The 140,574-nt window shown below is 34.8% G+C and overlaps 5 protein-coding genes and 5 pseudogenes across 5 annotated transcripts; 3 read left to right on the forward strand and 7 right to left on the reverse strand.

The window, feature by feature from the left end:
* The first annotated feature begins 12,985 nt into the window (after window positions 1-12,985).
* LOC139040876 (olfactory receptor 8U9-like) lies at window positions 12,986-13,954 on the forward strand. Its single transcript, XM_070488598.1, has one exon. The coding sequence runs from the start codon at window positions 12,986-12,988 to the stop codon at window positions 13,952-13,954; it is 969 nt and encodes a 322-aa protein (XP_070344699.1).
* Window positions 13,955-25,701: 11,747 nt separating this feature from the next.
* Window positions 25,702-30,232, forward strand: LOC139040877 (olfactory receptor 5AL1-like; annotated as a pseudogene).
* Window positions 30,233-30,290: 58 nt separating this feature from the next.
* Window positions 30,291-43,157, forward strand: LOC139040878 (olfactory receptor 5AL1-like). The gene is given in 2 exon segments (XM_070488599.1): window positions 30,291-30,336; window positions 42,190-43,157. Coding segments are annotated over 2 exon segments (1,014 nt in total).
* Window positions 43,158-43,496: 339 nt separating this feature from the next.
* LOC139040879 (olfactory receptor 8U3-like) lies at window positions 43,497-52,865 on the reverse strand (annotated as a pseudogene).
* Window positions 49,487-52,131, reverse strand: LOC139040839 (TBC domain-containing protein kinase-like protein pseudogene; annotated as a pseudogene).
* A 21,071-nt stretch (window positions 52,866-73,936) lies between the features above and the next one.
* Window positions 73,937-74,869, reverse strand: LOC139040880 (olfactory receptor 5M9-like). Its single transcript, XM_070488600.1, has one exon. It carries the CDS (start codon window positions 74,867-74,869, stop codon window positions 73,937-73,939), a length of 933 nt encoding a protein of 310 aa, XP_070344701.1.
* A 7,033-nt stretch (window positions 74,870-81,902) lies between these two features.
* Window positions 81,903-82,832, reverse strand: LOC139040735 (olfactory receptor 5M3-like; annotated as a pseudogene).
* An 11,580-nt stretch (window positions 82,833-94,412) lies between these two features.
* LOC139040881 (olfactory receptor 5M3-like) lies at window positions 94,413-95,360 on the reverse strand. The gene has a single exon (XM_070488601.1). It carries the CDS (start codon window positions 95,358-95,360, stop codon window positions 94,413-94,415), a length of 948 nt encoding a protein of 315 aa, XP_070344702.1.
* Window positions 95,361-121,977: 26,617 nt separating this feature from the next.
* LOC139040882 (olfactory receptor 5M5-like) lies at window positions 121,978-122,916 on the reverse strand. Its single transcript, XM_070488602.1, has one exon. It carries the CDS (start codon window positions 122,914-122,916, stop codon window positions 121,978-121,980), a length of 939 nt encoding a protein of 312 aa, XP_070344703.1.
* Window positions 122,917-134,284: 11,368 nt separating this feature from the next.
* LOC139040883 (olfactory receptor 5M5-like) lies at window positions 134,285-135,223 on the reverse strand (annotated as a pseudogene).
* Between the last annotated feature and the right edge of the window lie 5,351 nt (window positions 135,224-140,574).

Below are 140,574 nucleotides of genomic sequence, written 5' to 3' on the forward strand. Positions count from 1 at the left end.
GGATTGGTGGCAGATGTTAGCTCAGTGCTAATCTTCCTCAAAAAAAAAAAAAAAAAAACAAGTGCAAAACTTGGGCCAGCCCAGTGGCGTAATGGTTAAATTCGCATCTTTCACTTTGGTGGTCCAGGGTTCACCATTGAAGGTCCTTGGCATGGACCTACACACTGCTCATCAAGCCATGCTGTGGAGGCATCCCACATAGAAGAACTAGAAAGACTTACAACTAGGATACATAACTATGTACTGGGGCTTTAGGGAGGGATAGAAAGAAGAAGATTCACAACAGATATTAGCTCACGGCCAATCTTCTTCACCACAAAGCATTAAAAAATGTGAAAAATTTCCCTGAAGGGAGTCGGACAAAATGTGCTGACCTAAGTAACATTGGAAATTAATAGAGTATGTAAGACTAAAGGCAAAGTAACTATATGTAGGACTGTTCTCTAGTTATAAAGTGAGTTCCCATGTGGGTATGGTTTAACAATTCTGGAACCATTATGCATGTATACTGGAATTAAACAACTAAGTAAATTGGTAGCAGATAGTGGGGGACAGGTTTCTCATTGGTGGGGTAGGAGGTTACAGAAAAACAAAGAGAGGAAGCAAGAATGACCCATATGATAATGGATTAGTGTCACATACATCAGCATGCACTCATATACTCAGCTTCCTATAGATACTGTGGATTGTAAGCAAAAATAGTTATAGATATGCATCTATACATGAGTTACTATAGACATGTATATTTCCTCACTCTGTAAACTGATAAAGTCTGGAATCTTGTGCATATCTCACTAGCAACAAACATGTACAGCCCAGATGTTAGTTTCTAATAACTTTCTTCAGGATAAGGAGCCAAGGCTCCTTTGAGATTTGACTGATTCTAGGACTGAATAAGAAATTTATATGATGAGCAAAGAGCACATTATAGTGTCTGAAATTAAGAAAGTGCTTAGAAAGAAAGAGAAGAAAGAAGGAAGAAAGGAAGGAAGGGAAGGAGGGATGGAGCAAGGAAGGGAAGGAGAGAGAGAGAGACAGGGAGGGATGGCTGGAGGGAGGGAGGGAGAGTGAGAGAGAGAAAGAGAGAGAGAGAGAAAGACAGAAAGAAAAAAAGAAAGAGAGAAAGAAAGAGAAAGAAAGAAAGAAAGAAAGAAGAATAGGAAGAAAGAAAGAAAGAAAAAGAAAGAAAGGAAGGAAGGAAGGAAGAAAGAAAGAGAAAGAAAAAGGAAAGAAGGAAAGAAAAAGAAAGAACAAAAAATGAGAAACAATGTTGGAGACTGCCAAAATAACACAGGAGCCAACTAAACACGTTTCCAGTGGCCTAAGCCAGAATAATTTGACTAACAAAATAAAGTAGAATTTTAGAGCTGAATTATTATCCCAAGTGTGAAATGTCTCCGTGATAACATAGTGATATAATTAAGTGATTAAATACATTACAAATAGGGGAAAAGAATCGAATCTCACAGGGGAAAGAATTGCAAGTAACTTCTGTAGATCCTATGCCCTCAAGGAAGCAGACCACAACTCTCCACTCCTTGCATGTGAGTTGCACATAGCGACTCCTTTCCAAAAAATATAATATGGAAAGGAAAGGGGGTAACTGCATAGTGGAAAAACCTGACAAACACTCCCACAGCCATGTGATCAAGATTACCATCAGCAGTGGTAAGTCACATTGATACTATGTGTTCTTGTTATAATGTGATGAGAATGTCAATTCACTTCCATGATTTTCCTCCTCAAAACTCTTTACCCCAGTCTAAGCATGAGAAAATGTCAGAGGAAGCCCAATTGAGGGATATTTTAGAAAATGCTTGATCAGTGCACCTCAAAAATGGCAATGTCATAAAAAGTAAGAAAAAAATCTGAGAAACTGTGACAGCCTATAGGAGACTAAGGAAAGATGAGGACCACATGCCATGTTCTCTCCTAGATGTGATCCTGGATTAGAAAAAGGTCAGTGGGTAAACAGTAAGAAAATCTGAATAAAGGATACACTTTAGTTTATTAAAAACAACAAAATAAAAATTATCTGATATTCATCAAATCATTCAGATCTGTGAGTCTTACTGTCGCATGCCTAGCTTCTCTTCCTTATCAGTAAATGGACTTGATTCAAAAATAAAAATCTGAAAGATGAACCTATATGTAGTTAATTCTCCTATTTTCTTTAGCACCAACATCTGGGAATGTTTATTCTGGGAGAAGAAAGACAAGTGAACAGATTGGTCCATCAAGATTTGACACCTTATAGAACCACGTGATGTGAATGACATTTTGGAAATTTATTATTTTTTTCTGTCTAGGCTTGCATCTCCTCATGGGAATAATTACAGTATTGTGCTGGAAATATAGTTTGTTTATTATTTATATTTATTTATTTATTATTCACAGAACTCTTTTGTTCCCAAATTAATCCTAAAAAATAATACTAATCAGCATACTGCTCTGGTTGATTGGAATAGCAGGCACAAAGCTTTGCTGAATTGTCTTCTTACACATTTTTCCTGACATCCTCCTCTCAGGACACTCTGCAATGCTCCCTAGTCAGCCCCACAGAATCCTATTACTGCTCCAAACACTGCTAGTTATTAAGAAATCTTAAAATCTAGAAAGGGAACTCCGACTGTTGGGAAAATTTGAAATCTGATAGTTTATATTGCTTGGAGATGAGGTTGTACTTTTTGAAATTTCCAGTTTTACTTTATCTTCAACAACACTTCTATTGGAAAATTGAATTCTGAAAGTTATGTGTTTCCAATCTAAATTTTGATTTCATGTATATTGAAATCGCTTTCACTGACAGGTTTGGGTTTCCAAGGATTCCATTTTTCTATTGTCGTCAAAATCAGTTTTTTAAGTATGAAAAAAATCTCAAAATACTATAATGTATTTACTTTATTCTCACAAATTAATTCAATATGATAACTCAACTAGGGACTTTAAATAAACACCAATGCCCCAACGGTACTCTCTCAAAAGCCATGACAAGAAACGTGTAACTTCTCTAAAGAGCTCTTGGGAGGTCTTCTGTTTATGTATGACACTGTGTGCTATTAATCTTGTTTCTGAAAAGGGAGGAAATTGGTGTAGTGTTGTAACATAGACTGTGAGTTGCATATGGACGCTTACACTGGTTGTAGAATTCTAAATAAGCCAATGAACTTAATATTCAACAAATCTGTCATGTGAAATTTATAGATGAATCATTGTATAAAGTTTCTGACCTCCAGTATAAAAAGCTATGATTTGTGTTTCCATGACTCTCTATAGAAAGTCCATTCTGAGTGATGTTTTATGTAACTGTTTACATTAGTATTGTATTTTAGGCCAAAAACTATTAGGCAATCATGTTTAGTTTCCAGAAAAAAATATGTATACCACTTAATTAGAGAGATGAATGGCCTTGTCTAGGAGCACTACTCATTTTCCCCTGTTAAGCCCTACAGTTATTGATTCACCATCTAATATCAGACCATAAATCATGGCATTTTCTAAAAAGACATAAACAGAGATGGAATATTTGACAAATAGTGGTAGATTTGTTTGTAAATTTAATTAATGAAAGAAAAATAGTCATTGTATATTCATAGAGTAATTATTTAATATCTTAAACATACAGTTCCTCTCTATATAATTTGTATCTTTTTTTTTTTAAAGATTTTATTTTTTTCCTTTTTCTCTCCAAAGCCCCGCCGGTACATAGTTGTATATCCTCCATTGTGGGTCCTTCTAGTTGTGGTATGTGGGACGCTGCCTCAGTGTGGTTTGATGAGCAGTGCCATGTCCGCGCTCAGGATTCGAACCAACGAAACACTGGGCCGCCTGCAGCGGAGCGCACGAACTTAACCACTTGGCCACGGGGCCAGCCCCTATAATTTGTATCTTAATCATAACTCATAGAATGTTATCATGTTGTCATTTTTATGTATTTAGTGCATTGTACGCCCAGTAAAATTTTAGTGGCTATGTATCATGTAAAATGAAATGTAATATTCTGACCCTTTCCCCCTATATTGAAGCCCAGTGTTATAATAGTTGGAAGTTTCTTTAGTAGAAAACTATGTGGTAGATTTACCCAAAAGATATGTTCCTTGTGGATATAAATCATTTTTACAAATTTCTAAGAGAAACTTTCTTATCTAGCTATCTATTATAAGGAGAAGGGGAGTAAAGAGAAGTTCATGTTTTCTCTTAATAGAAATAGAGAACAAAAAGATTTGGTACTGCTCCTAAGAGTAAGGAGATCACTAGATTTTACGTCAGAAAATCGGTAAAGGAAATGTCTTGGAGGATGGGAAAAGTTGCTATGAGATAGTTACAGGAAGGATATTTGTGTTTGCGTTTATGAAGAGGAGAGAAGTCTAGAGAGGGGTTTCTTAAAATCTGCTTATGCACCACTAGCATATTTCACAATTTAGTGAATCTTGGCCAGGGTTCCCCTGATGAAATGGCCTAGAACAGAGTAGTGCAGAACACAAAACAGAAAAAAAATTAAGGCATATCATGTAATGAGAGGAACTAAGATAGGAGCACAAACCTTAAGACTAGAAAATGATTGCCTTGTTTTAAAAACTACTAGAAGGCCCATGTGGCTAGAGTTTAGTGATTGAGACAGAGTTGTGATGATGAGTCTGCAGTGGAAAACAGGGCATTTTGAAATAACAAAACAAAGAATCATCATTCTAGAGTCTTGTTCCACTACAACCGGCTGAGTGAGATTAGGTAAATCATTAAAACCTTTATCAGTTCCCCATAGCCTTTGAGTGTACTCTTTATGTTGAAATAATTGTACTGTACACCAACACACTAGTCAGCAATGTTGAATCCTCAACCATGGAAGAGGAGCAGAAAATCAATAGAACCTCTCTTTCTTTCACTGGAATGTCTTCACTCATGTCTATCTGTCAGTGAGAACAGACACAATAGTAAAATAAACTCTCGTTGGATAAACTCTTACTTACTAATTAAGTTATCTAAAGGGTTTTCTACTAAACTTCTCAGAACCTAGGGAGAAGAAATGTGAGGCATTCCAGAGAACAGTTTTGCTTTATCAGTGGCAGTAACATTGTGATAAAGCCTTTAATTGATACTTTGCATTGTCTCTTCTTTCCTTTATTTTATTACAAAATCATTGATAAATGACCCTTGTTTAAGGATGGACAGCTAGAGGAGAAGCTTTAGTAAGCAAGGGAGCCTCATAGTCCTTTGGAATCTTTTTATTTCCTGAAAGCACATACAGGAATTCATAAATCCACTAAAAAATGGAAAGAATGACATTGTGCAGTGTCTTTTAGTATACATCCACTTGTTAATCACTGTTAAAACATTGATAGCTTTACTCATAATAGTACAAAATGGAAATATTTCAGCTTTGTATCAACAGATAAAATTGGCTTCCATGTTTATCCTGTGGTGATTCTCATGCTGAATCCCATGATCGACACCCTGCAGAATAAGGACATGAAGGTTGCCTTAAAGAGGTTTTGGACAAATTTATGCTATTCTTTTGAATCAATGTGATTTTAGAATTCTATAGTAAATAAAGAGAAGGTTAAGATAGATTTCCATTATGTCAGAGAAAGCAAAGGGTAGGTGGCTGGTCTATAGGTTTAGAAATATGTAAACCTGGGAATTAAAAGTGGCTAGGATTTGGGAAGCAGTGAATTAAAAACTAAACTGAAGGTCTTGGAGTTATGAGATTAATACAGACACAAAGGATTATTCACTAGCTTTACTAAAGAGTATGCAGGTGCTCTTTTTGACATAAATATGTCTTCAGGAGTCAGGAGAGATAAAAAGATTTAATGGTTGAACATAGCCAAAAAATATGGAGGACAGAAGTTAGTCGATCTTTCTTATTCTTTAGCTTTCTTTTAGCTTTCTTCCTGGGTGTGTTTGGGAATGGCGGATCACTGCTTCTTGAACTGTAATTACAGATGGCTGAAATCTTTTTTATGGCTAAGTTAGTAAAATTAAACTGACAAGGTCATGTAAAATAAAACTTCATAACTCTTTCTTAATATATTTGATTTAAAAAATATATACTACTGATGAATTTGTATTCTCAATCCTAACAAATACAATTGAAATTATTTTTATTCCAATTAATATAATTTGTATAATTTTTAAATGAAAAACCCAGAGTACCATCATTGAATATGCTTTCACATTGGCTCATACACATAGCAGATTCTCTGAAGATTTTCCTATCACCCTACACCAGAATCAGTCTTCTTTATTGTGTGTAATAAATGTACTGTACTGTCATATCATCAGACACTCAATGGACCATGCTTGCGAGAGTTCCTTTTATCATTAGAGAAAACATTTAATTATTTTTTATAAAAAGTATAGTTTTGTTTTATCATCGTTTTGATTGGGGAATATACTCAAAAATCTGTTGTACGATATTGAACAGATAAAGCTGGCCAGATTGTATCTCAGACTTATCAAGCAGAATCACTAGGTAGTGGTCAATAAATCTATATTTTAATAAGTTCTATGAGTGCTTCTGACATTTAGCCTTAGGAATGAGTCTTGACAAGTAATCAAAGAACTCAGCTAGAAGAGATATATGAAAAATCATATTAACATTCTATGAGTGTGTTCACTTTATTTATGAATGGATTCCAGTGTTGAAAACTTCTTCAAGCATAGGCACTAAATCTTCAGTCGTAATAATTATTATAAAGGAAAATAAATGTAATCTGACAAAACTGCAGGAGAAAGTCAGACTCATAGACATGGAAAAATTGTAATTAAGGTATCCTCAGATTACACAAAAAGAATCTGTTTCAAACTATTTCTTACTACGTCTCTAACTAATTAAGTTATCCAAAGGGTTTTCTTCTAAGTTCTTCAGCTTAGGGAGAAGGAATATGAGGCATCTCAGAGAATAGTGGGTTTTTTTTTAATAATTTACACTAACCTTATGATAAAGCCTTTACTTGATACTTTGCATTGTCTCTTTTTTCCTTTATTATTTTATGAAATTATTGGTGAATGACACTAGTTTTAGAATAGACAGCTAGAGAAGATACTTTAGTAAGCAAGGATTATTTCCCTTAAATTAGATATGAGAGCTCATATATCCACTAGAAAATAGGAAAGAATGAAATTATGTAGCATCTTTTAGTATGCAGGCTCTTGTTCATCAGTGTTGAAACATTGATATATTGATGTAGTCTAACCTTACAAGATAGAAATTCTTAATTTACTACTTTACCTTTATTGTCTGAGCAGCCAAGCTCTGTTCACTGGGCATTGTCTTTACTACATGTTTATTCACTAACACTATGCCCTATAAATCTTGTTTATGATGTGACATGAGAGTGAGGAGATGGATGTTGCAGGATAAACTAAGCCATGAGTTACATATGGACACTTGCAGTGATTGTTACATCTCTTAATAGAAATCTATGAACTGACATTATACAAAAACATCAGGTGAGATATATGCAGACTCAATGTATAAAGTTTCTGAACTCCTGTATAAAATGTCGTTTTAGTTTTCCATGGCCCTCTATAAAATGTTCTCTATCAGTTACGATTTATTTAATTTTTCAACCTGATATAGTATTTTAAGATAAAGAAACAAAAAAGTATTGGGAAATCAAATGGACTCTTTAAATAGTTCTAATTCATTAGTGTTTCCTCTAAATTACATTTAGTGTTGAATGGCTTGTCCAGGGACACTACTCATGCTCCTAAAGATTGTTTTGCTTGTTTTTTGTTTTAAGTATTGTACTGTATGTACATAGTAATCAAGCTCTCAATACCAAAACACAAGTCATGGCAGTATATAACAAAGCACAAGCAGAGATGGGACATTTAGCTAATTGTACCAGATGTGTTTTGCAGATGGAAAACAAAAAGAGAGATATTATATATTCATAGAAGAATTATTTAATATCTACAAAATATAATTCAAACATATGTACTTCCTATTTTGATCATCAGTTACACAATATAACCAGGTTGTGATTTCCAAGCATTTGCTGTTTTCTCTTTCTGTTAAAGTGTCCTGTTCATACACCATAAAAAAGAAACGTAAGATTCTATTCCTCTCTTTGTTATATTGCAGCCCAGTGTTATAGTTAAAAATTTATTTATTGAAACCTAAGGACAAATTTTAAATTCATAGTCAGTATATAAAAACACATATCCACCCTTCTTTCCCCACACTCCAAGTTGATGACATATTTCTTATCCATTATCTGGTTCAGAGTGACTAGGATGTAAGCAAATGCCCAGAGATTTTACCAAATGACTTGTATATACACTATTGGGGAGTAGGTCCTTTAAGGAATTGGATGCTCATTTCACAGCAACTATTTGTAAGAATTTTAAAAATGTAATTCCTACCTGCATTTAAAAGCCAAATTCAAATACTGAGACTAGTAATCTACAACAACAAAAACAATTTTTTAAAAATAAACTAACCATAATATTTTAAGAGTTAGGAGAACCTTAGAGCAATGATATACTAAAGGCAGAGCTGTGGATATCTTCTTCAAAAACAGTGAATCAAATCAATAAATCTTCATCATGCCTTGGGATCTCATTTGTGCACAAACTATAATATTTCTGATAATCTTACTTGAATCAGGCTCTGAGGTAAGTCCTTTGGGACAGAGACACTGACAAAACCATGCAATCAGCTGCTAACAGACTCATTGTGAGGATAAATAAGAACACCCTTCTCCTGGGTAGGTTAGAAATGGGCTTTGACTCATTGATGAATAGTAACATCGCTATTGTACCTCAGGATAAGAATTTTAAAATGTAAGTAGAGTATAATACAATGAACTAGAATTAAAAAGTTTGAAGTACATTTTGTAGAGTAAACAGTGTTTTCTCTGATCTCGTATTAGTTTTGATGAAAGCATCAAGAGCATCTTGGTGTGAAATGGACGATAACAACTGAAGGACTGGAAGGAAGTGAAGAGATAACCTAATCACTTTTTTTATATATAGATGAATAAGTTGACTTTAAAAATGTTCAAATGAAATTTCTAAGCTCGTGAAGCTAATTAAAATCAAAACCAGATCCAGAAGGTAAGGTTGAATGAGCATCACACATTCATGTATTTAGGATTTGTGGAAATTAGCCATTTAACTCCACTTTTTTTGCCTGTTCTCTGCTTCAAACTTTCTTTTCCTTAACTCTTTTCATATCAGTTCTGATAAGGCTTACCAAGGGAAATCTTCCGGTAACATTCCCTTCCTTCTAGTTACAGAATCTCCTCTCATATGTTCCTTTTGTATCCAGCACTTAGCTCCATCGGATTACTATAACTCACCATTCTGACTCTGCTTGACTACTATCTTCCTCTCTTTAGATGCTAAGTAAGCTTTTTGATGGCTGAACTCTAACCTTTATTTGTTGTCACCTTAATACTCAGGAAGACATTTAATACATAATAGGCAGTCAATCATATTTCTTATGGCACACAAAATTTCAAAATTATATATTGGTTTATATGCTCTTTAAAAATATATATGTATGTATATATATAAACACACACATATATTTGTTTTTAGAGTAAAGAAAATAAAAATTCCAATTTAGAATCAATGAGGTGGTTTGGAAATATCAGGCCCATGATTGACCCAATTATAATCTATGTCAAAACTGTGCTTTCTACATTTACATTAGCTAGAGATTTTACTCAGGATTAGTGGGGAGCATAGCAAAGGTCACCAGTATGTCCCTAGAGATACTTTCTAAAACAAAGAATATAACTTAAGATTAAGAGGAAGAACTATTCAAATATCATTACTATGATATTAATCTTAAATTAACCAATGCAAAATTAATTTTTAATTCTCCATTACCTAACATTTAGAAAAGACTACATCATCGTGGCTCTCGATCATAAAGTGTCTAACATCCACCAGGGAAAGGGGTATGGAAGCAGATGGTTGTCATAAATATGAAAAGAAATATACATGAAGTATGTCTAAAGTGATTCTAGAATACAAATATGAAGTATAATAACTTAACATGGCAAGCAGCTTTTCACAGAAGAGACAATATTTCAATAGGCCTTAAAGGATAAAATTTTCCCTTCAACTCTCCATTTTTCTTGCACAGAAGGTTACTAGGAATGGCGAAGACAAAAGTAGAGAAGCAAGGAAGGGCATGTGGTTATTGACAAATTTAGACCAACTGTAGTAATTGGACCAATGGATGTCCACTGATCGCTGGGAAAGTTGAATGGAATTGGGATTATAAAAAATTCAGGGATGAGATTGTATAAAGTTACATATGATTTCAAATATAATACATACTTTATTTTTAATGAAAAGAAAAATGGTTTGTATGTACAAATATCAGAGTTTTGTGTTTTGGAGATGGAGAAAAACAACTGAAAGAAAAAGAGACCAGAAAAATAAAGGAAATTTGGGTAAATCTGTCTTTCTTTCCAGTCTTGTCTATCATCTATTCTTTTACTGCTCTGTCTTCAGACTGTAGTAATGTATGGAAATTAATAGTCAATTGAAATATGCTTCTAAGGAAAGAACAGCTGGACATAGTCAAGATAAATATTAAAGGAAGAATATGCACAGTCTTAATTATAGATCAGAGTGGGAGGCGTTGCTTAGAGCTGTTTATAGAATTGTCCACAGCTGTTTCTAGGCAAGTTACGTATCTACTTGTAGTGAAAATGGTGATGATGTGTATGGACTAGAGTGCAGTTTTTGAAACTTTGCTTGTAATTACTAGTGGAACATGTATTTGATTTTTAGAATTTTGGCAGTATATTTGGATTAAATACAATAGAACAGGTTACAATAGAACATGAAAGAACAAGATAAGTGCAGGCAAGAGAATAAGAGTATTGCTCTGGATAATTTTATTAGCTCCATGACATCATGTAACAAGTATTTTTTTCCATGATTTTTGGTAAAATAATTTTGAGTCTGAGAGCTAATAGTCTAGTGAAAGGTCTTGATCTGAGCAACCCAATAAATTGAAATTTTATTTTATTTTTCCTTTTCTCTTTCCTTTGTCCATTTTTCTTTTTCTCAAAATCAACTTTTATTTTTAATACACAAATTAGATATTTGGAATGGATGGGTTACTAGGTCTTATTTATCTTAATTTCCATGTTGCTACAACTAGACATTAAAACTCCATCATTTTTAAGGTTTCAAAAGGGAATAAATTTAAGGTGAATAAGTATTCCTTGAAAGTTATTACTTACCACATAGTGTTTCTCAATAAACATATTGATTGAAACAAACAGAAAATAACTAAATGTGGCCGGCCTGGTGGCACAGTGGTTAAGTTGTCACGTTCCGATTCTCTGCAGCCCAGGGTTCGCCAGTTCAGATACCGGGTATGGACATGGCACTGCTTGGCAAAAGCCATGCTGTGGTAGGCGTGCCACATATCAAATAGAGGAAGATGGGCATGGATGTTAACTCAGAGCCAGTCTTCCTCAGCAAAAAGAGGAGGATTGGCAGTAATTCGCTCAGGGCTAATCTTCCTCAAAAAAAAAAAAAAACTAAATGCATTTTCAATAAATTAAACACTAGTTGTAAGTACAAAGAGCTATTAGTAAGCTCTGAAGACTATTTGAAGAAACACAAAATCTTGTTTTATTTGTATATTTATTATCAGTGTAATTTCCAGGTTGTATAAAGCAATTTGTATGAGTTTATCCAAAAAATCTTTGTTTTCCTTTTTCAGGTATTAAAGTGAGAGAGAGACAGAGGACAGAGAAAAGGAAAAGGAGTAAATGAAAAATATGACATTTGACACTAATAGCAAGAACCTAGTTCTATAATTTTTACAATTTACTAAAATAAATTTAATTGAAGATTCAATAATTCAATTGTGAAAAGCAATGACAATGAATAAGAAAAAATGAATAGAAGGATATCCAACTTAAAGTAGGAAAACAAAAATTAACACACAAGATATAATTCAAATCTATATTCTTTAATAAAAGGTGCAGTGTTGAAAGAGACTTACAAATTGATTTTTAATGAGATATAAATTTCCTAATCTCTTGGAAAGAAAATATTAATTTTACTATAAAGGACTACATACTATAAAATTATATGGGAATTAATATTCTTTGATCATGTAAGTTCATGTTTTAGAGATAAAAATATTTATGCAATATTATAGCAAGTAAAATCTTCAAATAATTTGTTACTAGCAACAGAATAAATAAGATATGCTGTATCAAGATTATAATGATGAAATGTGGACTCCCAAGTCAGAAACACATGCATTTGAAACTCAACTAATTGTATTCAGATCAGCTATTTGATTTTGTTTTGGATGTTTCTGTTTCAATCTCCTATTCTTCGTCCGTAAAGTGGGCCAATAATATGATTTTTACATAAAGCTTTAGTGACATTAAAGAAGTAAATAAACACCTAATTATACTTTCTATCTTTCCTACTTTCAGTATTTGCATTGCAAACATAATTATGAAGATGATTTTGCAACTTATAGTGACCATTAAGTGATAAATTGTTAAAGTAAAATAGAAAATGCAATACTATATTTCTGCAAGCATTGGGACAATGTGGAATTGTATCTGCACAGTTATGATGAAACATCTGTCAAAGAGATGCCACTGCACAAGATTTGTTTTCTTTTAAGTTGTTAGTGTTAACATCTTTCCAATAAAAACAATAGCTTAAACATTCTAATGTCAGTTTACAGTTTTAAGTAGCTTAATGCATAAGAATTTTGAACAGAAACCAAGGCAGTGTGACTGTTCCATAGCTCCCATCTTTGTGTGTTCAATGGGTTTAAGAGTAGAGAAATATGCGTTTTCCCCATATACCTCTTTCTGTTCTCCCTCCAATTCCCAGAATGTCAGTACACTAATGATCTCTATATTAGCAAATAACTGCTTCACAAGATATTGAAGTGTAAAAACACCATTTATAGGAAGGGTAACTTGAACGTAACTCTTTTCTCTACTTCCTTATGCAGATGCCTTAAAGAGATATGGCTCAGATAAATTGTACCCACATAAAAGAATTTATTCTCGTGGGCCTCACAGATCAAAAGGAATTGAAGATGCCCCTCTTGGTGATATTTTTATCCATCTACCTATTCACAGTAGTAGGCAATCTAGGTTTGATCCTAGTCATTAGAACAAATGCAAGACTAAACACACCAATGTACTTCTTTCTCAGCAACTTGGCTTTTGTTGATTTCTGTTACTCTTCTGTCATTACACCCAAAATGCTTGGGAATTTCTTGTACAAACAAAATGTAATCTCCTTCAAGGGATGTGCTGCTCAATTAGGCTGTTTCCTCACCTTCATGACATCTGAGTGCTTGCTCCTAGCTTCCATGGCCTATGACCGATATGTGGCCATTTGTAACCCTCTCCTCTATATAGTCACGATGTACCCAGGAATCTGTATTCAGCTTGTAGCGGTCCCCTATTGCTACAGCTTCCTGATGGCACTGTTTCATACCATCCTCACCTTTCACCTCTCTTACTGCCATTCCAACATCATCAGTCATTTCTATTGTGATGACATGCCTCTCCTGAGGCTAACTTGCTCAGACACTCACTCCAAACAACTACTGATTTTGACCTGTGCTGGTATCACATTCATTTCTTCTGTTCTGATTATCTTCATCTCCTACATGTATATTATTTCTGCCATCCTGAGGATGCACTCAGCTGAGGGAAGATGCAAAGCCTTCTCCACATGTAGCTCCCACATGCTGGCAGTCACCATATTCTATAGTACCCTAATTTTTATGTACTTACAGCCAAGCTCAAACCATTCTCTTGACACAGATAAGATGGCCTCTGTCTTCTATACCGTTATCATTCCTATGTTGAACCCTGTGATCTATAGCCTTAGGAATAAAGATGTGAAAGATGCCCTGAAAAAAGTCATCAGCATTAACAACCAGGCTTTTGTGTTCATGAAATTTAAAAAACGATTTAAATAAATAAAAGTAGACTTTCTTTCATGACCTGTTTTTTTTTTCCTGTATTAATAAAACTAGTACAATGCCTTCATCTTAGTTAGTAGTCAACAAAGGTTTGTTCACTGTAAAATGAAATCACTCTCTGAATTCTTTGTAAGAAAGTTTGACTTAGAATTATAATTTATATGTAGAAAGTATCATAAGAAGTTACACTGTGTTATTTCTCAAATGAAAACATATATTTAAAAAATCCATTATCTCATCTGATAGCTACATAACTAGGAACTGGCCAAGAAGAGACAAAAGTCAAGGTACCACAAACACACAGTTTAGGATTATATTGCTTTAGCAGTATATCTTTAAGAGTTCTTTAATAATATATTTTAAATTGCATGCCAAGAGACAACTGTAAACCAGTGATTTCAACTGGGAGTGATTTTCCTTCCAGGGGACATTTGGAAATGTCTGTAAATATTATTGATTTTCAACATGACAAGGTGGCATAAAGGAACACTATTTCTATCTAGGGAGTTGAGGCTGGAGATGTTGCTACATAACCTATAATGCACAGGAAATTCCCTCATACAAAAAACGGTAATAGTGCCAAAGCTAAGAAAGCTTATCCTAAATAACTGTTTACTAAACAATTTTACATAAATTTCATATAAATCTATAACAACCTGGTGAATAGTGTTGCTCAAGTTTTCTATAGCCTTTCTGGTTTTCTGTTTATTCATTCTATCAATTATTGAGTGTTATTAAACCCCAGTAGAATTATGTTTTTACCTTTCTTCTCTGTCAAATTTTATTTCAGATACTTTGAGATGACTTTGTCAGTTGTACATGAATTTCTAATTGCTAAATTTACTGAAACTTTTTCCTGTTATGATTATCAAATAGTCTTCTTTGTTTCTGGTAACATTTCTTGTCTCAAAGTCTATTTTTTTCTGACTTTAATAGAACCTTTCCAGATTGAACCAAGCAGCTCAAAATTTTGAATTAATACCAACCAGCTGAGCTCCCTCAACCTTCTGATCTCAAACTTATATGTATACCTCATCAAGGTAGTCAGCACATAGAGGGAACTTTCATTTCCTTTAAAAAGATGTATCAGGTTTAAAGCAGTTGTTATTTCAGATTTAAATATCACTATAATTTTTGCTTTAAAATTAGTTCTTTAGCTAGAAAGTATTTGCAGTGGACACTACCAATGTTCCTTCCAAACTTGAGTATGCATTAGTGTCATCTGGAGGGCTCGTTAAATCACAGATTACTTGGTTAATCCTCCAGAGTTTCTAATTCAGTAGATCTAACATTGAGCCAAAGAATTTGCATTTCCACCAAGTTTCCAAATTATCTTGATGCTACTTGTCTAGGAGTGCACTTTGATTACCATTGCTTCATGGGATCCCTTTACCATATTTGTATACAGCTCCTGGTATGTTTTCCTTCTCAAGAGCCAGTGCCTATATCTCTTTGTTGGAGAATAGCATCAGGCTTCCTGAAGCTATTTTCTCCATGCCTTGTCTACCAGAAGTTACTGGGAATTTACATCCCACATGGGACAGCCCTTAGCCAATGACTGCTATGTGCACAGGAGCATTAATCTTCAAGCTCCTTTGCCTGCTCATTAGAATATTTCTGATGTTTGATCTACCTGGCTCCATAATCCTCCTGTGGGTTTTGACAAAAGTTCCTATCATGAGACTTTGATACTACACCCTTGCTTGGCTTACTTTCTTTCCAGGTCCCGCTTACCCCTCAATGCAATTACTGTTGGGAACAATTCCTAATGAATGCCATTTACACAAATCACTGACTTAGAGTCTGTTTTTTGGGAAACCCAACTTAAGAAGGTATTATAATTTCTGTATACTACATTATTTGTATAATTTGACAGAAAACAATGCCATTTTGATAATAAGTGTATTTTCAAAGATTAAAAGTCTTTGACATTCATCATCCTTTCTCAGCCTGCTGAGATATACTTACTGGAGTATATCCAGCACTTCTTCCTATCATAAAATGGGCTCAAAAGTTTAAAAACAAAACTTAAAAAAAAATAAATATCTGAAGAATTGTTTAAGATATATAGTCAGGCCTAGTTTGCTCCTAGCCATGAAAGTCTGGTTCCTTTTTCTTCTGGGAGATGGAAGACAAATAAATAGATGTGGTGTCAGGGGATATAAACCTGACTTGTGATAGAACCACTAGCTGAATTACTTTTGGGAAGTAATTATTTCCCTCTTTACCTGTGAGTTCTCTCATTGGTAAAATGATGGGATTGTACTAAGTATATGGTTTTATTTTTGTTTTACGGAAGTATTTTGTTCATAAATCTATTCTAATATTATTATTAATAATAATAATAACAATAGCAATTGCAGCAACTCTGGGAGAATAAGGCGGTAGCATAAAAATTTGCCCAATTGTTCTTCGTAACACATTTTCCCCAATATCTTCATTCAGGTCACTCAGGAACACTGAATCATCTCCATAGAATCATATTACTATTCAAAGCACTGTCTGAAAATTGAGGTACTAAATAAATCTACCATCCCCTGAAGCTCAGTAATTCCCTGATTTTTAATTTCTCATAAGTATCCCAGGAGCACTGCCTTGCCAGTGGAGGTCTCTCTCAACAGTACTACTCCGGACTCGTGCCTGAAGCTCCTCAATTCCTTATGACAATCATGTCCACTTAGACCTCCAATTGTAAGCAGTTTTATTACTGCGGTAGCACTCGTGAGAATCTAAGGTCCACCAGGGCTTCTGCTGCAGGGTAATTCGTAAAATCTAACGTTGAAAAGGAAATCCTCTCTTTTCAAAATTTGTGATCTGAATGGCTAATTATTCTTGTCCAAATGTTAAGAAGTAAAACTTTTCTTTAAAAATGTTTCTGGGGAAAACAGGAAATTGTGAAAATTATTGTGAGTCTGATTTAAAATTTGATTTCATGTGTTAAAGAAATGAGATTAATTTTATTGGGGATCCAGTCTTTCCATTGTCAAAGTTTATCATTATTTGTTCTAATTTATTCCACAATATGAGGAAGTTTCTAAATAAGTATATTAACATACTTGCTTTACTTGTAGAAGCTCAACCCCCAGGTTCTCACAGATCATTCTTTAGTGACAACTCAGGAAGGAATGTGAGATAAATGTGTCCTGATGGTGCTTTCTCAGTGGAGATGCTATGAAACACCCTTCCAATGAAGACTGAGGGAGAGAAAGCAAAAAGAAACTCCCAAGCTCACTCTAAACAAGCGAAAAACACAATGTCGAGGAACATTTTCCAGTGGAGGATTGGAGAGAGCACTGGTGTATATATTAAGCTAAACGTGAGTTCATTTTGATATCATGCTGTCTAATTCAGTACCACAAGATTCATTGTAGACTTAATCTCACGTTAATCTGTAAAGTTCCTCTCCAACAGTGAGAAACCTGGATCCTTCCACTTAAAAAACATTTCATTATTTGTTCAGCTCCAATATACACATAAGACAATTTCTGAATTTAACTCAAACCCCCATGAGAAACAAATTTACAAACTAGGACACAGAGTTTATGTACAATTCCTTTGGTCTATAGTTTTATGGTTTCTAATCAAAATGCCATTGTCCAAAGTTACTTAGGTCAGTTAGTCCTTCAGTGTGGTTGTATCATGCATTTATAACAGTTAGATACATTAGTATGCATTTCTTGCTGGTATTTGCCAACAATCTGGTTAATTTTTCATTGGTTTCCATATAAAATTTACTCTTTGTGATATACAGTTCTATGCATTTATAACAAATGAATAGAGTCAAGTAGCTACCACCTCAGTAATGTGGGGAACAGTTACTTCACCCTAAAACTTTCCCTATGTTTCTCCTAGTCAAATAATCTCCCTTCCCCCAAACTTTGATGAACTCTGCAGAACTCTTTTCCCTAAAGATTAGGAAATGGGAAGATAAAACATTCCCTGGGAAGAGCCCTTAATAACATATAAAATACTGTGGAATAAACATTATAAAAACACAATCCTAACAAATTGTGGTTAATAACTTCTTTTCATTGTCATTTGAATTCAATCTATTTTATTTATATGCACGAATTTATATAGAAGATTTCTTCTTAGTTATTGTTCCAACATCTCAATACTAGGTACCAAGTCATGGCATTTTATTGCAAGACATAAACAAGAATAGGACACTTTGCCATCAGTATTAAATATATTTGCAAGCTTAAAACAAAATTAAGTACTGCATAATTATAAAATAATATTTAATATTTCAAAGATAGTCAGTCTGCACTTATACATAGATTCTGATTAACACTGACACAATATGATCATGTCAGGCCTTAATTACTAAGGGATTGCTGCTTTTTCCTCTTCAGTGACCAGATGTGTTAACGCATGATTCGCAAAAAACGCTAGATAGTGATACTCCTCCTTCATTGTATTGAAACCTAGTGTTATAGTTGGAAATTTATTTCATAGGAAACTGTGTGGCAAATATTATATTAAAAGCCAATATATGAAACATAGAAGCCCATCCATGTTTTCCAACAAACCATATTCACAACTCTTTGCTTATCCATCCTCAAATTCAGAGTCTCAGAGGATATAAGTTTCTCCTTGTTTGGACCCCAGGATTTGTACCAAATGCCTTACTGACACTCTCACTTACATATTCTGTGTATAAGCTCTATTACGTTTTTCATTTCCTGTCTATTTGAAACCTCTAGAAGATATCTGGTGCATCCTCAGTTGAATGCTGGCCTCCCTAAATTATGGGGAAGACAACAGAAAAGGCACTATTTTGGAAAAAAAGGAAATAATTCTGTAATTTCTTTCCTCTTCCCCACTGAAAAAGCCATTTGTAGTGTAGAGGATTATTTCATTTTCACAGAGATGCTGTCTTTCTCATCTCAAGCTACCATAACAAAATCCATAAACTCTGTGGCTTAAACAGCAGACATTTATTTTTTAACAGCTCTGGAGGCTAGAAAGCCCAAGATCAATGTTCTGGAAATTTGGCTTCTGGTGAGAGTTCTCTTGTTGGCTTGTAGGCAGCCACCATCTCACCGTGTGATCACCTGACCTCTTCTTTTTTAGTATATGTGTGGAGAAAGAGAGAGAGATTGAGCACTGGTGCCTCTTTTTCTAAGTCATTAATTCCATCGGTGGGGCCCACCCTCATGATCTCATCTAGTCCTAATTACTTCTTAAAGGTTCCATGTTGGAGGTAGGGGGATACAATTTAGTCCATAACAGATGCATTGCTCCCTAATAATTACTAAAAACATGTTCTTCCTGCACAGCTTTGCTGTGGCCACAGATTGGCTAAGTGAACAATCTGGAAGAATGCTCTATAGATGAAGTCACCAAGGAAATTAAATAATAACAGCTAGAGACAACCTGAAAGAGGAAACAAACAGTTCGTGAACATTTCAAAGAGTAAGACAAAGAGAGAGCATTATGTCTTGAATTGTTCAGGGATATGTTCTTGGGGGAGTTAGATATTTTGTACTTTGAAAGACATGTTGTAAGAAAGTTCACAAGGAAATTCTTATCTTCCTTTCAAAGATAAGTAAAACTCATGTCACTAGGCAAGAACACCAGCATAATAGATAATTAAAACACCAATAAATAAATAACAGCATTTCAAAAATTAGGGAACTTTGGGGGAATACTGTCATAGTAAAGAAGAGTTTCAGATGTGTGGTTCTGCAAAACCAGAGAATAGCTAATTGATAGTTAATTGATCTCCAGCCTGCAAGTGATTATATTACTTGCATCATATTCCTAAGAAAGATCCCTTTAGATAGAGTCACTGAGAAAACTATGCAGTATGTTGTTGCCCAAACCCACTTGGAGAAGAAATAGGAACACCTGCTACCCAGGTAGTGTTATAGACTGTATTTAAAATTTGAGATCCAAATGAGTATTTTAAAAATGAGGTAGAATAGAGCACAATTGATTTCAGAATAAAACATTTTAGGTGTCATTTTCTAAAATAAAGGTAAAGAGTGTTTCCTCTAATTTTATTGCAGTTATGCATGTATGAGCTATTATAGAAAACATATTTCTTATTAGTTTGAAATAAAAAAATAGAGATAGATTCTATTATTGACTCCAAGGTAGAATCTATTAGACCATTTGGAAATGTCAGGAACTTAATTGATTAGATTGTAATCTATGTCAAAACTGCCCTTCCCATTTTTGTAAAAGTTAGACACTTTACCCAGGATGAGAAGTGAGCACATTAAAATCAAGTCATGAGTATGTCCCTCAATATATCTGATATCAGTAAGGAGCATTAATTATGAGCAAGGAAAATAAGTATCAAACTATTTCTCCAAAAATTAATCTTTGCTTCCACATTACCAAACATCTAAAAGGGGCTACATTAGCAAATGAACGAAAAAGGCATGGTTTCCACCCATGGAGTCTACAATCTATCAAGAGAAGAAATATGGAAACAGATGGCTGCCATAAATGTGAGATGATATGTAATGAGTTATATATAAAATGTTTCTGGAAAACAGGGATACAAACTGATGGGTATAAAAGAATGGACATTAGAAATCAAGGAAGCCTTTATAGAAGAGTGGGGTTTTGATAGGCTTTGAAGGATAAATAGGAGTTTTCTCTCTAACTCTTCATTCGCCATTCACCTGATAGAGATGAGCATAGTGAGAAGCACTTAAGTAGAAAAGCATTTAAAGGTATATTGTAATTGAGGAATGCAAAACAATTATTCTAACTAATGTAATTCTTGTTAGCTTATCATGTGTTGGTTGTGGCAGAAGGGAACAGATGTGAAAAGAATGTGAATATAAAATATCATGGACCAGATGGTAAAAGATCACATAGAATATACTTTCAAATATGTTTGCATATAAACGCATACTCTACCTTCAAGATAAAGTGAAATGGCATACTGAAGTTCTTATTGCTGCTAAATAGTGAAGGCTTGTCTGGTATCTTGGTAAATTTCCAATCCAATAGTTGCTTAATTATTTCAGAATGGAACTTATTTATTTGTGTGACTGCTAACCTGACTTTTAAAAGCTTTGATAACTTACCCATCTCATACAATGATAATTGGCAGCAGTGATCAATATCATCAAAGAGGTTGTTCTCTTCCCGTAGAATTTGGTGGAAACAAGTATACACAGCACATGTAAAAATTATTTCTGCTTTTTCAGTCTATGCTTTATGAAGAACATCTAACTTCTCCTGATATGTTCTCTCATCTTTTTCCTGACATAACAAAATATATCAATTAGGCTATCTATTTCTCTTTTGGTAATTTATTCTTTGCTAAGACATCATTTGAGGAACTAAAATTTTAAGACATTCTTCTCTGTCTTTAATGTAAAAGACATGTTGCATATAAAACTTTAACCATAGCTATCTGCATCCAACTGTTAAGGATTTTCTGTGTTTTTCTTGTCCAGTGACCTCCATTTTCAAGCCCTGGAGGTATCTGACTCTGATCCATCAGCACTGTCTTCCCTGCTGCCAGGGAATTTTGAAAGTGCTTACACTGATTTCTATGTTCATCTACCTTTTAATGTATTAGGGGAGCACTTTTTAACATATTTTCTATTTTAAAATGTATTTGTGTCTGCTATGTGTTGGGGATAAAAAATTTTATTTTAATATTAACAATCCTTTTTGATATAAAATAGCACCATTTATAGATTAGGAAATTAAAGAACAAACTACATTTTTGGCATGCTAAAACTTATGTCACTAAAGAGTGACAAAGCCAAATTAAAATACAGTTCTCTCTATTTTGATCAAGATTCTGTCTACTTTCTGCTTGGCTTAAATCTCAAAATACCATCTTTCAACAGTTATCTGTCATTAGAAAAGCAATTGTTCATTACAGAAATGCTAAATGTGCAAGAACCTCAAGTGCCTTTTCTTCTTCGTAGATATAATAGAACAAGTGAATCCAAATGGAAATTGTGCGTTTACTCTTTAAGAAGGATATTGCTTGTGTTTTATATTTCAGTACACAAGCCAAGAAAGTTTGAATAATCTGACTAAGGGACACAATTACTAATACATGACATTGCCATGATTCAAAATCTAGTTTCATATTTTTAAATGCTATGCCATACTTCCTTTGAATATGAAATATCAGTATCATCATGGTGAAATAATGTTTTTAACGCAGAATTAGGATAGAAGAATCTCAATGAATAGGCTTACTATTGTGTAAGACTGTAACTGATGATGGAAAGAAAGCTTCTTGATATAAACAGTTATGATGGAAAATTCAGTCCAATTCTGCAGATGATTTCTGAGGACATACTGAATCTAGAACAACCGTACAAATTTAACATAGACAGTGAAGACATTGAAATTTTTAAAGATTTTGTCTACCTTGGTTCAGTCATCACTTTACATGGAGACTGTAGCCAAGAAATCAAGACAAGATCAAGATTTGGAAGGGCATCAATAAGAGAATTAGGAAAGATCAACAAATGTAAGGAGGTCACGTTAGAGAGTAAGGCCAAGATTATCCACACCCTCGTATTCCCAATTACTATGTACAGATGCAAAAGCTGGACCGTGAAGAAGGCTGACAGGAAAAAATTGATGCATTTGAAATATGGTGTTGGAGGAGAGCTCTGCAGATATCCTGGACTACAGGAAAGATCAACAAATGGGTCCTAGAGCAAATTAAGCCTGAACTATCACTGGAGGCAAAAATGGTAAAACTGAGGCTGTCAAACTTTGGGCATACCACGAGAAGATAGGATCCTGTGGAAAAGACAATAATACTGGGAAAAGTAGAAGGCAACAGGAAAAGAGGAAGACCGAATATAAAATGGATTGACCCCATACAGGAAGCCAAAGACATGAGTGTACAGCTTCTGAATAGGGTTGTTGAGGATAGGACGTTGTGGACATCACTCATTCATAGCATCACCAGGAGTCAGAGCGGACTTGACAGCAGACAACAACAAGAAACTGAATGCTTAGTCTTGTGCTGAAAGTTCTGGAGGGAGAAAAGGAAGTAATATGCCTTTCTCAAAAGATGATTAAATTTCCTTTGGTTCTGATTTTATGTTAGCAGAAGTATGATAATCAAACATATACCTCTATGTATACATATGCATATGTATATGTACACATGTATACATTTACACACACATGGGTATACACATTCATATCCACATATTTCTTTATAACGGGAACGTAGAGTAAAAGTCTTTAGGGCAAGTACTAAGTGCAAGGAAAAAGTGACACTTTATTTCAGAAAAGGAATAAAAGAAATGTTAAAGGAGCAAGAGATATTTCTGTTAGGAATTGGTCGTAGGTAAGCAGAGTATATTCGCATTTCTAATCTGGTGGCAGTGAGGAGTAGCCATGGTGGGGAGGAAGCTAAACTGCCCTAAGGAAACGTTACCAGATGGTGAATACACTTTAGTACACTGTAGCCTGCATTTTTTAATAAAATTAACTTTTTAGAGAAAATATTAATGCATTTTGGTAATTCTTCCGGATCTGTGCATTCACATATCCATATGTGAGACTATCATTTTAGACATGTGTGTGTGCGCTATGGCATTTATTACACATATTTCTTGAAGTGAGTCATGGCAAAAATTGTCTTAAAGCCGCTAGTCAAGTAAAGGGTGCTAGTCTGAGTAGCTCTATAAACAAATACACAATTGTCTCTTCTCTTTTTTTTCTCCTAATGGACTTTGATATGTAAATTAGAATATGTGATATTGAAGTTTTCCTAGGTCTATGCTTTCCTCCATGCCAACATTGCTATGATTAGATATTGAAAATCTATCTGTGAATCAGGAGTCCATGATAAAATATAAAACATCTAGAATAATCTTTCCACAAAGTTGTTGTTCACTAACACATTAAAGCAAACAAATAAAGAAATCAATAATATGAAAACTTTTGAGATGACCTAGAAAGAGTTGTACTATATAAGAGCCATTAATCATTGAAAAGATAGGGAGTATGAGTCACTTTATCTGTGCGATATTTATACCAAGTCTAATGTCCAGTGTGTACAATACAATTTATGTTTTCTCAAAATTATTTTTAATTTTTTGCATGGAAAAAGAAAGAGAAATATGACATATGACATTCTGGGATTAGGTAACAAGAAACTTTATTTCTATATATATTATCTTGTCCTAAATTAAACCTTATATTGATATTCATATTCCAATTATGAACAACAGTTCAAAAGGATATGTAAAATATATGACAATATAACACTTAAAATAATACAGTAAAGAAAAATCAACAGAAAAATAACCCAAATTGATATGTTTTTAAACAAATAATGAGGGGCCAGTCCAGTTGCTCAGTGGTTAAGTTCGCACGTTCCGCTTTGGCAGCCTGGGGTTCCCTGGTTCGGATCCCGGGTGCAGATATGGCACTGCTTGGAAAGCCATGCTGTGGTAGGTGTCCCACATACAAAGTAGAGGAAGATGGGCATGGATGTTAGCTCAGGGCCAGTCTTCCTCAGCGAAAAGAGGAGGATTGGCAGCAGATGTTAGCTCAGGGCTAATCTTCCTTTAACAAAAATAAAAACAGAAGAAGAAGAAGAGGTTGAAGTTCCAGCCTGTCTGTAAGTCCCAAGAGCATGAATTCACTCACTTCTGAATTATTGGCTTTGGCCATGGACTGTGTGTAGAAGCGTGTTAGACAGTTATCTCCAGAATATCTATTCTGGATAATCTTCCACTTCTTAGATTAAGAATTTAACTCATGCTTGTTTTATGATGACTGAAGATTATTCTCACTTGTCCTATGGGCCATTCTCAGGATTCAATTCTTCCTAATTTTGATCTGAAGGGATTTGTTCCAGACAGAAATTCCAACAAACTCAGTAATCTGGTGGATAAAGAAGATAGAATGTCTTGAATTAAATGTGGAATCGCATATACACAATGAAAACTCAGTATTATGGGTATAGCAGTATAAATATTTCAAGGGTAAATGAGATAGCAGCATATTTCAGAGTAATATATTGAGATGAAATACTAGACATTTCAACTCGATTCAGGATTAAGAGAATCATCACTCTGATTAAACAGTATTTTTAGTGTGTTAGCTAATGCAAGGGAGGAAGGAGTAAAAATATCATTATTTATAAAGTATGTGATATTGTATCTGAACCAATAAGTTCAGTGGAAAGATACTGTTAGATTTTTTAGGATTTTGGGAAAGTATTCTCTTACAAAGTTATATAATGAAAACAATACCATAATAAAAATGTAACCTCAAAGAAATATGAAAATAAAAAATTCAAGATTCCATTTAAAATAATAAACAAAAATTTAAAACCTAGGTTTTAATTTACTATTAAACTTGGCAAAATGCTGGCCTTATATATTTATGTAGTTTAAGTATAAGTTGAATACATTTATAGTTTCACATTTAGGAAAGAAGAAAGTTCTTCACAAGTTAACTCAAATATGTAATGCATGATAGACAATCCTAAATAAATCTATGAAGTAAACTTGCAAAAACAGTCAGGACATTTCTTAAAATGAAGTTCAATGAAGAGTTATTCATCCTTACAAATAGTAAACCACATTACAAACTACAGAATGTAAAACAAAGTGGGAATCAGTGGCAGCCAGTGAATGTTTATCAACTGGCTTTCAAAAAAAAAAAAACCCAAAAACCAAAAACAGTGCTGATTTGTAGCATCAGTTGATTTCCCAATTTCCATAGGAAAAATATTCCTTCTGTAGCTGATTTAAACATACCTGAAGTCACTGAACATGGTCTTGGTAAGAGATGCGCAGATGTAGCTTTGTGAGCAGGGAGGAGCTGCACTGGTAGTAGTTATAAAAAGTAAGTTAGCATTACAAGCAAAATAATAGAAAATAACATTTAGTAAAAGCCACATGTATTTATATGATTATACTATATGCTAGAGCAGCACTTAAAATCCATGATGAGGCTCTTTCCACAGTATATTTATATCTATATATATGAGTATCTTGCCCCAAACTACTTATTAATTGGAAAGAGAAAACTTTCATCTCATTAAATACAAAAGGACTAGCTAGCAAGTAGATGTACAACAGACATCTAATTATTTAAATCTAATGTTTTTAAAGTTGTGAGAAAACAGATGCAGCTAATTGAGGTATAATTTGTCTTCATCTTTCTGGAAGGCAGTGCAATAGTTAAGTGTCAAAATTGCTGGCTGTTATCCTAGTCCTTCTTTTTAGCCCTGAGCTAACATCAGTGCCAAGTCCGCATCTGGGATCCGAACCCCCGAACACCGGGCTGCCAAAGCGGAACGTGCGAACTTAAGCTCTCTGCCACCAGGCCGGCCCAAGCTCTTCTTTTTGGTATCTTTCTAGTGATCTACTTTATTAGTGTTATAGGCAATCTTGGGTTAATTATGCTAATTCGTATCAGTCCTCAGCTTCACACACCCGTGTCTTTTTCCCTCAATTGCCTAGCTTTTGTTGATTTTTGCTATACTTCCTCTGTCACCCCTAACAGTCCCATGAACTTCCTCCTGGAAATTAAAGAATATGCTTACTTGCTCGTGCCACTCACTTGTGTTGCTTTATCATTCTGTTGTTTGTGAAATGTATATGCTCTCAGTCATGGCGTACGATAGGTATGTGGCCGTTTTTAACAATTTCTATCATTGTCATGAACAGAAGGATCTGTATTCAAAAGGTGGCTAGTACATATTTGTAAGGTTTTTCCATGGGACTCCTACAGGCAATTCTTACATTCTGCTTGTGTTTCTGTAATTCAAATATAATAAATCACTTCTCCTGTGATGATGTTCCCCTGTTTGATCTGGCCTGTCATAAAATCAATTACAAAGATATCAAAGAATTGATATTGTTCACACTTGCTGGTTTCAATACATTTTTCTCTCTTTTTATTACTCTCATCTCCTACATATTCATTCTATTTTCCATTCTGAGGATTAATTCAGCTGAAGGTAGACAAAAGGCATTTTCTACTTGTGCCTCCCACTTGACTTCCATCACTATATTTTTGGGGACAATCATCCTCATGTCTATGCAGCCCAAAACAAGTCATTCCCTGAATACTGACAAAATTGCTTCTGTTTTCTATATTGTGGTAAGTCCTATTCTAAATCCTTAGTGTTCAGCCTGAGGAACCAGCAAGTCAAAAACGCTTTGAAGAGATTTATGGAAGAGGTGCTTTCTACTATAAAATAAATGACTTGTGGTCTAACTGAAATCCCTCAGAGCTGGGATGCAAAAGTAGAAACAACAGTAAACAGTAGACTTCAAGTTTTGTGCATTAGCATACCATTGGTAACATGCTTTCTAATGCTATAATATTTAAAAAATTAATATTGACAGAGAATACATTAATTTTCTGATTTTAGTATCTCTTATTATGAACATTATAACTCCTGCTAATACTGAAAGACTTCAGAATGAAATAAAGTCAATTGCAAATAGTAGGTTAAATTTTGTTTCATAGATCACTTAAAATCAATCTTTCTTTTGTGGAGTTTTAACTTGAAAACTCCAATTCATGCACCTTAATTGGTAACAATCATATCTACTTTAGATCACTACAGCAGCTTTAAGTCATTAATATTGCCTATAAAACACACACATACACGCAGTCCCAGTAAGATGAATATGAAAAGAATTATTCGTTTTGATGACCTGACAGGGACGTTGACATCAACACTGGAAAACATAACTTAAAAAGACTTCAAGAACAACTCAAATTTTAACAAGTGAGACAAGTCCTTCAGAGCAGAATAAGGTGTGTAAATTAGATAATAATGCCATATCAACGTTACCTTACTGATTTTGATAACAGTTCTCTGGTCATTTAAGAGAACACCCTTGCTTTTAGTAAATATACACTTATACGTCTATAAGAGTAAAGAGTCATCATGTCTTCAGTTGATTATCAAACACTTCAGGAAAAAAATGTAGTAAAATCTTAACATTTGGGGAATTGAGATAAAGAACCTTCAGAAATTCTTTGTAAAATGTTAGCATTTTTTTTCTGCAATTCTGAAACAATGTCAAAATAAAAAGTTAAAAATAAGTACTTCAGCATTTATTATTTAATTTTATATTTGTTTCAACAATATCTTTTAACACATTTCTTGTTTTGATGTCCCAATTCAAAATTCTTTGTAACTTTAAAAAGCTATAACTTTTTACAAATAATACTTATAAGCAATATACTTTTCTTTAAGAAAATAAATATAATCATCCATCCATCTTCAATAAAGCTTAGTTGAACAAAATCGGCTTTTGCTTTATGAGAGCTTATTTCTAAGATTGTGTTTCTCACCTGTTACAAACTAAAATAATATACCATACCATTTTAGGAAACCTTAAATCTCAATTTTATATAATGGTTCTTAAAATGACTAGATCTTTGCCAATAACTTTATGATCGGCCATAGTATTACAGTCAAGTTATTGAAATATATCAAAGTCTCTTCTTAAGGATTCAACACTACTGAGAGAGGAGAATGAATCTAGCTCTTTCTGATTCAGTTTAATTGTTTCCCACTTGAAAGTTGGCTACTTTACAGGAATGGCAGAGAAAAGTGAGCCTCTATATCTGCCATGCTAATTTTTGCTGTGCCTGAAGTGAACCCCAGCCTTATCAGAAGATGCTTAAATCACAACAACCACAGGCCTTATTTCTGGCCAATTTTGTTTCAAATGCAGCCAAATTCTGAAGTGCCAGCATCAGCAGTGTTATGTACTCCTAGAACAGATTTTCTCAAATGTGTTCCATGGTATTATAACCCCATGGTGATGATCTACAAAATCTACAGCTGATCTGCACAATGAAATGATCTACAAAAAAGAAATTCAATAAATTTAAAAAATGTTTTACACTGTAGCCTTTTGCTTGAAGATACAATTTCCATTAGTGTAAAAAAGAAACTGACAAAACCTCTTTTAATTTATTTAATTCTTATCTTATAAACATTTTTGAAAGCACAACACTTTTTTCAGAAATTTTGTTGAATGCTCTAAACATTCAGATAGCCCGTTTTGGACCCCAAGACCTGCTTATGTGATCTAAATTCTTTGGGCCTCTTTAGAAAATCGCTTTTCTGACTTTTAAATGAGAGTTATCCGATGATTTCCATGAGCCTTCACCTCATTGATGGTTTGATTCAACCAAAAAATATTAAAATCTTCATTCTACCAAAAATTTACAATATTTTTATCGTAGAGGTTTAGATGTTGAAAATGTCAAATTTGAAAAAGCAAAAGTCAAATTTGTATGTAAATGGAGGATAAGAATACCAGCTAGCTGAGAGTCTCTTTCAATTTAAATATAAAGTCATGAGAGAGACTGTTTCTCACTTGTGAAGATTTCAAAATGCAAAAAAATTGTTTAGGTGAAGGGGAATAGGGACCATAATATAATATTATAGAAATTAAAAATTATTTAATTCTTATGGAGGGATATTTGTCAAAATTTAGCAAAATCACAGCATCCAATAATCCCACTTCTAAGAAACTATCCTAAATAAATATTGACACAAATTCAAAATAATACAAGTGCAAGGTCATTCACTGGAGTATTATTTATATTAGCCACAGATTGGCATCCAAATATTCATCAACAGGGACAGTTCTTCTAGAAATGAGGAAGATTTCCACGTATGTCATACATAGCTCACTACAATATAATATTAAAAAGGAAAATATCCATCATAATATTGAAAATAGAAATGCATACTTTACACAGGGCAAGAAAAAGAGATGATTACAGATATGTATGTGTATTTTATTATATTTGATTAAAAAATAAGAGAAAAAGTCAACATGAATAAAAAGGGTTACATACAGGGAAGGAAGGGAATGAAGTGGATGCTGACAGGTACAGAAGTCGTTAAGTTTTTGAATATACTTTGCTGTGCAGTTTTAATTTTGGAAGCTTATTAAATTTTAAAAAAACAAAGTAACAAAATTGAATCAGAAGTGAAAAAAAAAAGGAACTTTTATTCTGGAAATCTTCTAGTGCATCCCATTTTATTCAAAGTAAAAGCCCAAGAACTTACAATGATCCACTAAGCTCTGAATGATTTGGCCCATGTTAACTCTAGGACTTCATGGCCCATTCCTCTTTCCCTTTCTCTGCTCCAGCATCCACTGCCCTCAAAACAGCAGCCATGTTCCCTCCATACAGTCTTTCTTTGCACAGGCCATTCCTTGGCCTGGCACACTCTTCTCTTCATATCAGCTTTCTCTTTTACTCCGATGTTATTCTGGGTTCATTCAAGAACAAAGCACATTCTGGGGCTGGTAAAAAGGCTGCTGTGAGAAGTAGGGCTGATACAAATGTTGGGACATCTAAGGAAGTAAAGATGAGAGAAGTAGCTAATACTGGCCTAGGAAAGTTGCAGCCCAAAGGTAAGCCAAGCAGCTGGTGAAGACCTCAGCCCAAACACTGAAGCAATTAGTTCTCAAAGCTCTCCAGGCAACTGCATTAATAAGAATCTTTTTGAAAACACTCGTAGTGCAAATCCATTGCCTTATGGATTATTTCTCCTCATAGTGGTGCTTACAATTTTACACCCTGAGTGTACTAAGCTCCTGTTTATTTAACCTTCCTGTTTTGCAATTGCATTATATGTAAAAGATGATTTTTTTTCTTTTCTTTTTCCTCAGAACTCATTATCATTTCTGGAGCCCCTTATTTCTAATATGCATCACATTTCTACTTCTTCTGGCTTATTACTCCATCTTTGACATTAACATTTTTACATTTTCCATTTAGATTACCTCTCTTTATGAATCCTCTAAACATAAAAATAATATGATTTTTGATGTTTATTATTCAAAAATATTTAGTGTATTCTACAGGAACAATTTGAGGGTGCATTATAAAATAAAGAAAAAGCTAATATATGCTCTAAGCTGTTTCTTTTGTTTTATTTTGAATTACTAACATTGAACAGACAATATCAGACATATTAAAGATGATCATATTTAGTTTTGTCTGGGCTTAGGAGATATTTCACTGTTTTATGCATTTTTATTTTTCTTTTAAATACCTCACTCAAAGCAGTGGCCAGAGGTCTTGATAAAGGTGTCTATGTTCATTGTCTCCATTTATTTTTGATACGCTCTTTAGCCACTTCAATATAGTTTCTCTCTATCTAGTACTGTACCAAAGAAGGTGTAAGTTCTCAGATTTTCTCCATATTAATGAGTTCAGTAGACATTTAAAAATCTTCATCTTATTTAAATATTCAACAAGAAAACATAAGAAAAACTTTTGACTTTGGTTTGGGCAAAAGACTTCTTAAACAGGACACAGTAAGCATGAAATATAAAAGAGAACTTTGATATGGAATTAATGAGTATTAAAAATGTTGGTCTTTGAAAGACAAGGAGGCAAAAAGGGAAACTTCATACAGGGAGATAAATTTTGCTAAACGTATATCTTACAGAGGGCTACATACAGTATGTAGAAAGAGCTCTTACCACTCCATAATAAATATATAGGCAACACAATGAAAACTAAACAAAAATTTTGAACAGGCACTTCGCAAAAGAAGACATTTGCTTCATTGGCCAATAAGAACTTAAAATAGATGCTAACATTGCTGTTCCTCAGAAAACAAACTAAACCACAATGATGTGACATTATTCACCCATTCAAATGGTAAAGTTTAAAAGACTGACAATATGAGAGTTGATTAGAATGTGGAAGAACTGGAACCCTCATATATTGCTGGTAAGAATCCCAAATATTACAGCCACATGGATTTGTCAGTATCTCATAAGTTAAGCATATATTTACTACATGACCCAGCAATTCCAGTCACAGGTATTTACCCAAGAGAAATGAAAACATATGTTCACACAAAGATGTGTATGTTAGTGTTCATTGAAGCATTATTTTTTGTAATCAAAAGTGAAAGCAACTGAAATGCCCTTCAATGGTGAATGGATAAACAAATTGTAATTTGGTTACAATATGAAATGCTACTCAGCAATAAAAATCAAATAGTAATATTTGTACATGCAAAAACATGGATGAACCTCAAAAATATTGTGTGAAATGAAAGAAATCAAACAGAAAGAATGTATTTATCTGAAATTCTGGAAAAGACAAAACTATAGTGACAAAGCAATTCAGTGATTAGCTGAGGCCATTTGGTGGGAGAATTTTGACAACAAAAAATAAATTTAAATAATTTTAGTAATGAATAAACAGATCACAGAAGTTAAGCCCAGAGACAATCATAAGTAGATTTAAATTTTACATTTTTTGTATGTGAAATTTTACATTTATTGCAAAAATACAAATTATGTTTGGCATTTTCTAGTTACTTAAGAAATTTTAAAAAATTGTCCATAATACATCATATGGGCATCCCAAAATACCAACACATTACTAGTACAAAATTATACTACATAGAACCTGATATAAATATAAGTAATTACCTACCTGCTTTGTGGTAGTTTTGTAACAGTTTTATAACAATTCAAAATTATAAAAAACAAAAAGATATATTGGTTAAATGTATACCAATGATTAAATACCAAGAGACATGATTGTTATATTGTATGGTAAGAGTATGGCTAGTTTTGTAAGAAACCACCAAATTGTCTTTGCTGAACATTTTAACATGATTACTCAAGCACTATGCCTTCTATATTTCCCTCATGTTCTGCCAGCGTTTTAGCTGTACTGATTATTTCCGGGTAGAGTGACACAAATTTTACTCTACATGGTTACTAAGAAACTAATGGCCCTATCCTTAATTTATAGTTTTTGCAGTTGCCCATTGACAATGATGTTATCACAGGGCATGGAAGTTCTAAAGATCCTTTGTGAATTTCTGTGTTCCATATATATTCTTCCTGGCCCCATGGTGCATTAGCACCTAACTCCCTATGTTAATCAGAGTCGATTCCTTTAGTCAGCACACTAATTCCTTCCTTGCTTGTCTGTCCACTGGCTTGAAATAGTCATAGATTTAAGTTTGTTAAGACACTAACTGAGACCCTGGTGAAAATATTTTCTCTCAGGAACTCTAAAGCTATAACCTGACGAGCATAATATTGTAGGAATGGGACGCACAAGTTCAGACATTTTGCCATAGGCTATAATTATGAGACGGACCAATTGTACTACACCTTCTTCACTTCCAGATCCATGATTTCATGGTCTTGGAGACACTATACTGCCTATAACCTATATTGCCATTGGTTTGTAACCTACAGTGTGTCATGGAGGACAGCGTTCCAATGTAGCAAGTTCTTTTTCTAGCTGGTGACTTAGTTGAGCTGTCAATACGCCATTTGGATTTCCTCTCAAGCCATCTGATTGTTGGTGATGACATACATGTTAAGACCATTAATAATATGCCATGGTCATGTCAAACTTTTATTGCTGTAAAATGCATTTCTTCTTCTGAGGGAATTTTGTGTGGTTTACAATCTAATGAAGAATATATCCTTTAAGCTGTGGGAAAGTGACATTCCCTCAGACACTGCAGCTTGGAAGGGAACTCCTTATTCCACTTGCTGATTTCAGTAAGGACACATTATTGTTCTCTCCAATATTTAAGGGATTTGATACAATTCACTTCTCACTGTATTTATGACTTGTTTTTCAAAACAATGTTGCCATGTTTAGGATTTCGTATAGGTCTCTGCTTGGAACAGATTGGACACTTAATGTTGATAGTAGTAGAAGGGAGTCCATGGTATTGAATACATGTTTATATAGGCTTCATTCCTGATATTGTGACTATTCTGTTTATGGTGTCACTGAATAAGCCTTGGGGTTGCAAGAGAGAAGACAGTGTGGCTACTATCCACATAATACTTTCTCTAATTCTCCTGATTTGCTGCAAACCTCCTTTGCTATAGTTACCCTTTAGTAGGTAAAAAATTGAATCAGCATGCTTTGTGCCCCCTCATACAAATTCGTCTAAAATCCTCTCCTCCAGAATGCCAAGTTCTTGGAGACTTGCAACTCTCAGTCACCTGACCAACTTGCCAGCACTATTTGTCATTCTCTATGAATCAGTGTAAAGTCATGCATCACTTGATCATAGGGATACATTCAAAGAAACGTGTCATCAGACTATTCCGATGTTATGCGAAGATCATAGAGTGCGCCTACACAAACCTACGTGGTGTAGCCTACTACACAACTAAGCTATTTGGTAATAATTTTATGGGACCAGTGTCGTGTGTGTGGTCTGTTATTGACCAAAACATCATTACACAATGAATGACTGTATTCCTTCAGGCCACATTTTCTCCATATGAAGTTGAAGGTCCAATGTTAGATCCCGTGGAACAAATTTCTTTCACCACTATTCCTCAGGGAAACCACTTAGTGGGACTGTAATGTGGCACAATTCCATTTCTGACTATTTCCTACATAATGTGGCAGCTCTTCTTTGCATTAGGCCCAAATCTTACTTGGGACTTCCTCAGTTGGAACCTCTAATCCCTGAAACCACAGCATGGATTTCTAGCAGGATTGATAGAAAGGAGCCTGTGCAGCAGATATAAGTGATATGAAAATGTGGACCACTTGTTCATATAATGTGTTAATGCTGTTTTAACCATGTTGTAAATGAATCTCTTCCATTTAAAATGGATTGAAATGTGCCCAGCCCAAAATTATGAGTTGGTAGATCCCACAATACCCAACACAAGATAGACAGCTGATGCTAAATTTCACTCGGTGTCTTTCATCCAGCACTTAGTTTCTACCAGGATACAGAAGAATACAGAAAATTATTTTATGTCTTCATCAGAAGGTCTGGCTTTGCTACAATGTCTGTGTGCTGATGTGGATTTGGGCTTTCAAGAGACTCAAACATCGTTCTATTCCAAAACAGATATCTCTAGCATCAGTGGATAACTTGCAGAATCTACACTTTCTCTGGAACTGAATCCAATCAGGGAGAATGTTGAATATCTAATAAACGGCTCAGATCTATACTCTCAAGCATGGTACATGCTCCCTGGTAAACCCAAGAGTAGCACAATGTGCTGTACGTATTTCTGAGTTGTAGTAAATTTGTGGGACAACAATATGCCCTTTACTTTGGACCAGATGTACAAAGAGTTCCAATTGTTATTTCACTTAAAGCAAATGTACAGAGTGATGCACTAGACTCTGAATCTTTGTAAGGTTTTTCCTCCCAACTTTTGACTCCTACACGTTACTAAGGCATGAGGGATCTTGCCACTCACAGCTCACCAGATACACTTAGCAAGATTCTATCAATATAGTGAACTTTCATAATGTATTGTGAAATAACAAGGTGGTTACAGCTCTCATAGAGAATTTTTTTTCTTTTCATTGAGGTATTATTGACAAATAAACACTGTATACATTTAGAGTGTGTGACCTGATATTTTGGTGAATGTACACATTGTGAAATAATCACCACAATCAAGCTGATGGATGTGTCCATCACCTCACATGATTAACATTTTCTTTCTTTCTTTGAGGTAAGAACACTTAAGATCTACCTTCTTAGTAAATTTCAAGTATACAATAGAGTACTGTTAACTATAGCCACACATCTGTACATTATATCTCCAAAACTTATTCATCTTGTGTAACTGAAACTTTGCATCCCCTGACCAAAATTTCCCTATTTTCTTCTCCCTCTTCAGCCTCTGCCAACCATTCTACTCTCGGCTGCTAGGTATTTGACTATTTTAGAGTCTACATAACAGTGAGATCTTGCAGTATTTGTATTTCTGTAGCTTATATCACTTAGCATAATGTCTTCCACGATCATGGATAAATTTTGAAACTGAAGGATTCACATCTCCCTGAGGAAGTCTGATAGAAAGTAATTTATTTATTTTTCTCGTTTTTTTTTTTTGTCAAAGAGACTAAGGGTAAAGAAATTATTTAGTATAGAGAATAAAATATTTGATGTAAAGTTTGGGAAATAATTATTCTAAGATTTTTACACTATCAATCATTGGTAAATTAAAACAAAAAACTTCTGTTTGTAAGAAAATGGTGGGTTGGTCCCTATCTCTCAATATAATGAATATAAAGCAGCTAAAGTTTATTGATCCATATTACCATATGTATTATTCTCAAGTTAAATTATTATAGCTAGCTTTTATGGTGGGCATTATCCCCATTTTATAAATAGCTGAATCTTAAAAAGCATATGTGACTTGCCCAAGAACACACAGCTTGTATGTGGCAAAGTTAAGATTCAGGGCCAAATGGTTCTGAATTCAAAATTCATGGGCTTTAACACTGTCGGGCATTGACTAACGATTCAATGTGTCTTATTTTTTGTCTGTTTTCTTTTCTTTAAGTGCCTTGAGGCAGAGTCAAGAAGATCATGGTTGTGGTAGATTACAATCAAATTGTCCACATGAATCCTTTTGTCTATATTCACACACTTGTATTATTATCTCCCTGATGGACTCTGGCCCTGTGACTTGCTTCAAAGAGAATGCTCAAAGTGATCCTATATTGTACACCTTCTTAGGCTAGACGATTTTTCTCCACAAGAGTGCTTTTTCTTCATGAGAATGCTAAATGTTGGAACCCAAGTGCCATCTTGTTGGAATCCCAAGCTAGATACATGGAAATGTCACAGGGATAAAAGAAAGCACTTCAGCTCACAGCCTCACCAAGTGTCAATCACGCAACTGAGGCCACGTGGATCATACAACTGTTCTACTGCCCCAGCTGCCACCCCCTGGAGTAAGGTTTGTCTAGTTAGCCCACAGAAACATGAAAAATATTAAATGATTATTGCTTTAGGCCAGTATGGTTTGGGGTGTTGTATACAGCTACAATTGAAACAGTAGTGATCACAGAATGAATAGCAGAATTTTTTAAATTAAATTATATCTAAGAAGAAATTCTGAAAATAGATTTTACAATCTTGACAGAAGGAAAACCTTTAAAATATTTTTCTAAAAGAATTGATGAACATATTCTCAGAGGCCTATAGCTGTGTACATGCTGACAGATGTCTTTCAAGCTTTCTTGAATTTCTTTGAAGTATCTGAGGAAAATCACATTAGTATAATAATTAAAGACTAGTTATAAATAATAATGCAAAAAAATACATAGACTTCCGTACAATTTAGATTTAAAATTTTTTGTTATTGTTTTCATTCTGTTAGACAGAATGGTGTTATAAAAAATCAGAAGAGGGGCCAGACCAGTGGTGCAGTGGTTGGGTTCATATGTTCTGCTTTGGTGGCCTGGGGTTCACAGGTTCGGGTTTCTGGTGGGGACCTGCACAACCCTCATCAGGGTATGCTGTGTCGATGTCCCACATGCAAAATAGAGGAAGACTGACAACAGATGTTGACTCAGGGCCAATCTTCCTCACCCCCGTCCTCCAAAAAAAAACACACAAAACCAGAAGACAGTGTTTTTAAGTTAAAATATCCACATTCTGTAAGACTTGATTGCTTGTTATTTTTTTCTAACAATAAGCAATTGTTTATGATTTTTTTAGTTGTACATCTTTCTGTTTATATCTCTATACATACTTGTGTGTGGAATGCGGATAAACAGTTTTGTTAGAAAATTTGAAGAGAAGGAGTGTTAATTTCTTTATGATGTGCATGCCTGTAAACGCTTTCCAACAACAGACTTCAGGAAAAAAAAAATGAAGTTCATTTTAAATTGTGTTCGTCTTTGACTAGAACTATCAAACAACAATTTTCTGAGATTAAACTAAATGTACCTCCAGGTTGATAAGAAACTCACTATTTAATTATTACTTGTCAATAACTCCACAGACTATGGAGTTTCAGCTGTAGGGTTGGATCTTTGGTGCAGTTTATCAATACTTGGTAGCCTAGAAATTCTAACGGCAAGCTAATTCACTTTGATCTGATGTATACCGTGACTTCTTTCTGAAATTCAAAATTATAAAAAATCTGTATTAAAGTATGAAAGGTAAACAAAAAGCAGTTAAACATTTTGTGAGTTGTTTTCCCATGTGTTAAAATAAAATTTGCTATTAGTTACTAATACTTTGTTAAACTTGGGTTCAACATAGTGATCTTCTGAATTTCAACTGTTCATTCCTTTCCTGTTAAGCAAATTGGGTCCCAAAAGATTAACTATAAAATGATTGTTCAAGCTTGTGAGACATCAGTACATTGTTTTATTTAGAAATTGCTTAAAATGACATAATACAAGGAAAATGCTTTAGAGGGACCAACAAATGATATAAATTATACTCACCATTTTTAAGTAGTGTTAAGTATTGTTGGCAGTCACAGAGTTTGCCTCAAGATCTATTGGTCTCTTTTTCATTATGTTGTGGATTACTCAAAGGCAGCATGTAGTAGGAAAAAAAATCAAGGTAACTGAGGTAGGAAAAACAGGTTTGAAGTAACACAATCTTTGTATTCATATGTTCTGTTATTCAATTATTATATTTGGAGTGCCTATTAATTGATAAGTCCTACCAGGTATTGGGGAAAATATAGAACTATCTTTGCTTACCAAGAACTTGAAATTCAGAGTAGGTTACAAGTAAATTGACAGGAGAATGAATTGTTGGATGTGACACTCAAACAGTAAGGAAACATCTCTAGAAAGAAGTGAAATTTCCCCTGAGAAGCGAAGGATAAATAGGAAGATAGTAGCCAACGAGATAGGTGAAGATAAATGGAAGGATATTCCAGGCCATCTAAGTACAAAATCCCGTGGTAACATCTGAGAAACTGATAGCAAGCAACATGGTTGAAGCAAGGAGATTACATGAAAAATGTCACAAGAGGTCACACTATTCTGCAAAGAAGAGTTTCTTGATCAAAGTTTGAGTTAGCCACATTAAAAAGTTTGGACTTGATCCTCAAATCAACGGGAAACAACAAACTAAGATTTACAAGTTAGAAAGTACACTGGATTTGCTATATGCACAGAAAGGCTGGTAAGACTAGTGGCTAAGATAAATGGAAGAGGACAATAACCCAGAATGTTGTGATAGAGGTATAATATACAAGTAAAAGAATATATAAAGTGCAAGAAGTAGAGAGTTTAAAAAAATATGTTAAGTAATTAGTAGTTTTCAATAATTAATTCTTTGATTAGAGGAAGTAAGAGGTGTATATGACAAGTGATTTCTCTGTTTCTTACTCGGATAACTGGTTGGAAGACAGCACCTTTCACAGAGTCGGAAAATATATGATCCAAGGCATATGAGAGGGATAGGGGCATTTTGAATTCCTGATGTCTCTTTTGAACATGTTAAATTTAGGTACCTTAGTTATATCAAAATAAAGCTGTCTGAGAATCTCTTAAATATATATACCTGGAGTACATAGGAGAAATACGGCCTAGAAATTTAGACTTATGCATCACCAGCATATAAAAGACAATTGTTCCAATAGCATTAGATGAGAGTGTGCAAACATGACATGAGTTGGCTTAGAACAAAACTATGAAGTAATAGTTTACTTTAAGCATGGCCAAAGGAAGCAGAGCAACCAAGGAAAATAAAAGTGGATAGAAGATCAGAAAACATGGAAATTCTGGTGACTTTGGAAATAAATAAGAAAGCCAATGGTTTTCATGATGAAAGGAGATGTCACTAGTGTCTAGCGATTTAGAAATGTCATAAAGGAACTTTTAATTGTCTCTGAGAAACAGAAGCATGTTGGTGAACTTAGAATGAGTAACTGCATTGCAATTACACTGAGAAAATATTTCATTTGAGATATATATATGAAGGATGAAGTGAATGACTTTTCCAGGAGGTTTGGTAGTGCAGGGAGGAAGAGAAGAACAGAGGTTAATAAATAAAGGTAAAGGAAGAGAAGTCACAAGTCAATGGTGAGACTTTTTGCATGTATCTTCTCTTTAGTTTGATAGGAAAGATTGAATAAATTAGTAGAGGAAGAAGATATGGGAGACAGAAGAGTGTGGGAATAAAATAGAAGTTTAGATATTAGAAAGAGAATTCTCCACCTCATCACACCCTCCAAAAGGTGGAAAGGGTAGATTTGGAAGCAGGTAGTTTAGTGCAACTGGTGGCAAGTTGAGAAGGATCTATTTAGTTCTTTAAGTCTTCTTCTGATGTTGGAATTGTTAGTAACTACTCCGAGTAAGCTGGGAGGTGTGGGGGAATATGAAAGCATCCAAAAGTGTTTGAAATAGCTACATACACACCGGGAAACAAAACGTCGATTTGGGAAAAAGCAGCTCAAGTAAGTAACTAGTTGATTTTGAATGTGATAAGTTTGTCATAACTCACTTTCACCTAGATGGTGTTCTTGGTATTTCAGGAACAATTTCAAAGAGAAAAATAATTCAATAAAGCCAGATTTTGGTATATCTGGAAGGAAATAGGGCAAGAAAGTTTTGGATGTTGGAGAAAGAAGTTGTAGTAAAAATCACCATCTAAGCTGTACAGGGTAAGAATGGAATAAAGGAAGTGAAATAGGTAAAGGATAATTAGTGGAGTGAAAGGAATAGTGGTTTGAATAGGTTAGCAACAAGTCATAGTGTCATAACTAAGGTGAAAAGGAAAGAGCAGAGAGTTGTGGTCATAAGACAATGTTTTAATTTTGAATACTTAGCATTTCATCAGTTTCTAGATAAAATTATTTTCAAAATGGAGTCACAGGAACGGAAGCTCAAGTGGAGTGGTGGTCACTGATATCAAGATCAAGAATCTGAGAAATGTTATATCACCTGCTAGATTTGAAATATGTGGAGACTTCAAATGGAGCAGCATACAGATAAGTGGCCTGGAGAGAAGTTGGTTTTCAAGGGGGAGCCAAGTTTCAGGTTAAGGAAAGGAGAATAAAATGATTGAAAGTGTTGAAGAGTTTGGTAATATCAGAAGGAGAGCTGCACAGGCTCCAATACATCAGAAAAATATAAGTAGTAGAAAGAATAAGAGACAAGAAAGGCAGTGATTTGAGATCATACGTTAATGAGGCAATGGAAGAACACCTGAAACTGCCGCAAAGAGAATAACGTCCTGGAGTCATCAATATGACAGGATTACACACAGGTTTCTGCAGTCTAAGCCTCAATCTAAATACTATCAATACCTTTAAGAGCTAAAATTGATTTATTTAACACACAGTATAAGACAGGCACTATTCTAAACACTTGACATGAACAAAGTCTTAGACTGCCTTTCCAAAATTGCTGTCATCTCTGGTTAAGGGAGAAGTTCTTGGGTCTCTGAAAGGTGATAATTTCTGTAAACTATGAATTGGTGTTAGGGAATCAAGGACAAGTTTAATGAGTTATTCTTCTTCACCCTACCCTAATGGTGAAACATGAGAGGGCTTAAGCTTTCATCCTCAGTTTCCATATCTGAAAATGAAGATGATAGCTGTATTGACAATTTACAGGGTTGATGTAAAGATATTCTGAGATAAAATAGTGAAAAAAGAAAGTCAAGTTTATCACCTTTTGCTCAAGTAAAGATCATGAAAAGCTGCTTCCTTTTAATAAGCCAGAAACCAGTTTGTATTTCCACAAACTCATGCTAGATTTTTTTTTCTGCTTTGCATTTGTATGTTTGAAGGCTCATGATAAATGTGTTTACTGAATCACTTATGTATTTTTAATCTTATTATGCCTCTTTCAAAAAAAGCAAGACTATCCACATTCCTAAGGATATTTTTCTGCCTTTAATTTACAAAAACTCCGTAACAACTGAAGGAAAATCAGGAATCATAGTAAGAGAAGAAAATAAAATTAAGATTATTCTGAATATTCAGTGTACAGATGATCAATATTCAAAATTTTGTTTATGATCATTCATATTGTTACTTCTTCTGGAATCAAATTTTAAATTTATACCTTCTTATTAAGTAAAAATTTTTGAAGGAATTAGTATACTTTTTTTAAGTATTCCAAGAATTTAAAGAATTATTTTTATCTGTATTCAAATAACTCTCAATAATTAATTTCTCTTATTAAAAATAGTTTTGAGATAGATTATTCAATTATGTAAAATTTTAAAGTCCCGTCTTTCTATTTTTAGCAATTCCCATAGAGTTCCATGCTTTGGAATTTCTGCTTAGAACAAATAACTTCATTCTGAAACCGTAAGTAACATGAAGATTCTCCTTTGATTGTGTTCAACATAAGATCACGGTGGGTCAGAACCACTTCCTAACATCTGCTTGATTACTGCCACTGGAGACGAGAATATTCAGAATTTATGCCCTGGAGGGATTTAAATATAAAAAATCCTCCAGGCTTTTATATTTTATATGTTTTTTATATTTTAACTTTATATTTTTAAGTAAAAAAAAAGTTTTAAATCTATGCCATTGCCAAAGGCAATCATTCACAAGTATCTGAGTTTATCCTCTTGGGACTCACGGATAATCCAAAGCTTCAAGTCATTCTCTTCGGTGTATTCCTAGGGATCTATTTAGTTAGTGTCATGGGTAACCTTGGTTTGATTGTACTAATTCAAATCAGTCCTCAGCTTCACACACCTATGTATTTTTTTCTCAGCCATCTGGCTTTTATTGATTTTTCTTTTACTTCATCTGTCACCCCAAACACCTTGGTGCATTTCCTGTGTGACATTAAAAGTATAACATTTTATGGATGTGCCATTCAGGTGTGCTGCTTCATCACATTTGTAGTTTGTGAACTGTATTTGCTTGCAATTATGGCATATGATTGGTATGTTGCCATCTGTAGCCCTTTACTCTACGTCACTCTCATGCCAAGAAAACTCTGCTATCGAATAATTGCTAGCACATATGTTTATGGATTTGCTGTGGGTCTTGGCCAGACAGTGGCAACATTCCGCTTGTCTTTTTGTGGCTCAAATATGGTCAACCACTTCTACTGTGATGATGTTCCCTTGGTTGCTCTGGCCTGTTCCGACACTCATATCAAAGAACTCATGTTGTTAATCATTGCTGGGTTCAACACCCTCTGCTCTCTACTGAATGTGATGATTTCTTATGTTTTCATCCTCTTTGCCGTTCTGAGGATCCATTCTGCTGAAGGAAGACAGAAAGCTTTTTCTACCTGTGCTTCCCACCTGACCTCCATCACAATATTTTACGGGACAATCATTTTTATGTATGTACTACACAATTCAAGGCATTCTCTAAACACAGATAAATTTGCTTCAGAGTTTTATGTGGTAGTGATTCCCATGTTAAACCCATTGATCTATAGCCTGAGAAATCAGGAGGTAAAGAATGCACTAAAAAGAATTAGAGAAAAGTTGTGTTTGGCTATCAAATAACTGAAAACTCACTGGACAGGTAGTGATCAGAAGACTTTGAGTTGTGTTTTATCTAGTCACAATGCTGACAAGTGATGGAGACAAATTCCTCACTTCAAGTGCTCACATTCACTCAGCATATGTCTCAGCAGCTGTTTCATTCTCAGGGATTTCCTCATGAAAGGCATTTTGTAAATTTTGAGTTGTTGAATTGTAAAAGGAGAGAGCAAAAGAGAGAGAGATCTGAATCCTGTTTGACCAGGATTTCTTCTTAACAATGAAGGAAAGAGAGAATTGGGAAACACTGGTTTTATGCTAACTCTGTGTCACTTTGAAGAAATTTGGGTAGTACTGAAATCATCAACATCTGGTATCTTCTACTTCAAGCTTGTCGCGTAGATCATCTGGAAAACATGTAAAAGTTTAATAGTATGGATTTTCGGTTTTAACACTCTGGGTAATTTCCCTAACACTTCACTTTCTGCATTCAGCTGATAGGACAGAACCAACAGAGCTACCTTGACATGGAGCGTTATTTACATCAATTCTGTATGAGTTTAGTTCATTGGAGCCACTTCACACCATTATAGTTCATTGCCTCTTAATGTGTGGTTAGTAACATGAACTCTTCATTCAAACACTTTGGTGAATAATTTTAGCTTCTCCAAGTAACAACTGTTGTTGGTAAATCATTTCACATTTCTATATCTTAGTTTCCTCAGCTCCTTTCTCTTGGACTGATTGTGAGGAGTAAATAAGATAGCATTTTAAAGGCATTGCACAGTTCCTAGTGTATGGGAAGCACTTCAGAAATGTTAACTATTATACTTAATTATTAACGTTGTTATAGGATCCATGATCTCTTTTATTTGGTTCAGGTAATGTGGCAATAGCATTTTAAGAAATAGTTGGCAGCAGGATATACTTCATTTTAAAATCAACAGAATGAAAATATAAAACATAAGGAGTGATTTTTTTTGTGATCTTTAGAGCAATTTAATTATTTTATATTTCTTTTTGGATGTTTTTATGATCATGTTTTAAACTGATTCTTTTTAGGGTCTCCATTACTGCTATTAAAAGAATTATCTTTTTCTTAAAGAAAGAAGCCACTTTTTTTTACATTGAATAAAGATTACATTAATAAATTACCAATTTATTTGGTTCTATACTTTTCAAAGAAAAATAGAGCCAACCTCTATTGAATGTTTTTCTGTGTGTCAGCTGCTGAGTGAAGTACTATAAGTGGACATTCTCAGTTAATTCTTGTAACCCCTGCTGAGATAGGTGTTTAAAGAATAAAGAAATCAAAACAGTTTGTCATTCATTAACACACATGTACCTGATAACTGGAAATAACAAGAGATTTGACCTCCATCTTGTCCAACCATAAAGCTTAGTTTTTAACAACTATCTTATATTTCCAACTATACAAATTATACAACATTGGAATTAAAAGAAAACAGAACGGTGATTCACAAAATGTTTGCCAAAAACTAGATTTAAATTGAATTTTTCATAAATTAAAAAAATAACCAGAAAGGTATATGAGCGTGAGTATGGCACAGAAAATAGATACACCATGTTGCTCATATACTCTGGAAAAGAAAGTAAAGGGAAAAGTTACCACATATGGGGCAGAGGACCTTCTGCCTTTATTGCCCCTTTGTCTATCAGTGATCCTAACTTCAAATGTTTCTGAGAATCTCTAACCTCGCCCAAAACCCAGATTCATAGCTGTTTCTGCACAGTCCAATCATATTCCACTTTGGCACTTTGATGTCACGGGGTCCTGTTTGCTATTCCAGTCATATGTTGCTTAATGATGGATATACTTTGTGAGAAATACATCATTAGGTGATTTCATTGCTGTGGGAATAACATAGTGTTTACTTACACAAACCTAGACCATATAGCCTACTACACAGCTAGGCCGTATGGTACTGATCTTGTGGGACCACCATCATACATGCAGTCTGTCCCTCACTTAAATGTGGTTACGGCATACATGAGTGTATATAACTGCCTTGGTTTAGAACCTGAGGAAAGGACCTTAATACATGCACGCATGTACACACACACACACATACACATACACACACTTTTCTCATTTATAAATTGAGACTTTCTGGAGAAACAATCTCTAATTTTCTTGAACTTGTGTGATTACTTATATACTAAGATGCCAACACTCTATGCTTAATTTATTACTTACAGACCAAACTGAGCACCAACAAGAAGGCCTGAGGAAAAATAAGTCTATAAACATGTAATTACTAGTGATTCTTCTTCACAGACTATTTTCTAATATTACTTTGCTGAATCAAAATATGTAGAAAAAATATGGCCTCCTCTGAAGTAACATGTAAATAAAAAATACGATTGATAAAATATGAAGGAAATATAAGTAAGCATACAAAGAAGTGTAAATTAAATTCATCAGAGTACTAACATTCTAGATATATTACTGAAAATCTTATGCCTCTAAAACAAATGATTTTTAATTAAAGCATCTTTTCAAGGAATTTTTTCACTTTTTCTTTTTTCCTTCTTCTTCTTCTTCTTCTTTTTTTTTCTTTTTTTTGGTGAGGAAGATTGTCCCTGAACTAACATCTGTTCCCAGTCTTCTTTTATTTTATATGTGGGAAACAGCCACAGCATGGCTTGATGAGTGGTAGGTCTTCACCTAGGATCTGAACCTGTGAACCTGGAGCCACTGAAGTGGAGCATGCAAGCTCAACCACTACACCACTGGGCTGGCCCCTAAGTTCACATATTTTTAAATGATCCTTTTTTGAAGTTAAAATGGGTTAAAGACCACTTTATTTATTTAATTTGTAAATCTTGATTTTCACATATTAAACTTGAAAATGTGACATTTCTTAGCATTGATAAAAGGATTAAATGAGTTGATAACTGCTAAGTATATTGATGGCAAACAAACGATGGCAAACATTCAATAAATGTCAGCAATTCTTTTTCTTATTTTTGTCACTGCATAATATTTTAGAACTAGGTAATGGGGTCTATTCAACTAAAGCGTTTAAAAACAAGTTACACAGAAAGGGTGATGTTCTTTTTAGAAGAATTCAGTCTTCATTCAATAAGCTGAAAATAATTGAAGAGTGTCTAAATTAAAGAAAATCTGAAACAAAGTCTAAAATCTTTTAATATAAGTATGTGAAACCAATTATTTGGAATCTTATATCACTAATCAGTAGTAGATATCAAAAAAGCTTTATTTACAGGAAAAATGTCTTCAGGATTGTCTGTCACTGACAATAATGATAATAAAGCTGATATTTATCAATCCTATGTATTAGGTGCCAAGAATTATACCATGGCCCTTACATATATTTCTATCTAAATGCTTGTACACTAGTTTGTGAGATGAGCATTTCCTTATTTTACAAGTGACTAGGGCTTTGTATGCAACAAACTAGGAATAGGAAACCTCAAATTTGGGGCCAAATCTTTCTGAGATCAGTCATATTCTTCACTAATCTTGGAGACTGAAGAGGCTGGATTGTTTCCTACTTTTTTTAAAATCAGTCTCGTGATTCTATATCTAGATTAAAACAAAAATAAAGAAAACATTGTGGACACCACAGAAGGAGGGGTGAAGATACAAATATTCTATTTTGGTATATCTAGAGACAAAATGAAGAATGTTTTGACTGAGGATCTTGTGTTTCAAGAGATGAGCCCAATCACCTGCAGCAATTGCGGGAGTCCACTTTTAGAGGCTGCACAGAACTATGTGCATCTCTCCAAGAAGCTGAATGGTATGTCAATCGAACACACCTAAATTGCTTAGTTCATTTCCCTGAGAAAAGCCAAGTTTACCTTATGAAGTGACTGGTAATAGTAAGGAACTAAAATTGTGTAAAGACATTAAAACTTCAATTCAATCATTGTTTGAGCATCGCTGCTGTAAATGATTTTACAGAGCATAAAGATGCAGGGAAACCCCAGAAGAGCAGCGTTCCTCAGGTGAGGCATCAAGTTTTCTTTACCTGTAGAAAGAAAGACTGTCTATGATGCTTCTCTACATCCTGTATGTGATATGTGAGGATGTGTGTGTATTTATCCATATAAACATACGCTCAAAAGATAAAGTGTGCTGAATAGAAACACCACATTTCTCTCAAACCTGCCTTAAAAATCTGAGAATGCATTCAACTCACAAGGTTCTCAAAGCACCTCATGGCAGCACATCTGAACTTTTTACAAATTAAGTGCAGAAGAGGAAACAGTCACCTTGGATTACAAATCCCAAACTGTGCTATATATAATGACAGCTAATATCTCAATTTCCTTCCAAAATAAGGATAATAAGGTAAAATAATATGATAATACTAAATTGCTAATTTAATTACTTTTATGAAGATTCAAAATAATAAAATCATACCAAATCACTAATTTTTAAATTTCATGTCATGATCCTATAAGTGTGATTGAATAAATAGCTGACAGATAAATGACATTATAATTTAAGATTATTTCTATTTGAACAAATGTGCAGATATATTGAACTCATTCATTTAATAACACAATTTCTTATACAAATGTTTTACAATTTTATTTAAAAATTTGGTAATGACACAGTTGTCTAGATTCTCTATAACACCCTTTATTCTTAACACCCATAGTGCTAAGAAAATAAAAATTAAACACACTTAATTCACATTTAGAATTTTCATATTACTATGTGACTTTCGACAATATAGAAATAATTGGGGGCCAGAGGTAAAACCTTACACATCGATTAGGTTTGTTTGATTGTATTAAGTAGGACTACTTATTTAAGTACTTGGCAGGTAGTAGAAATCTAACCAGGCTTTGTCCTCTTACTTACACGGTTACACCTTTGAGAGACCAATGAATTAATCTTTAATTATATACAACAAACATTTATATAACAAGAACACAACACTTATTATCACAGTATATTGTTCTAAGAATTTCATAAATATTAACCTGTTTAGTCTTCAAAACAAACTGATGAATTGGGTCCTATTATTTTCCAGAATTGGAAAGAGAGTCATGTGGAGTTCAGGTCAAGGAGATAGAATTTAAATTCAGGCAGTTCCAGAGACCAGAGTTCTAGCAAAAACATGCTGCTGCCTTTGCTTGAGATACACATATGTGTGTATGAAGGTGTATTTGAACATACTTTCAGTGGTCTGTAAAGGCTGTAATGGCCTGAATGGGACTCTTTGAACTGTACTGGCTTTCCAGGATTGGCTTGAGTCCTTGGAGAGTGTTAAGGTTTTTGATGTAACAGTCACATTTTCAGACAGTTGGGAAAGAATTCCAAGAAATGTCAGCAACAGAAAGCTTGATTTATTTCCGTTCTTATATTTAATAAAGCAATTATTATTATTTTCTTAATTTTAATATCTTGAAGGTTTCACAGCCTTTACCCAAGGCTTTCTTTGAGGCATCTTTCACCTCTTTGTTCCTTAGACTAGGGATTAAGGGGTTCAACATGAGGATCATCACTGTGTAAAATATGGATGCCATCTTGTCTGTATCCAGGGAGTGGCTTTATTTGGGCCGTAGGTACATAAGGAGGAGTGTATCATAGAAAATAGTGACAGCCACCATATGGGAGCCACAGGTAGAGATGGCTTTGCATCACCCCTGGGTGGAGTGGATCCTTGGGATGGCAGCAATAGTAAAAATGTAGGAGGTAAGGACAATGGAAGAGGAGCAGATCATATCAAAACTAGCAAAGACAAAGATCAGAATTTCCTTCATGTGTGTGTCTGAGCAGGACAGAGCCAAGAGAGGGAGGTCATCACAATAGAAATTGTTGATTACATTGACGTGACAGTAAGTTAGATGGAAGGTGATAATGGGATGGGATATGGCAACCGGAAAGCTGTATATATATGCAACTATCACTAATTGAATGCAAACTCTTTTTTTTTTTTTTCACTTATAAGGAATGTATTGGGAATAGCTTTTCCCTTTTCATTATCATAGAAAGATGACTTCCACCCACCCTTAGTCCATGTTTCTGAATAATGCCTTTGTCAGGACCGTCTGTTCAGGGCAATGGAAGGCAGCTTTCCAGCGCACTGAGATTCCTCGATAGTGCTAACTCTGCCTTGCTGGCTGAGTTCCTTGGCTTTGTTGCAGAGCAGTACAAACACATGATCGAGTTTCACTGCTAAGAAAATTCTATCAGCAACACACATACAGTCAAGTCTGCTGCCTGGATAGCTGAACATTTGGGTCCTGAGCTTTAAAGAAAGCTCTTATTACAAAAGTTTAAGGGAACGTTGCCCTCTGGCGATGTCACTCTGTCTTCAAGTGGCTGTGAAGGGTGGCCAGGGCTGATGTCACTCTGTCCTTTTGACGGTCACACTCTCAGTTCTGCATATTTGAGGAGATGGGATGGTGAGGAGTCCTGTTGGCTTGATCTTATTAATGCCACAATCTAGAATACAGACTCTTGGATATTTCATCTTCACAACATGAGCTGTAAACTGTGCTGGGTGTTTTGCCACGTGTCCCACGATGACGATGATCTTCCCCTTGAAGCTCTGCAGTATGGTGGTGTGCGGACCCTGGACAAGCCCCCCGTCTGCTGTGAAAGCAGCGCTGAACGGGATGTTGATGCTGCCTGAAATGTGGCCCCTAACGAATTCTTCAGTATTCCAAATGTCCACGACCAGGAGCTTTGGTTTACTGGACTTTGTTTTCTTGGTGGGTGTTTTGAAGTGGCCTGTCACCGTGAGCTCGCACAAGTCAATCAGGTCCTCTGCTGAAATCCACAGGGATACTTCGGATTGTAGGTCATTTAATGGGATGGACTCTCTTGACAGATCTGTTTTTGGAGGTTCTGCACACTCAGTGGAGAAATAAGGAGTCGAATTTCCGGCTCCACTGCCCTCAGAAGACGGCCTTGGAGGCTGAGCATGCTGTCTGTTAGTAGCACTTTTAGGAGTCCAACAAAATAGATTGATTGATTCTCATACACAGCATTCAGTGTCAATTTCTGGTAAATCAGAAAAGAGAAGAATGCACTCACTAAAGCCATTAGCCAAAAGCCGGTCCCGTAGCTGCTGAAGAATTGCTACTGCAATACAGAATGGGAAAGAGGAATTCCCAAGTAGTAAGGTATCCCAGAGGTGGAAAATTTTGTGCAGTGGAAATACATGAGTAAACGTGATGAGAAACCAAGGGATGGCATATAGATCTGGAATAAACCCAATCTCATTGAGATGATTGCTCAGCTCCGGATCATGGAATGCAATCATCTGAGAGAACACAGCCAGATACACTTGTACTACATGTGAGTTGTCTTTCAAGAAATTATACAGGTATTTGGGGATAAAGGCAGACACACACGCATAAGCCAGGGCTTCCTTATTGAAATTTAAATATAGTTATGGAGTACAAACTGAGTCAAGACCTTTCCAATACACGAGATCAGGATGGGACAACACCCAGGCTGTTAGTACACGTCTAAACTTTGCATGACCTTCTGGTGATTATAAGAGTTCATCATACTGATGACAACGAGGAATATCCACTTCAATTTGTCTATCTGTAGGAACTGAAGTATCTTTATCAATTGCATCATACTCTGCATGAATAGCCCCCTCAACTCCCAGAAGAGCAGCCCAGGTTAAACCTCTCATTAGAGGAGGAATGTCAACTCTTGCTTCTTTCCAGATCTGATTTTTTTTTATATGGATACGCCTTTAGCAGCCTTTCAAAGAGAACGATTCTGTGAAGTTGGTACTCTGTGTCCCTCTCTCGGATGATTAAAGGGAGAGTAGCAGCTGCAGACACCTCGTTATTGCTGTTTGAATGGGGCAAATTAGACTGGTCATCTTCGAGTAACGGGTAAAATGCTTCTCCATCAACATCTTTTAATCTATTTCTTAGCTGGCATAATGACAATGTCACAGTGGTGTCATCTAATAATGAGCTTCTATCTCGACCTTGTCCAAAGCTTTCACCATCTTCAAAGAGAAAATTGGGAAGTGTGCAGACAGGTGGCTTGGACCGAATGATCTCCTTGTTGACCAGCTCTTTCTCCAAGTCACCTCCAGCTAAATATTAAAGGTAATACACTTCTTCAATAGATCTTTCCACCAGGTTATCACTGTTTATTGTGTCTTGACACAGCTGACTGATATCCTCAGGCGAAGTTAAATCAGCACATCTCAGAGAAGATGAAACAGACTGGCAGGTTTGGTAAAGGGGGTGTATAAAGGTGACATTTCACTGAATATCTTGTCCTGCATTAATTCACCTGGGGTTGGCGTGTTGGAAGTGTGAAAGGCGAGGCACCTCTTCAAAAGATCCATCACATTTTGAGAAAGCTCCTTTACAATGTCCAGACAACCATGCTCTTCAACCAGAACTATTATAGTATCATCCACACAGGCCAATGTAAGCAAAAATTTTACTCTTTCAGAAATCTCCAAGCTCTGAAATAACTTTCTTCCCATGCAAAGCTCAAATAAAATGATTCCAAGAGACCATACATCTGATTTCAGGCCAGAAGGCAATGGTTTCCCATTTGGCACATGATCAGTCGTTTTGGAAATCCCTTGTGCAATTACCTCATGCACCAAGTAGGACGGATACCCAATTGGGAAATCAACATCGACACCATGAGCTGTCATGTGATAAAGTCCAAATTTAGCCAATTTAACATGTCCCTTTCGGTCCAAAAGGACATTATGAGGAGACAGTGTCCAGTGCACTATACCATGTTGGTTCATATACTGCAAGCCCTGAAGTACCTCAAACGTTATACACAAAACCTTTGAATAGCATGCTTTCCCCTAGAAATATCCACGTACCGTCACAGTCTGGGATGGGTGATAGTCTTAAGGATTTGGAAGTGCCATAACAGTTTGATGGAATTTGGTGTAAGAGGAAGCCCGTTGCTTCCACAAACATCATGTGGCAGAGCTGAGGCAAAGAAGGTAAAGGCGCCCATTTCGGCATCCTTCAAGGGAAACATTTTTAGAGTCCTAGATCTTCCAAGATAATCTCTGAGTGTGGAGACGCAGGCGGAGGCAAAGACAACGGGCCGGGGCTCCCACACGTGCCCCAGCGCGGTCGCTGCGGCTGCCCTGACTCCTCAGGGCTCCAGGCTCCGCACTGCAGGTGCTTCCACAAAGGGGGCCGCTCCCGCGCCAGAGGTCCAGCGCGGCCCTGTGATGGCGAGCTAAGCCTGCCACGTTCCAGATCTGAAGCTGGGGGCGGGGGGGGGGGGGGCGGGGGGAGAAGGCGCGAGCCCAGCCCACTCCGCCGACAACGCCAGCCCAGAAAGCAGACTCTTTTTGACATCAATGTTGAATAATGCCAGGGACTACAGGCGGCTACACAGCGATCGTAGACCATGGAAGCTAAAAGAACACACTCAGTGATCATGAAGGTGAGAAACCAGCCCAGTTGTGCTGCACAAGCATGGAAAGGAAGAGAGTTGTGTTCCACAACAAAAGTCACCATCATTTTTGGCGTGATAGCAGAGGAGTAACAAGGGTCAACAAAGGCCAAGTGGCTGAGGAGATAGTACACAGGTGTGTGGAGTCGAGCATCAATCCTGATTAAGGTAATCAGTACAAGGTTGCCCAGCACTGTGACCACATAGAGCACTAAAAGTCCCACAAAGCATGGGGCCTGAAGCTCTGGCCGGTCTGTAATTCCCTTGAGAATGAATTCAGTGACATAAGGGGCATTAACTTCATTCATATATTCCAGTGAATTTTGCTGCAGTTGAAGAATAAAAGTGTCACTTCTCATGACCTCTGCCAGTGTTGGGGGAAAGTGATCATTGGTGTCTTATCACCTTGAATCAGGCCATCATGTGGGCAAAGAGTGCACCTTAGCTCTCTAATGACATGGCATTCTCGCCCCAGGGAAAGAAGTGTTTTACTCTCAAAATCATTCACACATTTTACCCAAAGATTTCCTTAATAAGCACTATTGTTTTGTTTCATTACATCTTTCCTAACACAAATTTTGCCTCAAATTTTACTGTGCATTGAAATCACCTGTGGAATTTTTAACATCCCAATGCCCAGGCACCTCCTGCCAATTTAATCAGAACATCTAGGTAGCACACAGGCGTCAATATTTTTAAAGCTCCCCAGGAGGTTCCAATGTACAGCCATGTTTGAGAACCAGTAATCTGAAGAACAAATTCAACGGTTAGAATGACGAGCAGTTCTCAGCCATACTTTCAAACTTACTTCTTTTTTAGTTTGCCTAACCTATGGGTAAATTAGTTGAGTACATGACTCCACTGTGCCAGTGGAATCCAAACTGGCGTGTGCCTATTTGTGTTTCTATGAAAAGACTCACCTTGCATTATGAGGACAAGATTAGTTTTAAGGAATCTAATTTTCAGTTCCTATGTTTCCATATCTGTTTCTTTCTCAAAATGACTTGCCTGAGAAGGCACCTGCGCTCTTGTTTTATTTTTGTTTATTTATTTTTGTCTTCCCTTTTCAAATCTACCCTTCTCCCAATTTACAAATGAAAATATGCCTCAATAATCTGGAATCTTATGATTCCTTGCTCCAAGCTGTAAAAGTATTCAGAGTTCTAGACAATTTGGGTGTTTAGATAATTCCTTTCATCACGACACTCTTATGTCAGTAATAAGAGAAATTTCAAATCAAGGTTAAATTTATGTTAATGATTATTCATCCACATTAGAAAAATATAGCTTATTTTAACCATTTTATGCTGAGAATACTTGTGGTTATAACTCTTAACAGAAATATTTTACTATTATAACATATAGAACATATAGAATTTTATGATTACAAGAATAAAATTCCAATCAGTGCGTGTGTGTATGTGTGTATTTGAATTTTAGAGAAATAAGGTAAAATACGAAGGTAAAATAACCAAAGAAATAGTTTCAGTAATAAAAGTATATTACTTTTGTACAGAAATACTTTGGATAGAAAAATTGTTCCATCATAGAGAAGAAGAAAATGATCATTGAGAAACCTCCTCTCTTCTATCCTCTGCTCTGTTAATCAAGATATTTCCAGATTTACTCACTTCCTAATGTTATCCAGGTCATGCCCTGTGCTTTATCAGGGTCTACATGACTTTTTGACGCCAAGCAGCCTTCATTTCAGGGCTGCACTAAGCTTGGTTTCTTTTTTTAATTTATTTTTTATTTCTTTTTTTAATTTTTTTATTTTTTGAGGAAGATTAGCCCTGAGCTAACTACTGCCAATCCTCTTCTTTTCGCTGAGGAAGACTGGCCCTGAGCTAACATCTATGCCCATCTTCCTCTATTTTATATGTGGGACAGCTACCACAGCATGGCATGACAAGCAGTGCCATATCTGCACCCAGGATCTGAACCAGCGAACCCCGGGCCACCGAGAAGCAGAAGGCATAAACTTAACCACTGCACCACCGGGCCGGCCCCAAAGCTTGGTTTCTTTACCAGAGCTTACCAACCAGCCCACAGAGGCACACTGTGTACAACCAGTGTACTCCAGGTGTGCAGACTTCTTAAGCCATCAGATACTCCTTCCCAAAATGTGCATGTGTATCCTAAAACTCATATAAACGACATAACATGACGTGAAAAAAAGTTTAGGATGATCTGTTTTGAGTCTGATTGCCTTGGAATCCTGTTTGAGGCCAAACATAGTTTCTGAGAAGCAATATTAGAGAAGTGAAATACCGATACAGTCATCCTTTGGTATCCTCCTGTGGATTGTTTCAAAGACTCCCACAGATACCAAAATCCAGGCATGCTCAAGTCTCTTGTATAAAATTGAGTAGTATTTGCATATAACCTATGCACATTCTCCCATATGCTTTCGAATTATCTGTAGATTACTTAAAATATCTAATACAATGTAAATCATTGTTATACTGTATTATTTATGGAACAATGATTAGAAAAAAGTCTGTACATGTTCACTACAGACACAACCGTCATAGGCCTTTTGATCCACAGTTAGTTGAATCCAGGGATGCAGACTTGTGGATACAGAGGGCTGGCTGTAGATTTCTGTTTTATTTCCATATTCAAAAATTACAGTGAGTATCCATTCTTTATTTAAGAGGGAAATTTTTACCTTATGTTTGTTTCCAAAGGCCAAGGATGGACTTCAAAAAACACTGTTACCAACACTTAAGAGTGGAGTCATTCTTGGTGACCCACCCTTATAAGAGAATTTTAGACAGAAAATCTCATCTGTCCTTGTATTTCTCATCCATCAGCCATAGAGTAACAACTCTCTTTTGCGGGTGTCATTGCAGGAAGGAGGGTAATTCTAGGAAATTATCTACTTACCTCAGTATGAGGTCATTTCAGGAGAGGGGGTGGGGGGAGAGAGAGAGAGTGTTTGTGAAAGGAAGAGAGAGAGAGAGGAAACTTTGGAAATTGATGAAGTAGAATTTTAAGTACAAATAGATATCCTTTAGAATGTACTAAAAAACAGAGAGTATGAAAGTAAGAAATACAGTAAGGATGTTAGAGGTGTTATCACTAAAAGCAGTTTGATTCTATTTAATACCACAGCTTACCAAGGGTAGAGATTTCTAGTGGGATGTCAGGTTATAGGTGGAAGGTTGGCCATTCATTCCATATATAAACTTCCCATGACTCACCTGCTTGGCAATGATCTTGGCTCCCAGTGAGCTCATTCTGAAGTTGTTTGGGTGATATATTAGTTCTAGATCCCTTTGGATCTTAACTTGAAACTGTAGAGATATGTGAAAGCTGTAATTTTTCCTTTCATGTTTCTTTCAAAGTAAGATGAGCTGCACAAATTATATTGCAGATTAAAAAATATCTTTTAATTATCTACTTTCCTGAAGGAATTGTACTTCAGCTGTACCAATCAGACATTTTAAATGAGGGCAAAGGTAGGCTATACTACTGGAAACAACAGAAAAAGACCATAAACCTTTGTTGAATTGAATAAGAACTCAAGTTTTCTGAAAGGATAAGACCAGCCGTTAAATTCTGAGTTACTTACTTTTGAGAACTTGGTCAATGTCCATATTCTTTTAAACCTCAATTGTAAAATCAAGTAAAAATGGTACATTTTTATGTTTTTTGCAAGTATTGAATAAATTAATGTACGTAAAGTACTTAGTAACTCTATGGTAAGAGGTAAGTGTTCAAAAGCCAGTTGCTTAAAAAGTAAGACAAATTAGAACTATAAATAAAATCAAGATACTCAAAAAAACTACCTGAAAAAAACAGAACTGCTCCTATAACAGTTTCAGATTCTAACTTGGTGAATCTACACAAGAAGGGAAATGTGTTATTAATAATGGTGAAATCCATTTTGTTTACAAATTTCAAACTAGAAAACTATTTTTAAATCTAACATATAGAAAGTAGATATGTGTGTGTGTAAAACACAACTCATAGCAAAAGCCAAAATTCTTGAAAAAGTTGTCTACCATTTCCAATTTCTCATGATCTTTTGCCTTTTCCAATGCAGTTTTTTCTTCCACCATGGGACCCAGTCCTTCCGAGCTTCTCTGGCTATCATATTATTGATAAATACAATGAACAACTTTGAAGTTTTAATTGGGTTTCCTCTGAAATTTGAAAATGTTGTACATTGTCTCACTCAATGTCATTTGTGATATCATACTTTATTTTTGTTTCAGTTTTCAATTGTAGTAAGAACACTTAACATGAGACTACCCTCTTAACCAAATTTTAAGTGCACAATCTAGTATCGTTAACTATAAACAAAGTGCCATACAGTAGATCTGTAGAACTCATTCATCTAGTATAACTGACCCTTCTATCCATTAAACAATAACTGTCAATCATCCCTCCTCCCAGTCATTGGCAACCACCATTCCACTGTATTTCTTTGAGTTTGACTATTTTAGATACCTCATGTAGGTGAAATAGTGCAACATTTGTCCTTCTGTGACTGGCTTATTTCACTTAGCATAATGTCCTCCAGGTTCATCCATGTTGTCACATATGTCAGGATTTCCTCCTTTTTTAAATCTGAGTGATATTCCATTATAGGTATGTACCACGTTTTCTTTATCCATTCATTCATTGATATTTAGGTTGTTTTCATATCTTGGCTATTGTGAATAATGCTGCAATGAACACAAGAATGCAAATATCTCTTCTAGATGCTGATTTTAATTATTTTGGGTATGTACCTACAGGTGGGAGTGCTGAATTACATGCTGGTTCTATTTTTAATTTGTTGAGGAACCTCTATACTATTTTCCTTAGCAGCCACACCATTTTATATTCCCACCAAACATGTACAAGTGTTCCAATTTCTCCACATGCTTGCCACCACGCATCTCCTCTTTTTGCTTGAGGAAGATTATTCCTGAGCTAACATCTGTGCCAATCCTCCTCAACTTTGTATGTGGGACGCTGCCACAGCATGACTTGATGAGCGATGTGTAGGCCTCTGCCTGGGGTGATCTGAATGTGCCCAGGATCTGAACCCATGAATCCCGGACCGACAAAGCAGAGTGCATGAACTTGTCCACTATGCAACTGGGATGGCCCCATGTTGCTTCTGCTTTTGACGTCATATCCAAGAAATCATTGCCAAGCTCAATGTTATGAAGATTGTGTTTTCTTCTCGGAGTTTTATAGTTTCAGGTCTTACACTTAAGTCTTTAATTCACTTTGATTTGACTTCTGTGTATGGTATAAGATAAGGGTTTGGTTTCATGCTTCTACATGTGGATAACTTTGGCCATTTGGGCTCTTTTGTAGTTCCATATAAATTTTAGGATTGTAAAAATTTCATTGGGATTTTTAAAAGGGATCACATTTTCTTTGTTTTTCTTTGACCTCACTGATTTCAGTTCCAATCTCTGCTTTTCTTTTTATTGGTTTTTAGTTCCTTACCCTATTCTGGATCCTTTTTTCTAGGCCCACGACTTCAATAACCCATGAATCTCAAATTTATTTCTCAAATTAGATACAATAGTTCGTAGCATTGTGCATGATCTGACCCAGGTTTTCCTCTCTAGCCCTGCTCTTTCTAATCCACTTTTTTTTCGAACTACACTAGCTTTATGTCAATTCTTCTTATAAGTTTCCTCCTGCCACAAAACTTGGTAAATGGTTTCTTCTTTCTTAAATGATGCCCCTACTTCCCACCCAATTTGCCACTCTTACTTGAGAATTCAAACTAAGTATCATTTTCTAAGGGATGTTTTGCTGAAACTTGGACTATGTTGGGTTCTTCTATATATTCTAATCATTTTTTAAAAAAAAATTAATGATATATGTATATAGATACATATATAAACATATATGTATTTGTCTATCTATCCAAGGCTATATTCCTATTATTACGACAAATAGCACTAGTATCCAAGATTTTTGTTACAGGTACTAAAGGAGACACCATAATAATATATTTTTGAGAATATTAGAATTAAGCTAATTAAATATATGTATATATAGAGAGAGAGAAAGTGAAGAGAGGAGAGTAGTTAAGAGTATCCATTTTACAGTTGCACTTTGAATCTCCATTTTAGCTAACACATTTATCAGCTGTGACTTATAACAAATTATTTAGATGCTCTGATCCTCTCTTATTTGATCTGTGGGAAAATTTTCCTACGTCATAGTATTTTATAAGGAATAATAATATAATGTACGTAGACATTTTAGTACCTTGCCTGGCATGTAATAGGTACCCAAAAAATTTTAGTCACTGTTATTATTATTGCTATCTTTCTACTTGTAATCATTACAGCATCATCAGTCCAAAGTTTGAAAAGTAATTTAATATCCATTATAGGTTTACTCCTCAAAATTGCCCTATGCTGTAAGTAGTGTTTTCATGTCTTAATTGAGGCTCAGAGTCTATGATCTTCCCAAGAGTACATGGGTAGATAGCAGAAAAGTCTGAGCACAAGCCTATATCTGGCTCCAAATCTTGTCTCCCCACTACACTATCTTGTCTCCCAAAGGGAGATACTTCAAGGTAGAGGAGATAGGCATCCCTAAGGAATCAGATAATGATCTCAACACACTCAAACTAAACTGCATATTCATTAATCTCAGGAAACTTTGTGTTTGTTGACATTGACATCAGTTAATATGTCCCCATGATAAAAATGAGAAATCAGTAATTTTAATAAGGCCCTTTGAAATTGATTATCAAATAAACCCACTTTTAGCAATGACAGCGGGGAATTCTGTTGGCAATGAAAAGTTTGGTAACAAGACCCAGAGAGACAGTTTCATCTTCAACATTTAGGCAAACTCTGACTTCAGTTTCCTTTTATTTAATGACCAGCAATTATTTGATTAAAATCAACAGATGAAGAATGGTAGCTACAGAAAATAACTTTTTTCTTAATTTTCCCAGATACTCTGAACTTTTGCAGCCTGACTAGAAATGGAAAGTCTAACCTAAGTGCTTTCATACTACATAGTAGGAACAAGCAATAGGTGCTTGGTAACTTCTAAATTCTGTGGTGAGACACTGTATATTAAACAGTACCAAATAATTTGGAAATATAGTCACAGAATAAAATTTTTCAAATTCAGTGTCTAATACTGTTTTCACAATTAAGGTTTTTGAAATATGCTATACCAGAAGGCCATGTTAGATGCATTAAAGAATACTAATGGATCTTTAATCCTTCCCTTAATAAAGAAATCCGAAAGAGTCAGCAAAGTCCTATTTAATGAAAATAAGATAGAAATATCAAATGTAAAGTATACATACTAGCAATATAAGAATGGCATATGACATGTGTGCACAGTTTGGATGTAGGTGATCGTCAGTGCGTTGCAACCATTAGACAAAGTATTGGTTTCAGTATACCTTCAGAATATGGATTATTAACTGAACTATGATAAAATACTTATAAACTATGGTTTGATTGTTTACTAGAAATAGGATAGGCCACAAAAAATCTCATCACAATCCAAACTTTATATTAAAAGTTATCAAATTAAGTCACTCCAGGAAAAATAAATTAAATAAACTTGCTTGAAAGAATAAATCAAATTTACAGTTTAAAAGTATCAGATAAATAATTGCATATGCATGTGTGTTTAAATAGAAATGTAAGTACTACAAACAAGAGCATATGTAGGGGGCTATTCATGCATAGCCATTAATACCTTTGTAGTTAAACAAGAGAGGTTGAAGCTAGTGACAATAGGAATTAAGAATCAGAAATTGAGTAAAGAAAAAAAACCTAAAGTAAATTCAGCTAGCAATTCAAAATAAAAGGAAAAATAACTCAATAGAAGTCTCTTTTTCAAGTTGCTTTATCTGTAGTTCCTGACATATACAGAGGACTCATAAATTATTGTAATAATAAATGAATAGTTCAGAAAGTTTTTGGCAATTTGAGTCTCAATAGTGCCAGGATTCTTATTTTAAAATGATGTTTCCTCATTCACGTACATTTATTTAATCCTTAATAAAATGGAATAATTAATCTGGCCATTGTTAGCATTCTGACCTCAATTATCTTAATCTCTATCTCCTGCATTCCCATCCTTCTATCCACACTGACTTCAAATAGTCCAGGGCATGCCACCCTTAGGTGTTTGTATTTGTTCTCTATCATGAAATACATTTTCTTAGATTTCTTTACGGCCCATTCTTTTACCCCTGGACACTTTCACATTGGTGAAGTGTGAGAACACTGGAGCCAGATGATAAGGGACCAAATTCTGTCTTTGCCATTACTTGCCATCACAATACTTGGTCACATCCTGTGTCTTGTTTTAATCATCTTTAAAAGAACAATAGTAATCGTAACTGCTTCAAGTGCTGCCCTGAGGATTAAAGGAGTTAAAATGTCTAAAGATCTAGAATTTTTTTCTCAGTATCAGGAATTTTGGACTTTAGTCTGGGTGAAATGTCAATCATTGCAAGATTCTGTGCCAGAGACTGAGATACCCTAATTTACTGTTTAAAAGAATTACTCTGTGTTAAAAATCAACTGAAGAGGGAAAAGGCGGAGACAGTGAACCTAGTGAAAGGATGCTGGATAAGACCACAGAGTAGCATTTTAATTGATAAGAAGTAGTTTGTTGAAGATAGCACAAACCAGAATTTCTAGCAGACTGGGTGTGGAATATGAGCAAGAGGAGTCAAGGGTTACTCTGAGGATTCTGCCTGGAGCAACCATAGGGTTTCCATGTTCTGAGATAAGAAGTGTTTGAGAAGAGCAGGCTTGATTTGGGGAGGGGCAGGGAATTAGGAACTCAGTTTTGGACACTAAATCTAAGATGCTTATTGCACATCCAAGTAAAGATGTCAAGTAGGATGTTGAATATGGGAGTCTAGAATTCAGAGGAGTATACTGGGTTGAAGAGCTGCTTTGGCCATCATTGGCATATGAACAGTTTTAAATGGTATAAAACTGAATGAAATTAACAAATAAAGGAAGATGTATAGATATAACTAGACAAAATGACAAAAAACTGAGCTTGTGGCTCTCTTATGTTTAGAGGTCAAGGCAGAGAGGAGGAACCAGCAATAAAACTGAGAAGGAACATCTAGGAGGAAAACCAGGAGTGTGAGAATCCAAGTGAAGAAAGTTAATCAAGGAATGATAACTCTGCAAATATTGCTGATTGGTTAAATAATGTGACCTTGGTAAGGGGACTTTCAGTAGAAAAAAAGAGGTGAAAGGCTGACTGGAATGATTTCTAGAGAAGTGAGAGGACATGAATTGGAGGCAACAAGTTAACATAAACAACTTTACAAGAAACAATTCTAGAAAAAGACACTTTAGCAATAAGCAAAAAGCTTTAAACTACGCACATTCTCTTATTCAACATTTCTTTTAATATTTTACCCTAACAATACTGGATCATTCTAAACAAATGTTGAATAATAGAATTTGTTGTAACATTGTTTTACTAATTTGAAAAAAAATCACAAAATTTTAAAATAAGAACTGTTACAGGTGTATTAGAAGGCATACTTTGTGAAGAATATTAAATAGTGTGTAAAATCCTGATACATTGCTGGTGAAAAAATGGAAAGTATAAGCAGAAAATTTTCATATAGTCTATGAACCCAATTTAATAAAATGCATAAAAATATGAAGGAAAAAAGAGAAAAAAAAGAGCAATTACTTCTAGTTGATGATTTGTATATGTATTTTAATACTTTTCTCTATATAAAATTTTATAAACAGTATATATACACTTTATTTATATTCTAGAAAAATTTATTTTCTCACAAAAGTAAGGATATATAAAAATGCCCTGGACCTATCAAGGTTTCTAAAACTTCAAATATTTTATGATATATAGAAGCTAGTTGATTTTATTGATTTATTTTAGTAAATTAGGTGATATTTCTAAAGTCTAAGTTAATTGTAAATTAATAAGAAAGAGATGGAGTACATAATTAACAATATCAGGGCAATTAGCTATTTGGACAAACAAATAGCTTAGATATTTGCCTCAGGTCACACAACAGATTCTGGCCATGTAATTTTAGAAAGATAAATGTTAACACTTTAGGATGTAGATAAAGAGGATTTGCTACTGTTTTCATGTCTACACTTAGCAAATAAAAAATAAAGAGGTTTGTCTGCTTTAAAATGTATAACTTCTAGGTATAAAACACACTGTCAGGAAATAGTAAAACAAAAGATTCTATCAAATTCCCTCTGACTAAGAAGGTCAAGAGAAAAAGGACAAATGTAAACAAGAGGTGACAATATATTAGACAAGTTTGAGATATTTGAAATTTTTGCCATTTGTTTTTGCTTTGTTTTGTTTATACAAATTAAATTGGACATTCATAACGAAGGACTAGAGTTTTCATGGTGAGATCATTCTATTTAAAATATGGCCTAATACTACTTCTGTTTGTATAGGGTAATCTTTTTCTAATTGAAACTTTCTAATCACAGTTGCACTCCAGAGGGTCAGTGACCCTGAGGCTGTCATGTCTGGGGAACATTAGGAATTAACTCTCTAAGGAATATGGACTTCACTATATAAAGGGCTATATCATACATTCACATACACTCACTATCCCAGAGAGTCATTGAAAATGACTCTATGGAAATATTCAGATTTTTTTCCACAACCAGATAGGTTAACAGGTAAGGTTGATCATTTCCATAGCACTCCTCTCCCAAATAATCCATAATTTCCCCCATTAAAAAGAAAGTGGGTGGAGCCAGACCCAGTTGCCTAGTGGTTATCTTCATCATGCTCCACTTCAGTGGCTGGGGATTGGTTCCCATCCATGGGCTTACACCACTCTGTTAGCAGCCATGATGTGCTGGTGACTCACATACTAAAAATAAAAATAGAGGAAGATTGGCACACAGTTAGCTCATGGAGAATCTTCCTCAGCAAAAAAATAAAAAAGAAAAGAAAAGAAAATAGATGACCCTCTCTAACTCTGCTCCAACTGAAGCTCATGTCTACACTTAAGAATGAAATAACCTTCTCAAAATAAAGAAATCTCTTTCAACTGAGCCCGAAGACTTCGGCTTCCTTCAGAAGGAGAAGACACATTTTATCTGTTGATAAAACTTGAGAAGCCAATTCCTTTGGAAGAAGAGCATTTGTGTCTGTGAGAGTTGCCTTTCTCTTAGGAGAAAAACTTGATGGTTCAAAAAATGTGTATCAAAGAGACATTCTTAAGTGAAAGTAACATACAAAAATGGGAGCTTGTCTTTTCAAAATTTGAAATTGATGAGGATGTGTGGGAGTTCTATGTTTTTTCTTTTATTATTGATATACAGAGAAGGAAAATCAGTCTGTTTCCAGTGTATAAGCCAAAAAAACACAAAAAACAAAAAAAACTCAATACAAACACTTCCACTAAGTATTTCTAAAACACCCAAGATGATATTTAACATGGAGGACCAAAAGTGGGACCAGACTCAATATGTCTGCAAGTGAGCAAACTCTGCCTGAAGCAATATTTCCTCGTTTCTTCCTTCATTATATTCCCAGAATAGTGAGTTATGGTACAAATAGCTGTGTTAAGATGCCAGTTCAGGAAGACAAGGCAGTTCAAACACCCCTCTCACAAGGTAGGCTTTGACTCCACTCAGAGAAAAGCAAACGGATAAGGAAGAAAATAGTTTCCATGTCAGATTTTATGTACACATATATATGTACATATGTGTGTGTTTTCATATATGCATATATGTATATGTACTATGTTATGTATGTGTATTTGCATATCTGTGTGTATATATTTGTTTTGATTTGGGGGAACAATTAGGTACAAGTTATAGTATTAAGCTGTCAGTACAAGGAGAAGAGAAAATTAAAAGGGCAGACTTTCTGACTCCTCACACCAAACTGTTAAAAAAAGAAAAATTTCCCTTTAGGCAATATGTTTGAGGAGGAAAAGGAATTATTCTTTCTATTTGACACATTTTATTTTTTTTATTTTGATATGCTGGGAGTTTCTTATTCTCTACTTTCTTCCCAAAATTATAGTTAGCTTTTTCAGTTTCAAAAATGGCTAGGGGTACATAATGCCCAGTAACACCATTGCAGGTTGAACATCATAGGACAGAGTATTACTTCCAGAAAATTCTTTCTCTTGTCAAAGAGATTCTACCTTTTGAAGACAGGACGTATACTATTGTTTCACTGAAATTTTACCAGAGATTATAGAAAACACTCTTGATTATAGATGCTGGAAGTAATTAAAATACACCACTATTGAACACTTTAATATAGAGAACTATACCTTTAAAATATCTATATTCTAGCCCTACTATGAGTGCATTTTTTTAATTTTTAGAAAGCAGTATTTGAAAATAAATTAATTACATATGAATTCAAAATTTGCCTGATTCACAAGTGGAAACATTTAATGGCCTCCTTTTTTCTCCCTATTGAATATCCTGCTTAGCTGTAAATTTAGCCTGATACATATTTGTTAAACTACAGTAAAAATATCTATTCAAAAAGACGTAAAATTAGTACACTCAAGTTTTGCTTCACCAAGAAGAAAATAAGGGAGCTGGAAATAAAAATTTTTCTTTTCCTTATCAAGTATAATTTTAGATGATGTAAATATAAAATATTAAATATCTTTACAAACAAAAAAAGATTTTTTGTTTGTTTTTTTATTTTTACTATGCAGCTTTCAGTTGATTTATTTTTATTGTCCCTCAACTTTTGTCCTTGTAAATGTGTAAACAGCTAGAGAGGAGAGTTTGAAAGGGGATGTATTTGTTTGTTCTGATATTCTACTTCAATGAACAATAGTTTTTCAAGCTAAAGCACACAAAAGTTGGTGTCTGATGACAATTCCTGAGTCCCAGTAATTTCTGTCTCACTCTATCTTGTCTTTTTTCAGCATCTGAGGAACTGGAATAGATGACTGAAAGTAATAGCACGAGGGTGATGGAATTCCTTCTTTTGGGCTTTTCAGTCCATAGAGAGATTCAGATCATTCTCTTTGTGATCATTTTGGTGGTATACACTCTAAATTTGGTAGAGAATTTGGGAATGATTTCATTAATCCGATTGGATTCTTGGATTCACACACCCATGTACTTTTTCCTAAGTAATCTGGCGTTTGTAGACCTATTTTACTCCTCATCAACAGCCTCCAAGTTCCTGGAGATCCTCCTGGCCAAGCGCAGGTCTATGTCTTTCTATGCATGTGCAACACAGCTGGGCTTTTTCCTGAACTTCTTGATATGAGAGATGTTCCTTCTTGCAATAATGGCTTATGATCGCTTCTCTATGTGGTGATCATGCCCCAAAAGCTGTGTATACAGCTCGTTCTTATACACCTGTTCTGTTGCTTTGCTCCACACAGTAGTTACTTCCCAACTGGTCTATTGCGGTCCCAATATCATCAGTCATTTCTATTGTGATGACATCCTGTTGATGACCCTTGGCTGCTCAGATATCAGCATCAAAGAAATTTTGATTTTCATCTTTGCTGGATTCAACATGATCAGCATTTTGGCCACTGTCCATATTTCTTTCTTTTGTGGCTGAAACTTTGAGAATCCAATCTACAGAAGGGAGTTGCAAAGCTTTCTCAACTTGTGCCTCTCATCTGACAGCTGTGACTATATTCTATGGGACTCTGATCTTCATTTATCTGCAGCCAAAATCAAACCATTCCCTCCGCACAGACAAAAGCGACTCTGTGTTCTACACAATAGTCATTCCCATGTTGAACCCCATGATCTACAGTTTGAGGCACCAAGAGATAAAAAGTGCCTTGATGGAAGCCATGGAAAAATATAACCTGCCTCTAACAAACTTTAAGTGTCTTGGAACAATGCCTGTTTTGGAACAATTCCACACATAGATATGTTGTTTTTATAATCTTTTGATGGAGTAAATTCATTTTTACCATTCTTTATATGAGTAAAGTTATTTTGTACATAAGTTCTATTTTTCATATAGTCTACAATAAGATGAAATGTTTGAAGGGGTAAAATTTAAATTCTTAACAAATTGCTGCTGTTTGAGTATGTGACACTGATAGCTTTGACCTGGATAGTTCCTATCCAACTGATAATAAGATTTATCTGCTCCTTTCAAAAGTGTTTCTGTTTTGTGAATTAGTGGAGGACAGAGAAGGAGTCAAGGAAGGTGATGAAATAACTTTCTTGTCCATCCTCCTGTCATTTTATGCTATAGCCTGCTCCTCAACTGTACCCTGTCTATTAACCTTCATTCCTCACTCCTCCTCTGATCACCACTATATTCATTAGTGATGACTCCCTGAAATTGCATTATTATTATGTCCTTTAAAATGTTATTTTTCACTATGCAGATCTGAGAGACAGGATTAGTTTTTGGAAAGCCATATTCCCTTTTATTACCCTATCAAAGCGAAAAAGCAAACTTATCCTTAAATTCCCTTAGCAAAGCTATGCTCTATAATGGTCCTTTGAAGTTTTGGTGATATGAAGAAATTACAGTGGACTTGGAGACAGGAAGGTATAGCCTAGAACCAAGTGATAGATATGGTTGCTGTTAGATTCCAAGAATGTAGCTCAATGTTGGGTGATTATAAAGCAACATAATCTAAAACCCACTTAAACCTTCAACTGTGATGTAAAATCTTTGTTTTTTTCACTTATAAATTCAAATGTTCAACGTATACCCTGTGCTTGATATTGTGTGCCATCCGTAGACAGCAAAAACAAACACATTCTCTTCCTGATAGTGCTTAATAGTCTGGTAGAAGGGGCATATATCCATCAAATAATTACAAAAATAATTGTTTAATGTCAATATGAGTTAGTGAGACTCAGAGAGAGCTAAAGTGTCAAAGAAGGGTGATTAAGACAGCTAATGTGCAAACAAGGCAAAAATTCCAGTAGCATGAGCTAGTAGCCACAAGTACCTTGTGGAGTCCTCCAAGTGTAGGAGAATTCCATCAGGCCCTTAGGAGAACAAGGGCACATGTGGAGTAAGGCAGTACTAATTTGGAAAAGAAATGTCTTAAGCCTGTTAAAAATAAATAAGGGACAAATTGTCAATCTTGATCCTTTTCCTTGTGAAGTCCACCAGACTCTAGTGTAAATATCACTTCTGCCTCATCGGTCTGCCAAGGTGTCATGAAATGCTTAAGTGTGGCTTGTATACAGAGTTTAGGCTTTCAATCTGACATACTTAGTTCCTGGGATACTGCAGGATGAATTTATCTTCTACAATTTTTCACTCCTAGTGTCTAATATGACCCCTATAATTACTCTGAATGATGGTGGAAAAATGAGTGAACGAGTCAGCAGGCAAACCAAATGAACACAATTTAGACTGTTTTCCTGCTTACAATGACCCTTCCCCTCTGAGAATCTCCCTCCTCACAGAGGGGGAATGTGACATCCATTGTTGCACTAGTGGCTCTATCCCTAAAAGCACAGTACACTGGAGTGGTTACATGACTGAGGACCAGCCAATCAGATGTCTTTCAAGGGAATTTGAACTTGTAATCTTGTAATTCTAGTGAGTCTCAACTGATCACTTAATCTTAGGTCAAGTGCATTCTGGAGCTGAGTTTTCCATTGTAGACTTCCCTGTGCACTGAGAAACAGAAAGCTGGTCTGTAGAGAAAGAAAAATAAATTTACACGGGAGAAATCCACTTTGACTCAAAAAACGAAAGAGTGTAGCTATCTTTGTTTCTAGTGTCCAAGACCCAAGTACTGATCTTGTGAAGCCTGGTTGCATTTCCTGCTCTTGAGTCTTGTAACATACCACCGTGATTTTATTGAAAAATAAAAACAAAAATACAATCTTGACATTTATTTTTATTAAGCCATTTTGAGTGGTTTATGTGGGTTTTTTAAAATAATTTTTTGAATAACTGTTAGTTCACAACCTCAGGAGTTTCCCCAGTGAAATCTGAAACTGAGCTCCCTACAAAGAGTGCAACGAGAAACCAAAGAAAGAGACAGACCACTCCAGATTGGTAGGTAGCAGCTTTAATAAGCAAGGGAACTTACATATGAGGCTTGTCTTGGGTGACTGCAAGATGAGGAGATATCCACACCAATCCACCAGAATCTTAAATGTTTATACAGAAGCCTTAACTAGGTTCAGTCACATACCATACAGATGGTCTCAACGACATCTTACTCTCTCAAGGCTATGTCCTTGGAGCAGTTCCCACTGTGGGAATGGTGAGTGGAACATACAATCCAGGACAGTGGAGCAGGTGAGGAGCCTCTTATTTCCCAGGTCCAACTGGAGGGTCAACTGGCAGTCTCATCCTCTGGATGACCTCCTCTAAAAATGAGGCAAGTAGATGGTGAATGGATTCTAAAATCAATGTAGTGATCAATGTATTGAATTATAAGTCTGTGTTACTATGACCTATGCACTGTAATAGGTATCAGAATGGATCTAGAGACCCAGGAAATGCATTTTGTTCATTTGACAAGCAAGTCATAAACAATAAACAATGAACAAATATGAACAAAGTGAACAATGGACAAAAAGAACTTTATTATCAAATGAACAAAATGAAGCCATGCTGTTGGTACATGCCAGGGTTACTATAAGCCCTTTCTTATCATGAGCTGACTCCCTCTTTTTATTCTGTCATTCCTGATTTCATCTTACCAAAAGGCTCACAATTCAAACCCAGGTATGACCAGTGATCAACATCTGTCTGCATTCAAGCTATGGTACCTCAGTGAAATAGAAAGAAGCTAGCTCTTGGAATCTTATGATCTTGAGTTCAAACCTAAGCTTTATCACTCCCAGCTAAGTGACATTAGATAATGTCTCTGTCTTCTTCTTCAAAACCACCTGTGAGTGGTGGGAAAAAGATGAAAAGTTGCTTTGACATCATTCATTTCTGGGTGAGTGGTACTCATAAAGCTCAGGAGCTCAAAGTTGGTTCTATTCTAGATTTTTAGTTCCTAGAACAATGCAGGAAGCACATTGGATATCTGTGTTCTCTCCAAATCCATTTGAATATTATATGACTAATATTAACCAATAGTATAACAACAGAGACTTTACAACAGATGTACTGAATTTTCAGTCTCACTTGAATCAATTTAATAGTCTTGGATAACTGCAGAAATTATTGAACTCTAAAAAAATGAAAGTAGGGTATCTATAAACCCCATGGGAAGTAGTGCCTGATAGGCAATTGTATCCCAAGAGTTTTCTGGTTTCCGCATTTATAAACATATACAGAATTGTATATATATATATATATATATATATACAATTGTATATTATATATGTGTGTGTATATATACACAATTATATATAATATATACATATATTGTACTATATAATGTGTATACTCTAACTATATATGCACATATATGATAGGTAGAGAGTGTATTTGTGTAAAATTGTGGTGACTTTGTCACAGGGTTGTGTTTTCTGTCTTTTAGTTATTGTTATGCTTTATGATTGCTCCTGCATTGGCATATCACATTTATTATTTGGTTAGCATATTTTTCTTAAATTGACTCACACTTTATTTAAATAAATTTGAAAGCTAAACTTTATATAACCACTGCAAATGATAAAAATGTGTCAATTACCATAAATAGAAAATAACAAAAATATAAAAACTCAATCATTTCAATTAATTAAATGTCTGTGTACTATATAAAATTACACCATGTATAGCATTTTGGGAAATACTGGCAAAAGAAATTACTGTATAGAAGTAAATCAGAAGCCTGTGCTAACCAGGTTAGCTGAAGTCATTCAAATTACTTTTGTATGGATTTCATGGTTAAGTTTAGATTTTAGGTTTATGTGAAGACATCAATATTGACATATTGAACTATGTATTTCAAAAATTATTTTTATATCTGCCTCATTCTACCCCAACACCACCATTAAGGCAACAATGAGCTGTTTTAAGTGGATACAAATGGTATAAATTCTGGAGAGAATGCAAAGTGTTACAAATATGACTTTCCCGCTCTTAAGCTGATTTCTTTTTTGTGGGAGCAGGCACCATAGCAGAGAAACTAATCTTGGAAGTCATGATTGTCAAGTGCCAAGGGCACAAACTCGAGAAAGGAGAACATCTTTGTTGCTGTTTTTTTGGTTTTGCTTGTTTCATAATTCCAAATCATAACATTAAATATGTAAGAGAAGAGCACAGAGGTTATATGATAAACTGAAAAGTAGGAAAGAACTCAGAATGATAAAAGAACCATTTCCCTGACCACAAGTAGTAAAGTCTCAACCTGAGATTGGCAGGCAGTATGAGTAGGGTTTAAAGTTATTGAATCTTTGAAAAGGAATCTTGCACCCCCCCTTCTGGGGAGCATACCAGAATCAGGTGAGATTGTTGCAAAACCACACAGCTCCCAAAAGAACATTCAGATAAGTTTGAAAAAGAGGAAGGATGATAGCTTACCTTCTCAGGGTATAGCCCTGGAGACTAACAAAAAGCCTCATAGGAACACCAGAGTTCCAACAAAACGGTAATGTATTAGCTTTATCAACCTGCCTTAACAGAGTACTGCAAAGCAGATGGCTTAAAACAAAAGAGATTTATTCTCTCACAGTTCTGGAGTCTAAAGTCTGAAATCCACTTATTGGCAAGACCAGGCTCCCTCTGAACCTCCAGGGTGGGATCATTCCTCGCCTCTTCCAGGTTCCGGTACCCCCAGGCACTCCTTCGTTTGTGGCAGCACGAATCCAACCTCTGCCTCTGTCTTCACATGGCCATCTTCTCTCTATGTCTGTCTCCAAACTTCCTTCTGCTTATAAGGACATCAGGCATATTGGATTAATGGCCCACCCTACACCAGTATGACCTCATCTTAACTAATTACATCTGCAATGACCTTATTTCCAAATAATGTTATTATGAGGAACTTGGGGTTAAGGCTTTAACATACCTTGTTTGAGGACACAAATCAAGCCATAATAAGCAACAATAGCTACAGATGTACATTGGCTAAAATGTTTGATGGAAGCTCACTTAGTCTACACCTACAAACACATTACAAAGAAAATGGCTAAGAATTATTAAGCCTAAGAAAGAATCTTGTAAGTATCTGAAAATTCTAGTAGAAAGAAGTGTCCTATAAGTTGGGACAAAAGGGATTCATAGCCAACTAATGTGACAAGTGGAGACTGTGACAAGTCCAAGGACTGATCAGGCAGTGAGGCAAAAAAGATATAACCTAATATCTACGACCAGAAGGTTGAGTTTTTATCTCCTTCTGATTTATACAGATCATCAGATGCACTTCACTCAATACCAGAATAGGCAAGCATCTGAGGAGACCTGATGGTCCTCAAAGCAAAATTTGCCTTAGAAATTAGTAGATGCAGAGGTCAGATGCCCAGGCTCATGTTTCTGGAAGCTATTATAAGAACTCTTGGAGGGAGGATTAAGATTTTGGCTAAGCGCTATCACAAGGGAACCCCCAAAATATCTTGACTTAATAAGATAGAATTTTATTCCTTTCTCAGGCAACAATGTGAGTGAGAGGTTTGGGTAAAGCAATTAGACTCAATATATGGCTTCCATATATGAGTCTAGGGCAACCACTTCAGTGACAACATTTTCAAGTGGGAAGGGGGAGGAAAACGTCCAGATCTAGTAGCTTTGACCTTGAGGAGATGACCCTTAGGTCGTATACATAACTTTCTATTGAGAGCTCATTGCCGACATTTCATAAAAAGGTCATATACTTGGCCTGAAGGGAAGATGGGAACTGTGGTCAATAGCTGAGTGGTCAGTGCTTTATTGCCAGAAGCAAAAATGAAATAGCAGAGACTAAGGAATATCTGCCATAAGGATTCCAGAAAATATGATCTTAGAATGTCAGGTTATATTGTCAGTCTCAGTGAAAGCAGTTGCTCCTTGAGCAGCCCTACACTTTGCTCCTGACATTAACACTTTAGAAGCCAATGTGGGTGGTTCAAAATCATAAAAAAAACTTTGTTAACATAATTTCTAATGCAAACCAATGGTACCCTTTCTTCATGCTCAGCATCTAAAGTTACGAAGGAGAACTCTCCTCCCCCTACCACCATCTGCCTCTCTTCAGATCTATTTAAGGGGTAGTTGCCCACAGTTAATTAGTAAATTAGCCAGAGTAACAATACTCTGCGTGAATTAGTCTATCTTGCCAGTGGTTTTACCACGACTGTATGCTACTTCTCAGTCCTCCTTCACATCCTCAATTGTACATCCCCTTTAATTGGATTAGCAATTACCCAAAAATAAACTCACTCATCAGGAATAACTTCTAATATCCATTTTCCTTTATCCTGGTAAGTAAGCAAGAGTAATCAAGGGTAGACAAATTTTTATTCTACCTGTAGCATGAATGGAAAGTAGATTAAGTATGCTATAGATGCACCAATCTAGATAAATGGAACAGTAATCTTTGGAGGATTCTCAACCAAGCCCAAATGGGATACTATTTTGAACTATATTGATCACATCTGAATGCATGATCAGTATAAGAGCACTTAGTTAAACAGTGCTTCTAACCTGGTAGATCCACTCTAGGCACTGAAAGTTCGATTTAAGTTGCTAAGTAAAGAACCAAAGAATGTAGCATTAGTGAGAAGAAACTGGAATCAAACAAGAGTTTCAAATCATTTTCAACAAAAGGTTTAACAGGACAATGTAGTATGGCCAAAGGTCAGATTTTAATATCAGAAAATTCATACCAGTTCATTTTTTTATTATGAGGAGGAGAGGAAGCAATTTGTCAGAGATATTTCACCCTTTTAACATCAAGAAATGTATATCAGAATCCAAACCTGGGAATAGAATTAGGATAATTAAATGGATTATTAAAAGATAAACATTGTTAACTATTGAACAATGCATACTCAGGACAAATCTTGTGATTGTATTGAGAAAATAGTTAAAGATTCTGAATACAATTTTATTTTCAAAAATCCATGTATACATAAGCATTACAGGACAGTTTAGGTAAATCAGGGTCCATCAACATCCTGTAGTCATGGAAAAGAGTTGAATTCTTATTCTTTTTCTCATGAAATTATGTATTTCACGAGAAATCTAGGTCAAGCAGCATGTGTATATAGAAAATATTCTAGGACGTCATGTTTGACTCTAAAAAGGGTACCTGAAAATTATCATTTCTTTATCTAAACTTATTTATAATTTCCTCAGTACAATTTTAAATACATTGTGAATAACACTAATATGTCAGTTACAATAATATGATTATATATGTAGGATAAAGCAGGCTTAGTAATTAGAGTCCATTCATGGGATAAAGCTTTAGGGTGTTAGATCGGACCTTTTACTGTTTGTAAGTGTTGGCTTTAGAAAGTCCTTCTTCAGCTAGAACTTTTACAATAGGTAGCAGCATCGTATAAAAATATCTATTGCAGTTTCACTGCCCCAAGTTTGCTTTGATGATTGCTTTATTGACAGCCTCTTTTACATCCTTGTTTCTCAAACTGTAGATCATAGGATTCAGCATGGGGATCACTGTGGTATAAAACACAGCCACCATTTTCCCCTGCTCCACAGAATCTTCAGTGGGTCGTCTTAGATACATGAATATCAGAGTCCCATAAAACAGGCTAACAGCTGTCAAGTGGGACCCACAAGTGGAGAAGGCCTTTCTCCTCCCATCAGCAGAGGGCATGCGTAGCACAGCTATTACAATGAGAGCATAGGAGGTGAGGAGCACTGAGAGAGAATATGTCAAACTAATTCCAGCAATAACAATCATCGTGTATTCTTTGATGTGGACACCCCCACAGGCAATCTTGATGAGAGGAGGGTCTGCACAATAAAAGTGGTTGATTTCAAAGTTTCCACAGAAGTACAAGCCATATGTCCACAGTGTGCATATTAGACTCACAGAGAATCCGTAGACATAAGGTACAGAGATGAGTCGAACACAGACAATCCTGGACATTTTACTGCCGTAAAGTAGAGGTTTGCAGATGGCCATGTAGCGATCAAAGGCCATCACCGCCAAGATATAGACCTCCACGTGGACAAGGGCAATGAAAAAGTGACACTGCACCAAACACCCAACATAAGAAATGGTTTTTGTCTCTGATAACAAGTTTTCCAGCATTTTGGGGGTGACATTGGAAGACAAGCACACATCCACAAAAGACAAATGACTCAAGAAAAAGTACATAGGGCTCTGAAGCTGGGGACTGATGCTGATCAAAATGATCACACCAATATTCCCTAACAGAGTGATCATGTAAACCAGTAGGAACACCACAAAAAAGAGAACTTTAAGCTTCTGATGACTGGTCAACCCCAGAAGAATAAATTGTGTCACATCCGTGAAATTTGGCATTGCCTTCACATAAGCTCAATGTGTATTGCCTAAGGACAAATAAAAAGCATGAATGTCTTTGTTCTATTCTTGAAACTTTTTTTTTCTACCAATTACTTCTCTGCTTTCTTTCTTTTTATTTTTTGAAGATTGGCACCTGAGCTAACATCTGTTGCCAATCTTCCTTTTTTTCCTTTGTCTTCTTCTCCCCAAAGAGCCCCAGTACATAGTTACATATTCTAGTTGTAGGTCATTCTCGCTCTGCTATGTGGGATGCTGCCTCATTGTGTCTTGATGAGCAGTGTTAGGTCTGTGCCCAGGATACAAACCGGTAAAACTCTGGGCCACCAAACGGAGTGCATGAACATAACCACTCGGCCATAGGACTAGCCCCTTCTGGAAAATTTTGAGTCACACTTATCATTATTATAATTCAAATAATTAAAAAATCAATGCAGATTTTACACAATGTACAAGATGAGACTATATAAGCATAATGTTATGTTTAATAAGTCTCATAAGTAGTTACAATCAAAGTTTATCAGTTTTCCATCAGTAAAATAGGCTATTACATTCATTGCTAATGTATATTATTAAAATTAGACATTTCTATTTTGCTAAATTATTACAATATGATATCATCACAGAGCTCAAATATGATCAAAGCCAGACTAAGCTTTGTCAGTGGTAATTGGTGTTACAATTTAGTTATCGACATAATTATCCTCCATGATGCCACATATGATATCATATGCTTTCAACATATGAAATCCCTAGTCATCTTATTTTGTTTAGCTAAACATTATGCTTGTTTGATTGCTACTACACTTAGAGGTAATAGGATTTAACATCACAGGCTCTGTCACTTGTAAACTACAAGTGGCTCAATCACCTAGCACATACTATCAACATTATGTCAATAGATAAAGGTCATGAGGCAAAGTTTAGGTGAAAGGTTTTTTTTTTTCTTTCTGATTTTTCTCCCCCAACCCCCCCACCCCCAGTACATAGTTGTATATTTTAGTTGTGGGTCCTTCTAGTTGTGGCACGTGGGATGCCATCTCAACGTGGCCTGATGAGCAGTGCCAGGTCCATGCCCAGGATCTGAACCAGAGAAACCCTGGGCTGCCATAGTGGAGTGCAGGAACTTAACCACTCGGCCACAGGGCTGGCCCCTAGGTGACGTGTTTTAACAACCACTGTGTCAGTTCAGGTTTCTCTGGTTTTCAGAAGCAATCAATTCAATTTCTAATTATTGTATTCAAATTTAATGTCACTACAAGGAAAATGTTCCTCTCCAATATTTTCTCCTTTTAATACACTTCCCCAGTTTACTTCTTCCAAAAAGTAAAAACTTGACATGGATCTTAAGGATGTGTCTGCAGGATTAGAATCATCTTGGGAATTTAAATTCTCAATAGGAACAGTGTTTGAGGAATGCAGCACTGATTTATAATTGGGCTTCTGTTTATACTTGCTTATAGTAAGTCATATTATAAACATTAAAGGCAATTATATGTCAGATATATTTGTTATATATAGAAATATTCTAAATTTTGGAAATATGAAGATAAGATATACAAGATTCTGGTTTGCATCAGGATCTCTTCTTGTTAAAAAGAAGTAAGTAATAAACAAATATACAAATTAGATACCTTACAGAGTGGAGCTGCTATGAGAAAGCTATAGCCTGCTAGTAAGATAAGGAATAAAGGGAGGTGAGGTGCAGACAGAGTGATCAAAGAAGATCTCTCTGAAGAGATGGTTTGAGTTAGTGAGAAGAGCCCACTATGCAGACATATGAAGGAAGATGGGAATGCAGATGCAAAAGCTCAGAGGAGGGAATAGTAGCTTGGCATGTTGAAAAAGAGTGCTGCTTGAGATATTCCTTTATATATTAAAAAGTATATGAGCTCTGATTCTATCATGACACCCTCCAATTAGTAGCATAGTGAATTTGGGAATTTAATTAATCTCTATGAACTATTTTTCACCCCTAAAATGCTTAATACAGAAATTAAATATACTATACCTAATATAAACTGAATGTATAACATAATAGACACTAAAGTTTTAGCTCTGAACTAAGCTTCCCTTTTCTATAGATTTCCAATGGTACTATTATATTGTTTTAAGTATAAAACAATAATAAAAAAGCATCAAGGCATCTAAAAAGCATAAACTAGTACCTCTCCAATTTTATTTCATGTATAATGTGTGTATTTCTCCTCCTTACACATAATTATTAGTTCTGTGGTAGTGTCCTTAGTCTCATTTATTTTGAAAGTCTTAAACTGTCCAGCTTGTTTGATACCTTTAACAGATATTCAGGAATATATTCACTCATATGATTTTTTTAAAGTATACTGATATTTAGATAAGCTTCATATATCACATTACAATATTCCAGTATTATTAAAACGATCCAAGAAAGATTACTGTAGGGGCAACAGTTTCAACTTTATAATATTAGTAAGAACAGCTAACTTTTATTGAACGCTTACTAAACATTTGCATGTGGAAGTCCTATGATACAGGTTCTATTAGCATCATCACTTTACAAAAGAGGAAACTGAAGCACTGAAAGACTAAGAAGGTCTCCCTGGGTCAGTTGTCTGCTATGTGATGAGATTGGGATGCAACACAATTAATTTTGACTCCAGTCTTGTACTCTTAATAACTTTATATTGCTGGTCTTTTGATAACCTATTTTGCTATTCTATGTCTTTATGTTTAAATTTCATTTTGATTATCCTCCAAGACACAAGAAAGTTGTTCTTCTAGTATTTCATCTTTGAGGCTCTAGGATAGCATTGTGTGACCCTGAAACAGGCTGAACTACAGAGATATTGGACCACTTCCTCTCCCTACTCCCTGAAGTTTAGGTATCCCATAAACTTGAGATCAGGTAACCAAGTGACTTCTGAGTTAGAGCCAATTTATCATAGACATGTGCATCACTTATCAAGGCAATTGAGAAGATAGAATGTATAATTTACAAATAAGGAACTCTATTTTTATCAACCTTTCAGGAATTTCTCTTGAAGCAAAACAGTGAAGATATAATTACTGGTCCAATTAGTCCCACTGATGCAATATCTTCAACTCTATTCACATGGATTTTAAAACAACAATATGAACATCAACAGTCTTGGTAGAGAAGAGTCAAAGGGTAAGAAATGAGGAATAAAAAATTTGCAAGTCATGTTTGCTCGTAACAATGAGCTTGTAACAAGCTCATTCTCATGATGTTTTGAATAAAAAAAACTCTGGATAGAAATAAGAATATTTCCCAGTAATATAATTCCACACAAAAAAACACTGTGATAATGAATAAGTCTACAAATAAGGTCTCAGTCTTCTCTTCAAAATATAAATAAAAATTAAAAGATTTCACTGCATTCATTTGTACTGTAAACCATATACAATTTGTACACCTACCTTCGGCAAAAGAGAACAGCAGATCAAAATTTCTCACTATTTATAACTGAATCTTCAACATGAGAACATTGAGAGCATCTCCTTAAGCAACTGTCCAGGTAATTATGAAAGAAATACTGATTGAAATTCTAGAAATATCTCAGGGGTAGGAGGAGTTAAGGAGTGTTAATTGGAAGAATAATTCTTGTAATAAAATTATGAAATCTAAATTCTTGATGTCATGGAATAAACTCTTACCTTCACACAAATTCTTACCTGTTTCATTCACACTCAACAGTTATGCATCTCAGGAAAATATTCTTGGTTTGCATCACATGCAATTTTGATCAGTCACTTTCTTTTCTGTTGTGCTACAGTTCCAATGAGCAGCGTCTGTCAGGATGTACAATCACACAATTCATGCCTTATGCTCCTCATAGTTTTTTTTACAGTTGTCAGATACCTCGACAGTGTAAATCACCTGGGAACATCTAGGGAGAATGAGTACAAGTAGAGGTCATTGGTGAAGTAGTCGATTATAGTGAACAATTTGTCTCGCTGAATTTAGGCTTTTCTGGGGGTCAGTAGAGAATTGACTTTGAAGTCAGGCAGATCAGGAATCAAACCTTGGCTCCCCAACTTCAACCACATGACCTTGGGTAAGTAACAATTCTCAGCATCAATACTCATCACTAGAACGGGGAAACTACTATCTTACAGTGTGATGTGAGGATCTCCAATAATATAGATGTGACTCTCAGCACAATTCCTATCCCATATGCAACACTCAAAAAAATTGAAATTATTTGTGCAGTTTCCCCACAAATCAGTTTACAATTTTATGACCTGACAACCTCTATAGTATTGTGATTAATATTATCATTATGTTGAAGAAAAAAATAATTCATATGTTAAATAGTGATGAGGTTAAGATTCTCAACCCAGTTTAGGTAGCTAGTAAGTTAAAGAACGAGAGTGCCAACCTAGATTGTTATAACTCCAAATTATATACGAATTACATTTATTTAGTCTGGAAGATTGCGGGAAAAAATTATACACAGGCAAAGTTTTCCTCTGCATTCTTCAGCCACCAAGTACCCAGAACTTATGAGTCCCTTCTCAGTTATTATGGAGAAAGTCCATGAGGTGACCTCATTACCACCAGGGAATTCTGATGTAATATGCACTCACCCAAGGAAATGTGCATCTGAAAAAAAGAAAGTGTGTGTGTGTGTGTGTGTGTATGTCAGAGAGAGCAAGAAATAGAGAGATTGACAGAAAGAGATAAATATGCTTTATGGTTAGCTGTTGGAGATCCTTAAATGTAATGAAGTTGAAAGATTTAGAAATAAATGTAACAATAAGGTCTATGTTTAAAAGTATTTTATGGAAATATTCTGAATTTTTAGCAAATGGCTAAATTGCTTTAAGTTCTGGCAAGGAATTTAGGCTGATGGAAATATGAGCCAGAAGAGAGCTCAAAGATCAGAGAGTACAAGCCAGAAGTTAAATAGATGAAGTGCAAAAAGTGACTTCTCCAAGGTCACCAACAGATTAATTTGAAATTTGGAAACTCAAACCAGAAACAGGGTTTAAGCATTGACCTTGGCATCATAGATCTTGATGTTACACTCTCCAAAATCTAACTAAATAACTTTCCAAAACAGTAAGCAGAGAAAGGATTTCACATACGAAAATAAAGAGATAACAAAGGTCGTCCAAATCTACCTGCTAACAAACTATTAAAATGCTTTAAAATTTTATTTTGAATTCTTATCACACACACACAAATTAACTATATCTGGTGATAGATGCTAACTTAGAATTATGGTCGTGATCCTTTCTCAATGTATACAAATATTGAATTATTATGTTGCACAGCTGAAAATAATAAAATGTTATATGCCAATTATATCTTAATAAAAATTTTTAAAAAGTATTTTGAAATTTACTAGTCATCAGCAAATAATTTGACATTTCAAGAATTCCTCAATATGTGGTTTTATTACCAAAACAAATAACTTTTATCTCATCTCAAAAGTAACGTTAAGCATGTTAGCTCTTAAATTCTTTAGGGAGCTTAAATTTTGCAACCATAGACACAGGAATATAATTTAATCTAAAATAGAATGTGTGACATGCAAATAGCTTTAAAGTGTTGCCCAATACATATGTGTGTATATGAAAATAAGTTCATATTTATTTCTAGTTTCTCTTGAGGAAAATAAAAACTCAAAACCAGACAAAAAGAATGCTTTATTCCCATATTGCATCAATTTTGTTCTATAGATGTTTCTTGGCAGATAAATTTGTAATTAATGAAATGTGTAATTTAAATGTGTGTATTTCATTTCTTTACTTGTCTTCTACAACAAAATAAAAGATCATCTATGTATATATATGTATGAATACACTTTTGTGTGTATGTATGCAAATATTTATTTATTTGTCTGGGGACACAGAGACCAAAGGAAGTCCAAGTGACAAAATTGTTGCCTCATGCTTGTACTTCCTAAAAATGAAGATCAAGTGTGAATCAAATTATGTTAATATATTATGGCAGGACATGTCATTTTTTAACAACAAATAGGCCATTCTAAATGCTTTATTTCTTTCAAATACAAAAATTATTTAAAAATATTTAAGTTCCATATCTTAGTAGCAGATGCGCAAAATGTAATTTATTAAGTGGAATCTGGAGAACTGCACTTTCAAAATGGCACGTCTATCCACTAATTCTACCCACTCTTCAGTAAGACTGAAAACACTTTGGTGGGGGCACGTGTGAAGTGCACAATTCAGTCCCTGGCAACATTGCAGTTGAAACATGGTGGTTACTGGAATCTGTAAAAGAGAGACACTTACCATATTGTGTCTTGTAAACACTAAAAATGTAAAAAAGAATTAAACACAATAGCATTGCTATTTCTAAAGCAATACTCTCAGTATAGACCCAGCCTTCACATTGAAAGAAGCCTTAAACATTAAACAATCTCATAACCATTAGACAGATGGCTATTTTCACGGCCTCATGCCAGATGACTAAATGAAATATATTATTACTTTTCTGCCCCAAATTATTCTCTAAGTGGGGAAATTCATAAGTATTTCCCAAATTCTTCCACTTCATTTTTTTTTTTTTGAGGAAGATTAGCCCTGAGCTAACATCTACTGCCAATCCTCCTCTTTTTTGCTGAGGAAGACTGGCCCTGAGCTAACATCCATGCCCATCTTCTTCTATTTTATGTATGGGATATCTACCACAGCATGGCTTGACAGGTGATGAATAGATCCGTAACCGAGATTTGAACCAGTGAACCCTGGGCCACCGAAGCAGAATGTGGGAACTTCACCACTGCACCACTGGGCCAGCCCCTCATCCACTTCATTTTTGAATAAGAAAAACAAAAGCTTTTTGTTCCAGCTAAATATTTGAAAAATTTCAATTAGTGTACTGTGAGCTTTAGTTCAAATAACCTTTTCAATTAATTAACATTTTTAATTAATCCTGTACTTACATCAAGAATGGGGTAATGTCTTTTTTTCTCTAAATTTGAGACATTCTTTGTAGATGAGCAATAATCAGTCACCAAATAAATACTTATGAAACAGAGAAGACAAAATTAACTCAATTTTATTTTGTTAAACCTGCTCTGGTGATCATTTTCTTCATGGCTTCTTTCACATCTCTGTTCCTCAGACTGTAAATCATGGGATTCAACATAGGGATCACTGTGGTATAAAATATAGTGACCATTTCCCCTGTTCTACAGACTCCTTTGTGGGATGTCTAAGATAGATAAAGATAAGAGTTACATAAAATATGATGACAGCTGTCAAATGGGACCCACAGGTGGAAAAAGCCTCCCGCCTTCCTTCTGCTGAGTGCATCCGTAGAATAGCAATGAGAATGAACAGATATGATGCGATAATTATACTCAGAGAATATGTGAAGTTAATGCCTGCAAGTATTATCATTGTATATTCTTTTACAAAGGTCCCAGCGCAGGCTATTTTGATGAGAGGTGGGTCTGCACAGTAGAAGTGGTTGATTTCAATTTCCCCACAGAAGTACAAGCCATAAGTCCATAATGTTGTTGCCAGACTAATCAGAAAACCATATATGTAAGGGAAAGAAATCAATTGAATACAGACAACCCTTGACATTTTGCTGCCATAGAGCAGAGGGTTTCCAATTGCCACATATCTATCAAAGGCCATCACAGCAAGAATAAACATTTCCACATGGGCAAGGGCAATGAAGAAGAAACACTGGATTAAACAACCAGCATAAGAAATAGTTTTTGTCTCTGATAAAAGGTTTTCCAACATTTTAGGGATGACATTGGAAGAAAACCATGAATCAACAAATGACAAATGACTGAGGAAAAAGTACATGGGACTGTTAAGCTGTGGACTGAACTTAATTAACATGATCATGCCCACATTACCCACTGGTTATAAGACAGACCACCAGGAAAATGAAGAAGAAGAGAACTTGCCATTCCAGATGGCTGGTTAGTCTCAAAAGAATAAACTCTGTCACATCAGTGAAATTGAGCATTTTCTCAGTTCTAAATCAATATTACTTCCAAATTCTGTTGACAACTAAAAGGAAATCAATTTTGAAATCAAGTATTGCCTATTTATTAATGTATATCTCTATCCCTACTTCTTTTCATTGTTTTCTTTATTGAATATTTGACTGCACTTTGGCATTCTTTTCAGCAAATTGTTTCTGAATACTTGGTAGGTAACAGACTCTTTAAAGGATACTAAGATGAGTAAATACATAGGGCTTATTACACATCCGTTAGACAAAATATTGTGATTGAAACATTCTAGTACTAAGTATAGTGATTAGCCAAATTTCCATGACTTCTTCTTAAACATTCCTTCTTTCCAATACTGCCATGTTTGGTAGTTTCATATTTGTAAGATACTTATAGAGGGTTATTGCTTTCTTTTAAACATAGCTCAAAAATAATTACTTGATCTCTATTTTATTATAAGCATATTACCCATGATTAGAGGTGGAAGCCACTTAATCAAATGATTTATCAGCCCTAAAAGTCAGATGAAAAAATACTTTTAATCTAACATCATACTTGCAGTCATTTAAATTGAAGAGAAATAAATGGATCACAGTAGTCCTCAAAGCCAAGGATAAGGGGGTAAAACACTTATACACATTCATACATCATGCATATTCTCTGGATATGGACTCTCTTGCAAATCAAACACATAATTATAATCTTCTAGATATCATTAACTCTTATGTCTTCAGTATTCAAAGATAAGTGACAGAGAAATTAATGACAGTATTGATAGCGGTATTAATGTAAATAAACTTTCTATAACCATGATATATTCTTACAAAGTTACAGTGGGGGCAGAAGTTCGAGAATGATTGACTCTTCTTTGGAGAGCCAGTGGACTTCTAGGAAAGCTTCCTAAATATTCTGCAAATTTCTTCTCAAATGTAAATCGTATCATATCAACCTATTCCCAGAACAATAGTTCACTAGTTATTTTCCTGAGGAAACACTAGTGCCTTGCCTCATGTTAACAGGTATCATGAAGAAAAATCCACAAGTGTTCACTCATGAAATAATAGTGAGAAATCTTTGTATCTTATTCAATATCTTAGAAACAGATAATCTACCTAATAAAGTTCAACTATGTGAAGTTTTGTGGGAAAGAATTGTTATACTTAGTCTACCTAGAATTTACCTTGTGTGAAAATATGAGAAAGAGAGAGAGTGAGAGATTCCAACAGCATCAATGAATATTCACATTCTGAGGAACATAGAGTGTAATGCTGTCCAGTAAGAATCTCAGGATAGACTTTCAACAGGACAGTGAATTTGTTGGAGATGGGATTGTGACAAGCCCTCCAAATGCTTTATAGGAAAATGGATTATTCCTAAAAGCCTTGTTTTAACCTCCAGAATTATACTTAGTTCCATAAGAATGATGGACTTTATTCATAGTTATTACTAGGTAGTGAACAGGAAAGATAAGAGTAGCTAAGAAGATAAACTTTATCCACATAGTGAAAATAAACAGGTTCTTATCAACACAGGTAACCTATTGCCTACCACTCACCCAATTGTAAAGAAACTTTTTCTCAGGAAAAGAAAGCTACCAACCAAAGTATACTAGACTGAGTCTAGAAACTCCAGAATCTCAGGCTAAGTAATTAAAAATTGAGGCGTTAAATAATGGTTTAAAAATTTTAAGAATAATAACAGTTAAAGTTATCTAAAATTGGATAAACTGCCTTGGAATACATTTATGTATATGATGAAAATCTATTAGAGAGTTGATAAGTTCATCTCTGAAATTAGGTGTTTTATGATATAAAGATAGTGATAATTTTTTAGACTCAACTCCAAAAGGAAAGGCAACAAAGGCAAAAATAAAAAAAAGTGGAACTACATTAAACTAAAAAGCTTCTGCACAGCAAAAGAAACCACCAAGAAAATGAAAAGGCAACCCATTGAATGGGAGAAAATATTTGCAAATCATATATCTGATAAGTGGTTAGTATCTAAAATATATAAAGAACGCATTTAACTCAATAGCAAAAAAACAAACAATCTGAGTAAAAAATAGGCAAAGGATATAAATAAGCATTTTTTCCCACGAAAAAATATAAATGACCAACAGGTATATGAAAAAATGCTCAACATCACTAATTATCAGGGAAATGCAAATAAAAACCACGATAGGTTACCTCACACCTGTTAGAATGTCTATTATCAAAAAGACAAGAAATAAGTGTTGGCAAGGATGTAGAGAAAAGGCAACGCTTGTGTACTGTTGATGGGAATGTAAATTGGTACAACCACTATGGAAAACAGTGCAGAAGTTCCTCAAAAACTTAAAGTTCGAACTATCACGTATTCCATCAATTCCACTTTCTTATCCTAAGAAAAGAAAACTAATTCAAAAAGGAATATGCACCCCTATGTTCAATGCAGCATTATTACCAATAGTCAAGATATGAAAACAACCTAAGTGTCTATTGTTGGGTGAGTGGATAAAGAGGATGTGTATAAAGTAGTATACACAATGGTATACTACTCTGCTGTAAAAAAGATGAAATCTTGCCATTTGCAGCAATATAGATGGACCTTGAAGGCATGATCCTAAGGGAAATGAGCCAGACAGAGAAAGATAAATACACCATGATTTCACTTATAAAAAGAATCTTAAAAAAAAAACAACAATAAACAAGACCATAGATACAGAGAATAGATTGGTGACTGGCAGAGGTGGGGAGTCGGGGGTAGGCAAAAAGAGTGAAGGTGGTTAAAAAGTACAAACTTCCAGTTATAAAATTAATAAGTCATGGGGATATCATGTGCAGCATGGTGACGATAGTCAACATTACTATTTTCAATATTTGAAAATTGCTGAGAATTGATCTTAAAAGTCCTCATCACAAGAAAAAAAATTTGCTACTACAGATTTGGCTGACTGTTAACTGGATTTACTGCGGTGACCATTTTGCATTATGTGCAAATAGAGAATTACGTTCTACACCTAAAATTAACATAATGTTATATGTCAATTATACCTCAATAAAAAAGTAATTGAAAAAATAAGAAAAATGAAAAAAAAATGAGTAAATAAATAAAATGAAATCCTTTGTTTTATGATATAAAGAACACCAGTATTTCTCTATAATCCCACGGTCTTCTCCCCATCTTAACCCAGGCCCAAGAGTTTATGTTACCTTTATTGAATTCCTTTTCCTTTTGAAGAGTTTTTCAATGATCAATATGACATGACCATTTGGTTTTAAGCATACAGATTTACAGAGAGAAATTAAACTTTGAGAATATATGTGATCACATTGAGTTGGAGGTGAGCATCAATCTACTGCGCATAAAGTAGAGTTTCCATTAAATTATGCTGAAGTTTAAGTCAACGGTACTCACTTTGTTACTGTTCAGCTCACCATTCATATCAAAGCATGCGTATTAATAAACTGGCCAAAATTCTTTATCTTCCAATGTATCATTCATGTTACAAAATTTAAATTACCACCTTAAAGGAATATGTTTGTGAGTGTTTAAGAGATAAAAGATAGCATGAAATCACAGGGTAGAAAATATTAATATAAAATAATTTTGGGGCCGGCCCAGTGGTGCAGTGGTTAAGTTCGCACCTTCAGGTTCTCGGCGGTCTGGGGTTCGCTGGTTCAGATCCTGGGTGCGGACACGGCACCGCTTGGCACGCCATGCTGTGGTAGGCGTCCCACATATAAAGTAGAGAAAGATGGGCATGAATGTTAACTCAGGGCCAGGCTTCCTCAGCAAAAAAAGAGGAGGACTGGTGGTAGTTAGCTCAGGGCTAATCTTCCTCAAAAAAAAAAATAATAATAATAATTTTTTGTTTTGGGTTTTTTATTACATATTTTCTCAAATATGTACAGTAATTGTGTGTGGCATTTATACAACTTTCATAAAGCTAAAAAACTAAAACTATAGGCAAAAAAATTATAAATCAGTTGCATTATGACTAGCAATTAAGTGAATATGATGGATGTGTTGCTTTGCTCTCAACAGTATAAGAAAATGTGTTATTACCTGCTACTGTGCATGCATATAAGACCTGTAGTGACTCAGTTCTTTCTAACTTTCTTTTTCTCTTTTGAACTTCTGTGGAACCTTTCTTATATAGACATAAACTTAATTTAAAACTAATTTTTAGCTATGGAAGTCCACCAGAACAATAACCTAGTTGTTTACCCTTGTCTTTCACCATCAAAAAAATGTTTTCATTTTTTAGGGGAAAAGAAAAAAAGCTAGTACCAAGCAGGAAGAGGACTTGATAAAGTAATCCCCGTCTCTGCTGGGTATCTGCTCTGTAGCGTGTTGCTGTGTTCTCAGGTTTGGATATGCTCCTTGAAGTTCTGGAAAGGAGAGGACACGTGTTTTGATTATTTGTTTCAAACCTGCTGAACATTCTTGTGAGTCGCTTGTGAACATGTGCAGTTCACAGGAACAGGAACAAGAAAAATAAGTCATAGATAAACTGCTCAAGCAATGCTAATTTAGTTTTTTTAAATGCATTTAGTTTTGAAACAGATAAACTCCCTAAACAAGAATAAATTAGATTTTTAAAGTTTGACAGGTTCATACGCAAAGAAAAATTAATGAAAAATATGTTTGAGACACCATCATAGATGATAGAGGACATACAAAGAAGAGAGATTCTGTACCTGAAAAGAGGTTATAAACATGTCAACAGACCATGCTGATTTCTGAATCAACAGAATACACCTGTAGCTGCCTGTGTTTTTCGCCTTTACGCCTTTTTCAAAGACTTGCCATAGAGGAATTCTTCTTTGGAAAGTCAAATCTGATTGCATGGTACCAAAGAGATTCAGCACAAAAAAAGATATAAAAGATGATGGTGTTAGTACTTCACAAAAACTGAATATGTGAAACCCTGAGAGGTGGTTAGCCAGATAGCAGATCATGATGGTGAACTCGTGGTAAGTGTTGAATGGTTAGATCTCATCTTAGGGAGGTCTGGAAAACAGAGAGGGTTTGTGGGCCTCAGAAGCACTTAGAAGATTTTCCTTACAATCTAAAAGCAAACATATATATACAAGCTTTCCATATTATATCACTGTATTTAAAATTAAATTCCTAGAAAATGTGGACTTTTCCCCTTTGACCAGGCATAAGGAAATATTAAGTATTCCTGTTAAAGAATTCTGTTTCTATTGTCAGTCCTTGGCTGAATTCTGGCTCTGTAACTTATTTTATGAACTTGGAAAGCTTTTATTCTTGTTTCATTATGTTTTTAATGTCTCTACGCCTTAATGTGATGCAAGATTAATAATAGCATTAATTTCATTGTGTGATTATAAGAAAACAGATATTAAATGTTAACATAATACATATTGCAAGTCACAATTATTATCAAATGCATTCCTGGAAACTGTAGCTTGCATGAACAGATTGTAATAATCAAATAATCAAATCTCCATAAAAATTTTATTTTTCTCTGTCTCCTGTAAACACATACACATCTACACACACAGATAACAGTGATGGAATAATCAATGTTAATTACTGGTAATTAATAAAGAACAAGAATAAAATCTAAGATGCAAGCTTCATCGGACAGTTCTAGATAGATGCATTTTTATACCAACACCAGAAAGAAGAGAAATATCCTCAGAGAGCACGCAGAATTGAAAAGTGAATGCTACATGAGGGATGGTAAACAACGGATATCAGGCAAAAGAGAAGGTGGACGTCCACAAGGGAACTTTCTTTAAATGCCTTCCTTAGGAAACAAAGAAGCAATTAAGAAGATTCCCCTAGACGTGACCCTGAGGCTAGTACATCTTTGGAAAGAGAGTTGACTGTTGCATTTTGTTTTGTTAATAACACATTTGGACAATTTTATTTTTCTCCAAACTCGAGTTATTTTGATTGTGTCCTGGGATCAAATAACAAAATTTGCTCTGGGTTTGCATCACACTAAACGATGTCGGCGTTACTCAGCCTCCACACGCCAATCCTATGTTCTGTATTTCAGGTTCTGTGCCACTTGGGTTTTCCAGTGAAAGACGCGACAAGTGTTATCGCCTATAACTAAAACTATAGTGTATCAAAGCAGGAAAAACATATCTGCTTCAATTCCCTCATTTTATACATAAGGGAAACTAGGAACTTAATAGCAACAACAAAGCATGTATTGAAGTTAGCAGATGTCAGACGCTATGCTAATTTAATTTAATTCTCATTACTCCTTTCTGACATAATTATTATTATTCCCATTTTACAGAAGAAAACAGCGTCTAAGAGAGGTTCAGAAACTTGCTCTGGGTCACACTTTCAATGAAGCAGGGACTAGATTCCTGATTTCAGAACTTGTTCTGTTAATCTTTTCATCTTATTGCCCAACAGGTAACTTTTAACACGGTTGATCAAAATCCTGAGATTCAAATTCTGAGCCAAGAGAAGCCTCATTTCTGCTGTATGACTGATGTGCTTGATATATTCTATCATGGTCCTTGTGAAGCTGAGGGAACAAAAATATTTGTACAACCAAAAAATTGTGTATAATTTCAGCCGTCTGTGCCCTTGATCAACTTAATTGAGTGCCCTGGAAATTTATGTCCATGCCTCAAAATTTTTCCCTCTTTTGTCTTAAGCACTGCACTACACTCACACTGTCCCCGTTTTCAGTTCCTACAGCAGGAGTTTTTTCCTGCTTATTAAGACCAGTGGAAGAAATCACTAGTTTCCCCTCAATTCCATTCTTTTTCCATTGCAACGACATTTTTATTAGAAGGCCATCAACTGCGTTGCTCATGGCCCTTTCCCAGTTCCTATAATGATACTGGGCACATAGTAGGGGTTCAACAAATATTTTTTGAATAAAGAAATGGTTAAATGACTGTGTTTTCAGTAGATGAACTACACAAGAAGGAGAGGCATATTTCGAAGTATCACTTAGACACTTCGAATAAGGTGAGAACCTCCAGATTTACAATGAAACTATACTTTGGAAGTGAAGAATGCTGATTAAGCATAAAGTTCTGTGTGGAGCTTGAGAGAATAATTGTGCTGCCTGCAACTAGGAGTTTACTATCTTCAGGAGTTCTGGATCCAGCATCTTAGAGAGTAAATTAGAGCTCCCTGAACCCAGAATTTATTTCAAGTAAAAATTAATTATATTTTATCCCCTCAAATGTTGTGTTAGGTTTAATTTTTAAGGTCAACCTCTACAGGAAACTAAATAGTCTAATGTGGTAGCACTGAGTTTTAAGTTACAAATGTGGTTCTCAGTGTAAGAAGCTGTGAGGAACCACTGAATACTTGTGAAAGTTTCTATTCACAAAACACAAAAGAACCATGATAATATCTAGAAGATATGAATGAGTATAAGGTTTTTTAAAACAACAAAGAATAGATGTTTAAGTTAAAATTAAATTATTAAAATAATTTATAAATTAAAATATGTACTTACATAATTCTTAGATCTAAGGAAAAAGCAAAACAAAATTAAACTTAAAATATAACATAATAGGACTTATGCAGTTTACATGTATGATATGGTTCAAATCCAAAAGATAATCTCAAATAGTTATCATGACTAAATAAGAAAAAATGTAAATTAATCAAACATTTAACTACAAGTGCTAAAAAATAAATACAAAAACAGTAAGAAAATGAGATTCCTAAGTATAAAAGAAGAAATTAACAACAGAAAACAGTAGGGTTGATTTAAAAAAACAAATATAAAGTTCTTGAGGATCTGGGGTTGGGGTGTTTACATATGGACAAATTACTAGCTAGTGTAAATAACAGAAAGAGAAAGTATGAAATCAAAAAATATGAATTTTGATTTTCACACATAAAATTTATAAACAGGTGTTCCAGCTGATGGTAGGGCATTCTGTTTCATGCTGTCCTTGGTCATTCAGGGTCTCAAGCTGTTAGGTAGACTGCCCTCAACAGCATGCAGTTTACAAAGTCACCTGGAGCATCTATATCCAGCTGTCAGATGTTGAAGAAAGGATAAGGATGCCATGTATACTTTTCAAACACCTCAGTCTAGAAGTTTCACGTATAAATTATACTGGCATTCCAGTCGTCGTAACTATTCACAATGGAGTACCTAGACAGAATAACAATGGGAATTTGTGTAGATTAATACTTCCAAACAACAACTCTACCTTAAGGATTCTGAGATCTATATTGAAATTATTTCCAGAATCAGAGGACCTCTCACCACCTTTGCTGCTATACACAGGCTGTAGCAATCATTTCTGTTGCATGAATTATCTACCTTTACCACCCTAGTACATCTACGCTCCATCCTAAACTGAAAAACTGAAGTGGTCCTTTGAAAACATAAGTTCCTTCACATTGCTGCTCAGCTTAAAACCTTCCTACAGCTTCCAGTTTTTCTCAGAGTGAAAGCCTTCCAATGGCTCACTTGATCTTAAAGAATTGGCTACTCATCCCCTATTATGCCTCTGATCTCACACTCTATTAATTTTCTCATTGACCCGAGTTCCAGTCAAAATGATTTCTAAACTGTCCTTGAAATGCTCCTTGAATGCTTGCATGCCATCTGCTTAGAATACCGCCCCTCAAACACCTGCGCAGATAATCTATAAAGCACTTCATGAGGTTTTTGCACAATATCACCTTCTCAATAAAATCCACTTTATTCTCATGCCTTAGCCAGAGACACTCCTTTGCTCTATCCTACAATAGTTTTTCTTTCCACGTTTTCATAGGATTGCTAACATACCATATGATTTACTTATGTATTATGATCATTGTTTATGAATGCCTCAGACTACTGGAATATAAGCATTGTGAAATCAAGGATTTTTTTTCCATTGAGTGTAACAAATAAGTAAAACTGTGTCTGGTACATAAAAGGCACTCAGCTAATACTTGTCAGATGAATGAGTGAATTAATTAAACAATAAGTTAGAATACTGAGAAATAGACCAAAAGAAATATAAACAAGTTTGCATAATATTATTGGCCTTTTAAAATTAGTGGGAACACACAGATTATTAAGTAAATAATGGTGGTTAATGTTTTATGAAAATTAATGTTAGATTCTTGCTTCAGACCACTTTGAAAAATAAATTCTAAATGATTTAAATGAAATGTAAATATTTTAAATGTGTATGCCTCACATGAACTTTTATGTGAATGGTTATGCGGTCTGTTCATATTAGTTAAAAGAACACTAGTGGCCATAACAATCTCTGAAATCTTGTCGGTTTAGCATAGTAGAAGTTTTTTTCTCACTCCTATAACAGGCAAATGGAGATCTTGGACTGAGACTTTTGTTACAGTGATTCAATAAGCCAAACTTTTTCCTGTGACTCCACACCATCCCCTGGGGCCTCACAGACTTTTGTTTGCAACTGTTGAACAAAGAAAATAAAAAATAAAATAGACATGGTATACAACACTGCCAGTCTTACGCCCCTATATAGACCTCAGCCAGCTGGTCACAGAAACTGCAAGGGCAACTGAGAAACATAGTTAGTTTTTTGTTTTGTTTTCTTTAATAAAAAAGAAGAGGATATTGGATTTGAGGACCACATAGCATACTCTACCACCCTACATATGGAAAAGGATCTTTTTATCATAACACTAATGAAGAAACTCAGTCAGAATTTAGTTGATTTGAGTACATGAGGATTTAATAGATAAATATGTTGTAAAACACCGTAAACTACATTAAAAGACAAACAACAAGCTTTAAACAAAAGATATGGCATATATAATATATATTCAGCCCATTTTTGTAATTAACAAATGTTTATTAAGCTCCTACTATGTGCAGAGTTTATAACACTGGTATTACAGTGATAATCAAGACAGAAATGGTTTTATCTCTCATAGAACTTAATGTGCAGTGAGAAAACATTAAAATAAACTATTGTTAGAAAAATAATTACTTCATTGCAAAAATTATAAATTTCCCAAAAGAAAAATACACAAAACAAAAACCAAACAAAAATGGATTAAAATAATTCAAATGCCCAAAATACATATTGTAATTTTTGACTTCACTAATTACTACAGTGTATTTAAATTATAATAATGAAGAAACTTTCTGGCTTTCAAGGGGACTAAATTTTACAATCTATGGTCAGGATATAGATAGAGAAAGGAATTCTGTGATCAGTGAAGAAGGCAGTTTGGAGTTATAAGCTTAAATGTAGTGGAAGGAGAAATAATATAGTTCAAAATGATAGCATATAATGTTATAGTATAAAGTATTGCAAATTATATAATTATGTTGATCATTTTACATTTACAACTAGTTTGGTCCTGAGGGAAATTCCTACATAGGAACTCCTGGAAAGTACTGATCAAGCTGACTGTGCTGAAACACACACACCTACACAAAGACACATACATATGCATACATGTACATACACACACACATGTATAACATCTATACATGCATATATGCATATACAATGTTTGCATAATTTTGCTTTCTTTGTGAAAAATCCAGGCTCATTTCTAAAATGTCCTTTATAATATTGTTAAATTAAGAAAAATGAAGAAAACTTGAATCCTGACAGAAAAGTTTATAAATTTTGTATATTCACAATCAAACTTAGCTCTTTGTGCCTTGAAAATTTTCTTGTCTTTTAAATAAATGTATTTTGACACTGAGTAAGTAATATTGTAACAAAAACCAAAGGATAGGGCATCTCTTATATATCAGTGATGATATGTTAAATTTTAAAGTCAAATGCAACATGTATAAGTTACAAATGCATGTGCTAGAGCTATTAAGAACTCAGATAGATTCTACTACAATCAAACCTTAAAAATACTTTAAAAAAGCATAAAGAAAAAAAAGAGTAAATGTAACTCCACATGTCCATCTAATCATATAGAGATAACTTGTTGAAATACATTTATGTAAACACATTCTAAATTCTAAAGCACCAGTTAGATTGTGTTAGATTGTAGTCATTATAAGGTAAGACATAAATAGAATATCTGATGGATACAACGAGATATTAAATATGTTGATATATAAATGAGGTTTATTTAATTAATTAGTGTACATTTGAAAATGTAAGCTCTTCTAGTATACGAATTAACATTGCTTAAGTAGAGTTTATAACTTATTCTACATAAAATATTCTATTTTCAGGGATGTTGTCTCCAATTATAACAATGACTTATGGTGAAATCATATTCAATTTAAGCGTTTTAAAATAGTAACATATAATCTCAAACCAACATTAATTCCAGATACAACAAAAGAGTATTGCAGTTCTGTTAAAATCAGAATTGAAAGAATAGACTTGTGAAACATTGAGGAGCCGAGAAAAGACTTTCCCAGTTGCAACTGCATCTGACATTGTATGGAAAGGAAGAAAGGTAGTTGATATTGTCAACATGTTTTCATCGTGTCAGATTTCACAGACCTAGAGCGTTTCATTTACAATATGATTTTCCTATCTGTATACCATTATTTACTTTTCAATTATGTGTTATCTTTGTCCGTTCTTTGAAAACATAAATAACAAATTTCCTCGAAGTTATACAAAAGAAATGGTTAATTCCTACCCCTTCTATTAAACTATGAGTTTCATCATACATTATAAGTTTCTATTGTATATAGTCAAAAATGTTCTACTGGTTGCTATGCTTGCAGCCTCCTTTACATCTTTGTTCCTGAGACTGTAGATCATGGGATTCAACATAGGAATTACTGTGGTGTAAAACACAGCCACCATTTTTCCCTGTTCCACAGACTCTTCAGTTGGACTTCTAAGATACATGAAGAAGAGAGTTCCATAAAATATAGTGACAGCTGTCAAATGGGATCCACATGTGGAGAAGGCTTTTTTTCTTCCTTCTGCTGAGCGCATTCTTAGGATAGCAATAAGGATAAATATGTAGGAGATGACAATGACTAATAAAGAATAAGAGAAGTTGATACCTGCCAATGTGCGCATGGTGTATTCTTTAATGAAGGTTCCTGCACAGGCCATTTTGATGAGAGCTGGGTCTGCACAGTAGAAATGGTTGATCTCAATATTCCCACAGAAGTACAAACCATGAGTCCATAAGGTGGAGATCAAACTGATAAAGAAGCCATATATGTAAGGGAAAGAGATCAATCGAATACAGACAGTCCTTGATATTCTGCTGCCGTAGAGCAGAGGGTTGCCAATTGCCATGTATCTATCAAAGGCCATCACAGCAAGGATAAAGACTTCTACGTGGACAAAAGCAATGAATAAAAAACACTGCACTATACAACCAGGGTAGGAAATGGTTTTGGTTTCAGATAGCAAATTTTCTAACATTTTAGGAGTGACGTTAGAGGAGAACCACACATCTGCAAAAGACAAGTGACTGAGGAAAAAATACATGGAGCTGTTGAGCTTGGGACTGATCCTGATTAATATGATCATACCAATATTCCCAATCAGGGTGATAATGTAGACCAGTAAAAAAAACACAAAGAAAAGGACTTGCAATCCAGGCTGATTAGTTAATCCCAAAAGAACAAATTCAGTCACATCAGTAAAATTGGGCATTTTCTTAAATCTGATCCAGGTAGAGATGCATTTTATCTAATAAAATAAACAGAAGTCAGAAAACACACATACCAAATATAGCCATTCATTGTTTATATTATCTGTTGCTAATCCATTCAATTTCAATTCTTCTGCTATTTTTCTTTTTATCTCCACACTCTTTTTGCTCACGTACCTTTTCTATCAGTATTTCTTTCTTATATGCAGGTATATATACAAGAGACATTTTCTACAGAGGAAGTGGTAAAATAACATAAAATTATAGGAAGTATAGTAACAGAACTTGTTGTGTCTGGATTTACTCCTCTACAAACAAAACTTTCAGAGGCAGAATTTTTCTTTTTGTTATCTCCTGAAAAGGAAAAACCTTTTACCACTGGCCCCAACTTTTATAATGTGCATATGTCTTATATATTCACTAAATTTGTAGATTTTAGAAAGTCTATACAAGTTATAAGTTTAATCAAAGCCACAAAGAAATGTTATTCCATAATCTGAAAGTTAAATGCTATCTCCATTTACTAATCTTGCAAATTTCAGATGTTTATTATAAAAATGACTTAATAAAACTATATAAAATCCTTTGACATAAACCAATATTCCTTATCAGAAAAAAGAAAGGAAAAATCTCTTAAAGTATCATCTTGATTTAGCAATTTTTAAACTTTTGAAAATCAAGCCAAAAAAGAAACAAATTCTTGCCAGTCATTCTCCAGTTGAAAACAAGCCTACTAAGATAAATTGAAACATCATCTCCTCATTTTAGCATCTTCCCCTCCCTTGGGTCTTGAAGCACTAACAAATTCTGTGGCAGTCTCTTTTTTTCTTTCTTCCTTTCTGCCTTAGAACTCTAAACAAAATAAGAGCAATAAAACACTGAGTGAAGGCCGTTAGTATTCCTCTATCAATATTTAAGATTAAATTAATGAAATTTCTAAAATGTACTAGAAGCTAAGGAAACTTTTTGAAGGGTTGAGGGCAAAGTTACTTTTTAGGTTTTTTTTTTTAAGATTGGCACCTGAGTTAACAACTGTGGCCAATCTTCTTCTTTTTTTTTTTTTTTCTGCTTTTTTCCCCAAGTCCCCCCAGTACATAGTTATATATTTTAGTTGTGGGTCCTTCTAGTTGTGGCATGTGGGAAGCCACCTCAGCACGGCTTGATGAGCGGTGCCATGTCTGTGCCCGGGATCCAAACCAGCAAAACCCTGGGCCACTGAAGCAGAGCACCAGAACTTAATCACTTGAACACTTGGCCATGAGGCTGGCCCCTACTCTTAGTTTTTCACTGTATCATAATAAGATGACTGGCAATGTGGAGTCTGCATACTATCTAACATGTTCTAATACTCTAAATATTTTGAGCTAATCTGCCAGCAGTAATGTTCTATTAATGTTCAATTTATTTGTGAGCCAAGGGATTGCACAACTGATGGTTCTTCATAAAACTATCCTGTATATGCCACCAAAATACAAGTTAGAAGAACATCATGATAATCACTTTTATATTCATTCATTCATTCGTTTATGTAGTTAATCTTTTCTAGAAAAATCACTGGTTCTCCTCTTATCCATAATAAGATGTCACAGCTAACTCATTTCTTATCTATAAAGACACATAGCTTTTTCTACCTATCATCATCTGAGATCTGTCCTTCCCTCCTCATTCTCTACGGTTAGCCTCTATCTTAATTTTCTTGTTGTATCTGAGCCTCCCACTACTCATCTCCTGGTTGAAATTTTTGTGATAGAAATCAAATGGACATTGGACAAAATAATAGATGATTTTTAACCTTCCCTATGTTCTAGGTTGCCTCTGCCAAATGCCAGCCGCAAAGAGGTGTCTCCTCATCTAATTATGGATTTGTAAAACACAGAAATAGAGAGTATTGTCAACTCTATTTACATATCCTCTTTGATTTGGAGGATCTGCATGATTCTTGTGCCTTCTTCCAAGTAAGAAGCCATTTTCCAAACATTTAGGCAAGAAACCTGATTAGGCTCTCTGATTATTCTATTTAACCACTCTTAAGTATAATTTTTACACTATGTTGATTTATTTGATAATTAATAAATCTTATATATGTAATGGGAACATTTTAAGTGTTTTTTCCCCACTTATGGCATAAGTAGTCCATAAAGTTTAATTCAATGACTCTGTACACGTGCATGTGAGAGAGACAGGCAGAGAGATAGAGCGAGAGAATTGAGAATGACGCTTATGCTAAGGAGAAAATTTCTTTAGTAAAGAAAACAGAAATATTTGATTACCGCTTAGTGACACTTTATGGGGAGGATTCCTACTGTTTGTTAGGTAATATGGTGTATATTTCTCCCACTGAATGATTGTAGTTCTTGTACTAGAGATTCAGGCCAAAGGCCCCATCTATAACTGGCATACATTATCAAAGTAAAGCCTCTCTAATCTCACTTCTAATAAACCTTTCCATTCTCCCCCTACTCAGAATTACAAGACAACATACAGGGCTAACAATTCAGACTAATTTTATAAAAACACGTAGACTCTCCCTGTGCATGAACCCACCTGTGCATGAAGAAAAAATGTTCTTGGAAACATCTCATCTGTTATCATCAGTGGATAATTCAGAAGGATTTATAAGGATTGCATTTCCCAGCAGGGGCTATCTCATTGGAGAATATAGACAGAAACCTGAACAGGTCATTAGAAGGCTACATATTGCGTCATCTATAATGATCATGAATCTCAAGAGCAAAACAACTCTCAGCAGAATTAGAATTTTTAAAATAAACAAAGTAAAAGGGCTAGAAGAACTTGAGATTTTGCTTTCTTACTATTTTAAAACATTTTCTCTGTATCCTGGTGATGGTGCTGTGTTTATTTGAGGAGAGAGAGGGAGATCTCAGTTTCCTCTGTAATAACTATCGTGTCAGTATTGCATCAGTCACAACATATGTTTTAAATAATCTGTGCTTCATGAGCACGATACTCTGTATTAGTGAAGAAAGTTCCCTCCACTTTTCAGTGAAAAAGAGTTGTAAAACATGAGAGAATAAAGGAGGTTACATGTCCTCCTTTATGTAATACACATGTTATTGATAATGCCCAAACTGGCTTCTCCTTGTCTCAAAGAATTAATATATGTCTCTAACACCCAACATAACGCCCAGATTAGGAGTGATAGTTTTTTATCGTTGTTGTTTATGTTGCTTTGTTGTATTATTTTAACACTATAAAAAAAGAAATTCCTTAACTAATGATTTTTATCAACAGAATATGATTTCTAATAGCTATCCTCTTCATATTTATGGTTTCTACCCATTTAGGAGTGAAAATAAATTAGTATGCTTAAGAAACATGATTGTAATTTGTATTGACATAGATAACTGTTTGCAAATGTGATGCATATAATTTTCATTTCACAATTGCTGCATTGTAAGGCATGCGACTTTATTCCTCTAATTGAGCCTAAGTAATATTTTGATGCTCTGTTTTTCAAAGTGGAAGAAATTAAACTTGATTAATTCCTTTCGCCCCTTTCTTCTCAGGCTGTACCTGAGTTCTAGTGGATGAATATACTAAAACATTGGAAAACAGGACAATCCTCGATCTTGGTGTCATCATCTACACCCATTGACATGCAGTTATTTATTTTTTTACTCACTTACTATTTGCCTGAAATATAGTAAAACAAAAAACAAACAAAAACAGTACCTGTTCTCATGGAGCTCATGTTCTAGTCATATTCCCATTCTTGTCTGATGAGTCTTCCATATTAGGAATTCTATGACCTCTTAATTTTTGCCAATTTTATATACTTTTTTGTTCCTTCAATGAACAGGGAACATTCTGGAGCTACCACAGTAACTTGGACCAAAGAATGCCTTAGGACATTGGCTATACCTTTCTGGAAACATGCTGCAATCATTGTTTTTTGGGGAACATGTTGCTTCCCATGGTATAACTAGAAAAAAGACCACAAGTCATCCTAGAATTGGCTTCTACAAATATAATGAAATAGGTGTTATGTATCTTCTCAATTCCCAAATCTAATGAAGAGAAACCAGATAAAAGACATAGATAGCTCTGCTTCTCCAGGAAACACAGCCTGAAATCTTGTATCTTACCCTTTGTCTCTCCTCTTCCTACAAATTTGATATTTTTCTATGTGCTTTAATAGACTCAACTTTCACATTTATGATTTATTTTAGAGTCCCTTTTCCTTGCCTAATATGTATATAAAATATAAGTATTTAATATTAACTAACATAACCTAAATATAATTATTAACAGTGATAAACTAGACAGTGAGACTATTTGGACCATCTGTCAGTTAACAATTTTTTAACAAAGGCTGACAAACCTTGAAGACTGTATTCTATTTTCTCATAAGCATAGCAATCATCATATTGATAAATTATAACTCTACTCTCAAAATTCTATTCAAACCAAAGATCTGTTGAATTAATGCCTAGATTTAATTGACTAACATTATTTTAAGAAAATGATGATTATCTTTATATATGAACTCTGATGTGTCCATTTCGTTATCCTTTATAAAACAGGGCTAGATGTGAGAGGAAACACCATCAGGTTTGATCAGTACTTAGAATATCAAGCATATCCCTCTGCCAAGTGTTGCTTTTCTCATCCCATAGTAATTCATCCTGTGACGACAAAGAGTGATATTTCTGTATCAAATAATTAGAGATTTGGATAATGTCCTTCTCAGACCAGCCAAGTAACCTTATTCTAACTCATTTTTGATTCTTGGGTTTGAACTTATTGATACCAGCTTGTTTCACACTCATGAAAAATCCTGCCGTATCAATGGTACATGAAAACCACAGTTCGTCTTCTCTGACACAGATTATACTTGTGTATTTGCCTTTGTTCCTAAGACATTTCAAGGGATGATGTCAGCCAGTAGAGAAACTAATAAGAAAATTACAGTGCACCCTTGTTTTTCATTCATTTAATATTTGCAATTTTGACCATTCTCTAACCATCTCAAAGGATTAAGTAATATTGTAACATGGCTGAGGCCATATTAGAATCCCATGTACTAAGATGGTGAAGGAAATGGGTGGAAGGTAAGAATGGTAATGTTTCTTATTTGCATTTGAGCAAGATTCATTGCCCTTGTTGATGTCTAAACACAACTAAACCCAAACATCATGGCTTATAAAATAATTTCAGTTAAATTGCTGTAAGAAATGGCTTGTTTGTGATTTACAAAAAAAAAAGATCCTTGAACACACACAAAAAAGGTCAGGATAAGCTTAAAAATTAGATACCAAACACAGTCTTCTATATAAAGGAAACACAGTCTTCTATATAATTTTCATTTCTAAAGCAACCATATGTATTTAGAAAACATTCATGAAGGCATTTTTATGATGCTGCAAGCAAAACCTCACTTAGTTGTAATACAGAGCTTCTGGAAAAAACGTTTATGTTCGAAAATATTTTAATAGACACTCCACTCAACATTTGTGGTGACTTTATCAGGGATATAAGATCATTCCATCTTCTGTGAAATTAAATGTAATTAACATCAAGTGTTGGACAAAATTGGAAGATGATTAGGAAGTCACTACCTAAATGAATATGGGGTGAAGGTGAGGTAGTTTTAAAAGTAGGGAGGAGATTGTCATTCACCATGGGATGGATGTAGAACCCTCATATTTTAGCCTTATACACAGAGTCTTGGGATAAATATTTGCTAGACTTGCCTGCAAGGAGGTTTGAAGATATGATGAAGTTTTGGTCCAAAAGATATGACATGTTATATACAACATTTAAGTCATCTCAAGAACATTTGCACATGTGCATGGCTTCCCAGCAGCCATTTTACATCTTGAAGTGACCTTTAGATGTAAACCATATTTAAAGTAGTACAAGCTGTGAGGGCTTTAGACACCAAACCTAACAAAGCTGGCATATAAATTGGAGACTGCTAACTCCAGACTTCTTTTATCTGGCAGAAAAACTAAAGAAAGTGAAAATTCAGGTTTGTTTAAGCCAGTATTCTTTGTAAGAAAGCACTAGTTGATAAAAGAATTTGAATGACTTGCCTAAATGGTACCTCTCATTCTTCCCATTTTCAACCACTGCTTTCAGGAATGTGAACATAGTCACCTACCTAACAAAGAAAAGTAGAAATGTATTGTGCAAAACTAGCTTAAAATGAGTTGTCTAACCCCATAATATCATATCTTATTACATCTAGGCCTGGTGGCATTGTGGTTAAGTTTGCATGCTCTGTTTTGGTAGCCCAGGTTTGACGGGTTTGGATCTCCGGTGTTGACCTACACACCACTCATCAAACCATGTTGTGGCGGCATCCCATACACAAACTAGAGGAAGATTGGGACACGTATTAGCTCAGCCACAATCTTCCTCAAGCAAGCAAAAAGAGGAAGATTAGCAACAGATGTCGTCTCAGGGCCAATCTTCCTCACACAAACACACACCCATCCACACACACACACACACACATACAAAAGAATAGAAAAATTTTAAGGACAGTTTAGAACATTTATTTCCCCAGTTCTTGTTTCCTTGTTGATTTCCTCAATGCATCTTTCACATCCTTGTTCCTGAGGCCATAGATCATGGGGTTCAGCATAGGCATCGCTGTAGTGCAAAAGACAGCCAACATTTTGTCCTGCTCTGTACATTCCTCTGTGGGACGTCTCAAATGCATGCAGAAAAGGGTTACTAGAAGATTATGACCACTGTCAGGTGGGAACCACATGGGGAAAAGGTGTTTTTTTCTCCTTTCTGCAGAATGGCTTCTGAAGAGAGCAACAAGGTTGAAAATGTCAGATGTGAGAATGATCAGGAGGGAGTGGACGTTGCTGTAACCAGCTACTATGTACATCAATAACTTTTTGCTGTCAGATCATGCCAATTTGATAAGAGGAGAATCAGCAGAGTAGAAATGATTAATTTCATTGGCATCACAGAAAGACAGACTGTAGGTCCTCCAGAGTTCCATCACACTGAGGAGACAGCCATAAACATAAGGGACAATGACCAGGCAGACATAGACACTCTTGGACATCTTGATACTGTAGAGCAGAGGATTACAGATGACCACGTAGCAGTCATATGTCATGACAGCAAGCATGCAGTGCTTGGTAAGGACCAAAGCAACAACAATATAGCTCTACACCAAACAACCTGCATGTAAGACGGTCCTCTTCTCTGACAAGAAATTTTGTGGGTGACATTTGTGAAGAAACACAGCTCTAGAACAGAAAAACTTGAGAGAAAAAGGTACATGTGTGTGTGAAGTCAAGAATCAATTGTGATTAAAAGAATCATGCCCAAGATTCCTCTCACAGTGACTATGTAGACCGCAAGGGACATCACAAAGAAACCACTCACAACTCTGGATGGCTTGTTATGCTCAAGAGAATAAATTCTGTCACTTCAGTGTAGTTTCCTCTGGACTTTTCTTTGTCTCATATGAGAGGCATTGATTTAATTATCTGAAGAAATACATAGAAGTGTTTTTTAATCACTGAAACTCTGGTTCAATACTGCCCCAAGTTAAAAATTGTAAAATGACCCAAAAGGCTTTATTTATTTTATCTCAGTCACATTTCCATAATTAGATACGAACAGATTTCCCAAAAAGCAAGTCTAAAAGTTTTTCAACACAAGATTTTCATTCAGGTTATATTTGTAATCATACTGTGCAATTAAGTTGGAGACCAAAGACAAAATTGTAAATTTAAGTATCTCAATAATTTTGAAAATTTTTATAAATATAGATAACTCAATGTCAAAGAATAAATCATAATATAAATTTAGAAATGTTTAGAACTCCTGTCTACATGATTCATGTATATACAGAGATCCATAGAAGGCTAGAAAAGACTTTGCAAATAACACAGGTTAAGTTCATTGTGAACACTGAGAAACTAAATCCTGGGGAGACGATGTGACTTACCTGTCAGACCTTCATCTCATATTTCCCGGTTTGGTCATCTACTGATGATTTATATGTCTCACCAAGTCTTACTGCTTGTCTGGAACTTAAGAAGAAGTTTTATTATTTATTTGTTGTTGTTTTTGATGGTGATGGTAGTGGAGGTGGCGGCGATGTATTGCTGATTTTTGTAGTACGGGAGGAGTTTAAAATTGAGAGACATAGAGGTTATCTATCTGTCTATAGAATAGCTCTCTATTATGATAAAAACAATAATGAACACACTGAAAATATTGTTCTAAAATCATAGAGAAATGAGTGATCTGAGAGTTAATAGCTGTCGACAAAGGTGAGGAGTAGTCGGCACTACTCACTTTCTCTGTAGGGAGTTTCCTCTCAAATTTCAAGACTTACTCTAAAACTGTAGTAGTCAGGACTATGTGTTATTAGCACATAGTTGGGAAACATGACCAATGTAACTGAATAGAAAGTCCAGAAATAGATCTACATGTGGAAGTAACTTGATATATGATGTAGATGGAATTCCACATCTGGATTAAAAAGAGGAAGCTTTTCAATATTTGTTATTAACTTAATTAGTTAGTTAAATGGGAAAAAGCATCATTGCTTACGGAAATGTGTAATGCTAGGAAGTGATTTAATACATATTCTTTATATTTTTATGTCGTAATTTATATAAAAGGTATGCATTTTATTGAATTTATCATAAATTATTTTAAATATATACTATATAAAAATAAGTTATAAGTTGTTATATTATATATGTTAATATGTCTCAAAATTATAATTTACAAATTTCTGTATACTAACTATTACATAAGATTAAGCTTGCATCTTTTTCTTTAGGTTGTTATTATTGCTTATTTATTTATTCATTTATTTTACTGTGGTAACACTGGTTTAGAAAATTATATAAATTTCCTGTGTACATCATTATATTTCAATTGCTGTGTAGACTGCATCATGTTCACCACTCAAAGACTAATTACAATCCATCGCGACACACATGTGCCGAATCACACCTTTTGCCCTCCACCCTCCCCCCTTCCCCTCTGGTAACCATCAATCTTCTTTTTTTGTTTGTCATTGTTTTTACCTTCAATTTAGGAGTGAGATTGTATAGTATTTGATTTTCTCCCTCTGAATTATTTCACTTAGAATCATACCCTCAGGGTCCATCCATGTTGTCACAATTGGCTGGATTTCATTGTTTCTTATGACTGAGTATCATTCCATTGTATATATATATCACATCTTCTTCATCCATTTGTCCCTTGATGGGCACCTAGGTTACTTCCAAGTCTTGGCTATTGTGATTAATGCTGCAATGAACAGAGGAGTGCATGTATCCATGCATTTGTGTTTTCATGTTCTTTGGAAAAATACCCAGCAATGGAGTAGGTGGATAATACAGTAGTTCCATTCTTAATTTTTTGAGGAATCTCGATACTGTTTTCCATTGTGACTGCACCAGTTCGCACTCCCTCCAGCAGTGTATGAGAGTTCCCTTGTTCCACGTCCTCTCCAACACTTGTTTCCTGTCTTGCTAATTATAGCCATTCTGATGGGAGTGAGGTGATATCTCATTGTAGTTTTGATTTGCTTTTCCCTGATAGTTGATGATGTTGAACATCTTTTCTTGTGCCTGTTGGCCATTTATACATGTTCTTTGGAGAAATGTCTGTTCATATCTTTTGCCTATTTTTAATTGTGTTATTAGTTTCTTTTTTGTTCAGCTGTATGAGTTCTTTGTATATTTTGGGTATTAACCCTTTATCAGATATGGGTTGCAAATATCTTCTCTAATTTTTAGGATATCTTTTTGATGCTTTCCTTTTCTGTGCAGAGCTGTTTAGCTTGATGTAGTCCCATATGTTCATTTTTTCTATTGTTTCCCTTGCCTGGTCATATATGGTACTTGAAAATATGCTGCTAACACTGATGTTGAAGAGTGTAATGCCCATGTTTTCTTCTAGAAGTTTAATGGTTCCGGGTCTTACATTCAAGTCTTTAATCCAATTTGAGTTAATTTTTGTGTATGGTATAAGATAATGGTCTACTTTCATACTTTTGCACGTGGCTGTCTGGTTTTCCCAGTGCCATTTATTGAGGAGATTCTCCTTTCTCCATTGCATGTTCTTGGCAACCTTGTCAAAAATTAGCTGCCCAGAGTTGTGTGGGTTTATTTCTGGGTTCTTGGTTTTGTCTCATTGATCTGTGTGTCTGTTTCTCTGCCAGTACCATGCTGTTTGGGTTACTATACTTTTGTAGTATATTTTGAAGTCAGACAGTATGATAGCTAAAGCTTTGTTCTTTTTTCTCAGGATTCCTTTGGCTATTTGAGGTATTTTCTTGTTGCACATAAATTTTAGGACTCTTTGTTCTATTTCTGTGAAAAATATTGTTGGAACTTTGATAGGGATTGGGCTGAATATGTAGATTGCTTTAGGAAGTATGGGCATTTTAACTTTGTTAATTCTTCCAATCCAAGAGCATGGAATATCTTTTCATTTCTTTGTGTCTTCGATTTCTTTCAACAATGTTTTATAGTTTTCAGTGTACAGATCTTTCATCTGATTGGTTAAGTTTATCCCTACATATTTTATTCTTTTTGTTGCAGTTGTAAATGGGATTTTATTCTTAATTTCTCTATCTGCTACTTCATTGTTAGTAAATAGAAACACAACTGATTTTTCTATGTTGATTTTGTATCCTGCAACTTTACCATATTCATTTATTATTTATAAAAGTTTTTTGGTGGATTCTTTAGGGTTTTCTATATATAAAATCCTGTCATCAGCAAATAGTGAGAGTTTTACTTCTTCTTTCCAATTTGGATCCCTTTTATTACTTTTTCTTGCCTAATTGTTATGGCTTAGACTTTCAATACTATGTTATAAGAGTGGTTAAAGTGGGCATCTTTGTCTGGTTCCAGTTCTTAGAGGGATAGCATTCAGTTTTTCTCCATTGAGAATGATATTAAGTGTGGGTTTGTCATATAAGGCCCTTATTATGTTGAGGTACTTCCCTTCTACACCAAATTTTTTCAGAGTTTTTACCATAAATGGATGCCATATCTTGTCTAATGCTTTGTCTGAATCTATTAAGATGATCATGTGATATTTATTTTTCATTTTCTTGATGTGGTGTATCACATTGACTGATTTGTGTATATTGAACCATCACTGCAGCCCTGTAATAAATCCCACTTGATCATGGTATATGATCTTTTTAATGTACTGTTGTATTCAATTTGCTAGTATTTTGTTGAAGATTTTTGCACCTATGTACATCAGTGATATTGGTTGTAACTTGTTTCTTTGTGTTGCCCTTGTCTGGTTTTGAAATTTAGGGTAATATTGGATTCATATAATGAGTTAGGAAGCTTTCCCTCCTCCACGTTTTGGAAGAGTTTGAGAAGGATAGGTCTTAAGACTTCTTTGAATGTTCAGTAGAATTCACCAGGGAAGTCATCTAGTCCTGGACTTGCATTTTTATTTTTCGGATGTTTTAAATTACTGTTTTGATTTTCTTACTGGTGATTGGTCTATTCAAATTCTCTATTCTTGATTCAGTTTTGGAAGTTTGTATCGTTTTAAGAATTTATCCATTTCTTCTCAATTATCCTATTTGTTGGCATATCACTTTTTGTAGTATTCTCTCATGATCTTTTGTATTTCTGAGGTGTCCACTGTAATTTCTCCTCTTTCACTTCCCATTTTATTTATTTGAGACTTCTCTATTCTTTTCATGGGGAGTCTAGCTAAAAGTTTGTCAATTTTATTTAGCTTTTCAAAGAACCAGCTCTTCATTTCATTGATTTTTATCTATTGTTTTTTTAGTCTCTATTTGATTTAATTCTGCTCTGATTTTTATTATTTCCTTCCTTTTGCTCATTTGGGGCTTTGTTTGTTCTTCATTTTCCAGTTCCTTTAGATGCAGTGTTAGATTGTTTATTTGAGATTTTTCTTTTATGTTGAGGTAGGCCTGTACTGCTATAAACTTTCCTCTTAGAACTACTCTTGCCGTATCCCATAAATTTTGACATGTCATATTTTCATTTTCATTTGTCTCCAGGTATTTTTTGATTTCTCTTTTAATTTCTTCCTTGACCAAATCATTGTTAAATAGCATTTTCTTTAATCTCCACATATTTGTGGCTTATCTGGAAGTTGATTTCAAGTTTCATACTTTGTGCTCAGAAAAGATGTTTGGCATTATTTCAATCTTCTTAAACTTATTGAGACTTGTTTTATGGTCTAATATGTGATCAATCCTGGAGAATGTTCAATATGATTTTTAACATAATGTGTATTCTTTGGTTTTTGGATGGAATCTTCTGTATATATCTACAAAGTACATCTCATCTAATGTGTTGTTTAATGTTTATCTTCTGTTTGGGTAATATATTCATTCCAAACCTAAAGACACTCATAAACTGAAAGTGAAGGGATGGAACAATATACTCCATGCAAATGGCAATGAAGAGAAAGCTGGGGTAGTGATACTTAGGCCAAAAAGACTTTAAAACAAAAACTATAACAAGAGAACAAGAAACAAAGAAAGGCACTACATAATGATAAATGGGACAATCCAACAAATTAATATTTGTTAAAGTCCTCTACTATTATTGTGTTGCTGTCTATTTTTCCTATTTCTAAATATTATATTTTCCTATTCTAAATATTATATATTTAGATGCTCCTACACTGGGTGTATAGATAGTTACTGCAAGTGTAATATTAATTTGTTGGATTGATCTGCCATTTAGTCCATTGAAATTTAAAGTAGCTATTGATACGTATGCTCTTATTGCCCTTTTGTTATCTTTTTTCTGAATGTTTTAGCAATTCCTCTCTGTGCCATTCTTCTCTTGCTCTCTTCCCTTGTGGTTTGATGGCTTTCTTTAGTATTATGTTTGGTTTTCTTTCTCTTAGTTATTTGTGTCTTTATTATAGGTTTCTGGCTTGTGATTCCCATGAGCTTTGCATATAATAACCTACGTATATAGCAATAATAAGTTGATGGTCTCTTTAGTTTGACCTCTTTCTGAAAACTATTCTCTTTTACTCCCCTCCTCCCACATTTTATGTTTTTGATATCATATCTAACCTCTCTTTTTGTGTTTGTGTATCCCTTACCCTCATAGCATTGAAACTGATAGTTTTAATACTTTTGTCATTTGACCTTCATATAACCTTGTAGTTGGTTGATCTGCTACCTTTACTCTATTTTTACCTTTACCAGTGATTTCATTGTTTTTTTTTTTTTTTGATAATTTCCTTATTCCTGATTGTGATCTTCTCTTTCCCACTTAAATAAGTCCCATTAGAATTTCTTGTAAGGCTGTTTTCTTGGTGATAAACTCCTTTAATTTTTGCTTGTCTGGGAAACTCTTTATCACTCTTTCCATTCTGAAAGATAACCTAGCCAGGTAGAGTATTTTTAGCTGTGGGGTTTTTCCTTTCCTAAATATACTTTAAGTATATTATGCCACTCCATTCTAGCCTATAAGGTTTCTGCTGAGAAGTCACTGATAGCCTTATGGGGTTTCCTTTGTATAGCACTTGTTGCCTTTCTTTTGTGACTTTTAGGATTATCTCTTCATCTTTAATTTTGAACATTTTAATTATAATGTGTCTTTGCTTGGGCCTCTTCGCGTTTATCCTTTTTGGTGCTGTCTGTGCTTCCTGTGCCTGGAAGTCTGTTTCCTTCCTTAGCTTAGGAAAGTTTTGAACTATTATTTCTTCAAACAGATTCTCTGCCCCTTTGTCTCCCTCTTCTCCTTCTTAGACACCTATAATACAAGTGTTTGTGTGCTTGATGTTGTCCCAAATCTCCCTTAGACTATTCTCATCTTTTTAATTCTTTTTTATTTTTTTCTGTTCAGCATGTGTGATTTCCTCTAGTCTTTCATCCAGGTTGCTGATCCATTCTTCTGTATCATCTACTCTACTATTGAGTCCCTCTAGTGAATTTTTCATTTCCAGTATGTATTCTTCATCTCCAATTTTTTTTCATTTTTTAATATTTTTTACATTTTTCAATTCTTTGTTCAATTGTTTCTCACTGAGTTCATCCATTATTCTCCCAAGATCAGTGAGCATCCTTATGACTTTTTGTTTGAACTCTTTGTCAGGTAGACTGCTTATTTCATTTAGTTCTTCTCCTGGGGTTTTGTCTTGTTGCCTTAGTTGGAAGGTATTCCTTTGCTTCCTCATTTTGCCTCTTTCTCTGTGCTTATATCTATGTAGCAGGTGGGTCAGTTAATCTCCTGATCCTGGCGATGTGGCCTTATGTAAGAGATGTCTTATGAAGCACAGCAGTGTGCTTCCCTCTCGTCACCTGTTCAAAATGTTCCAGGAGTGACCCTTGTATGGCCTACATGTGTCCTTCTGTTGTTGCAAGGTTGCTTTTGCTGCAGGTGCCCATGGAGGCGAGGCTGTTCCTCTCACCAGCTGGATGTAATTCTCAGCTACATACGGCTGCTATTGACCCTTCACTCATTTTATCAGGTTTAGGGAGCACCAGAACAGTTGGCTTCAAGGTCTAAAGTACATTACTGCTGTAGTTTTTCTCTTAAGTGAGTAGGCCCCCTGTGTAGTTGGGTGCTAGGCTCAGGGTCTTACAATTACAGTAGGCCTCCAGCCTGCAAGGCTGTTGTCAGCTCTCTCAGGATTGCTGCTGAGTGGAGCTGGTCCTAGGAATGGGAGCACATAATTGTTTCAGTCTTTGTGAGGTAGGCCCAATCCCCTGTGAGGCTGTTTGAGAAACACAAGTCTTCTGCATCAGACAAGTCCCATGGCCTGCATGTCCAAACCTACCATCAACACAGTCCTGAGCACCAGTTTCCCCATTACAGAGACCATCACACACTCCACCAATGCCCCGCACACTCCATGCATTCCTCACACATGTCCCGCCCTGCAAAGATGGACCCACTCACCTGCCTGCATAGGATACAGACACACAGTCTTTACAGGTCTACAAGTTGCCTGAGCACTTGCTGTTGGATGGGCCAACTATTCTTGTTCCAAGAATAGTCGTAAATTGGTTTTTTTGTAGTGGTACTTGTAAATAGTTGTAAATAGTGTGTAAATTGTTGGGAAGAAGTGAGTTCAGAGTCCTCCTACACCACCGTCTTGACACTAATCCCTGAAGTTTACATCTTAATACTCTTTTTTCCATGGTACAATTTTGACATTAGCAAACGTCATTAACAGAGAATTTGTCAGAGGCTGTATAAAATTTCTTACATCCTATGAGCAGACTCAGAATAGCAGTGTAAGAGCCACTTCATTTTTTACTTGCCCTAAGAATAAAAATAAAATTAATAGATCTGATTAATTTTCTGCTTGAAGGTATAGCAACACAACAACAATAGTGATATTCGTTGGATTCTTATATTTCATGCACCATATTTGGATACTTTCCATATATGATCTTATTGAATTCCAAAAATAATGCTATGAAATAGACACAATATCATTTCATTTTACAGTTAAGGAAGAGATGATTTCTTTGAACTTCTGGTTTCAAATCTAGGTATAAATGATTAATTTCCAGATTAAAAATCATAGAATGTGACAATTAGAAGAGACTGATAAATATCAATGACAACAGTGCCTGAAATAGACAATAATCAACAAGAACTTGTTAAATATATGGATGACTAAATAACACATTTAATTTGTTGTTCCTATCACTCCTCTCATGTTAGCAAGTTTTCTAAAAGTAAGTCTGAAATTGAACTCAGAGTACATTTCCCTCAAAATGTAATTGAGGAAAAGGTAGCTTACAAATAATAGTTGATATTCTCAACAATCCCCTGAGATGACCATATTTTGCCGTTGAATAAACTGATCCTGAGGGGAAACTTCTCTAAGCTTCCCCAACTGAGAAACAAATAGTAAAACTGAGATTCAGAGTCAGATCTGAATAAATCCAAAACCAGTCCTATACCCACCAAACCACTCTACCTCAATGTGAAGAGTTTTTTGTTTTGTTTTCAGTAGACAAGGAGCTGAAGAGAATATTTTAATTCAGATCAGAAAATTTAAATTCAGGTTGCATGAATCTTGGGATGGCAATGAAAAAGAAGCATACAAAATTATTATTCACCTACATAAAGGAATTTATGGACTTATGCTTTTGTTAACAGTCAAGGCTTTCTTGATGAGGACAGAATTGTAAAGAGCATGAAGAGAGTGTATTCCTTTCCAGGGTTGGATATTTCTTGGCTTAAGAAAATGCCTGTCAGGTGATTTCCACCAATCATCTTCCCTGCCTGAGCAGGAGTGGAGACCCTTCTGCCTATAAATTGTTTCCCAAATGTACTGTATAATTATGAGTGGATCTCAAGGAAAAAGCATTGTTACGTATATTATTCAGTTTAGTTTCCTTAAATCTTTTCACTATGGTTCAGCATTCACTTTCACCCATTTATATTCAATGAAAATGGACATATACTGTGTGATCATTTCTGTCTGGTGCCATTAAAATTATAGTCTCAAATTCCCGCTCAGAAAGAATTTCCCTCAATAGGCTTGTAATGTATATTTATGACAAAGAGCTTCAATATGATTTTACTAAATGAAATCAATCATCTATTATTCTGCATCGATTACATTAGGATGAGAAAAGGCATAGTCACAGAGAATAATCTGTAATTGGCCATAGACAAAGGCAAAGGCAGAAAGAGGAAGAGATTGGTAAATTCTTACTCTTTCAAAAGAAAATAAGTTGAACATGGCCTCTTTACCAGACGCTATACTAAGGTAGTAAAGATAAAAAAATGATAAGATAGTCCCTTCCTTTAAAAACTTTGTAGAATAGTGGAAGAAACAGATGCATATAAATATACTTATTACCACGTTATAAATTCAATGGTAGAATGGTAAACTCATGGATGAACCATAATGTGGTACCTACACAGCCTGAAAGCATTCAGGAAGACTTCCTGAAGTTAAAATGCTTTGGCTAAGTTTTAAATTATAAAGGTAAAGGAAAGTGTGGAGGGAACTTCGAATTGGATAGAAGAAAAGTCCATTAAGTGTTCACTGAAATTATCTTTGCTAACCAAAGAAAATATATATATATATTTTTTAAGAATTTTATCAACCAAATTACAACATCTCATTCTGTCAAACCTACGGGAATATTGGCCACACATCAGGTGGCAGCAACAGAAATGTGGAAATCAAAGAAAAATGTTGCAATCCATTTGCCTTGTTAACTACAGGAGTCTGCAGCACCATCCAATAAATAAAGGAACCACTTTCCTGGCATCAACTCTTCCTATTGCTTCTCCCATTTATTAGGTTCCAGCCACATGTCCTTTCTTTCTGCTACTCCAACAGGCCAGGCTTCATCCATGAAACTTTGTACTTGTTATTGATTTTCCTGGTTACACTTTCCAAAGCTCTGTATATGTTTACCTTCTTGTGATCATTTAGGCTTCAATTCAAATGTCACCTTCTCCAAGAGTCCTTTCTAATCCATTGAAGTTGACACATTAGTACAACCCTCACTTCTGATGCTGCCAAGTCATTGTCTTCTATTGTCTGACTTTGACTTCTTCATGACACTTACCAATATCTGAAATTTTTATCTATTTGTTTAGATGCCTTGCTATCTGACCTCCAGCCTAAAATGCAGTAAAGGGCTTTTTTGTCTTATTTATCACTGAAACTCCAGTTCGCAACATATTTCCCAGTAATCACATAAGATCAATGAATAAAACATTTGAAATCAGTGGTAGCAATTACTATCTCCAAATCACAGCTCTGCAACAGACCTAGAGAGCAAGCAGTGCAGAATCCAACAGGTGGACAAAAGAGCTACAGGGAGAAAATGTGGAAATTATAGATCATCTATTGGTTGTCTCTGTAAGAGTTGTGTTTCAGTTCTGTGGGAGTTTGGGGAAAAGTAGATACTAAAAGAAAAACAAGTACGGACAACTATTAACTCTGTGAAAATCCAGTAATTGTGCAAGAAGAGAATTGCATTCACAGTATCACTCATAGTGTTAGAAATTAGTATTAGCAATTTTCATAGTTTACTCATAATATGATTCAAGTATGACTAATGATATATTCAGAGTAATTTTAACAACAAATATCAATTTGAGAAAAAATTTAAAATACCACCATATTATGCAGATAAGAAGGAAGTGGTGGTTTTGGGGAAGGGATTTCGGGATTGGTGGGATAATAAACGTTCGTAAGCACACTCAGACTGGCTCTTGTTCTTAGTCACTTGTCAGGTTCACGTCTTTTCCTTTTCTAATTATCTTCCTATTCTCTTTGTCTATTTCTCTTTTTGGTTTCTGTCATTACATTTCTTACCCATCACCAATTCTACTTTGTCTTTTTTCCACAATTCACTTAACCTTACATTGTTTTTTTCATCTCAGATTTTGCACTCAATGCCAAAAAACAAATACTCACCACTTATCTAAAAGAATTTACCAGATAACTTAATTCGAAGTTGAGACCTTGTACTAGAAGTTCTTTTCCTGATAACAATCATTTCTTCCAAGCCATACCAGATACGATTTCTTAGGTTCTTTGTAAAAGGGCACTAATGGAAAATTTAAAAGATACACGTTAATTAATTCTTTGTAAGATGTAAAAAGTCAGTGCTTCCTATTTTAGAATGACTAGATGATATTGGAGAAAAAAGGGAAATAAAGAGAAATTTTTGAAAAGTTGCACAAATGCAAATCTTTTAGCATGAATGGGAACCAATGAAGAGTACGGGAGAGTTTTCAAAAACTCTTCTAATATTTTTTCAGTTAATTCAATAAACTTTGCAGAAGCTAATTCAGACTTGAATAAGACCACAGAAGTGACTTAGTCCGGCATATTCATCTATACTAATGAAAACAGATCAAAGAGCAAAATGACAGCACAGAGCCACAGACTGGATTTGACAGAACCTGAGCTAGAAGTCGTACCTCCCTCATATCCGCATTAGTGTTTGCTCCTTGAAACCACAGTTGGTCTTTGTGAGACAGCACTTAAAAAACAAAGCAAAGGCAAAATAAATATAATAAAGAAACCACAAAACATTCCTTTTCATTATTTATTGTCAAACTAGATTTGCTACAACAAAACAGTAGGTTCTCTCTAAGAGAATGTAATGAAAGAAAGTAAACAATTTTTATCTATCCCTTTACAACATAGACTTGTCCCCCTCCTCCACTTTTCCACCTCCCACTGGCTGTAATATGGATGTAGTGATGAGATATTCTTGGTGATATGGATGAGAAGGCAGAAAAACAAGAGTCAATAAATCAAAATTCCTAAAATTGTGGCAATGCTGAACTCAAATACCAGCACAGAATTTTATATAAATGAGAATTAAACTTCTGATTTAACTATTATTTTGTTTTGGTCTTGCAGAAATTGAAATCCTTACCAACTAATACAAACCTATAAGATCAGTGCTCAAATAAAAGAAAAAAGATGACTGCTCAAGATTACTATAATGTTGACTATTATATAAGATAAAACAATATCAAGTTAAAATTATTTAGAATTTAATTAATCCCTCAGAAATTATGCCCGAGGATCATGCTGTGACTTAAAAATTATGATGACAATGCTTAGATAACACTGATGCTAGCCTCTCAAGACCTTGTAAAATTGTCTTAAACTTCCTTTCCATCCATTCAATGTCATTTAGAAACCAAAATGTACATAAATACACACACACATAAACACCTTGCAATTCTATGGAATGCAGGTAAAAGAAAGAATTCGGTGAAAAAAGAATAAAAAATGAATTTTAAACATTAGGCATATTTATTCTTTAAATTCCCCACCTGTACCCTAACCACAGAGGGTTTTTCCACTGTCTATTCTACAGACCTTAGTACCTAGCTTAAGAACACATCTCTCGCTTCTCTTATTTCTTCTCCCACTCCTATTTCTCACCTCTATCTCTTCTTTCCAGGAATGACTTCAAGAATTCCGTATTATCCTCCCCATGTTATTCTGAGAAGCTTACCTTTTGCTTCGATGTGTTTGCACGTATTTTCATGTGGTTATGTGTCTCACTATCTTTTTCTCGTCTCTTACCAGAGAACATTGAAACATCGTGTTGTGCCCTTCTATGTTTTCATGCCCGATTCTTATGTCTTACCTTCATTAATAATGTTCTACCAAGATATCTTTGTGTTTTAATTTTGTGCTAAAATGTTTCTAGTATCCTTAATATTAATATTCATCTCACAAAATCAACCTGTTGGTTTGGAACAGGGCAGATTGGATTTGAACAATTACAGCTGTGTTCCATATGATGTCTACAATTGCACACAACTTAATCTATATGAGCCTCAGGATTCTTACCTTAAAAATGTTCTCTCAGAGATTTTCTGTGAGGATTTTAGAAGTTATAATGTATGTAAATATCTGAACATCTGTGAGGCATATAAGGACATGACAAGAAATTTTTAGTTTTTGAATTCCCATTCTTTACTGTTTAAAAGAAATAAAAATTCTCTAATTATGAGAATTGGTACTTTTCCTAAAATGAACCGTAATCCTTTCTATGTAGTCATTTAATTATTTCTAACCACGCACTTACTCCTATCAAATGAAACATTTGATTCCAAGTGTAGATAGTAATATGTTGGCTAGTTACTAACACACACAAAGTAGGCAACCCTACCTGTAAGAAGTAGAAAAACCAATGGGCCTTCAAAAATAAGTGAGGGAAATTGTTGCTTGTGTTTATGAATGTTTTCCCTTTTCCCTAGGGCATTTCAAAAAAACTGAGATGAGGCAATCAATTCTGCCAATTAAAAGTTCCTTGAAATAGCTCAGGAACTTTTAACTTGGAAGTTAGGAATTGCTTAAGCATCTCTTCTGTGGTTTCTTCTTCATCTCTTTTCATAGTGACCTTGTCTACTACTTGCCATGCATTGCTGGGCACCATTCTTCCTCACTAACCTCCATTATTCAGCACAAAGAGCTGCATTCAAAAGGAAGTAAGTTACTCATTCATTTTACTGGTCACCAATGCAGCAAGACCATATTCTACAACATGGTATCATTGCAGTGATCACACATTAATTAGAAAAAAAGGGACATTTTTACAGCTACTTTCTTTTGCTCCTACATATTGTTTTGTTTTTGTTTTAGAAAGCTCCAAGGGCTAATGAAAGCAATTGAAGAAACCTAACTCATGCAGACAATTTACTTTCCTTTCCTACGTCATGACATGCTTTGTATAGTTGATGAATATCTTAGTGGTTAAGTGCTTTTGATGTATTTGATTAATAAAGTAATTAACTTTCATTAAACTCAGCATACTAAACATCTTCCTCATGTATAATATTATTAGAAACTCATAAAAAGAATCTCTGGTTAAACCCATTATACAGTTGAAGGAACTGAGCCTTAGAAAGGGTAATCAGTTTTCTCAATTTGAACCACCTACTAAGTGACCTGGCTGAGATGAGAAAGCAGACTTAACTACAAATCTCTTGTCTTTAGCCATTGACATTCATGGATTTCCTCATAGTTAGTTCATCTCACTTCAAAAAATGTGTTAAACATCATCTCATTTTATGAGAGGATTAAAAATCCACTACAATGAATCAAAAATGCCCATGCCTTCCAGATTCATGGAAGGAATTTCTAATAAATCCATTATACCATTTGGCTAGAAAGAGAATTAAATAAAGTGAGTATAGTTCCAGTGAGTAATATTGTTTACACAGGGTAGCCCGTTATCTTTAGGTGAATTCTTTCAGCTTCTTCCTTATTAAAAATATGAGTATATATATTCTAGATCGTTTTCAGTTCAAATATTCTACCTTCCAAATGTCTTAATATCAATAAAATTAAGAAAATGAAAGACATAGTGAGATAGTTTATTGGGGAGTGTAGTAGACACAGTTCTTTTTGTTTCTTTGTTTTCTTCCAAAGAGCTTAGTGGGGCTCAGCTTCTACTCCGCAATTTGGGAGATAAGGGCGATTTCTCAAGATGCTCTTTAGGACTTTGAAAACAAGGAATTGGGCAGCACAACACTAAATATGTAAAGAAATAGGGCCCCAAAAAGGTAGCAAGGGAATAGAAACAGATAAATAACCAATTTATATGGTACTCCTAAATCCACTTCCTAGATGGAAGCAAAGAGCTAACAATCTTGGAGAGGAATAAAAATGGCTTGGGAAGAAGACTCTTATTTGGCAGATTGACAAAGGTGGCCATTCATGCAGTCACTGTCGACCTTGGTTAAAAGAAGGTCATTGCTCTTCACAGCATCCTGTCTTTCAAGACAAGGTTTCCTCAGATTTAAAAATGCCAGTGGTTGCTATCTATATCAAATTAAGTCTAAGTATGCTAGCAAAGCATTCCCTTCCCTCCTCATTTGATCCAGTTTACTATTTAGCCTCATCTTTTTTCACTTTCCTATTTATGATTGATATCCCAGGCACATTCAAGCTATTATATTTTGATCAGCTGTTTCCATCTTTGGGAAATGCCTTTGAACTGCTCTATCCTTTGAAATTTTACTCCACTTCCAAATACTACCTCAATGGTCACCTCCTCTGGGAGAACTACCTCTAAATCCTTTGTCAGTATTAATTTTTTCTTCCTCTTTGCTCATAAAAAGAACTAAAAAATACTTCAACTGTTTCTCTTACCCAACACATCTTATGATAAACTAGTTGCGAAAGTTTCTACATAAATAAGCAACACCCTGCATAGACAGTGGGTATGTATTTAATCGCTTTTAAAACCTACAGTGTCTTGCCTTTGATAGACCTCAATAAGTATGTATTGAGTTTAGTTAACTTAACATGTGACCACAAACATATGAAGATATTTCTATTAGTTGAGGTGTGAAGCAAGAGGCAACTTGTCTTCAACACAGTCTTGCCAGAGTGAAACAGGCTGTAATGAAGATCGTTAAACAGAGAAAGTCTTCTAGGAAACATCCATTCTATTAGAATAGATGTCCCACTGTAAGGTTCTCATAATAAACAGTGATTTTAAATATATTGCAATTTCCAAATCAACGGCTATTTTCACATGCATTCTGATTTTCGAAGTTTATGCCTCAAAGCATCACATCATTTCTAAAATACTCTTTAAAACTCAGGAAAATTAACTCAACAATGAAATTACCATTGGACATCTACTTGTGGAATGTGAGACAGACATGATTCATAAACAGATGAATCAAGACTTCAAAGGCAAAGATTGGCAGTGTCACTTAGCTCTTATTCTTGACTCTTGATTGGACATTCTTTTAAAATTTAATCTACAAAACTTTACTCTGTTGTTTAAATAAATAAGCACCTTCCCTTCATAAAGATGAACAAAACGCATGATATTTTAAGCATTCTATCATAAAAGCACAATCAAATCTCAGCCTTTCAAATTATTCACATTATGATGATTCCTCATGTTTATGGATGAAAAAGAGTATGTATGTATTTTATTAATCCATTTCTTCTACACAGCTTCCCTATGAGACATACTGTATATTCATCTTACAGAGGAGAACTGAGGCAGAGAGAAGTTGAGCAATTTACTCAGTAAATCTTATTCCATAGTTCATGCTCTTAACTATTAATTTAGCTGACAAAGGATGGAGTGAAGATCTGACTACAAAATTTCACTTCACTGAACAAGTTAAATTTGTCTATACATTGTAAAATAGGATATTTTATTATAATGGATTTCATTATTCAGTGTTCATGTAGCTGTCAACTACCTTATCAACAAAATTTTTAGAAGACAGAAAATGAGAGTTTTATTCATTGCATCACTTCTCCCATCAACAAAGTATAATGGAAAAGTATACTATATTAGGGAAAAAAAATAATAAGCTTTGAAGCCAGACAGATTTTAACCTCTCTTCTAAGCTCTGATTTTAGGTTGATTATTAATCTGTGAGTCTCTGGTCATCTTTAAAGTAGATATTATAATGTCAAAAACATAGTATTGGTGGGCAGATTAAGTGGAATAACATATAGTGAAACAGTACCTGAGCTTTGTTAAGCATTATTTTTTCTTTCTCTTTCATTCATTTGTGCATGTGTGAGTGTGAGGGTTTAAACATTCTTCAGATATACACTACTCCCAAGAAAAATATATCATATATGAATAAAAATGTTAGCCTTATAGCATTACCAATCTCTGAAAAATTTGTTTATTTTGTAAAAATGGATCAGTTTTCCTCAAAAAAAAACTACCAATTGAAATCATGATCGTTTATATGTGGGAAAAGAAATATAATATATTCTCTCGTAATTATTGTTCCTTAGGCTTGCAGTAAATACTTTTTATTTTCTTACAGATTCTTCCATCATCACATTGCTCAGTTTGTTCAATGAATATGGAATCCAATAGAGCTAACAATAAAAAAGAGAAGAGCAAGGGTTTAGAAGCCTGTCATAAAATCCTTCAACAGAGACTTTATCATTGATAAAGGAATTTATTAAATTTAGGTAAAAATCCAGGGTCTACTGAAATAATTCATTAATAAAAAAAGCATTTCACGAGCACATACCTATTCTATGTCCATTACAATGCAATGTGATCTAAAAAAATAGAATGTCTGAGGTGTAATTCCAGCCAGCCAGTCAATGCATGTAAGTACTTGGTGAAATTCCTCTTTCATCTTAAACTTGTGTGCAGGTGGGTGTAACTATAGACTTCGAATTGGTAGTTTCAGTCATAAATGTCAATGACGTGATGAGTCATTTGTATTTCTGAACAGTATCATTGGCTTATAACTAATATATTTCCTCAGAGTCATTTGTTAGTCCACTCAAAGACATTGTCTAATACATGCTAAAATGGAGACACTTTGTTCACTTTCAAAATGGATACTCCCTTATACTTTTAGTGCTAAAATCATTATTGAACCTTTATTTGGTGCCAAGCTAGGCTGTAAAGATAGAAACATGGACTCTGAAATCAGGAAATTTGGAATAATAAACGGATTGATTTTACATAAATGAATATGTGTGTATTCTTAAATAGTAATAGATTTCTAAGTATTTGAGTAGAATCTGACAGACAATTAAATATTAAAAGTTACAAAAATAGTTGTTTGTTTATATGTTTTCACAGAATTTGTAGGCAATCTGACTGTAAAAATAAAATTATTTAAATAACGTTTAGTAATACAAAGGTTGAAAAAATCGAATGGGATAATATAGAGTTAATGAGTATGGAAATGTTACTCTGCAGGAAATATTGAGCAAAAATGTGCTCTAAGGTAGAAAAGAAGCTTTGAAATGTAACTGAGAATGTGTCAATTGGGAAAATTACTATTATAGTTCTGTGGCTTTTTGTTTTTCATTGAAAGTAACATCTACATATGTGATCATAAATCAGTTCTAATATTTGCTTTATTCAGACCCTGCTTGGTCTGACGTATCATTTTACTAGTGGCTATGGCTATGGTGGAGCAGATTCACAGAGGATGAACAAGTTCATGTCTTGTACAATCATAAGATTAACTACTTTCCTCAGAATAAATTGCTTCCTTCCTCTGTTGCATCAGCACTTGATTTTCTTATATTATGGCACTTAACAAATTGTACTGAATTTTCTCTTATCATTTGCGTCCTTTAGCATTAAAACAATTACAAATAAGTCAACATATTTAATTCTGAAATTAGATATATAATAACTAATTGTGTCAAAGGACAATTGTGGGAAAACTTTGAACTATATTACAAGCAGTAAATATCTATCCTATCCTGAAAAATAGATTAATGAACAGATATGAGGGAAGGCATAACAATCTCAGACCTCAAGAGGCTGGAATGTCATTGATTAAACTCTGCAGATTTCATAATTCCTTTTGGGGCAAAAGATGTATCTTTGTAAGAACCATTCTTTGCCTGCCTCATGAGTTAATATGTAAAAACATAATTGTTTGAAGGTTCTTGTTTCCTGTTATGGCAGAAGGAGGAGGGTGTCTTATTGAAAGTGACTCTTACAAGTGGGGGGAAATAAATGGATGTCAGACATGGACATGGGGGTGTTCTCATAATTTCTCTCTCTGCTAGAGATTACAGTAAGTCTCATCAGCAGTTGTGGTCATATTTTTCTAAACCATGGGATCAAAGTCCATTCACTGTAACTACTACAGAATTATAAACTACTAAAAATTAGCTCATGACACTGAAAATGTGTATTAACAGTTTTGTGTATATGTGTACATATATAGCCATTGTCTACTGACATTGGTTAGTAGTCATATAGAAATTTTCTCAAAACACAAGAAACTGTTAAGAGTGTTACCTTTGAGAAGTGAGATTGGAAGATCAGGGTGGGGTAAAGGGAAAAGAAAATATTTCCTCTTTTACTTAATATTCTTCTAGAGACAAAATATTTTACTATAAAAATGTGTAATTTTTATAATTTAAAAGTATCTTATAAACTTATAAATGTGAAAGTGTAGAGGAAGAGAAATTATCCACTATACCTACATATATATCTTCCGACACTTTATACACACAATGTACTCATATGTCACATGTAAAACTACAGACTTCTTTACCTATGTCTTTAATGTTTTCTTGTTATAATATAGCTTTTCATCATGGATTTAAAATTAACTTTAAATTCAATTAAAGTTGGCTCCAGTTCTCATAAATATATTTTATTTAATTTTCAGATAAAGATGCAGTATAATTTTACTTCAGATGTACATTTTTTCTGATCAATTTCTGAAAAGCTTGCTTCACATCCTTGTTCCTCAGACTATAAATGATGGGGTTCAACATAGGGCTTACAAAAGTGTAAAAAACAGCAATGATTTTGGACTGCTCCACTGATTTGTCTGTGGGAGGTCTAACATACATGCAGAACAGGGTCCCATAAAACACAGTCACTGACAACAAATGGGACCCACAGGTGGAAAATGCTTTATGCCTGCCTTCAGCAGAATGCATCCTCAGGATGACAAAGAGAATGAAGATATAGGAGATAAGGATTATGAGGAGGGAGTTAGAGAGGTTAAATCCTGCTACCACAAACATGGATGTCTCCTTAATAAAAGTGTCAGAACAGGAGAGTCGGATGAGGGGTGGATCAGCACAATAGAAGTGATTAATGATATTAGGGCCACAGAAGATCAAGCGGTACGTCCACATGGTTTCCAACAGAGCACTAAGGAACCCATAGACATATGGACCAGCAATGAGGCGAATACAGACCCCTTTGGACATCTTGCTGCTGTAAAGCAAAGGGTTGCAGATGGCCATGTATCTATCATAAGCCATTGCAGCTAACATGTAATATTCAGTAATCACCATGGCAATGAAAAAATAACACTGGACTAAACAAGCAACGTAAGAAATGGTTTTCTTCTCTGATAAGAAGTTCACCAGCATCTTTGGAGTCACGTTAGTGGAATAACACAAATCCAAGCATGACAGACTGGCAAGAAAGAAGTACATGGGAGTGTGGAGGCGTGAATCTACTCTGATCAATACCAACATCCCAAGATTCCCCCCAACGGTGATCAAGTAGATCGCCAGAAATAACGTGAAGAGGATGGGCTGAAGCTCTGGACGATCCGTTAATCCCAAGAGAACAAATTCAGTCACCAAGGTGGAATTTCTTCTGATCATTGTCTTAGATATCAGCACTGTTCACTTAAATGAATTTAAAAGAAAAATTAAGAAGTGAATGAGAAGCCCGTCATATGTTTCTTCTCTCTCTTTCTCTCATTCTCCTTCTCTCTTTTTCTTCCACTCTTAGTCACTTTCACACATAGCTATTATTACATGGAGTCTGAGACTGTAGGAGCTGGGCCTTTTAAGAACGTCATGGCCCCTATTAGGTAGGTATATAATATGGTTCAAGAAAAGAATGGCCTCTGTGACAGCAACTTGCTTTGGAATGAGGAAATTGTGACCTAAAGTTTGTCTAAAAATGGATTGAATTACCAGTTGCCACTTATAGTTCACTATAAAATAGCGGGCTTCATCCTTGAGCCTAGGAATAGTTCGGACAAAACAGTGACATGTTTGAAAACACTTTTGCAGTCATTAACAGTGTTTGCATATTTAGAAGTTCAGTCTTTGAGAACTGAACTCCCTACTTGCTGTATTAGAGGGCCCAAAATTATAGGGATTTAAAGGAAATTCTCTGCAGCCTGTTTACTGCTATATCTACAAAATACAGTAGATTCTGGTATTCCTATGTAAATAGACTACAGATAAGGACATTAAATTTGACATTAACAAATACCCTATGTGAATTACTGATGAAGGAATTTTCATTCAGAAGAGTTGTAAGAATAAAGCAACAGTGGCATGGATAAGAGAAAGAGAAGGTGCCAAAACTTAGCTCATAGGTTTGTTTTCTTACCCATTCATTTTTTTGTTCATTTATCCCAGGAAACATTTTAAGGGGTTTACAGCATATAACAAAATGTGGGAAATTTATGCTGCTGGTGAAACACAAACTTGACTCTAAGCTTTCTAGCATTGTGTGTAAATACTTCAACCTTCCTCATTACAAAATTATAAAAATACTGTTCAGATGTTATAAAACAAAAACTAATCAAGAGAGAGAATTATTCTTAGTGCAGAGTTCAGATGATACTATGTATAATGAAAGAATTATACTTTCAGATAATATTATCAGTTCAGATAATATCAACTTTAATGAAAGAATAAAATTTTAAATTATTAAACCAGGTATCTGGGGAATATAGTTTCATTATGGACTCACAATGTTGTCATGTGTTATTTTATAAAGGATAAGACAAGCAATCAAAACTAAAATGCCTATGAGAGCCATTTAGATGACAAGAATGAGAGAAATGGGCTGGGTATAAGAGTGAACTGAAGGGAATGAGGGATTCCTAGGGTCAAGAGTCAGCAGCCACTCAGGCCACTTGAAATTTTACTGTATGATAACATGATTGTTCCAAGATCTTAAAAGCTTCCAATTTTAAAGAAATATCAGAATTCATTATTTTTATGTGAAACTTACCAAATACAGTGTTGGCAAATAATTCAATTTTTAAACCTATCTTTAATCAGAGCATAACAGAAAAGTCTATAGGTTTGATCCATTGAGATGCAAATAAAAATTCCATGCAATGCCCATGTCACCAACTATATTTCCAGTATTTAATCTGTTCCTGGATATTGAACCAAATGCCTTCAAAAGCTAGTTACTTTGACTCTGTAATGCTTCCAGGATATTGTATGGTTTATATTGTAATGAGATAGCCTTTGCACACAAACAGCATTGAACACTACATGTGTGCAAGTCACTTTGCTAGGGAAATAAAGATTAACGGTAACAACGCTTGTCTTAAAAGATCTGGATGGTGTGTCCATGGTAAAGGAGACATATGAAGAGAAAATTAAGGTTCAAAGTGATTAGTTCATTAATAAAGATTTGAACAAAGTAACTAATTATGTTCAGGAATCATGATAGGCATCAAGGAATGATAACCTTTAACTGGGACTAGAAGGATAGCTATGAATTCTTTAGAAGGATAAGTATAGGGAGGACTTTCAGATAGAGTGATCACATGCAGAGACAGAAGACTTTGTAGAGAAATAAAAGATGTTCTACATAGATGCAAGGATGAATTTTCTATTGTGTCAAAATATTTAAGAAATGGTAAGCAGCCAAACAAACTGAAAGTCCCTATCACACGCCAAGAAGTGTGGACACTCCTAAAAGTTACGAGGTAGCTTGTTTCTGAATTTGTCTCTGATGTATTTTTTTTGCAGTGTGTGTGTGGGTATGTGTGTTACACCCCAGTTATGGTGATGAATTAGAACCTACATTCCCTGTTACTTTGAAGTAGTAATAATCTACAGGACTTAAATCTACAACTTTGGCCTTTGGGAGTAAAATACAATAATTAGAGAATTAGGATTTATGTCAATAACAAAAGTGCTCTTTCCTCACTTACCAGAAAGATGAGTTTAATTGGAAAATATTCACCTTAGTATATATAAAACTTCCATTTTAATGACATAAAGATACTCTCTAATCTTTAAATCTGTTCAACTAGTGGTTAAGATCTGGGGTTCTCACTGCCACGGTCTGGGTTTCTTCCCAGATCAGGGAACCACATCACCTGTCTGTCGGTTGTTATTTTGTGTTGTCCTGATGCTGAAAGCTATGCCACAGCTGTTTCATATACTAGTAGGCTCACTCATGGTGAACGGGTTTCAGCAGAGCTTCCAGACTAAGACAGACTAGGAAGGATCTAGCCACCACTTACAACAAACCAACCAACCAACCAACCAACAAACAAACAAATAGGCAGTGAAAACTCTTTGACGAGCAGGGAAGCATTGTCTGATATTGTGCTTGGAGGTGAGAGGATGGAGCAAAAAGACCAGGCAGTGTTCTGCTTTGCTGTATTCAGGGTCACTAGGAGTTGGCATCCTCTCCACAGCACTAACAACAACAAATGCTCTCAATACTAACATCCGTCTGATTATCATATTACACTTAACAACTAATAAAGACAATAAAAACATCAAAGAGATTGGAATTTAATCTGCCTACTTCCTACCCTTTCCTTTAAATAGGTTCAGCAACTACACCATACAGTTTAGCAAGATGGGCAAGAATATGCAGAATTTTTTAAGTTTACTTGTTCAAAGAGCGTGGAGCATCTCAAGTGTAGTCTCAGGGTTAAGAAACCATAATTCCACCCTGAGCACAGAAATTGCTAGAATCCTTGCACCTCAAAAGTTAAACAAAACACAAGGAAGTAAGAAATATCCTGCGCTTTTTCCAAACCATCTTCATTCGGTAATGCCACTGATAGGATACTAAAGTTCTTTTGAATTTATCAGTGATTCATGCTCCCCCCATAAAAATTCCTTGGAGGAAGCACTAAGCATGGGAGAGGAACTTTATAAATGGGAAAGCAATAAAAACAAGAATAACAAAATTTAGGAATTCTGAGGGATATAGAATACAGAGCTCTGTACATCAATCACAGATGGACACAAATCCTTCTACCCTCAAATGAGCAATCTGTACAGCTGGCCCCTAAATTCTAGCACCTGTTTGCTCATCATATCATATCAAACATATAATAATGATTGCTTATTAAGCATATGGTAAATTAATAGATATGTGTCTATACCATGAGACAAGCTCCAAATATTTTATAGAGTCTCATATAATTTTCACACAATTTAATTTTTCCTAAATTATACCTCCCTAGTTTCTCCTCTCCTCTCTTTTTAAAGCTCTATCTTGCCGTCCATGACCCTGTTCCCAAGACCACAATCATTGAGTTTCTTGCCTCGTTTACATCTTAAAGGGCAAAAGTAACTGATAAACATTATCCTCAATATCTAAATTAAAAAAGATATTTTAGATCTGAAATGCAGATATGATAAATATTGTTGTCAAACTTTAATATTTTTGGTAGATCCCTTTGATAAATTCAAACCTGTTGCATTAGAGCTAAAGCATTTTTTTCTAGTGGAAGTAAGCATCTGAATGATTTTGAAATACTAGAAATTCAACTGAAGATTACTTCTGTTTCTATAAGCAAAAGCTTATAGAGCTTGTGCTGTTGGGATGTGTCCGAGGCTTGTGTTTAACGGCTGTGGGAACCGCCTTTGATAGCTTTCTATTTAACTTTTCTGCACCCATTGTGCCCTGTAGTTAGAAAAATTGTTTATTTATTTGTTATTTATGGAAGCAGTAGCAAAACTCATCCTCTATGACTCTTACCATTTTCTAACTCCTGTTCCAATATAGACTACCAAGTAACTAAATTATTGGAGAGATTGCTGAATGGGTTTTGTAATATTCCTGAATATTTTGCTTGCTATATAGAAAATATTACACAGAAGAATAATTAAATTTCACTGAGGCAGATGAACCAGGCATCCTTCTAAACAAAGTTTCCGTATGACATTAATATCCAATTTGAAGTCTCTGGAAAATTAGTAGTCAGTGTAGGTAGCAATGAGTTTTTTGGTCCATGAGCCTTATTTCAAGAACTAGAACTTAAATAAAATTCTACATAAGATTTCACTGGTTCGATAATGTCAAACTTCTTTCTTCTGGACTGAAATGATCGTAGATAAACTAGATAAGAGAGATGATACAGATTTGTTCATGCAGATGAGATTGATGCATAAGGATATTGGTACGCATACATGTTTATTTTTTTGTCATGTAAAGATGCAAGAAAACAAAGCATTATTTGTAATTTAGTTGGAATTATTGAGCAAAAAGCCAGAGGTGCCAATTATCATAAACTGGGAAATGATAAATATTTCTTCTCTCACTCAAAAGCAAAAAGGTAAAAATAAAAGCAATCAATCAATAAAAGTACAAAGCTCATTTGTACAAGTGTCTCTGACACCTGGAATACTGCTTGTTGAAATGTTAATTTGGGGAAAAGTTTGCCTTCTTCAGGCTCCAGTTAAAATGCAAATATCCGAGGTACAGGTAACATTGAACTGCTGTCACATTTACTAACTATTCTATGTGCTTAAGGTCATCAAGCTGTAGTTTTATAAGATGGATTGAGTGGAAACTAGGGAATACTGAAGCAAAGGAAAGGACCATATAAAATAGGAGTAAGGGTTATTGAAGTTTAGTTTAAGAAATTGAATCTAGAAATTACCTCAACTGGTCATTAAGACATAGCTGACTCTGCAAGATTAGCTGGACAAATAATAATAATATTTTAAGGTAGGAAATGAAGAAAAAGTTAGATAAGTCATGTACTTGTTAGAGGCTTGCATCTCACATGAATATTCATTTCCCAGGATAGAGCACGTTCCTTGTCTACTGTGCCATAGTGACCTCCAGCATCTTCCCCTTCTCTTGGATTTCCATTCCAGTGCCTCACAAATGTAAGAGCAGAGTACATTACCTGATTACAATGCATGAACCTAAATTAAAGATCATGCTACACATTCTGGCTTTGTACCAGCCAATGATATATCAGTAAAAACTATTCTGTCTTCATTTAGAAGATAGTCGTTTTACCTTGATATGATGACTTTCTTTCTGTGGAATTGGGCCCTCATCTATTCAATATTAGACTTTGACTAAATGATTTCTAAAATGCTCAAAATTTATAATATTATTATTCATTATTTATGTAGCTACAAATATTATTCTCATTCCTAGTCATGCATCTTTTAGTTAATATTAAGTTGTCCGAACAGTTTTGGTCCCCAATAATTTAAAGAAATATTTATAAATTTCTATGAGAGTTTTATTTTTGCTAGAATGAGTATAATTTCTGCTTGATTTTGTCTGTCTGTCTTTTGAATTATTTGGCAAAGCTCTTAGGGGGAGGAGTACGGTTCTTTCAACAGATATTATTCTGAAAAAATTTATAAGACTGTCAAGTGCTTACTACAATATGGTTATTCAATGTGTGTTAAATTATTGAATGAATGGAGAGAATGCTATTTTTAAAGTAAAATGAGTAGTGTAAACTCATATTTCCAATAAAATTTCATATTTTCTAGTGATCAATCTAACTGAGAAACACATACTCATTTTAACTGCCTAAGCGATTAACCACCAAATTAAATTGCTAACATTCAAAGCTACTTCTGTTGTCACCTGACTTCTACTGATGAAGATCCAAAACTGAAACCAGAAGAGAAAGTTCCAGTATAGAACTCAGAGTTTTCATTCCTACCTGACTGCAGGAAAGATTCTCTCAGGGACACTAGTGGTCCAAATGATGAGTTTCTGTGAGTGATTTATATCCAACTCATAATTTGGAGCCTTTATCCCTAAAGTATTTCTCAACACACCCTGAAGAAATAATTACTATGTTACTGCAAGAGAAAACTCCAGGTAAATAATAATTTGTGTAGACTCACACTCATTAGACTATTGGGATTTGAACAATGTGATTGCATGAGTTTGTAGTCATTTTGAGCTGATTGTTTTGGGTGATCAAGAGTTGAGTCTAATGTGGTTTTTGCATTATGGATCTCCATTTATTCAAATTAGATCAATAGAAAAATGAATAAACATATAAAATGACATAATTCATGGACTTTGATGTTTCTGTGATCTCCCCAGTCTGAATTATGTTTTGTACAGTAGCTTCCACAAAATTACTATTGAACGAATGTTTTCTGAAAAGACCTTCATATCTAGAACACAGTGATTAAATTATAAAAACCAGTGAGCAATATAATTTGGACAAGATCTCATAATGAGTTGCAGTAGTTTGTTCAAGGTATTAGATCCAGGTGTTGGAACACATTTTATGGAAAAAACTGGTGAGCATGTGATTAGCAATGTGTTATTTATTTGACCTCACATAAAGGTGAAAATAGTATGTCCACCATTTCTTCCCATTTACCAAGTAGCCAACTAGGCACTCATCCAAGAGATACAAGGATAAACATGATATAGCCCATATGCTTGTATTTCTTAGTCCTATTGTGAAGGCAAGAGATATGTGAATGCTTGAGTGGTGGCCCATTCTCCAAATGATATATTGAAGTCAAAGTTCTTACATAGTCTACCCCTACATTCTCTGTCACTCTCTCCCTCATTGACTCCTCTAGCCATATTAGTTTTGCGGCAACTTCTTTCCAAACTCAGAACCTTCCCACAGGCCTTGTCACTGCTTTGAATACTATTTATCCTAAATTTTCTTGAGTTATTACTTACTCATCATTTAGATATCAGCTTAAATGTCAATTTCTGAGAAAGGCATTTCTCTACCTAAATTAAACCTGCTCACCACACAATTGTTTTCACTTATGTTACCTTGCTATGTTACTACAGTGAGTGGAAACATGCTAAGTGCCCCATAGATATTTATTGATTGAATTTATTGGATAGAAATAGAGCAGAATTTCACCAACAAATGTGTTTTGTTTTCTTTCACCTGGTGTTTTAAAATTGACAAATTCTGCATTAAGTATAATATTATGAAATTCTTCTAAAAATCAAAATAATCTGACTTCACTTTGCTTGCATTTTGGCCTGGAATCAAATGACTGAATCTGAGCAGCAACTTCTTCCATTAAAAGGCAAATGCTCGGGTCCAGCCCCATGGCCAAGTAGTTAAGTTCCTGTGCTCTGCTTGAGGGCCCAGTGTTTCCCCAGTTTGGATCCTGGGTGCACAGATGGCACCACTCATCAAGCCATGCTGAAGTGGTGTCCCACACAGCACAACTGGAAGGACTCACATACAGCTAGAATATGTAACTATGTACTGTGGGGTTTGGGGAGAAGAAAGAAAGAAAAATAGAATATTGGCAACAAATGTTAGCCCAGGTGCCAATCAAAAAAGAAAAAAAAACAAATGCTCTATGGTTTGCCAAAAACGCCCAAACTTCTTGTTATTATCTTCTAACCTGTATCCCAACTTCACAACCATATTTAAAATTTTTAGACCACAGTATTGAACATAGTGTGAGATACACTAAAAATTTTAGTTACAAAATACAATAGGATCACAATGCAGAAAATGATCATTTCTACCTAGAAAGTCTAGCAATATAACTCACAGGTGATGACTTTATATCCACAGTGACTTGATCAAGTGAGAAAGAGAGAACAAGACAGCTTTCATATATGAAGATAGAAAGTCATGATTGTAATCACATTTGTCCCATATGAGTTTATGTCAGCTTAGTGGAATAATCGTTTTTTGCCCTCGAAATAATGCCATCATTAACCTGATACTTAACACAGTCTGCTACATAATGAAACAACCTAGATTCTAATAAGAGATGAATGGGTAAATACATTGTGGTATATTATTAAAATGCAATCCTATCCAATAATAGAAACTATATCAAATTATTGATCCATGCAACAACTAGATGATTCTCAAAAGCATTTTGCTAAGTCAAAAAATTTACACTCAAAGGACCATATCTCCTTTGATTCCATTTATATGAAATACAGTTGAGAAAACAAGTCTATGATTATCATGGGCTGGGTATGCAGGAAAGGAACTGTCTGCAAAGGGATAAAAAGGCAATTACGGGAGTGATGAAAATGTTCCTATGTCTCAGTTGTGGTGGTGATTATATGAATGTACACATTTGTCAAAACACATTGAATTGTGCTTAAAGTAGGTAAATTTTATTGAAAGTAAACTACATATTAATAAAATAGTTTTTAAAAGTGCCTTTATGTTTTATTACCCATCAAAGAAGAGTAAGTGAAAAATCAAAGAAGTTAAATCAATTACTCAAAGGATACATATCAAACTTTAGAAACGAGGTTCAAATTCATTTGTACCACATTATTTATTACAGTACACTGTTTCCACAGGAAATAGTTGTTTGTGAAAAAATGGATGTATCCGCCAATAAAAGATAAAATCATACAATCATCTATATATAAGGACAAAAATCACTTCTTTTCATGACAGACAGTAGATAGTAGAAAAATCAAAGTCTTTTTATGGTCAAAAACATTCAACAAATTAGAAATAGAAAAAACATAACTCAAAATAATAAAGGCCATATATGACAAACCCACAGCTAACATCATAATCAATGGGAAAAGGATGAAAGCTTTTCCTCTAAGATCAGAAACAAAATGAGTGTGCCCGCTATCATCATTCCTATTCAACATAGTACTAGAAATCCAAGCCAGAGAAATTAGGCAAGAAAAAAACACCTGCTATCAAAAAGGAAGAGGTAAAATTGTCTCTGTTTGCAAATTAAATAATTCTACATAAAGAAAACCATAAAAACTCCAAAAAAACTGTTGGAATAAACAAATTTGGTAAAGTTTTAGGATACAAAATCAACATGCAAAAAATAATTGTTTTCAAATACTAATAATGAACTTATTTGAGAAGAAATAAAGAAAATCTCATTTACAATGTCACCAAAAACAATAAAATGCTTAGGAATAAATTTAAGATGTTAAAAGATCTGAACACTGAAAACAATTAGCCATTGATGAAAGAAATTGAAGAATAAGATTTACATAGAAAGCTATCCCATGTTTATGGATTGCAAGGGCTAAAATTGTTAAAATGTCCATACTATCCAAAGCCATCTATAGATTCAATTCAATTCCTACCAAAAATCCAATGACATTTTTCACAGAAATAGAATAAACAATGGTAAAATTCATATGGATCCACAAAAGACCCTGAATAACCAAAGCAATGTTGATAAAACAATCAGAAAAACAAAGCCAGAGGCATCATACTTCCTGATTTCAAATTATTTTACAAAGCTCTAGTCACAAGATTAGTATGGTATTTGCATAACAAATGGACACATAGACCAATGAAACAGAATTGAGAGCCCAGAAATAAACCCATGCATATATGGTCAACTAATATTTGACAAGGGAGCCAAAAGCACTCAGTGTGGAAAGGTTAGGTTCTTCAATGAATGGCGTTGGGAACACTGGATAATCACATGCAGAATAATTAAATTGAACCGCTATCTTACAGCAGTCACAAAAATGAACTTGAAATGGATTAGGAACTTAGACAATAGCCCTGAAACATAAAATACTTAGAAGAAAACATAGGAAAAAAGCTCCTTGACATTGGTCTTGGCAATGGCTATTTGTTTATGACACCAAAAACATAAGCGGCAAAAGCAAAATTAGACATGTGGAACTACACCAAATTTGAAAGCTTAAGTGCAGCAAAAAATACAATCAATAAAATGAAAAGGAAACCTATATATTGAGGAAAATATTTGTAAACTATAACCAAAATATTTGTAAACCACATATAATTAAGAAATAATTACATATTAAAATAAATAAGGAACTCATATAATTCAATACAAAATACCCCAAATAATCCAATTTAAAAATGGGCAAAGGGCTGGAATGAACACTTTTCCAAAGGCATAAAAAAGGTTAACAGGTACATAGACAGTGCTCAACATCACCAATCATCAGGGAAATGCACACCAAGACTACAGTCAGATACAACCTCATACCTGTTAGAATGGCTTTTATCAAAAAGACAAGCAGTAACAAGTGCTGGATAGTTGTAGAGAAAAGACAATCATGTACACTACTAATGGGGATGTAAATTGATAAGTTACTATGGAGGACAGTATGAACTACTACAGTAGAACTGTCATATGATCCAGTAAGCCTACATCTGGGTATATATCCAGAGGAAATGAAATCATGATATCAGAGTTATCTCCACCCCCATGTTCACTGCAGTAATATTCAGCATAGCCAAGATGTGAAAACAATTTTAGTGTCCATCAATAGAGGAATGGTTAAGACATATATATATATCTTATATATATATATATATATCAGCCATATACCGAGGCTTACAGGTCAGAGAGAGGAAGTAGGTCCCTGTAGCTCAGAGGCCACAAACTGGATCCACAAACTCAGGTCAAGGAAAAGAAGGATAATTCTATTCTATCCCTCATGCTTCCCTTTTCCATACTAACCATAACACAAGCACATTCACAAGAAACAAGAAATCATTATCATGACCCATAGTTTCTGATTCCATGGAAAGCCTATGAATGAGCCTTCCATTGGACAAGTACTGCCATTCTAAAGATATTTCTTAGAGTAACAATCTGAGATACCCATGGATTTTCATTGCTATATGATTTGTATAAAAGGGAAAAAATATCACCTGTCATGGTTGATGAGTTTCTGGATAATAGTTTGTAAATCATTCAGTACTATAAAAATCTAATGGTTGGTATTTGTCATAGCATTATTTGATAATTTTGTCTTTTACACCTTTGTAACAGTGTAAGTATTATGGATGGGATGATCTGTTCCTCATTGACTTTACAGAAGAATGACAATGACTTCTGGTTTGTCTTTGAATTTCTATGCAATATTTTTTTAAGTTTTCTGAGATTGTACTGCAAATGCTAGTGGACAACTTGATACATTCTTCCAAGGCCCATATGAAATTATGAAAAGCAAAACTACTCAGTAACAGAAAGTGACTCGTTAATTTACATTGCTCATTAATTGGTCATATAATATGAATTTGTTACACAGCTGTGACCAAAGTGTCTATTTAGCAAACAATTTCTTTTGGATCACTTTCCTCATTGCTCTTTTAACATCTTTGTTCCTCAAGCTATAGATAAAAGGGTTTAACATAGGACTCACAAAGATATAAAAAACAGCTACAATTTTCCCTTGTTCGACAGATGCCTCAGAAGGGGGCCTCAGATACATGCAGAACAGAGTCCCGTAAAAGATAGTGACAGCTGTCAGATGGGACCCGCAGGTTGAGAAGGCCTTGTGCCTCCCCTCAGCAGAGTGCATACGTAGAATGGCTGTGAAAATGAAAATGTAGGAGATGAGGATGATGGTGAGAGAACAGGTGAGGGTGGAACCAGCCACCACAAACATGGCAGTTTCTTTGACATAAGTATCTGAGCAGGCAAGAACTAAGAGAGGAGGGTCTGCACAGTAAAAGTGATTGATTTCATTGGGTCCACAGAAAGAGAGATGGAGCATCAGGATCGTCTGTGCCAGACCATTTACAAAGCCATAAATGTAAGGAGTAGCAACAAGACAGAAACAAACACATCCAGACATTTTGCTGCTGTACGACAAGGGTTTGCAGATGGCCACGTAGCGGTCATAAGCCATCACTGTGAGCATATAATAATCTGTGATCCCCAGGGCAATGAAAAAGTGGAATTGTATGAAGCAACCAGTGAAGGAAATGCTTTTTCTCTTGGATAAAAAATTAACTAGCATCTGAGGAGTGACACTGGTGGCATAACAGAGATCTACAAAGGAGAGATGACTGAGGAAGAAGTACATTGGAGTGTGAAGTTTTGGGTCACTTCTGATTCAGAAAATCATGGTCGTGTTGCCAATTACTGTGATAAGGTAGATGACTAGGAAAATCACAAAAAGGACAGGCTGCAACTCTGCTCGATCTGTCAGTCCCAGGAGAATGAACTCAGTCACTGCTGTGTAGTTTTTCTTTAACATTGTGTTTGCTTGGTTTCAAATGAGACCTAAAGTAAAGGAAATAAAAACACATTTGTCTTTTGTCATTTCTCCATTACCCTGATGATGTCATGTGATACTTCTTCCTCTCCTCTCAAACTGGTAAATACATGTTACATGAGTAGGCATGTGATCAATGTTTTAAATATCTAAATCAATATAGATCTCCTTATATGTAAAGGCAGTCATATTTTTAAATGCTTTCCTGAAAATATTTTCATACTCGAAAAGCCTTTATTTTTTTCTGCAAGTGTTTATCATATTTGTTCAATTATAATTTCCTTAAAGAATTTTCTTAAATATTGCTTTTCTTTGAAATTGTAATGCTTTGTTTTTTCAGTATACCTTTTGATGTGGTATCTAAAACATCAGTCATTGATGCTCATCTGTTTTTCAGAGCTGAATGGATTAGGGAAGTGGAACTGATGTGTGCCATAAGTTCTTATAAAACTACTATCTGTCTACCTGTCCCTGTAAACTCAAGATCATTTTCAAGCTGTTCCCTCTCCCTGAACTCTAGGCTACCTCAGGTGGCCCTGACATCACCAAATTTTACCTAACTCTTAAGACTTAGCTCAGGATCCCCTTTGTTTTATATATTATTACCCAAAGAGTAAAAATTGGTTCATGGGGCACAAAATAAAGTTGTATTTCTTTTGGTATAAAAACAGACATATATACAATACATAAATTGTCTCTTTTTCTCTATATATCTATGTATAGATATCTACATATAGATATAGAGAGATACATACAGAGAGAGACAGATATATACCACTACATATACATACACATATCAGTGTTATTCAATGTTAATGTTTGGGACTGGGGGTGATTAGGGGAGAAAATAATGTATCACAGAGTTCCCTGGTGTGAGGGGAGATGATAATGAAAACAAGCTTGAAAAATATCCCTAGATCATAATGATTTTGTTGTAACTCTACCTCTTTTGAACGTGTACAGAAATTAAGAAAAACTGTGTAACGTGAATTCAATTTAAGTTCTTTAAAACGTGTAAAGCTCATACTGAAATAGCAATCATATTACCCATATAACTGAGACAGTACATAAGATTTCATGAAATTTATACCCAAAGTTTGTGCAGAATAAAAGTGATCACAAAGACCCTCATGGAAAAACCTACGTTTTCGTTCAGTAGTGCCTATCTATGTATGACAATGTGGTACTGACTCTTGTTAATAGCTACAGTCCTGATGATGGAAACAGGTCACTTTGTAAGGTAGTTGTAAATCCATCACTCCAGCTTCCCTGGTTATTGCATTTTCCTATTCTGCACATGAGTGCTTCGGACTTATTGACCAGGATCAAAAACTGAAAGACAGATCACCTAAATCAATAAAATACTTTTGTATTATACCTTTTTAAATTTTGTAAGATCATAGTAGTTGTCATAATAGACAAATACCCTTTGGTGCTGAGACAGTGGGTGTTTTTGTGTGTGAGAGTGGCCCTGAGCTAACATCCATTGCCAATCTTTCTCTTTTTGCTTGAGGAAGATTGTTTCTGAGCTAACATTTGTGGCAATCTCCCTCTAGTTTATATGTGGGATGCTGCCACAGCATGGCTTGCTGAGCTAGCTATGTAAGTACACGCCTAGGATCTGAACTTGTGAAACTTGGGCCGCCAAAGTGGAGTATGCAAACTTAACTACTATGCCACCAGGCTGGCCCATGGGATGGATTTTTAATAACTATCTATTTATTGAAACATTCATCAAGTTTAAAACTAAGGAATATCTCCACTTATTTTTTTTACTGTGGAGAAATAAGACAATATGAGCAATGACTATTCTGCATAGTTTATCTGAGTAATTTATGGTAATAATGTTCCTTTAAATAAACAGAACACAGCATCTACATGATTTGAACAAGGAGACCTCAGACAGAAGTATTTGCAATTAGACAAAAGTGGCTGTGAAAAACCTGAGGGTTTGCATTCATGACATTCCGTCTCACCCTGAGGTTCTCTCATATAGATGCTAGTCAACCAAAGAGTCTAGAAGGTTGGTCTTTAGCTTTAATAAGTGTGATGTTTCCTGGGCATGTGGTTGTGGTTCAATTTGAAACAGAAAAAGAAATTTAGAGAGGGTATCTTCATGAAATGCATTTTGAATTAATTTGAAATAATTAATAAAGATTAAAACCTAAAAGTGGCCAATTTTCCATGAAAGGGGATACAGTACATTACATGATATTGGGCTTATAATTATAAAGAATAGCATTATTAAGTTGGAAAGAACCAGACAGATTGTTTAACACAATCCTCTTTCTTTTCTTTGTGAAGCAAGTGAGGGTAAGCCTGGTTAGTTCTTGAGAGTCAACAGAGTGTAACAGTTATTGAGGTCTGCAGCCAGACTTCCTGGCTGGAAATCCCATATCCTCTTATTCCTAGCTATGGGGCTTGGGCAAACTATTCGTCTTTCTGTGCCTAGGTTTCCTTGGGCATAAAATTTCGTTAGTAGTATTAACTCCCTTCATGTGGGAGTTAATCCAAGTAAAACTTTTAAAATATTCCTGACATTTATTGAGTACTCAATAGGTTGTAGCTACTATTATCATTCAGTGAAAAATGAAGGTCTGTCTAAAACAAGACTCAACATCAAAGTGTGAGCTCCTTAGGGACAAGGAGTTTGTGGAATCTATACCTACAGTTTCAGTGACACCTAGAACAGTGCTTTCCCAAATGGAGGCAATCAATAATTATGGAGGGAATGAATGTTCGCTTTGGTTTAGTTCCCTTTCCTGATAAATACTACTCCAGTGCATTTGTAAATACTTGTACTCTGACAGAGTAGTGGGATTTAATTCAAGATATTTGCTAATTCATCAAAATATGTTTCAGCACATAATTTTATTTTTATTGATTAAAATATTAACTTGAGATTCCAAAATATATTTTAACAATAACTAATCCTACCTGTGAAAGAAGAGTGATCCTCCAGTGATAACACGGGTGTGAAGAACCTGAAGACTTTATAATGTAATTGTTATATTGGGACCAAATCCCTATGGTTTAATTATTTCTAGCAGAAAGTCATTCAAACTGTGAACAACTGCTATCTTTTTATTCTTTTGAAAATCCTAAACTCATTGAGAACATGATTTTTGTCCTCTCCCCAATATCATCAGGGACTCAAATTTCGGAAGAATGATGCAGCAATGGGAGTCATTAATTACTTCAATTTGCACCTGAACGTAATATTTTTCGACTTGGAGGGAACATTATTAATTTCTCTTGTTTACAACATGTAAGATAGAATAGTGCATGGCATAGGAGTAAATTTCAGAGTGTGGTGGACCATGAGAAGATGAATAATCTTTTGTTGAATTTGGACTAGTTATTTACTGATTCTGAGACCTGTGCTTTATTTTTCAATAGGAATAATAATACATACCTACAGGAAAATTGCAGACAGGTGGATAATGTGGATGTGGTAATGATTGTCCGTGTTTCACCCTACCATACCCAGATCCATTGCCTTTTTTGTCTACCTAGCTCTGTCCAACTGAATAGTGATCACATCAATAGAGCACCTTCGGTGTATAGTTTCCAGCTGAGTTTTTTCAATGGGGGAAACCAGTAGGATGTCACAGGTGGGAGCAAGAGAAAAGCAGCTCAGTTTCTTTCTCATTCTCTCTCATCTTCACAATGAAGGTGCTAGAGTGGCTGCAACTTTCCAAGGAAAACTCCTGCAGACATATGTTGAGGATGAAGTTGGCTAAGGAATTACTTCCTTGTTCTAGCTCTCATTGGGCTCTGCTGACAAATGCCACTGCCCTGCCATTTCAGGACTAGGGGTGGAAATTGCTTTCTGCAGTTAGCTTCCAGGTGCTTCAAACTGATTGATTTCTTTAACTTTGCTTGTATTCTCTGTCATTTCATTAAATTCTCTTCAGTTAAACTATCTGAGTAGAATTTTGTTTTATGCCAAGTTCCTGACTCAGGTCAGAGCAGCAGAGAGTAGTTATTCAGTAAATGTTGCAGTGGAAGTAATACCAGTAATAATAATTATTATAATAATGATTATTCATTTTGATAGAGTTTGAGGATATTTCTGGGTTCACCATTGTTGGAGCTTACAGTTGTTATTGAATCACCTGCCTTCTGGATCTTGAAGCATGTGAGGACTACACACAGGAGTCAGATATTAAAATTACTAGCACTATCAAAGGTAAACTGGGATTTGAAAAGCTACCCAACAAATTAACTCAGAGCCAAAGCCCACAGCAAGGAGATTGGGGCAGCATATCTCAGAGAGATCTACTAATACCTTAAATCTACTTTTGCTTTTTTCTATTCATTCAGTAGTATGCCAAGGGTGAGATTTGGGCTCTTTACTTTCCCTCTGTCATAATCTACATTTTTTTCACGTCAAGCATTAATGGTAGATGGAGTTCAGGAGAGGAAGACTGGCTTAACCATATGGAAGGTAAAACAGTACTATAACATTTTTCTTATTTGTTATGAACCTGACCCAAATGTACTAGGACTTTACTCTGACTTAAAATACTACTGTAGATAAGACCCAAATAGGAAATTTTGTAGTAGATAATATACATAAAGAATCATAAACTAAACGTTTTGTATAAGTTGTCCATGGTAATGAGTCTATTTAAACTAATTTCACTTGAACTAGACTTTCAATTAGATCGGAGAGTCTAAAAAACTGATCCCTTGCAACTTTCAGTTTAATTTGTGAGAAGTGATCTTAGATTACTAGTGAAAATGAGAAAAATTACTGTTTACATGAAAGACCACTAATTCACAACCCTCTGCCTAGTATCAGTGTTTAGTTTTTCATTCAATAGCATGGAATTCTTAATTTGCTAAATATTAATTTTGGACCCAAAATGTTCTACAGATCTCTATAGTGTCAAATGAAATTGACACTAATTCTGTCCTCAGAGCACTTACTATCCTGTAAAAGAAATAGACGAGTTATAAAAGGAAGCGAGTACTGCAAAAGAGGGAAAGAAATCCACCACAGGCATTCAGAAGAGGGAAAGGCTATTCCAGCTGAGGTTATGATGAGCAGACTCACGGCAAAGATCTTTTCATTGTAAAGAATGGAATGCTTTTGTTATCTGCCCAGTATTAATCCCAATATCTAAACCAGTACTATGTGTTTTTGCATTTGCCAAGAGACATTGTTCATCTAATGATTAACCCATAAATTAGGGTCCCATCCATTAAGACGTCACTATTTAAACACGTCAAGAGTGAGTTGTAATGATGTCCCATAGGCGATTTCTTGATGAATGCTTCAGGGATGATCTCCCGAAGTTAGACATTCAAATCAAAGTTCTTCTACT

Source organism: Equus asinus, chromosome 17, assembly GCF_041296235.1.
Source record: "Equus asinus isolate D_3611 breed Donkey chromosome 17, EquAss-T2T_v2, whole genome shotgun sequence".
NCBI classification, from domain to species: Eukaryota; Metazoa; Chordata; class Mammalia; order Perissodactyla; family Equidae; genus Equus; species Equus asinus.

Bases quoted from the DNA above. Each gene is read 5' to 3' on its own strand.
- LOC139040876 (XM_070488598.1), top strand. From the start codon at position 12,986: ATGGCTCAGATAAATTGTACCCACATAAAAGAATTTATTCTCGTGGGC.
- LOC139040880 (XM_070488600.1), bottom strand. From the start codon at position 74,869: ATGCCAAATTTCACGGATGTGACACAATTTATTCTTCTGGGGTTGACC.
- LOC139040881 (XM_070488601.1), bottom strand. From the start codon at position 95,360: ATGCCCAATTTTACTGATGTGACTGAATTTGTTCTTTTGGGATTAACT.
- LOC139040882 (XM_070488602.1), bottom strand. From the start codon at position 122,916: ATGATCAGAAGAAATTCCACCTTGGTGACTGAATTTGTTCTCTTGGGA.